Below are 144,179 nucleotides of genomic sequence, written 5' to 3'. Positions count from 1 at the left end.
CTTTGAAGAACCTAGAATATAAGACATATTTTCAGTTGTTTCACACTTTTTTGTTAAGTATATAATTCCACATGTGTTAATTCATAGTTTTGATGCCTTCAGTGTGAATGTACAATTTTCATAGTCATGAAAATACAGAAAAATCTTTAAATGAGAAGGTGTGTCCAAACTTTTGGTCTGTACTGTATGTTTGGGGTCATCGTCCTGCTGGAAGAACCATTAACTAAGACACAAATCCAGCTTTCTGACACTGGGCACTACATTGCAATCCAAAATCCTGTATTAATCTTCAGATTTCATGATGCCTTGCACACAGTCAAGGCACCCAGTGCCAGAAGCAGCAAGACAACCCCAAAACATCTTTGAATCTCCACCATATTTGACTGTAGGTATTGTGTTCTTTTCTTTGTAGGCCTCATTCCGTTTTCGGTAAACAGTAGAATCATGTGCTTTACCAAAAAGCTCTATCTTCGTCTCATCTGTCCAAAAGACGCTTTCCCAGAAGGATTTTGGCTTGCTCACATACATCTTGGCAAACTGCAGTATAGCTTTTTTATGTCTGTGTCAGCAGTGGGGTCCTCTTGGGTCTCCTGCCATAGCGTTTCATTTTATTCAAATGTTGACTGATAGTTTGCTCTGACATTGATGCACCCTGAGCCTGCAGGGCAGCTTGAATTTCTTTCGAAATTGATTGGGGCTGCTTATCCACCACCCAGACTATCCCACGTTGCAACCTTTTATCAATTTTTCTCTGCCGTCCAAGTCCAGGCAGATTAGCTACAGTTCCATGGGTTGTAAACTTCTTGATTATGTTGCACACCATGGACAAAGGAACATCAAGATCTCTGGAGATGGACTTGTAACCTCGAGATTGTTGATATTTTCCAATAATTTCGGTTCTCAGACAGTTCTCCTCTTTCTCTTCTATATGCATAGTGTGGCACGCACAGACACACAATGCAAAGATTGAGTCAATTTCTCCCATTATTATCTGGTTTTAGGTGTAGTTTTCATATTGCCCACACCTGTTACCTGCCACAGGTGAGATTGAACAAGCATCACATGCTTGAAACAAAGCTGCTTACCCACAATTTTGGAAAGGTGCCAACAACTTTGTCCTGCCAATTTTGGGGGTTTTGTGTGATATGATGACCTATTTGCTTTTTTCTCTCTTTTTTTGTGTTGTTCCAATACACACAAAGGAAATAAACGTGTATAACAAAACATGTGTAATTGCAATCATTTTCTGGGAGAAATACTTCATTTTTTTGAACAATTTCAAGGGTGGCAACACTTTTGGCCATGACTGTGTATTAGAAAGTTGAGTGAATTCACATAAAGCCTACAACTATTGCTGGTGTATGGCCACTTTACCTCTTGCTAAAGGAGCCTTCATATACTGTACATCTTGCAGGAACTGTTGGATAAAGGAATCTCATGTTCTAAAATTGTGTCTCAAAATTTTAATGGTCATGAGGATCAGACATATTACCTTATAGACTAATCCTTTCCTGGATACATTGGTGGTTGTTTAAAATATTAGTAATGCTAAAAGGCTATTTCTTCTTATGGAAAGTGTATCATTGTAGCAACAATTTGATGCTTAGGTTTTAAAAAAGAATAGAACATCTTGACTAAGCCATGGAGTTACAAATGATATGAGAGGTACTTTCCAACATGTGTCTTCTTCATACCTGCAAGCGGAGAGCGTTTCATTGACCTACGCTATGTGAAATGGACAGGGTCCCAGTGTCATGTGTATGGGGACTCGGCAGCTGACAGGGGGATGGGATTTGTGCTGTCCTTCCTGGGGGGGGTGAAGGGCAGGATAACAGCTGTTGTCGAGTAGTTTGCGAGCAGTTGGGGTCTGCTTGTGTGTTTTGCGCCTGTTGCTTCTTGTCTCTGCTTTAGTGAGCTGTTATGATATCTTTTTTTACCCGTCTGTCTCAGAAATCGTTGTTACATTTTTCCGTTTTCACACATTTTATTTTTTTCTATGCAGTCTATACAAAGTTTTCTTGCGCTCTTTCCACGGCTGCGTCTTTTCTTTCCATTGTAATCTATTTATTTCACCTTGTCCTCCTGATTGGCTTTTCTACTAACTCGCATTGTGTACTTTCACATGGATGCTCTCAGCAAATGTATGTGCGCCCTGGTAGGTCTCTGCTCAGAGATATGTGCCCGTATATTGGGCAGCGTTTGTATGAGACGAGGGTACCACTTGTGGCTGGCAGCTGTGGTCAGTGTGACTCCCTTTCTTCAAGAACTAAGTAATCCCAGGAGCATTTTCTCCAACTCCAACAACTTCTTCAATGTGTGAGTATATATTTTCACTTAGACCACTCAGCCAGCTACATATATTTAAGAAATTAAAAACTGTAAGGATTCGATCATTTTAATCTGCATCTGTTTCTTGTTGATATGCTGTAATAAGCTATGCCATCTGTTTATTACTTGGATGATGTGCTTAATGGCAACCTTCTGAAATAAATACTGAATAGACCTTTACTGTTCTAATAGTTATGGCACCCATTTATAAAAGCATAACGTAGTGGCGAGTCAATGAGTATGTTAATTGCTAGTTTAACAGATCTTTTCATCTCCTGATCCTTCGACACTATTATCTGCTTCAGCATGTCATAGTTATTTATACTACCGATCAGCTTATTCCATGTTCTTGCCAAGCAGTTTCCTACCTCCCATCATGTCCCATAGAAACTCACACTGTGACATTTAAATCACTGTATATGAAAGCAGTCATGTGTTGCCACTTTCTGACAAGATGTAAGCTATAGCTTGTCTTAACTATTATCGAGATCTACACTATTGTATCTACTTTTATCTACCAAACATGGTAAAGGCACTTATATTATGCCATGGAATATTCTTAAAAAAAAAGTATTGATGACATCTACTTCCAAAGCACTTCCATTAATTTTTACGGGCTAAACTTGTGTGTGTAGTGTAGTGTAGTGTAGTGTATGTGTATTAATATACTCACCGATCGCCGTTTTCTTCAGTTTCCAGTGCCACTCCGATCCTCTTCTGAGTCATGTCACCGAAGTTTCGACTTTTCAGCTCACACTTGGGTCTATGTGTGAGCCGGAAGTTGCTTTTTCATTGTTAGCTTATGGAGCATCAGAGCAAAGCTCCATAGGTTTACTTTGTAAAAGCGACTTTTGGCTCACACACAAACCTCAGTGTAATCCTATGAGTTAGAATAGTCGTCCCGTAACTCGGAAGAGAACCAGAGCAGTGCTAGAACCAGGGAAGACGGCAATCGATGAGTGTATTAATACATCTACACTACAAACAAAGACAAGGTAGGGGCTCATCAAACTTTCTTGTCATATGAATGGCTGAGAAGCTTGAGACTTGTGGGTGCTAAATCCGGCTGGTAAAGCATAGCAATATACAAAAAAGGGAGGAGAAAGTTCAACACATCCATCCGGTAATATAAATGTCCTTTATTCAAATTCCATTAAAACAAGTGGATCCATACAAGAAAATTAAAAAACAGATGCATTTCTGGCACGACAAATGCCCTTAATCATAGTAATAATAATAATTTTTATATCGTATATACTCAAGCATAAGCCGATCCGAATATAAGCGAGGCACCTAATTTTACCACAAAAAAATTGGGAAAACTTATTGACTCGATTATAAACCTAGGATGGTAAATGCAGCAGCTACTGGTAAATTTCCCCATCCTGGTAAGCATTGCCCACTCATCACCAATCCTGGTATGCATGGCCCCCTCATCCCCAATCCTGGTATGCATGGCTTCCTCATCCCCAATCCTGGTATGCATGGCCCCCCATCACTGCACACATGAAAAAAATAAACACTTCTACTCACCTTCCTTCCCTCTGCTCCAGCGCTGTGTCCTGTTCTGCCAGCAGCTCATCTCAGCATCTGAGCAGCGCATGACGTCACTGCCATGCACCCTCAGACGCTGAGGTGAGCTGTGGGGATACTCACTCCCCTCCATGCCTGGACTATGGGCGTGGAGAGGAGTGAATATTCATTTTATTTAATAGCTGGCACACAGGATCGCTGACCCGCAGCAGGAGGCCGGCAGCTGTGGCTCAGTGATCCTGTGTGCCCGATACTAAAGAGAATGAATATTCAATTTCCTTAGCAGCAGGCACACATGGTAGCTCCGGCAGCCGACTACTGCCTGTGCATTGCTCCTCCTTGCCGTAACACCCCCCACCACCCTCCACAGCCGGAATATACTATAAGTATATTCTCAAATATAAGCCGAGGAGGGCTTTTTCAGCATAAAAAATGGGCTGAAAAAGTCGGCTTATACATGAGTATATACGATAATAAATACGGCATTCAATTAACGCTGCATGAACCAGTCTCTGACCAGTGTCTGTATCTGTACAAGTACAGCTACAATGTGCTACTGAGTGCATGGAGGCTGTGTAAACAGATGCTACAAGGGACCAGATTTGGAAGAAAATTTTGGAAGGGCAAAACAGGGATAGTTACATAAGTGAGGTAAGGCGATAAGCCAGTCTAAAGAAGTGCATTTTTAGGGCATGCTTAAAACTGTGGGTATAGGAAATTAATCAAATTGTCCTGGTTAGTGCATTCCAGAGAACTGGCGTAGCTCACGAGAAGGTTTGGAAACTGGAGTGGGAAGTTCGGATTATTGAGGATGTTAGTCTTAAGTCATTAGCTGAATGGAGGGCATGGGTAGGGTGATAGAGATGAGGGAGGATATGTAGGGTGGTGCACAACTGTGGAGAGTTTTGTGGGTGAGAGTGATACGTTTATATTGGACTCTGTAGTGGATGGGCAACACTACAAAGACTGGCACAGGGTGGAGGCATCGGTGTAGTGATTGGAGGGGAATATGATCCTGGCTGTTGCATTTAGAACGAATTGGAGAGGGGAGAGTTTACAAAGAGGGAGACCGATTAGTAGAGAGTTGCAATACTCCAGATGAGAATAAATAAGAGCAACAGTAAGAGTTTATTCAGAGTCAAAGGTAAGAAAAGGTCAAATTCTAGAGATGTTTTTAAGGTGTAGGTGACAAGAGCAAGTGATCGGATGTGGGGAGTGAAGGAAAGATCTAAGTCAAATATAACCCCAAGACCGCGAGCTTGCTGCTGGGGAGTAATGGTTGAACCACACATGGAAATGGCAAAATTGGGTTTGGGAAGGTTAGTAAATGGAGGAAACGCAAGGAGTTCTGTTTTTGACAGACTCCGTTTTAGATAGAGGGAGGATATGATGTTTGAGACAGCGGAAAGACAATCACTGGTATTTTGTAGTAATGCAGGGGTGAAGTCCGGAGAAGAGGTGTATAATTGGGTGTCATCGGCATAGAGACGGTACTGAAAACCGAATCTAATGATGGGTTGTCCATTAGGTGCAGTATATAGGGAGAAGGGCAGAGAACCTGGAACTGAATCCTGAGGAATCGCAACAGTACAGGAAGAGGAGAGGAAGAGGAGCCAGCGAAAGATACAGTGAAAAAGCGGTCAGAGAGATAGGAGGAGAACCGAGAGAGCGCAGTATCCTTGAGCCTGATAGAGCGCTGCTTGTGATCCACAGTGTTGAATGCTGCAGAAAGATCAGCAGGGAGTAGTGTCTATTAGATTTAGCTGTTAGTAGATCATTACAGACTTTAGTGACGGCAATTTCAGTAGAGTGTAAAGAGCAGAAACCAGATTGTAAAGGGTCAAGAAGAGTGTTATCTGAGAGACAACGGATTAGATGGGAGTGGACCAAACGTTCCAGGAGTTTAAAGATGAAGGGAAGATTAGAGACAGGTCTGTAGTTAGCAGCGGAGTCATTGTCGGGGGATGGTTTTTAAACATATAATAGATGAAATTTTTAGCCAGATTGGATTTTCTCCACAGATGTTTGGGCACCTGGAGCATCACTGAAGAAAACATGTTTGCAGCGTGCCGCTGTCTGTGTTGAGTTGTTCTAAATGTAGGAGGTGCAGCTCATCCAGGGCACTTTGCTGTGTTTCATTATAATGTTTCAGAGCAGAGTCAGGACATGAGAGGGAGGAGAATGGGGCCAATGAGGTATGCAAATTCTTCATAAGTGTCTGGGTATTAATGGCACGTATATTGCTATAAGTGAGGGTGTCGAGTGGGGTGACAGTTCTTTGATAGTATGACGAAAAGGGTCATGGGAGTCTCGTTTAAACTAAAAGGAACCAATCACATGAATGTAGAATATTCAACCAATAAGGAACTACTAGAATGGCAGTAGCAAGCAAATAGCCAACTTCATCAATGGAGGAAACTAATAAATGAAAAATAGATCATTCTTAAAGTTCATACCATGGGGATATTTTGTATTAAGGGTCAGAATCAAAAAGGTTTCATGCAGGGCAAGTTGTTTCTGCCAAATACCCCCCTTTTGGAACATATTACTTTTTCAAAACCATAAAAATTTAGATGTGTGATGTCAACATTATGCAAGGTTACAAAATGTTTTACCGCACCACAGTAAGATATTTTTTTATCATTAATGTTAGAAAGGTGTTTTCAGATACGTTTCTTAAATTTTCTGGTGGTGCAGCCTATATAACGCATATGACAAGTATTGAATTCCATGTTATATACCACATGCTGCGAATCACAATTAATGAAATCGCTGACCATGCGGTTCGCACCATGTGGTAAGGAGAAAGTGTTTTTTCTGTACATCAAAGGTGTAGGTGCAAAATGGTGACACTACACATCTAGTAGTTCTGTCACGGGTGTGTCAGAAGTGACAGACAGTCACCCTGCAGTTGGTTGCAGGAGATCTCTTCGTTTGGCATTACAAACACCTTCTTAGATCTATTAATAGCAAAAGAGAGGAAGGATTAAAGTCCCGAACCATATCTATATGTCATAAATAACGCCTCCAAAGGCATAATCCTAGCAAAAAAACTAGCATTTAAACTAAAAAGACGCTCAGAATTTTACCATAACTTCATTAGTAAACAATTTGAAACTTTATTGATCAATCAGGACACCAAACACCATTTTAAAAATATACACAATACAAACAAAACTAATTAAAAAACAAGATGGTGCATGCAGAAAAGTAGGACATGTTAATAAATATTGAATTACATAGTAAATTTCAAAGGTAAATCTATAAAGTGAACTGCGAATTAGTATAGTCAGATCTTAAAGTGACATAGTGCAATCAGATCTTAAAGTGGCATAGTGCAAAAATTGATTGCCAATTCGCAATAGAATATAGAGGGGACACTATCTTTCATAGGGACATCAGGTACACTACACAGTAATTAGCAGTTTAACAGCATAGGGCATATCACAATTTATTATATAAATAGTTTGTATTCTTAGATCTGTCTCACTCTAGGACCCAGCGGCTACCTTCCTCTTGCTAATTAACACCCTGGCCTGGGTGTATATAATATACATAATACCTTCACTTTGCAATAGGGAGGCGCCGGTGATATTCACATGATCCCTTGTGAAGGTTTGGAGCAAGTGCAGTTCTTACTTCCTCTCTTGTGCTAGGCGGGCATATGTACAATCTCTCTAAAGTTGACTCAAGCTAACCTTTCCCCGTGTCTGTCTCCTCTTGCTGTCTTTAGTGTTAGTGGGGACTGACTAGCGCTCATTTCCCCCCGTTCCTTAGCCAGACCCTAGCTCTAGGGAGAGACAGGGTTTTAGGTTCCTTCTTGGTGATTGGTGAGAAACCAATATAGGTATTGTAGGGAAGGACAGGGTGATATCAGATCAGCCTAGGAGGTTTCCACCACCTCTGTCTGGGCTCCCTTCCCCTCATCCCTTCATGTTGCACTTTGTCTTTCCTACACTGTGCATGACATTATCACCGGCCGTGCACATTTAGAGAGGAAAAAAAAACCTGATACTTGGGTTTAATTGTGTGGGGGTTTTTTTGGGCGTGTTTTTTTTCTCTTTCCCTTTCTCCCTTGGTATGGGTTGCAGAGCTAGCAGAGAGGCTGCGCACTCTGTCTCTGGAGGTGAATGACCTCTGCTGTGAGGTTCAGCAGCAGCATCAACGGCTACAGAACGCCAATGGTCTCTGCAGGTAGGCCTGTCCAGCCTGAACCCAAGGTTGCTCTCCCGGACAGTTTTCAGGAGGTAGGGATACGTTTTTTGTATTCAAAGAGGCCTGCAAACTGTATTTTAAACTTCATCCTTACTCCTCTGGAAATGAGAAGCAACGGGTTGGAATTGTGGTCTTCTACTGCAGGGAGATCCTCAATTGTGGGCATTTCTTTACCGCAGGATTCGGTGTGTCTCCAGTCTGTAGAGGGGCCTTAGAAGTAAATTTTGTTGTCACTTTTCATCTAGGCTGATGCTTTGTCCCGGAGCTTCCCTGGTAGTGGTGACCATGAGAACCCTGTTTGTTTCCAAGTTCTGGAAGGCATTCTGTTCTCGACTGGGGGTGCAACTGTCCTTTTCCTCTGCCTTCCATCCTCAGTCGAATGGACAGATCGACCGTGTCAATCAGAATTTGGAGACCTACCTTAGGTGTTTCATCTCCGAAAATCAGGAGGATTGGGCATCCTACTTACCGCTGGCAGAATTTGCCATTAATAATCATCGTCAAGAATCCACTGGCAGGTCACCGTTCTTTGGTGCATATGGTTACCACGCACAATTTGGTACCTTTAGTTGGGGAGGAGCGCCGGGAGTTCCTGAGGACGAAAGCTTTGCTTCGTCGCTCTCCTCTGTGTGGCGGGGGGTCCTGAGTAATTTAAAGGTCATGGGAGACAGGTATAAATGTATGGCTGACAGAAAACTCTTGCTAGGTCCGGACCTGAATGTGAATGACATTGTGTGGTTGTCTACCAGGAATATCAAGTTAAAGGTTCCTTCTTGGAAGCTGGGACCTAGGTTTATTGGTCCCTATAAAATAACCTCCGTCATTAACCCAACAGCGTTTCGTCTTGAGCTTCCTAAGGCCCTTAAGGTCCACAATGTTTTCCACAGGTCCTTACTCAAGAAATATGTGGAGCCTCTTGAGCCCTCACCCACTACCGCCGCCCCCAGTAATGGCTGATGGTAATCTTGAGTTTCAGATTTCGAGGATTGTAGATTCTCGTCTCCAACGTCGTTCTCTACAATACTTGGTGCACTGGAAGGGTTATGGTGCAGAAGAGAGGATGTGGGTTTCAGCATCAGAGGTGAACATTACCAGGTTGGTTCGTTCATTTCACACCTCTTATCCTGAGAAACCTGATCCTTAGTGTCCGGAGGCCACTCGTCGCGACAGAAACGCGTCAATTCTACTCGTTTTAATGAAATTTGGATACACAACTTTTATCTTACTAAATGGATGTGCTGAACTTTCTCCTCCCTTCTTTGTATGTTGCTGTTCTACACCTATACTACAATATATATGCATTCACACACAGTTTAGCCCAATAAATTTTAATGGCAGTGCTTCTTTAAGTTTATTTATTTTCACACAGGGGATTTCATCCTGGTAGTATCTCTGCATGGTCAAGATATATTCATAGATCTCTATGTATGTCTCTTTCCAGGCAGAGGAGCTGCCAGACGACTGTCACAGCAAAGTGTATAAATAAATATGCTGCAAGAAGCGGTCCCTAATATATGCTAAAACTACATTTTCAAACATCATATAGGCTATGAGTTAAACAGCTTTATTAATCTTTTCTTCTATTGCTAGAACACAATTGTTTAACAAGCATGACTATAATTTTGGGTGCAAACTATCTAATGTGTTGTCAGCAAAAAGCTATCAGAGAGATTGTCACAGCAGTTCTTATAGTCCCAAATGTTTCTTCTATAGAATTAATGGCGGAGAATATCTCCTTAACGGGATATTCACACCTCCAAGATCCTATCCCAATATGAAGTAGGTATAATAATTACATTAGGAAATACCTACAATTAGAAATGTGGTATAGTTCTTCTGATTCGCTATGTCGCTTACCCCATGTGCAGGGCATTGTAGTGGCTTTGTTATCCATGATTACGACCACTCATATAGTGACAGTTAGTTAGTTGGTTGTTAGTGGTCGTAACCATGGATACCTAAGCTAAAGCAATGCCCTGCACGTGGGGTAAGGGACATAGTGACTCAGAAGAACTATACTACATTTCTAATGAGAGGTATTTACAATAATTATTACACCTACTACATATTGAGATAGAATCTTGGAGATGAGAATACCCCCCTAACACCGCATTCTGGTGGAGAATATATCCTTAAAGGAAATCTGTCACCAGGTTTTTGCCACCTAATTTGAGAGCAGATTAATGTTGAAACAATGACCAGCAATGTGTAATTTACTGTGCCGCTTACTTTAGTTTTAATTAAATCATTGTTTTATCAGCAGGAGATTATCACTAGTAAACCTTGATTTATGCTGCTCTGTAGCCCTCCATATCCATGAGCTTTGTATAATCTCGCACCCACCACAGAATGACTGCTTTCTGCCTATTCACAGTGTACCTAAAAAACTGCCAATCAGTGATGTTGGCGGAGTTATACAGATAATAGGAAAGACGATGATCCAGCTCCACAGACTCCAATAGTAAAAACAAATGTCTTTTATTTAGAATTTTTTAAAAAATATCCAGAAGACCACTCTTAAACTTGGTATGAATCTTATTCATACCAAGTTTAAGAGTGGTCTTCGCTCGAAACGCGTCTGGTAGCGCACCCCTCCTTGGTGCCCCTGTGTTTCCCTTCTAGTATTGTTCTTCCACCAGCTGGAGTTACATTATCGCCATCTGGATATTTTTAAAAAAATTCTAAATAAAAGACATTTGTTTTTTCTATTGGAGTCTGTGGAGCTGGATCATCGTCTTTCCTATTACCTGTCTACTGAGCGCAAGCAGCAGCGCTGATCACGGATCCCGGAGACACCCAGCTGGTTTATGGAGGTGAGCTGCTTTTTTTCTTTTCCCTTTCCATTTCGGAGTTATACAGAGCTCGGCATTCAGAGAACTGCTAGATCAGCAGCAGAGAACACAGTGATTTTATCCAAACAGCTGCAAGCAGCAAAGTAAGTGGTACATCGCTAGAATCAGGGTCTATGCCCTGACATGCTGCTTTCAGATGAGGTAGCAAAAACCTGGTTAAAGATTCCCTTTAATACAGCATGCTTGTGGAGAATATCTTGTTAAGGCCACGTTCACATATTCAGTATTTTGTGATTTTTTTACCTCAGTATTTGTAAGCCAAAACCAGGAGTGGGTGATAAATACAGAAGTGGTGACGTGTTTCTATTATACTTTTCCTCTGATTGTTCCACTTCTGGTTTACAAATACTGATTTAAATATTGACCAAATACTCAACGTGTGCATGTGGCCTAAGAGAGTATTCTGGTGGATAATATCTCCTTAACGCAGTATTTTTTGTATGTGAATAAATCCAGTAAGAACAACCTTTTATATGCCTGTGTATTGGGTGGATGGTTTCCTCAGCACAAATGGCATTGTGGGTTATAGATAATTTAATGACAAAAAAAATTATAATTGGTGGAGAAAGGTTGAAAAGAAAAACTTGATGGACCGAGATCTTTTTGTAAACCTATGCAACTACGTATATATAACTATATACAACTATATAAAGCCAAGACATATGGCGGTACAGTATGGGTCCTCTAGAAACCCAGAAAATAGATTTCCTTCCTCTGTAACCCTCTCTCTAATGAATGCAGGTGAGAGAATTTTCTATACATACCTGTCTCTGTTTTCATTTTGGGAGGTAAAACATTTCACTGCCTGTTTTTAATATTTTATCTCAGAAAATGAATCCCCTGCTGTAATATCTGTAGTCTTTCTTTTGCTTCCTCCTCTGCCCAGGAGCTGTGGTATAATCAGACCTTGTTCCTGTACGGTCAGACACAGCCAATTATTAAAATGAAATTTTGTTCGTGGGAAAACCCCTTTAATTGGATTAGATTAATGGTGTGAAAGTTTTATAGTTCCAATATCCATGTATATAATTGTATCTGTTCCAGTCCAACGGACTGGGACGAACACTTAACCCATCTTAAAAATACATTTTTAAACCAAGGCTACCACCCCACCTCCATTGTTGATCAGATCATTAGCGCCTCAAGGATCCCTAGAAGTCAATCACTTTAATACGGAAAAAGAGAGGAAAATAATCGTGTACCTCTGGTGGTGACCTGCAACCCACAGCTTGAGATACTGAGAAAAACTGGTAAAAAATTTCACCACATCCTACACAAGGATGACCGGCTAAAAACAGTATTCAAAGACCCTCCTCCCTTGCTGTGCTACAGGCAACCTCTAAATTTAAGAAACATCATGATCCGAAGTTCTATGCCCTAAGATACACCAAGAGGAACTTTTCCTTGCAATGTAAAGAGCTGCAAAACCTGCACTCATGTAGAGACCAAAGACAGGATACAGATTCCCAACACACAGCAGGATTATAAGATTCCCGGTACGTTCACATGTTCCACTTCCAATGTGGTGTACGTAATTCTGTGCACTATATGTTCTATTGGGGGTCTCTATGTGGGAGAAACAGGACAGAAACTGAGAGCAAGGATGAGATATCATCACCACACGATTACAGGCTAAAAAAAAACAAGTTCCAGTGGCCAAACATTTCTGTGGTCCAGGACACAACATCAACAATATTGAAGTTGTCATATTAAAGAGTAACTTTAAATTACAAAAACTTCGAAGGGTTTGGGAATACAAACTTATTAGAGTCTTTGATACCCTCCACACAGGACTAAACCTGTCAGGAGGATTTATGACTCACTACAATATCTGAAGAATCTTCACCTGAGGCAGTGAGGGCACCAGGTCTCTGATCTTACGTGGATATTGGGACTATAACATTTTCACACCACTAATCTAATCCAATTAAGGATTCACTCTCTAAGCTCAGTTTATTTAAATGTCCATTTATTATGCCATGCTTTTTTGTGTACATATATTTGTGTTTCTTCATATATTTTGTTATACCATGCCTGAAGAAGGAACCTAAGAAGTCCCGAAAGCTTGCTTTGTGACATCATTTATACTATTTTATTTTTGTTACCCATTAAAAGGTATCAAAACTACAAGATTGTCTTGTTTTTCCCACTGAGAGCAATCTTTTTTTCTAATGGCTAACACGGTACCAAACTCTTTTTTTCCTTGCTCTCCATTGAGCACAGGCACCTTATATCTTCTATTTCCTGAAGCAAACTGCTCATAATAAGAACAATTCTGGTAATTTAGCTAAATTTGAAAACTATTATTTTTCCATCACCCTATGAACCTTGGTTTTAATTCATATTATTGGTAATTTGTGTTTTTCTTTATTTCACTCACAATTCTCTGTAATTATTTTCTCTGCAACATGGGAGTAAAGATATACAGTGGGTGAAATAAGTATTGAACATGTCACCAATTTTCTAAGTAAATATATTTCTAAAGGTGCTATTGACATGAAATTCTCACCAGATGTCAGTAACAACCCTTCCAATCCATACAGGCAAAGAAATCAAATCATAGATTCCATAAATTAAATTATGCGTAATAACACAGGGAAAGAGTATTAAACACATGGAGAAAGAGAGGTGCAAAAAGCCATGGAAAGTCATGACACCAGCTGAAAACTATCAGATATTAGAAAGCAATCTGTCTGAAAACTTTCCCAACCTTATTGTTGCAAAACATTATGACGGTATTGGTGGCAGAAGAATTTCTAAACTACTCAAGGTTCCAGTCAGCACTGTTGGGGCCATAATCTGAAAGGGGAAAGAACATTATTTCACCATAAACCAGCCACGATTAGATGCTTCCCCACAAGGTTTCAGACAGAGGAGTAAAAAGAATTATCAGATGAGTTCTTCAAGAGCCGAGGATCACCTGTGGAGAGCTACAGAAAGGCCTGGAATCAGCAGGTACAATTGTTTGAAAGAAAACTATAAGCAATGAATTCAACCGCTATGATCTATATGCACGCTCACGACGCAAAACTCCATTGCTGAACAAAAAGCATGTTCAAGCGCGTTTACATTTTGCTCAACATTTAGACAAGCCTGTGAAATACTGAGAAATACTGGGAGGTGGGAACGTCATGGTGTGGGGGCTGTTTTTCAGCATACAGCACTGGCAAACTTCATATAATTGAAGGAAGGATAAATGGACAAATGTACTAAGACATTCTTGATAAAAACCTGCTGCGATCTACCAGGATGATGAAAATGAAACGAGGGTGGACATTTTAGCAAGACAATGATCCCAAACACACAGCCAAAGAAACTCTAAATTGGTTTCAGAGAAAGAAAATAAAGCTGCTAGAATGGCCCAGCTAATCACCTGACCTGAATCCAATAGGAAATTTATGGAAGGAACTAAAGCTCAGAATTCATACAAGGAGCCTACAGAACCTTCAGGATTTGAAGAATGTTTGTGTGGAAGAACAGGCCAAATCACACCTGAGCAATGCATGCGACTAGTTTCTCTTTACAGGAGGCGTCTTGAATCTGTCATCACCAACAAACGCTTTTGTACGAAGTATTAAATAAATTTCAGTAAGAGTGTTCAATACTTTTTCCCTATGTCATTTCTCATTATTACACATAACTTAATTTATGGATATCTATGGTTTGACTTCTTTGCCTGTCTGGATTGGATGGGCTGTTAACAACATCTGGTGAGAATTTCATGTCAATATCACTTTTAGAAATATATTTACTTAGAAAACTGGTGACATGTTCAATACTTATTTCAGCTGCTGTATATTAAACATGATTCTACTTATTTAGGTATATACGTTGTAATAAAATTTATTAGTACTCCTTGAAAGCTGTGTACTACAATTTCTATTTCTTAGTATTCTAGTAAACCATCGTATTGCATCTTCTTGAGGATAGGACATTTTTAATATTGTCTTTTACCATCAGTGCAAAATCTATAAATGTGTCAAAGTAATTTCTGCTTTATTGAAATGTCAGTGAGCATTGCACTGTTGCTTCAACCATACATCTTATTATAAATATCCTTCCAGATATGACATCCAGGACCTTTCATTCTATACCTTGGGCTACATACCCTCCTCTCAGCTTTCCACACCCTAAATTAGAAACCTCCTTACATTTACATGTTACAATGATTCCTCTATGTTTGCTGCTCTCATATAAGATTTACTGATGCTACAGACAAGCTCCAATATAGTTAGTGGGGTAATATAATGATTAATTTTGCTCAAAATCAAAGCTCCTAAAGTCACATGATGCTTTAAAATTTTGTATGTTAGTCTTCAACTGCGCTAAAAAAATTTGACAGATTTTGTACTCCAGCAGGATATTGGAATGGAATACAATTGCACAAATATTTTCCAACATTTTGAAAAGTCACAAATGATAAATTAGGCTAAAACATTTCGATAACCAAATCCATGCCTATAATACCAAACAAAAAAACATGGAAAAAAAACAAGTAACGTTAACTTGAAAAAAGGTGCAAATTAAATAAATGAATAAGGTGCAAACATAAAATTCACTATTAGAACCATTTTTATTCCAGAAAAAAAGCTGCCAAGACAATAATGAATTGGGCCTGTAGTCTTCCCTTTTGTTTGTTAGACAAATTTACTTAAAACTTGGTTTGTAGTTTTCAATACAGCTGATGGACTCACATTTGTCACTGTCCTCTGGTGTCAGAGACATACTGGTCACAAGGAGTATGACAAACAGGGATACACAGTTATTACGAGCCATATTATTCATAGAGTTTGCAATGCTCAATATCATGTTTATTGCAAAAAAAAAATTTCGACAACAGGGAACCCTTTAAAATGATTACATCGAATGCCATAATAATACTTAATATTTGGTACAAATGAAGAAGTATTCCTGTATTAGTGATCACCTTATATAATTCCTATGGGTGACATAAATTGAACGACACTTTATTAGTTGTCACAATGTAATGGATGCAGGGAGAAATAGGATACACTGTATGTAGTATTTGGGGGGAGAGTAGGCTTAGGATTTTGTACTCACGATTTTATGATAGTGAAATAATTTATGACTAATAACGTTAGCATGAAGAGTGCATATACATACAAACATAGAAAAGAGCTTGTAAAGACCAGCAACTTTGCTATTTCTGTCTTATTAAAAATTCTATCCATTCCCAAGATAGGAGAGATTTTTAATTTTATAGTGTACAGTTCGTTGCCTAGCTTGACAGCCACTCTGCGGTCTCACAGTGGCCAGTTACCTAGGTAAGGAGCACGCTGCGCTACAGGCACTGTGCTTTATAGCATGTTTGCGCCTCGCTGAAGCTGGCCAGCCATCGGACCAATAGTACAATATTTCAGTATATCTTGTAACTGACTCTCTTCTATGAAGCCCAGCCTGGCTAAGATGTAAGATGGCAGCCTTGGGGGGCCTTCAGCTGTCCCCTGGCTGCTATGGTAATCCATCAGCGTACCATGATCACGTCCAATGGTAGCCTGTACTTGAGCGGTAGATATTGCTGTTACAAGCAGATTGTCTCATCTGTGTCTGACCATATTGCTGCAACCCCTGCACTGCTCACTAGGTGGCACCACACTGATACCGCGGTCACTGCCGGACAATCGCAGCGTGTGGCAGTTTAGCTTTAAGATTGCTGAGACTAGTTGTCCCTTTCCTGTTCACCTGTGTTTTATTGCAGTGAGCTGGTAATGTAATTAGCTCTCTGCTGGGCCCCATTGGTGGAGCTCCTTCCTGTATAAACCCCAACAGGCAGTCTCTGGCTGCCAGTTATATAGTTCAGCTAGACCTGGTCACTATGATCCTTTGCTCCTGTTGCTCTACTTTGTATACCCTGTTTTTTTACCTCGGCTTATATTTTTACCCTCTGCTTGCTTTCTGATTTTGTCCCTTACATGACCTCTTGGTATTGAACCCTCATGACTACACTTCTTGCTGCCAGTTTGCACCAACAGTCAGCATCTGACTCTGTGGCCTCTGCCAGGGGTCCCTGTGTAAGTCCTGATCTCTGTATAGGAGTTAAAGGGTGAAGGCCAGGGCAACCCCAGAGATCTGGTAAACAGAGTGGCTTTGCGCTAAGTCTGTCGGTAGAAGCCCTATTATCAACTGCCAGGCTTCCACGAATAGTGCCCCCGTGACACAAATGGAAGCTGTGTAGCACAGCCAGCATCAGCTTAGTAGGGAGCAGGCGCTGCTCTTGAGTCAGCTCGATACCACACCCCGATGAATGTACGACACAGGTCATTAGGCTTTTTTTTTGCTTGAAGGCATGTAAATCTGTCAATTGTCAAAAAAAAATTGATCAAAGTAAAGTGCATATTTTCCTTGTGATTTAGCATTTTATAAACTCTAACTCTCTATCCTTTTTCAGGAAGTTTGTTCGTTGCTCCTGTGGATGGACATTTTTGCTCCTCTCTGGATTTGTTCTGCTGGTTTCTTTGGTACCAACTGGACGCCCATTGCTCTCACTGAAGCACCTTTTAAGGTTGGGAGTAAGTACAGCTGTTTGCCAAGGTATTCCCTATTTATTCCAACTCTTGGAGGATCTAACTGGCTCCTGTCACCAACCATTGCCGCCTGGTACACTACTAATCCATCGGCTGGAAACTAGACAAAGTTGTCAAGCAGAAGGGCACCAATGGCAGGGTTATCATGTCTCTCCACAGACCTTCACACTGACATTGTGCTGTCTTTCTTTGGCAGAAGAACTGTCTGTGTTTGTGCGCTATTTGCGAAGAGGCTATCCTGCTGGCACTTCTCTGCGTTTAGTCTTTTTGTTGAATGCCAGTCTTCTGGGGCTGTACAATCTGCTTTTAGTTTCCACTGCACTTTACGCTCCTAGCTATACCCAAAGTGTGGTTGGGGTAGCCATTGGGACCCTGTGCTGGCACCTCACTTATCGCGGCTGGTTCCGTACACCATACTCACCTGGACCACCTGGACTTGGAATGTTTCCTAGACTGGCCGGAGCAAGAAATAAACTAGGATGAATAAAGTAACATATTAACCTAAAAACGTTTCTACTGTTGGTCAGTTTCTATCCAGGTTTTTTCTTTGACAGCAAATTAATTACTATTTGCTTCATACCTGGAGTCTACCATTACAAACTTTAATAATTCAAAATTATCAACCAACCTGGAAGCCCAAGGTTAATACCTTTCTTGATAAGCACATTACAGAGCATCAGGACAGCAATGAAGATAAATGGAGATAAAGAGGAATCGTATCAATGACAAGAAATAATGAATAATAAAGATGATCTACAAAAAAACCTACCTCCATATCTGTAATATTTGGATATTGTAAAATAAAAGACAGTTTTAAGCTTGTTTAGACAAGTGAGTTATACGGACATGTGCTGTCTGTGTGCACAACGGACTGCAAATGGAGAGCACACATACCCATTATAGCTAGTGTGCCAGTGCACATGGCCGATTTTCCACATGGACCAATGGTCTGCATGAAAAGAAATGGCAACATAAACTATTCTGGTCTGATTTACAGGCCCAACTAGTGCATGTAAATAGCAGGCAACTCCTGTACCCATCCACATAGCTGATGAGTACACATACTGTAACTGCACATGGTGTCAGTCATGTCCCCAATTTGCAGACCTGACTAGACCGAGTTATACTACGTCAAGCTGAACTCGACCTTAGGGTGAGTTCAGATGTGGCAAAATTGTTGCGGATTCCATACTGAAAATTCACAACAATTTACAGCACAATACATGTTGATTTTTGTTTCAAAACCCTAATCAAAGGTAAATCTGCATGAAATGTAGGGCATGTTGGAATTTAGGGCATCTGCAGTAAGGTTTTTAGTGTTCTGAATATGCTGCAGATTTAACTTGCAAATCTCACAGAAATCTGTGGTAAAGTGTTTGACCTCAGTCTTGTCTATTTATTGGTGAAGTTATCAGTTAAGTAATATAAGAAGTATATGATTACATAAATATAATAAAATAATATTATATTAATAAGTCTCGTTCATGCCTCTACTAACGGTCTGTGGAAAACATGTATTGGACAGGTTGGATTTTAGGAGTCCAATGCTAGTGATTTTTTTTTCTAATTAGATGAGTGGAAATGGTGGTGTATGGCATCTGCTTATCTTCTCTGCAGCATCTAATATTATCTGTGGCCTACTGCAAGTGGAGATAACCATTTAGATAAGACCAGTGATGCATGCTGGCTCAGTGACTTTTTGCCCATTGCACAGTGCTTTCTGCATCATGTGTCAAGTCCCCCTTGCTATAGGATGATAATGCCCAACAATACCTGGTGACCAACCATATTATAATCATTCAGTAATATGCCCCTGATTTACTCTCCATTACTGGCGAGCCAAACGTTTTTTAGTCTACAACAATAACTTGATGCCCGAGGAGCTCTCTCTGGAAAATCACTCTCCTTGTTCTGGAAATATAGTGGTAAACTGATCATACCAGATGTTATCATGTTTTGGTTTCCATGTCCTAGCTATCTCACAGCAGTTCTTGGTGTTATGACTGCTCAAGCACTTTCACATGGGTAGGATACAAACCAGGGAGATGAATACCTGAACCTGACAGATCCCTGTTCAGACTAGGAAAAGCCCTCCTCTGACCCCTGTCTGTCCTTGCCCGACCGTGGAGGTTGGCACCCCAAGATAACGCAATGGTGCCCGCACTCAAAGGCGGCCCACCCTGAATGTCCTTAGTAGCTCTTAGTATCGCTAGAGTAGCAATTCACTAAGGCATAAAGGAATCACACACAAAACTATTAACAGCAGGAAGCACCAGCAGTGGAATGTATATAAAACTGCACCAGAAAGGTGATAGGACAGACAAACAAACAGAGTAAATAAAAAAACACCTGTTACCCAAAACCGACAGAAACAAAGATAACACAACTAAAACACCCAAAGAAAAGGTGTACCTGCTGTGGCTCAGCATTAAGAGACGCCGACCACAGGATCAAGGGTTCGAATCCAGACACATGACACTTGGCCTGTTACCCACAGCATGTATGTAACTGAAGTCATCACAGTTAGGCCCCCTTCACACGTCCGTGTTTTCGGTACGCATGGCATCCGTTTTCACACGTACCGGAAACACGTACACACGCACACCCATTATAATCTATGGGGCTGCGCACATGTCCGTGTAACCCACTTGTAGACATGTCCATTTTTTTCCGGCAGCACAGATGACAATACGTACCGCACATGCGCACACGGATGACATACGTGTGTCATCCATGTGCCGTCCATATGCAGAATAGAAATTAAAGACTTTTAGATGGTAAAGATGTGCTTCACCTTTGCACTCCCCGATTGCCCTGGTGCAGGGTAATGATGCTCGGGGTTGATGTCAGCTGTGAATTGTCCTAAAACGCAGCTGACATCAAGCTCTGGTGCTAGTAATGGAGAGATGTCTATCAGACACCCCCATTACTAGCCCAGTAAGGAAGACACACACAAGCACAAAACAAATACTTTATTCAAATAAACACACCCTGACACTTTTACCACTTTATTAAAAAAAATAAATAAAAAATAACGCAGGTCAGCCGTAGTCCACCAAATCCGACGTAGTCCAGCGAGTGGAAATCTGAAAAGAACATACACACAAAACACACACAAATAAAACAGACACTTTCCCTCATTCACCACTTTATTAAAAAAAAAGTTTCCACGCAGGTCTGACGTAGTCCAAGCGAATCCAGCGAAGTCCATCAAATCCTCCGTGCAAAGACTATTGAGCTTCATTCTGACTCTCAGTTCGATGACATTCAGTTCGACGACGTACTTCAGACTGTTGAAAAGGTGGCATGGAATAGTTTTAACCACTTCACCACCTTACGATTTTCCGTTTTTGCGCCTTCGTTTTTTCCTCTCCTTTCCAGAGCCATAACTTTTTTCTTTTTCCGTTAATATAGCCGTATAAGGGCTTGTTTTTTTGTGGAACGAGTTGTACTTTTGAATGACACCATCCAGTTTACCATATCATGTACGGGAAAATGGGAAAAAAATTCCAAGTGCGGTGAAATTGCAAAAAAAAGTGCAATTCCACAATTTTTTGGGGGGTTTTTTATTTACCATGTTCACTAAATGCTAAAACTGAACTGCCATTATGATTCCCCAGGTCAGTGTGAGTATGCCAAGCCTGTATAGGTTCTTTTTATTTAAGAGGTGAAAAAAAAAATCTGAAATTTGTAAGAAAAAATTTGCTTATGTCATTCTCCGAGACCCGTAGCGTCTCCATTTTTCGGGACCTGTGGCTGGGTGATGGCTTATTTTTTGCTCCCTGAGCTGATGTTTTTATTGATACCATTTTGGTGTAGATACAATGTTTTGATCGCCTGTTATTGCAATGTTGAAGTGGGTAAAAAAAGTAATTCTGGAGTTCCGTTTTTTTTTTCTCGTTATGCCGTTTACCGATCGGATTAATTTACTTTATATTTTGATAGATTGGGCATTTCTGAACGCAGCGATACCAATTATGTGTATTCTTTTCATTTTTTTTAATTGTTTTATTTTCAATGGGACAAAAAGGGGGTGACTTGAACTTTTGTGTTCTTTTATATTTTTAAAACTTTTTTTTTTAATTTTTACTGGCTTCAATAGTCCTCTTAGGAGACTTGAAGCTGCGATCATCCGATCGCCTGTGCTACACATAGCAGTGCTGATGCACTGCTATGGGTAGCAGAAATCACTATTTCCTATGAACGCCGGCCCGGCTGTCATGACAACCCATTGGCGCCCCACGATCATGTGACAGGAGCGCCGATGGGTGGGACTTCCAGCCGGCGAGTACTAAATTCCGCTGTCAGTGGCACGTCCAAGGTCGTGAAGAGTGTTTGTTCAGGATTTTTGGGAAGCAAGCGTGCATCCAATTACAAAGAGGTGGTGGATGAGATGCTCATGTGCTACCACAAGCTCAGGGTACATATGTCTCTGAAGATTCACTTTCTCCACTTCAACTTCTTCCCAGAGAACTGTGGAGCCGTCAGTGATGAACACGGAGAGAGATTCCATCAGTTCATTGCTGCCATTGAGAAAAGGTATGAAGAGAAATGGAGCCTGGAAATGTAAGGAGACTACTGCTGGACAATCAAGAGCAGGGCCGGCTCCAGGTTTTTGTGGGCCCCGGGCGAAAGAGTCTCAGTGGTCCCCTTTAACACATACCACGATTTATGATGAACAAGATACGGCAGAGAAATATAGATATACAGTAGTACAGTGCCAAAGATTTCACTTACTTCTTACATTACATGAGTGATATCTATTGTAAATTCTACAATAGCTCAGAAACTGGTGAATCCTCACAGCTAATAGGAAAGACGATGATCCAGCTCCACAGACTCCAGTAGTAAAAACAAATGTCTTTTATTTAGAATTTTTTTTAAATATCCAGATAGCGATAATGTAACTCCAGCTGGTGGAAGAACAATAATAGAAGGGAAAACACAGGGGCACCAAGGAGGGGTGCACTACATTATCGCCATCTGGATATTTTTTAAAAAAATTCTAAATAAAAGACATTTGTTTTTACTACTGGAGTCTGTGGAGCTGGATCATCGTCTTTCCTATTACCTGTCTACTGAGCGCAAGCAGCAGCGCTGATCACGGATCCCGGAGACACCCAGCTGGTTCATGGAGGTGAGCTGTTTTTTTTTCTTTTCCATTTCCAATCCTCGCAGCGCACAGTGTGTGACCTGGGGGGGGGGGGATTCAAAAGTTTTCATTTTAGACCGGACAGTATAGTCCTCCATACAGTATTATGGCACTACATAGTCTTTCATACAGTATTATGGGCACCACATAGTATTCCATGCAGTATTATGGGCACCACATAGTGCTCCATACAGTATTATGGGCACCACATAGTGCTCCATACAGTATTATGGGCACAACATAGTGCTCCATGCAGAATAATAAACCCCATATAATGCTCCATACAGAATAATGGACCCCATATAATGCTCCATACAGAATGGCCTCCATACATAAAAAATAAATAATCAAATACCTCTCCTCGTTCCCTGCTAGCCGGCGGCCGCACCTTCGGTCTCTTCAGCATCTTCTGACTCTCTGCAGAGGGCGCGTGGTAGCGACATCATCGCACCCTCTGCCCTGAGACGTCAGAGTCAGAATATGCGGAAGAGACTAGAGTGGTGGGGAATGCAGAGAAATAAGTATTTTAAACAGTTGAAAGCACAGAGGGGGGCCTGATGCCAGCGCCTGCACTGGCACTGGGCCCCCCCGACTCCCGGGCCCCATAGCATCCTGATGTCCCTGACGACGAGTGGGCCCTCCCGCTTGCTCATTTAATTTGCTTAATTTACACATAAGATTTGCTGTTTGCTTCTTTTTTTTTGCACTGACAGGTGTGAAACTTTCAAAATAAATCATTAATGAGGTATTCCCATCTCCAAGATCCTATCTTGATATGTAGTAGATGTAATAATAATAACATTCGCAAATACCTCCAATTAGAAATGTAGTGTAGTTCTTCTGATTGCAGGGCATTGCAGTAGCTTAGGTATCCATGGTTATAACCACTCATATAGTGACAGTTATTTAGTTGCTACTGGTCATAATCATGGATACCTAAGCTACTGCAATCCCCTGCACATGGGGTAAGAGACATAGCTTATCAGAAGAACTATACTGTGATGAACCTGTAGCCGCCATCTTGGTAATGATAAATCATATCCAGGGATGGCCACACTTCAGCAGCCCCCACCCTTGGGACCTTCTGTTAAAACGTCAACTAGATAGTTTCCCCCCATCCAGGCTCCTGTAAGATAAGAAGCCTACTTAACACTTGAATGCTAGGAGCTTCAAAGACTTCGAGAGGAAACACAGCCAGCAGGGGGGGGTGCTTCGTCTATCTGTACCTACCATTTGTCCCATAGGACTAGTTTCTTTGTCTGTCACAAGCATGGAGGCATAAGATATAGAAACATGAATAGTACACGCATGTTGCGTGGGATGGGCCAATAAAAAAATATCACGGCGTCCCGGAGCCATTGCGCACACAAGCCTCCGCGGTAGACGTTTGTACGTGCTCTGGAAGCCAAGATATAGCGCGGAGCCATTCCTGAGGACCGTATGGTATCATAATTGATATCAAAAGGTCGGTTACGGCGGCCCGAATCCATGGGAACCCCTGGGGGTATCATGAGACCATCCCAGAAGAAGTTATTGGGTTCCATAGAATTTGGGCTTCTGATCGAAGTTAGACCTGAGGGTGGAGACTGAGCCAGCTGACCTCACCAGCAGTGGGCGGGACGGGGCAGGTAAGATAGCAGGACAGACAAGAGATAAGTCAGTCTTGACCCAAGAGTGGTGTGCTGAACATCTGAGCACCAGCTGAGGCCACCAAGGGGAGGAGCAGTTTGACCATGCGGTGGTAGGCCTCAGCCTGTAACAAAGAACCGTGCCTGCGACCGCAGAATCCTCTCCCTGCGTCACAAGAAAATCAAGAAACCGGTAACTGATATGCTGTGGTGATTCTGTGTGTTGTATTCCATTGTTGTATAGTTTAGCCTGACCTTATACCTGTGTATATTTAGTTGTATATCGTGTATCTAGTGTATTATTATAATCAATTACCTCAAGTAATTGTGGGCCTGCCTTTTATTCTGCATAACGAACGCACGTCCGTGTGAGCTCGGCTCAAGCCAAAAACGCTACCCAGGGTTGGTTCCTGACCCGATATAGGCCCATTCACGGACTGGGCGTATATCTAAAATAGGGACTGGTGGCAGCATACCAACTGGGGATTGGGGAAGGCTGGTAGTGACGGTCGGAGGTTCAGATATATATATTCCTGGCGCGGCCAAGGAAGATATATATACCGCCCTCACTACAGAGGGCCCCGATACCCAGTAGGTTACAGGACAGTCTCCCTGGCGACCGCTTATCCTAGGTGCAGTTCCTTGACTGACCTGAGGCTAAGAGGGCGCTAGCGAGTTGTGCTGTGTAGTGACGTTACGGTTTAGTGACGTTGAAGGGATAACACACTACCGTGTTCCCTGCGCTGGTTGCAGCTACCTGGCACTACTTTCTCTAGGTGCAGTACCTTGACTGACCTGAGAGGTAAGGGGGCGCCAGAGAGCTGCACCCACCGGCCGGCTTTCATCACATATACTACATTTCTAATTGGAGGTATTTGCTAAAATTATTATTGTTATACTTACTACATAATGGGATAGGATCTTGGAGATGGAAATACCCCCCTTTAACCTTTGGAAAAAAGCATTTAATAACCATAAACATAATAAAGCAAAAAGTACGCAAATTTCACAACTACCTCCAAATAGCCTCAAGTTTTCAGGACATAACTATTACTAAACATTAAAATTAAGAAAAAAACGTGATTGTTAAAGAAAACACCAGTCCCGGGAGAACATTTAGCAGCTCGGCTGCGTCTTGAATTCACTTTGGTCTGTATGATATGCAGAACTGTTGAGTGATCTTTCTTTACTAATAACTGTGTTCGCACAACCTTCCTATATACACACACACGCGCTCAGGTATATACTTTAACCCCTGCATCTCTATTATAATTAACACATCCTCATTCTCTAGCTCCTCCTTCAGAAAAGTCCCTTTTTCTTTACTTTCACTTTCTCTTCAAGACTCAAACGTCCTAAGCAGAAGGAGTCCTACAGATACTGGAACTATTCTGTAAAAAAAGAATCAGGAATGGCAAATGTAACTGTGTCTACAGCCGCCATCGAAAAGGTGAGATACCCTAGTGTACGTCTGTATGGTTTAACCATGTATCAAGGCGGACCTAAATCTGCCCCGTCATGTCTGTCTGTCTGTCTGTCTATATTTCCTGCCTTGAATAACACTTTGTTGACACATCCTTGAAGATAATGGATAAATGTGTATTATTTTGTGCAGAGGAAACATTAGGAGATCCGATACATTGGCAGAGCTAGTAACATATATAACATGGCTCTATCATTTACAGAGCAATAGTGTTACAAGGACAGGGCAGCTTCATAACACAGACTAAAAAGTGAAGAAATCGGATCTGAAATGAAGTTACAGGAAGAGTCTAATGCGAGAAACTTGTAGATTAAGTGACCTGCAGATTGAAGATTGAATATCACAGCGGATTTTTGGTACGAGGCCAGTGGTTTGCTTTCATGTGCACGGTCTACCGTCTCGTCTACAGAGGTAGATAAATGAAATTATGCACTGTGCTAACATGCAGGAACTGGGCCAAGATGAAGCATTACGGGTTTCCTAATTTACTGAGTTGCGGCCAGGAGTGCTCTAATGGCAGCTTTCCTAGGGACGGCTGTGGACTTGTCTATAATTTGATAATTGAAATGAAAGAAATCTATACAAGACATGATGGGAATTGTTCAGGGCAGGACTGGGACAAAAAATATTTAAACGTGTTTTCCAATATTTATTTTCCTATAGGAATATTGAAAATAATAAACCAATATTAACCCTCCCAAAGTCTAATGTCGCCTCTCCGACAACAGGTCAAGAGAAGTGGCACTGTGCAGTGTATATATACAGGACAGAAGTGGCACTGTGCAGTGTATATATACAGGACAGAAGTGGCACTGTGCAGTGTATATATACAGGACAGAAGTGGCACTGTGCAGTGTATATATACAGGACAGAAGTGGTGCTGTGCAATGTATATATACAGGACAGGAGGAGTGGTACTGTGCAGTGTATATATACAGGACAGGAGAAGTGGTACTGTACAGTGTATATATACAGGACAGAAGTGTTACTGTGCAGTGTATATATACAGGACAGAAGTGGTGCTGTGCAGTGTATATATACAGGACAGAAGTGGTACTGTGCAGTGTATATATACAGGACAGAAGTGTTACTGTGCAGTGTATATATACAGGACAGAAGTGGCACTGTGCAGTGTATATATACAGGACAGAAGTGTTACTGTGCAGTGTATATATACAGGACAGAAGTGGCACTGTGCAGTGTATATATACAGGACAGAAGTGGTACTGTGCAGTGTATATATACAGGACAGAAGTGGTGCTGTGCAGTGTATATATACAGGACAGAAGTGGTGCTGTGCAGTGTATATATACAGGACAGAAGTGGTGCTGTGCAGTGTATATATACAGGACAGAAGTGGCACTGTGCAGTGTATATATACAGGACAGAAGTGGCACTGTGCAGTGTATATATACAGGACAGAAGTGGTACTGTGCAGTGTATATATACAGGACAGAAGTGGCACTGTGCAGTGTATATATACAGGACAGAAGTGGTGCTGTGCAGTGTATATATACAGGACAGAAGTGGCACTGTGCAGTGTATATATACAGGACAGAAGTGGCACTGTGCAGTGTATATATACAGGACAGAAGTGGCACTGTGCAGTGTATATATACAGGACAGAAGTGGCACTGTGCAGTGTATATATACAGGACAGAAGTGGCACTGTGCAGTGTATATATACAGGACAGAAGTGGCACTGTGCAGTGTATATATACAGGACAGAAGTGGTACTGTGCAGTGTATATATACAGGACAGAAGTGGTGCTGTGCAGTGTATATATACAGGACAGAAGTGTTACTGTGCAGTGTATATATACAGGACAGAAGTGGCACTGTGCAGTGTATATATACAGGACAGAAGTGGCACTGCAGTGTATATATACAGGACAGAAGTGGCACTGTGCAGTGTATATATACAGGACAGAAGTGGCACTGTGCAGTGTATATATACAGGACAGAAGTGGTGCTGTGCAGTGTATATATACAGGACAGAAGTGGTACTGTGCAGTGTATATATACAGGACAGAAGTGTTACTGTGCAGTGTATATATACAGGACAGAAGTGGTGCTGTGCAGTGTATATATACAGGACAGAAGTGGTGCTGTGCAGTGTATATATACAGGACAGAAGTGGCACTGTGCAGTGTATATATACAGAACAGGAGTGGTACTGTGCAGTGTATATATACAGGACAGAAGTGGTACTGTGCAGTGTATATATACAGGACAGAAGTGTTACTGTGCAGTGTATATATACAGGACAGAAGTGGCACTGTGCAGTGTATATATACAGGACAGAAGTGGCACTGCAGTGTATATATACAGGACAGAAGTGGCACTGTGCAGTGTATATATACAGGACAGAAGTGGCACTGTGCAGTGTATATATACAGGACAGAAGTGGTGCTGTGCAGTGTATATATACAGGACAGAAGTGGTACTGTGCAGTGTATATATACAGGACAGAAGTGTTACTGTGCAGTGTATATATACAGGACAGAAGTGGTGCTGTACAGTGTATATATACAGGACAGAAGTGGTGCTGTGCAGTGTATATATACAGGACAGAAGTGGCACTGTGCAGTGTATATATACAGAACAGGAGTGGTACTGTGCAGTGTATATATACAGGACAGAAGTGGTACTGTGCAGTGTATATATACAGGACAGAAGTGTTACTGTACAGTGTATATATACAGGAGGAGTGGTACTGTGCAGTGCATATATACAGGACAGGAGGAGTACTGTACAGTGTATATATACAGAACAGGAGAAGTGGTACTGTGCAGTGTATATATACAGGACAGAAGTGGCACTGTGCAGTGCATATATACAGGACAGAAGTGGCACTGTGCAGTGTATATATACAGGACAGAAGTGGCACTGTGCAGTGTATATATACAGGACAGAAGTGGCACTGTGCAGTGCATATATACAGGACAGGAGGAGTACTGTACAGTGTATATATACAGAACAGGAGAAGTGGTACTGTGCAGTGTATATATACAGGACAGAAGTGGTACTGTGCAGTGTATATATACAGGACAGAAGTGGTACTGTACAGTGTATATATACACATGACAGAAGTGGTACTGGTACTGTACAGTGCATATATACAGGACAGAAGTGGCACTGTGCAGTGCATATATACAGGACAGAAGTGGTACTGTACAGTACATATATACAGGACAGAAGTGGTAATGGAGAGTGTATATATACATGACAGAAGTGGCACTGTGCAATGTATATATACAGGACAGGAGGAGTGGTACTGTGCAGTGTATATATACAGGACAGGAGAAGTGGTACTGTACAGTGCGTATATACAGGACAGAAGTGGTACTGTACAGTGTACATATACAGTAAAGAAGTGGTACTGTGCAGTGTATATATACAGGACAGAAGTGGTACTGTACAGTACATATATACAGGACAGAAGTGGTAATGGAGAGTGTATATATACATGACAGAAGTGGCACTGTGCAATGTATATATACAGGACAGGAGGAGTGGTACTGTGCAGTGTATATATACAGGACAGGAGAAGTGGTACTGTACAGTGCGTATATACAGGACAGAAGTGGTACTGTACAGTGTACATATACAGTAAAGAAGTGGTACTGTACAGTGCGTATATACAGGACAGAAGTGGTACTGTACAGTGTACATATACAGGACAGAAGTGGTACTGTACAGTGTACATATACAGTAAAGAAGTGGTACTGTGCAGTGTATATATACAGGACAGAAGTGGTACTATGCAGTGTATACAGTTCTGGCAAAAATTAAGAGACCACTGCAAAATTTTCATTTTCTCTGATTTTTCTCTTTATAGGTATATTTTTGAGTAAAATGTACATTGTTGTTTTATTCTATAAACTACTGACAACATGTCTCCGAAATTCAATGCTAAAAATTTTGTATTTATTTGCAGTAAATGAGAAATTGTCAAAATGATAAAAAAGAAACAGTGCTTTCAGACCTCAAATAATGCAAAGAAAACAAGTTCTTATTCATTTAGAAACAACAATACTCATGTTTTTAACTCAGGAAGAGTTCAGAAATCAATATTTGGTGGACTAACCATGATTTTTAATCACAGCTTTCATGCCTCTTGGCATGCTTTCCACCAGTCTTTCACACTGCTTTTGGGTGACCTTATGCCACTCCTGGCACAAAAATTTAAGCAGTTCTTCTTTGTTTGATGGCTTGTGATTATCCATCTTACTCGTGATTACATTCCAGAGGTTTTCAATGGGGTTCAGGTCTGGAGATTGGGCTGGCCATGACAGGGTCTTGATGTGGTGGTCTTGATGTATACACACATATATACACATACACACACACACTGCCTGTCGGGTACAAAATGTATATATACACTGCACAGTGCCACTTCTGTCCTGTATATATACACTGCACAGTGCCACTTCTGTCCTGTATATATACACTGCACAGTGCCACTTCTGTCCTGTATATATACACTGCACAGTGCCACTTCTCCTGTCCTTTGATTTATTATTTGTTTTATTTTGATCACTGTGATAGGGTTTATCACAGTGATCAAAATGAACCAATAGAGAAAATTCCCTGTTGTTGCCGGGCACCGGCCGGCAGATCTCGGAGGGCGCACTGCAAGATGCCGGGGAGCCGGGGAAGATCCGAAGAGGTTATCAGAGGACGGCGGAGGTTCCAGGGGGCTTCATTTCTCTCTCCTCTGACATGTATATCATGTCAGAGGAGAGAGAAATGATTGTAAACCGTGGGCACACTTTTTTTTCTTGTGATCGCCGTTATTCTGTGAATAACGGCGATCACATGACAGGGGACCGTAAAAACCGTCCCTGATCATATTCAGACTCTGGTGGGCGCAACAGCCTTATTTCTCAGCGACGCATTTTCACGGCACTGAGAAATAAGTACCCTTAATTGCCGCTGTGAAAATGCGTCACGGCGGTCGTTAAGGGGTTAAAAAAACCTCCAGTTCTCAAATTCATACGGAGATCGCTCATGTTACTGCCATCCATGAAGTTTAAGTACATAATGTGGAATATCTCTTGAAAAAAATGAATCAAGTGAAACAGTGTTTTGCATAGAGCATTTGTGTTAAATACAAAAGAGCAAATGATAAACAATAATTTTAAACCAAAAACAATGGGGGGAGGGGGTGAATAGAAAAACCTAAAGCTTGCTATGTCACTGGTATTGGCACCCTTTACATTAATTTAGTATGGAAACACATTTTGACTCACGTGGTAAATCACAAATGAGATTCATCTGTGATTAATTGTCAGTGCCCATGTGACATGAATGATGACTTTAGTGTTTTAAAAAGCCACATGGTAGGCTCTGTTCCTTTGTCACAATGGTGAACACAAATGAGCTGTCTGAGGACATCAGAACTGCCATTACCAAACAAGACTTCCAAAGGTTATAATGCCATCTCCAAAGACCATGGTTTCCCAGTTTCAACAGTGCGCAATGTTATTAAGAAGTTTGACAAGCATGGAACCGTCAAGAACCTCCCTGGATGTGGGGGAAAGAGGAAAATTAACAAGAGATGTCTTCGAAGGTTGGTGCGAATGGTGGAGAAAATACCACGTCAAACATCCAAAGACCTGAAGGCCAACCTGGAACAGTCTGGGGTCATGGATTCAACAAATACCATACGCCGCACACTAAACCAAGCAGAGCTTTATGGGTGAAAGCCAAGGAAGAAACCATTGCTGAAGAAAAGACATAAAAAGGAACGACTGATATTCACTGTGGATATAACCTTGGTACATTTCCATTTATTTCTGAAGATATTGTACAGTCTATGAAACAAAAAATGAAGGGGTGCCAATAATGGTGAGCAGCTCTGTATAGGGCACTATATGGTATTTATAACATGTTTGCTCACACATTCAATGACATTACACCAAATAAGCAGCCAACAGAAAGTATCACATAAGGTATGCATATCAGAATTTTTGAGAGTATGCTAAGCCAACTATTAATGCTTCTTGTTACAGGTAAATGGATTCCAAAGCCAACTCTCCAAGGAGGTAAGTTATCAATGTTATTGCTATGGGTGGTGTAAATTTCTGATGTATTTTCAATAGTTTTCCCACTAACCTTTGTTCTTCTTACTCTCCGTTCTTTATCAATATTTTAGGCTGATGGGTTAATCTCAGTGGGATTTCCTAAGAAAATTGATGAGTTGGACAAACTTCTCAGTGTAAGTTACAATGTTATTAATCCATATAATTAGTTTTATATAAACATCCTCCAATATCTTCTGTTCCTGTTTTTACACACAAAATAAAGTGTGATATTCTTGTTTATGTACAGTAGTAAAGTATGAGTAATTACTTAATAAATCACCTGTACAAACAATGATGAAAAACTTTGTAATAGATCCTTTTAGAGAAAAATTACATAAAGAGAAACTGCTGCAGCTTTTAGTGAGTAGAGCCTGCAGAAGGAAAAAAACCTAAATAGTCATGTAATGAAAGATACATAATGGCCAGAAATTGTTTTAATCCCCACCAAGCACACTCAGCCGGCAGATGTCTCCCCAACTCCTCCATGCACAGGAGTGCTCCTCTATGAGTGAGGCACAGCCGGACTCCTTTGGCAAGCAGTGGCTTATTTCCCAGAGAACAAAATATTTGGTTGGTAATGTGCCAGAACCTTCTCTCCCAATTTCAGCTGTCAGAAAAAGGCGGGAGGCCTCAATATACATTATGATAGTGGACGATTCTGCCATTATTGGTGGATATGGCTGACTTTTGTATAATGTGGAGCCTTATGCCCCATGTACACACGACAACTTATTCTGCAAAGCACAGTTACACTTTAAAGCTTTGGTATTTAGGGATGCACACAAGCATATTGTGACCAAGTATGGGATCAAACTCTGTCCTTAGAGATTAGGAAAGCTTTTCTGATTCTGAGAAAATGACTACTTGCACCCCAATATGGTGGTAGTTTTGCTCTTCCTAATACTGTGATTGTTTGTTATGTTTTGTAACTTTTGCACCGTTAATAAAACAATATATATATATATATATATATATACAGTATTTTTTTTTTATGTCTATGCATTATGAAAACCATAATGTTTGCTTCACATTTTTGGATTTGGGAGGGGGGATTAACGACAATCTACGGCTTTTTTCCCATTCTAAAATATTTCATAAGGTGAATTTTTTTCATTTAGATTTTTTTAATCCTACTATGTGAATTGGACATAATTGCCTGCCATGATAAACCATCTCCATGCCCCATTTGCACCAAGTGATGTTTAAAAAAAGCAACACAATTTAACCTTTTAACGACCCAATGTAACCCCTCATTGTTTTCCTTCCCTTCATCCAAGAGCTATAACTTTTTTATTTTTCCAGTGACATAGCCGTATGCCGCTTGTTTTGGGGGTTTTGTTTTTACCCTGTTCAATATGCAGTAAAAATGATCTACAACATGATTTTTCAGGTCAGTTTAATTATAGCAATACCAAACTTGTCTAATTTTTTCGTTATTTTAGTGGTTAAAAAGTTATGAAATTTGTAAGAAAAAAATAATCATTTTTGTCGTTGTTTTAAGAGACCCGTAACTTTTTCATTTTCCCTTCCATAATACTGTAAGAAGGTTTGTTTAATTGTGTAACGAGCAGACAATTTTACTGATACCATTTGGGGTACATCCAATGTTTTGATTGCGTAGATTGTATTTTTTAGAAGAGCAGCGACGGACAAATACAATTGTGGCATTTTGATATTTTTTTCTTTTCAGCGTCTAACATATGGTTTCAATAATTTTATATTTTGATAGACCAGACTTTCCCGAATATGTTAATTTTTTTGTTTAATTTTTTTATGTTTCTTTATTTTTAGTGGGGGAAAAGAGAGTTGTCTTGAAATTTTATATATTTTTATTCTTTTAAAACATTATTTAGTTTAGTCTTCTTGGAGGACTTGAACCTGTGATTGTTTGATTGCTTATTATTATTATTTATTATTATAGCGCCATTTATTCCATGGCGCTTTACATGTGAAAAAGGGGTATAATACAAGAACAATTACAATAACAATAATCTTGAACACAATGTGACAGCGACTGGTACAGGAGGAGCGAGGACCCTACCCGCGAGGGCTCACAATCTACGAGGGATGGGTGAGGATACAGTAGGTGAGGGTAGAGCTGGTCGTGCAGTGGTATGGTGGAGCGGTGGTTACTGCAGGTTGTAGGCTTGTCGGAAGAGGTGGGTCTTCAGGTTCCTTTTGAAGGTTTCCATGGTAGGTGAGAGTCTGATACGTTGGGGTAGAGAGTTCCAGAGTAGGGAGGAAGCACGGGAGAAATCTTGTATACGGTTGTGGGAGGAGGAGATAAGTGGGGAGTAGAGCAGGAGATCTTGTGAGGATCGGAGGTTGCGTGCAGGTATGTAACGGGAGACTAGGTCGGAGATATATGGAGGAGACAGGTTGTGAATGGCTTTGTATGTCATGGTTAGGGTTTTGAACTGGAGTCTCTGAGCAATGGGGAGCCAGTGAAGAGATTGACAGAGAGGAGAGGCCGGGGAACAGCGGGGGGACAGGTTGATTAGTCGAGCAGCAGAGTTTAGGATAGATTGGAGGGGTGCAAAAGTGTTAGAGGGGAGGCCACAGAGCAGGAGGTTGCAGTAGTCGAGGCGGGAGATGATGAGGGTGTGCACTAGTGTTTTTGCAGATTCATGGTTTAGGAATGTGCGGATCCGGGAGATATTTTTGAGTTGGAGTCGGCAGGAAGTGGAAAGGGCTTGGATATGTGGTTTGAAGGAGAGTTCCGAGTCCAGGGTTACCCCAAGGCAGCGAGCTTGAGGGACTGGGGAGAGTGGGCAGCCATTGACGTTGATAGATAGGTCAGTTGGGAGGGTTGAATGAGATGGCGGAAAGATGATGAATTCTGTTTTGTCCATGTTAAGTTTTAGAAATCTAGCAGAGAGGAAGGATGAAATAGCGGACAGACATTGTGGGATTTTGGTTAGTAAGGAGGTGATATCGGGTCCAGAGAGGTAGATCTGTGTGTCATCAGCATAGAGGTGATACTGAAAGCCATGAGACTCTATGAGCTGTCCCAGGCCTAAGGTGTAGATGGAGAAGAGCAGGGGTCCTAGAACTGAACCTTGGGGGACACCGACAGATAGGGGGCGAGATGAGGAGGTGGTCTGTGAGTGGGAGACACTGAATGTCCGGTCTGTTAGGTATGAGGAGATCCAGGATAGGGCCAAGTCTGTGATACCGAGAGATGAGAGAGTCTGGAGTAAGAGGGAATGGTCCACTGTGTCAAAGGCAGATGACAGGTCTAGGAGGAGGAGGACAGAGTAGTGTCGCTTAGATTTGGCGGTTAGTAGGTCGTTTGTGACTTTAGTCAGTGCAGTTTCAGTAGAATGGTGCGGTCGGAAACCAGATTGTAGGCGGTCAAAGAGGGAGCAGGAGGAGAGGTGGGAGGACAGTTCAGAGTGGACGTGTTGTTCCAGTAGTTTTGAGGCATAGGGGAGAAGTGATATGGGGCGATAGCTAGACACGGAGGATGGGTCAAGGGAGGGCTTTTTGAGGATGGGTGTGATTGAGGCATGTTTGAAGCATGAGGGGAAGACACCAGTTGTTACTGACAGGTTGAAGAGGTGGGCTAGGGCTGGGATGAAGATAGTAGTAAGGTTTGAGATGAGGTGGGACGGGATTGGGTCAAGTTTACTGGTGGTGAGGTGTGATTTGGAGAGTAAGGAGGAAAGTTGATCTTCAGAAATGGTGGAGAATGTGGTTTTGGAGGAGGAGGGTTGAGTAGGTGTGGGGGGGCTGTGGGGGCTTTAGGCAAAAACTTTGTCTGATGGTGTCAATCTTCTGCTTGAAGAATGAGGCAAAGTCTTCGGCTGAAATAAGAGGAGAGGGAGGAGGTACTGGGGGACGGAGGAGAGAATTGAAGGTGTTGAATAGTTGTGAGACAGGGAGGATATGAGAGATGCAAAGTATGTTTGTTTTGCTGCAGTGAGTGTGGACTTGAAGGTAGTGAGGGACTGTTTGAATGCGGTGAAGTGCTCATTGGAGTGGGACCTTTTCCATCTACGTTCAGCAACCCTGGAGGCCCGTCGCAGTTCTTTAGTTAGGCTGGTGTGCCAGGGTTGTCTGTTGATTGTGCGAGCCTTGCTATGCGTGAGGGGGGCGACCGTATCGAGAGCTGCAGCTGTTGTGATGTTGTATAAAGTGGCAGCAGCATCTGCATCATGTAAGGAACTAATGTCTGTAAGTGGGTGGAGGGATTCAGAGAGAGAGTGTAGGTCAAGGTGTTTGAGATTTCTACGAGGGTATGCAAGTTTGTGGAGTGGGGATTGTTGCCCCGGGGAGGAGAGAGAAGAGAATGTGAGTAGGTTGTGGTCAGAGAGAGGGAGGGGTGAGTTAGAGAGGTTAGATAGGGAACAGAGGCGGGTGAAGATGAGGTCCAGTGTGTGGCCATCTTTGTGGGTGGGTGTGGAAGACCACTGAGTAAGACCAAAGGAGGAAGTGAGGGATAGAAGCTTAGAGGCAGCTGAGAGGGAAGTGTCAATGGGGATGTTAAAGTCGCCCATGAGGATAGTGGGGATGTCAACGGAGAGGAAATGAAGTAGCCAAGTGGTGAAGTGGTCAAAGAAAGTGGTGGTTGATCCTGGGGGCGGTAGATGACAGCCAGTTGGAGGTTGGAGGGGGAGTAGATGCGCACGCAGTGCACTTCAAAAGAGGGGAGAGTAATTGCGGGCGGCAGTGGGATATGGGTGAAGGAGCACTTTTCTGAGAGGAGGAAACCTATTCCTCCACCGTGCTTGCCGGTGGGGCGGGGGTATGGGAGAGGTGGAATCCGCCATACGAAAGTGCAGCAGGAGAGACTGTGTCAGAGGGGGTGAGCCAGGTTTCAGTGATGCCGAGGAAGGAAAGCTTGTTAGTGATGAAGAGATCGTGAATGTAGGAAAGTTTATTGCAGACCGAGCGAGCGTTCCATAGAGCTCCTGTTAGTGGAACTGGGCAAGCGGGGGCTGGGCGTATAGGTCTAAGGTTAGAAGGGTTACGAGAGTTTGGGATAGATCGTGGGTAGGAGGTGGAAGTGATTGTAGGGATGTGGTGAGGAGGGCCGGGATTTGGAGAGATGTCGCCGGCAGTAAGGAGGAGCAGAGAAAGCGTTAGTACGTGGGAGCAGGAGAGGGCATGAGGTGGCTGTGTGTGTTTGGAGACAAAGGATTGTATATTGAGGAATAGCTCTGAGGAGAAGGTGAGATGGGTGGGGAGAATGGAGGGAGAGTTGAAGAATTCCTTACTAGATTTAGGGATTAGGGGTGGTTGTAAGAAGTGAAGGATTAAGGGGGTGAGAGTGAAAACAAAGACAAACATTGTTTACTGTGACTTAGTATCCAGTTACCTTCAGTTCACTTCAGGTTCAATTCAGGATTAATTCAAATTTCAGACACTTGAGCTCATGGACACTTAAGCTGAGGGACACAGACTGGAGTCTGACACAGACTCCTAGTTCTCAATATATGGGCTACAGAATGCATTCAGCTGTGAAGCAGATGGGAGTGGTCTGTGCTCATCTTGATCAGCTGATTAGATTGAACCAGATGCTGGATGCTCAACACAGAGTAAACAAGGCCATAAATGAAAGTGGGGGTGGCTGGATCACATACCAGTGGGACATAGGGGTAGAGAAATATAGAGAAATCTGCATGGGAGTCAAGACGGGAAAGTTGGGTGACGTACCATTAGAGAATTGGAACAGAACGGCATAGGGAAGACAGCATGGAATTCAGCATAGGAAAAGTTGGGTGACGTACCTGTAAGAGGAATGGATAAACAGATGCTGATTATGCAATTATTGCTTATGCAATATACTGCAGTGCCATTGTATTGTATTATATAGGGATATCGCGGTTCTCTTATGGAGCTCTGCCTACAGCTGGGCTTTATAGGAAGATTAACATGCCAGTTATGAGGGCCTTCACCAGAGATTGACAGAGGCATTTAAAGGGGTTGTCTGGCCTTAGATTACAAGTCTGCAGATACATAGAGTGAATCCTCACAGCGCGCCGATGCCTGTGTTGGGAGCCGCGGGTGCATGAATGCAAGTATGTGATTTGCATACATGCGATCATGAGACGAATAGATGTGCTCGGCCTTGCTCAATGCAAGTGTATTGAGCAAGGCCAAATACGTCTAGTTGGAATGTGGCCGGAAGCATGAAAATTGCATACTAGCGGTCGCATGACTGCTCGCTTCTGGTGCCGGTACCGAAGAATCCTCGCAGTGCGCGTGCTGTGAGGATTCACAAGTCTGCAGTCATACAGAGTGACTGCAGACTAGTAGCAAATGGCCGAACAACCCCTTTAAGTGGTTTCAGCAATCAGAGAAAGCTTTGGTTGCAGTGGTTACATCTAGTGTCACTCTTGTAACGCAGTCTTAGCTCCTGAGACTGCTCCATATTTTCATTATTGAACAATGATGAAATGTACGTCATAGCTTGTTAAGGGGTTAATACAGTTTTAGTTTTATTCTTAAATATGCACATTATACATACTGTATATCCATGTTGTTTGTCTAAAGCATGCAGAGTAGGAACAAGTAAGAGTAACTGCTGCAGATACTGTAACAGTATATTGAAGCATGTTTATACAAAGTGTCTAAGCTTACACTATCTAAAACGTAGACTAGTAGTATGAGTTTTAGAGATATTTATCTTTATTTAGCATTCAAGTTCATATTTGTGGTAGTTTGGCACCACATTTTTTTGTTAAAGGGAACCTGTCATGTAAAAAAAATGCTATTACCCTGCAGATATGGGATTAATCTGCAGATTAATAGTGTTCTGAACCTACCCGGCGCCAGAACTTAGAGCCCCACTGCCAGGAGGAAATTAACTTTATTCCTCCTGGCAGGCTCCAGCTTTCAGTCATAGGGGTGCGACAAGCACAGTTTCAGTCACTGCTTAGTATACAGTGTGTGGCGGCTGTAACCGCACCCCCGACACTGACTGACAGCTGGCTCTAATGCTGGGCCATCTGTCTGTCAGTGCCGGGGGTGGTTACAGCCGCCACACACTATACACTGAGCAGTGACTAAAGCCACGCCGGCCCACTCCTTTGACTAAAAGCCAAGCACCGCTGGGAGGAATAAAGTTAATTTCCTCCCAGCAGTGGGGCTCCCATTGCGAACACTGGGCAGGTTCACAATGCTATAAACCTGCAGATTAACACCATATCTGCAGGTTAATCGTGTTTTTTTACATGACAGGTTCCCTTTAAGATTTGCAACAAAATTTGTATTGTGCATATTTTCTTGGACTATGCTGCCTCTATACTTGCAGCTATAGTTAATTAAGTGAATAGAAATAGTAGAGGTACAGGGTATATATATTATATATCCAGTAAGGGCAAAAGTTTTAGGTAAAGTAAAAAATGCTATGAAAATTTGAAGTGCTAATAGTTTACACCGCGTGCAGAATTATTAGGCAAATGCGTATTTTGATCACTTCGATACTTTTTATACATGTTGTCCTACTCCAAGCTGCATAGGCTTGAGAGCCAACTACCAATTAAGTAAATCTGGTGATGTGCATCTCTGTAATGAGGAGGGGTGTTGTCTAATGACATCAACACCCTATATAAGGTGTGCTTAATTATTAGGCAACTTCTTTTCCTTTGGCAAAATGGGTCAGAAGAGAGATTTGACGTGCTCTGAAAAGTCCAAAATTGTGAGATGTCTTGCAGAGGGATGCAGCAGTCTTGAAATTTCCAAACTTTTGAAGCGTGATCACCAAACAATCAAGCATTTCATGGCAAATAGCCAACAGGGTCGCAAGAAGCGTGTTGGCCAAAAAAGGCGCAAAATAACTGCCCATGAATTGAGGAAAATCAAGCGTGAAGCTGCCAAGATGCCATTCATCACTAGTTTTGCCATATTTCAGAGCTGCAACGTTACTGGAGTATCAAAAAGCACAAAGTGTGCGATACTCAGGGACATGGCCAAGGTAAGGAAGGCTGAAAAACGACCACCTTTGAACAAGAAACATAAGATAAAACATCAAGAATGGGCCAAGAAATATCTTAAGACCGATTTTTCAAAGGTTTTATGGACTAATGAAATGAGAGTGACTCTTGATGGGCCAGATGGATGGGCCAGAGGCTGGATCAGTAAAGGGCAGAGAGCTCCACTCCGACTCAGACGCCAGCAAGGTGGAGGTGGGGTACTGGTATGGGCTGGTATCATCAAAGATGAACTTGTGGGACCTTTTCGGGTTGAGGATGGAGTGAAGCTCAACTCCCAGACCTACTGCCAGTTTCTGGAAGACAACTTCTTCAAGCAGTGGTACAGGAAGAAGTCGGTATCGTTCAAGAAAAACATGATTTTCATGCAGGACAATGCTCCATCACATGCATTCAACTACTCCACAACGTGGCTGGCCAGTAAAGGTCTAAAATAAGAAAAAATAATGACATGGCCCCCTTGTTCACCTGATCTGAACCCCATAGAGAACCTGTGGTCCATCATAAAATGTGAGATCTACAGGGAGGGAAAACAGTACACCTCTCGGAACAGTGTCTGGGAGGCTGTGGTGGCTGCTGCACGCAATGTTGATCGAAAACAGATCAAGCAACTGGCAGAATCTATGGATGGAAGGCAGTTGAGTGTCATCATAAAGAAAGGTGGCTATACTGATCACTATTTTTTTTTGTTTTGTTTTTGCATGTCAGAAATGTTTATTTCTAAATTTTGTGCACTGATATTGGTTTACCTGGTGAAAATAAACAAGTGAGATGGGATTATATTTGGTTTTTATTAAGTTGCCTAATAATTCTGCACAGTCATAGTTACCTGCACAAATAGATATCCTCCTAAAATAGCCAAATCTAAAAAAAATCCCACTCCAACTTCCAAAAATATTAAGCTTGGATATTTATGAGTCTTTTGGGTTGATTGAGAACATAGTTGTTGATCAATAATAAAAATAATCCTCTAAAATACAACTTGCCTAATAATTCTGCACACAGTGTAGTTGTGTCAATTGAAAAAATGCAAAGTGAAAGAACTAAGTGAAATCTAAATCAAATCAATATTTGGTGTTACCACCCTATGCCCTTAAAACAGCATCAGTTCTTCTAGGTACACTTGCACAAAGTCAGGGATTTTAAAGGATAAGGCTGGGGCTACACGGTGACTTTGATCACAGCACAGATAAAGCAGCCAAAGATCGTTATGTGTAGCTGCTACATCGCAGCACAATACAAGTGAATAGGAATGCATTGCAACCACTAGAGTACCATGACCGTGACCAGCAAGTCACAAAAATTCCAAAGGATCGTATTTTTGCCTATTTACTTGTTGCAGTACGTTAAGAGTCACAAAATGACCCCATTCACTTGTATTGTGCTGTGATGTAGGAGTTACACATTGCCATCTTTTGCAACGAGTTGTGTCCAAAGGCACTGTGTAGCTCCAGATTTACTGAAAAATCTTTAAATGAGAAGGTGTGTCCAAACTTTTGGTCTGTACTGTACACATACATATATATACACATACATATATATACAGTACAGACCAAAAGTTTGGACACACCTTCTCATTTATTTTTCTGTATTTTCATGACTTTGAAAATTGTACATTCACACTGAAGGCATCAAAACTATGAATTAACACATGTGGAATTATATACTTAACAAAAAAGTGTGAAACTACTGAAAATATGTCTTATATTCTAGGTTCTTCAAAGTAGCCACCTTTTGCTTTGATGACTGCTTTGCACACTCTTGGCATTCTCTTGATGAGCTTCAAGAGGTAGTCACCGGAAATGATTTTCACTTCACAGGTGTGCCCGGTCAGGTTTAATAAGTGGGATTTCTTGCCTTATAAATGGGGTTGGGACCATCAGTTGTGTTGTGCAGAAGTCAGGTGGATACACAGCTGATAGTTCTACTGAATAGACTGTTAGAATTTGTATTATGGCAGAAAAAAGCAGCTTAGTAAAGAAAAACGAGTGGCTATCATTACTTTAAGAAATGAAGGTCAGTCAGTCTGAAAAATTGGGCAAACTTTGAAAGTGTCCCCAAGTGCAGTTGCAAAAACCATCAAGTGCTACAAAGAAACTTGCTCACATGAGGACCGCCCCAGGAAAGGATGACCAAGAGTCACCTCTGCTTCTGAAGATAAGTTTATCCGAGTCACCAGCCTCAGAAATCGCAGGTTAACAGCAGCTCAGATTAGAGACCAGGTCAATACCACACAGAGTTCTAGCAGCAGACACATCTCTACAACAACTGTTAAGAGGAGACTTTGTGCAGCAGGCCTTCATGGTAAAATATCTGCTAGGAAACCACTGCTAAGGACAGGCAACAGAGGCTTTTTTGGGCTAAAGAACACAAGAAATAGACATTAGACCAGTGGAAATCTGTGCTTTGGTCTGATGAGTCCAAATTTGAGATCTTTGGTTCCAACCACCGTGTCTTTGTGCGACGCAGAAAAGGTGAACGGATGGACTCTACATGCCTGGTTCCCACCGTGAAGCATGGAGGAGGAGGTGTGATGGTGTGGGGGTGCTTTGCTGGTGACACTGTTGGGGATTTATTCAAAATTGAAGGCATACTGAACCAGCATGGCTACCACAGCATCTTGCAGCGGCATGCTATTCCATCCGGTTTGCGTTTAGTTGGACCATCATTTATTTTTCAACAGCACAATTACCCCAAACACACCTCCAGGCTGTGTAAGGGCTATATGACCAAGGATGAGAGTGATTGGGTGCTACGCCAGATGACCTGGCCTCCACAGTCACCAGACCTGAACCCAATCGAGATGGTTTGGAGTGAGCTGGACCGCAGAGTGAAGGCAAAAGGGCCAACAAGTGCTAAGCATCTCTGGGAACTCCTTCAAGATTGTTGGAAGACCATTTCCGGTGACTACCTCTTGAAGCCCATCGAGAGAATGCCAAGAGTGTGCAAAGCAGTCATCAAAGCAAAAGGTGTCTACTTTGAAGAACCTAGAATATAAGACATATTTTCAGTTGTTTCACAGTTTTTTGTTAAGTATATAATTCCACATGTGTTAATTCATAGTTTTGATGCCTTCAGGGTGAATGTACAATTTTCATAGTCATGAAAATACAGAAAAATCTTTAAATGAGAAGGTGTGTCCAAACTTTTGGTCTGTACTGTATATTGTATATATTTCATTTAGATCTATTTTTATTTTTTTGCAAAACTAGAAATTAAGGTCAGTGCCAAGATTTAAACCAATGATCAGTGATATGGAAGGCAAAAGCTTTACAATGGAGCCACACGCTGCTATATTACCGTACATACTGTATCTCTGTTATTTTAAAGTTATAAATATGTCACCAAAGTAAAAAAAAAAAAAATCAAACATGATTGGGATTTTGGTTCAGTATAAATTAAATAACTTTTCTTTCCATGCTTGTCTGGTATAAATGGTAAAATTCTGCTAACCATAAAAAAAACCTCTCCAGTTTGGAAGTGGTTGAATTTGTGCTCATCAGGAGTAAAGGATTGAGCATATTAAAAAATCCTATTCTTTGGGGTGCAGATATGTACTGTGTAAACATGTCTAGTCTAGAATGTGCACTTTCCTTCATAAATATGCCCCATTATTCTGGTCTTTTGGCTCTAATGCATATTTTTTATATTGTCAGTCTCCGGAACTGAATGTTTGTGATTTGCAAACATTAAAAGCTGAGCTAGACATACCAATCCCAGACCCTGAAAAAGAAAAACAAAAGGAGAAAGAGGTAAGCGTATTATTTACTTATTATGGGTCAAAGATAAAATAAAAGGGAACATGTCATGTGAAAAAAACGCTATCAACCTGCAGATGTGTGGTTAATCTACAGGTTAATAGTGTTTAGGGGTCTTGTAGCTGCTGCACTGAAAGCCCCGCTGCTGGGAGGAAATTAACTTTATTCCTCCTGGCAGCCACAAACTTTCAGTCATATGGGTGGGCCGGAGTGGCTTCAGTCACCGCTTAGTACATAGTGAGCGGCGGCTGTAACCGTGCCCTTGCAATGACTGACAGGTGTACAGGGGCGGTTGTCAGTCAGTGCCAGGCATGGTTTCAGCCACTGCTCACTATTTACTGAACGGTGACTGAAGCCACTCCGGCCCACCCCTATGACTGAAAGCCTGAGGCTGTTGGGAGGAATAAAGTTAATTTATTTGGTTTTCTGAGCTTTCATTGTGGCAACCGCACAGCTTCAGAACACTATTAACCTGCAGATTAACTCATATTTGCAGACTAATAGCATTTTTTTCACATGACAGATGTCTTACTCCGATCTGTTCACAACTGGAACTTTCCCATCCAAGTGAATTAGGCAGCAAAAAAAAATGGACAACATATGGATGGCATCCGTGTGCTGTCTGTTTTTACTGCCTAGTTACTTCTAGAAGCTTGGGAAACCTCCTTTCGATGTGTACAAGAAAAACAAATGACAAACGAATGGTAAAAATGCAAACAGATGAAATATAGACCAAATCATCCATTTTTGTAGACAGAAAGAAGACAATGATGTATGAATAAAGCCTTAGGGTGCATTTACCAAATTTGCAGCATTAAACGCCCGCCGATTGGTATATATTTGCCGATCGGTGGCCTTTTAAAAGCCTGTTTACACAAGCAGACTGAGCTTCAGATTCACACTGAACGATCAGTAACAGATTGTCCAGTGCACATAGGCTGCCATTTTTCTGCATTTTACACAGGATGATATTAGGTTGAGAATGATGATCTTTAGGGCAGATCAAAAGATAATTTCACCTGGCAAATGTAGACTGCACAATTATTGTGAACGAGCATGCCTAGGAACCCTCATTTGCAATAATCATGCAGTGTAAATGCACAGCATTTTGCATATTTTTTGTGCCATTTTTTAATCAAAAAAGTCAATTAAACTTTATAATAAAATATTGTAAAGTCTAAATAAAAATGTATTTTTATGTAACCTTCTCTATACGATTTGACATAAAAAATATGTATGTATGAAACATTTAATAAAAAACAACACACAAACATGCAATACATGGTGATTTCACAATCATTTTGAAAATGCTGGAAAAATGTGTGTGTGCGCGCGAAGGAGGCTTTAGGGTTATTTTAAAATTCCTGAATACCGTTTTCTATGGCGCTGATGTAAAAAACTAAGAAAACAAAGTTAAATCATCTACCAGTTCAGAAAAAAAATATATTAGGGGCCATACTCTTGACTCATAATTAGATATAGCACAATTTTTAAGATAACATAATGCAAAAAACATGGAAAGGCAAATTCTTTAAATGGACAAGACATGATAAAAACACAAAAAAATGCAATTGATGCAGGTACACATGAAAACGAACCAACCCTAATCTAAAAAAGAGTTCCTGTGCCCTACTCACAAAAGAAATAACATATGGAGACAGGTATATGGGATGAATCAAAAATGCGTATAAGAAAGTTCGAAACAGAAAAGTGTCCTATGAACAAGATCAGATAAGCGACCTATTGAATCCCAAAATATCATCATATTAGTATAAGAGTCTATAATCCCAAGTGGGAAAAATCATTTCAATTTCCTTAGAAAAAAGTACACTGAAGAACTGTACAGACACCATAAGGCATAGGAAAAAAATAAGCAATATCAACAAGATAAAAACTAAAAAGATATGTAAAGTCTGAGATAAAAAGAAAACATCTCGGTAATAATAGAAGTGCTGTCTCCCTTGAGGCTCTGTCCCACTTGTATCGCCGTTCCTGTAAGGAGCTTTGTCAGGGTGATGTGTAACTACCTAAGCAGTTAACATTCTTGCTATATGGGCAGCATGGTGGCTTAGTGGGGTTTGTATGTTCTCCCCATGTTTGGGTGGGTTTTCCTTCAAGACTCCAAAGACATACTGATGAGCAATTTAGATTGTGAGCCCAAATAGGGATAGTGATGATGATGTCTGTAAAGCGCTGAGGAAATTAATGGCGTGATACAAGTGAATAACATACTATTATACTAAAAAAAAAAAAACTAAATATTTGTAAAATAAGATAGTGAGTTTTTATAATCACATGCAATTACTCGAAATTTGTATTTTACAGAAGAAAGAAAAGGATGAAAAGGATGAGAAAAAAAAAAAAGATGATGACGAGGAAAAAGGTAAACAAATTTAAATGTTATATTCATACTTACAGTTCCGGAATGAAAACAACCATAATTATATGGCACCTTGTTTAACACATTTCATTTTACTATGTCCATGAAATTCACTTAAAGGGATATTCTGGCTTTAGTAAATAAAGGTTATTGGCAAAATGAATTATTTTCTATTTTTACCAATCCACTTTTGATACTGATTCCCCACAGTCAAGACCTTAGCTTGCTGTCTTGCAATAGATAAATTTTTTGATCATGTGATGGAGGGAGAAGTATTGTCAGATTAACAGTGCCTTGAAAAGAGCCGATATTTAAAAAATTATACAATTTCAATTGCAAAAATGTTGGGACACTGTGTAAAATGTAAAGAAAAAAAAGAATGTAATGTTTTGGAAATCTTATAGCCCGATTTTATTCACAATAGAACACAGATCAGAAGTTCAACGTTAGACATTTTTACATTTCATTTGAAAAAATTAACTCATTTAGAAACTGATTTCAGCAACACATTTCAAAAAAGTTGGGACAAGATTATCAGTAGGCTGAAAAAGTAAGTGGTACTAATGAAAAACAGCAGAAGGGTCAATTTTCAACTAAGTCACATGACTGTGTATAAAAAGAGCATGTTAGAGAGGCAGTCTCTCTCAAGAGCAAAGATAGTCAGAGGGTCAACTATCTGTGAAAAACTGCATGTAAAAATTTACAAAAAAACAATTACCAAAAAAATTGCCCAATATAAAATTGTAGAGACGTTGCATATCCCACCATATTCAATACATAGTATCATTAAAATATTCAAAGATTCTGGACAAATCTATGTGGCAAGGGACAAGGCTGACAAGCAATATGAGATTCGCATGATCTTCGGGCCCTTAGGTGGCACTGCATTAAAAACAGGCATGATTTGGTTGTGCAGAATTGCAGATCACTGCATGGGCTCAGGAATACAGTGGGAAAAAAAATATTTAGTCAGCCACCAATTGTGCAAGTTCTCCCACTTAAAAAGATGAGAAAGGCCTGTAATTGACATCATAGGTAGACCTCAACTTTGAGACAAAGTGAGAAAATAAATCCTGAAAATCACATTGTCTGATTTGGAAAGAAATTTTTTTCAAATTTTGGTGGAAAATAAGTATTTGGTCAATAACAAACAAGCAAGATTTCTGGCTCTCACAGACCTGTAACGTCTTCTTTAAGAGGCTCCTCTGTCCTACACTCATTACCTGTAGTACTGGCACCTGTTTGAACTTGTTATCAGTATAAAAGACACCTGTCCGCAACCTCAAACAGTCACACTCCAAACTCCACTATGATGAAGACCAAAGAGCTGTCGAAGGACACCAGAAACAAAATTGTTGACCTGCTCCAGGCTGGGGAGACTGAATCTGCAATAGGCAAACAGCTTGGTGTGATGAAATCAACTGTGGGAGCAATAAATAGAAAATGGAAGACATACAAGACCACTGATAATCTCCTTCGATCTGGGGCTCCACACAAGATCTTACCCCTTGGCGTCAAAATGATCTCAAGAACGGTGAGAAAAAATCCAAGAACCACACGGGGGGACCTAGTGAATAACCTGCAGAGAGCTGGGACCAACATTACACAGGCTACCATCAGTAATACACTACGCCGCCAGGGACTCAGATCCTGCAGTGCCAGATGTGTCCCCCTGCTTAAGCCATTACATGTCCGGGCCCGTCTAAAGTTTGCTAGAGAGCATTTGGATGATCCAGAAGAGTATTGGGAGAATGTCATATGGTCAGATGAAACCAAAGTAGAACTGTTTGGTAGAAACACAAGTCGTTGTGTTTGGAGGAGAAAGAATGCTGAGTTGCATCCAAAGAACACCATACCTACTGTGAAGCATGGGGGTGGCAACTTCATGCTCTGGGGCTGCTTCTCTGCCAAGGGACCAGGACGACTGATCCATGTACATGAAAGAATGAATGGGGCCATGTATCGTGAGATTTTGAGTGCAAACCTCCTTCCATCAGCAAGGGCATTGAAGATGAAACGTGGCTGGGTCTTTCAGCATGACAATGATCCCAAGCACACCGCCAGGGCAACAAAGAAGTGGCTTCGTAAGAAGCATTTCAAGGTCCTGGAGTGGCCTAGCCACTGTACTTCCTAAATTCAATGTCTGTGAGCAGAATGCTGTGCAATCCAAAAATGTAAGTTAAAGCTCTACCAAGCAAAGAAGAAGCTAAGTATTAACATCCAGAAACGTTGCCGTCTTCTCGGAGCCAATGCTCATTTAAAATGGACTTTGGGAAAATGAAAAACTGTTTTGTAGTCAGATAAATCAAACTTTGAAATCATTAATGGAAATCACAGATACCATCTTCTGTGACTCAAGAGATGGACCATCCAGCTTGTTATCAGGTCACTGGTTAAAAGCTGGCACTTCTGATGGTATGGGGTGGCACTAACAACTATGACATGGGCAGCTTACACATGTAGAAAAGCACTTTCAGTACTGAGCATTATTTGGAGGTTCTAGAACAACATATGCTCCCATGCAGACATCTTCTATTTCAGGGAAGGTCTTGCATATTTCAGCAAGGCAATGCTAAATCACATACTGCATCCATCACAGCAGCATGGCTTCACAGAAGAAGAGTGCAGGTGATGAACTGGCCGTCTGCTGTCCAGACCCTTCACCAGTAGAAAATATTCGATACATTATGGAACAAAAATTCCAGCAAAAAAGACCCAGGACTGTGGATTAGCGAGAATCCTACATCAGACAAGAATGGGACAACACTCTTTCCCAAACCTCCAGCAATTGGTCTCCTCCCTTCCCAGACATTTACAGACTGTTGTTAAAAAAAGAGGGGGTGCTACACAATGGTAGACATGGTCCAGTCCCAAATTTTTTTTAAATGTGTTGCTGCCATCAATTTCTAAATTAAGTTTTTTTTATTTCAAATGAAATGGAAAATGTCTAACTTTCACCTTCTGATCTTTGTTCTGTTGTGGATACAGTATGGCTATAAGAAATTTTCACATCATTACATTCTTATTTTCTTTAGATTTTGCTCAGCGTCCCAACTTTTTTGAAATTGGGGTTGTATTATACAGCGATTAAAGTGGATCTGTCACAATATTTCATAACACAGACTGCATATGTTATTACATGTTTGAATTGAATAAAATTGAAAGTTTAAACTCAATCTCCACGCACCAAGCCTGAATGACAGCTCCTCAGTGTCCCACCTTCCTGCTACTGATGACATCTCACAGTGCTCAGTACAAGCTGCAGCTGTCAGTCAGGCAGGATGGAGATTGAATACACTTGGAATCAAGCTCTTTCACACTTTAGCTGAATTAAAAAAATGCTTATTTTAATGTCATGATTATACAGATATTCTCATATGGATCTTCAAAGTAAGTATTCCAGTCTCATCAGGTCTTACATCTCTATTTAATAATCTGCAATTTTACATTTATATGTGGGACTCTGTGGACAAATCCGCTTAAAGTATTTTTATGCTGAAAACCCCTTGTACCACCTGTCACCTGCAATAAATTACTGACAATAAATACCAAAAATGTATGACCTATTTTTATATAGTAGTATATTGACCCAGAAGGAGCCATCCTGAAAGTTACCATTCAATATATTATACTTCTCTCTTCAGGTCCTCCCTGTGGTCCAATTTCCTGCAATGACAAAATCACAAATTTGCAAAGAAAGATCAAGATTGAAATTCAGCAATTAAAGGAAAATTTGGTTACGGTAAGAGATAGTGGTACGCTGGAGCCCCATAGCATTGAGGTTATGGACTGGAAGATGAGAAAATGTAGTAGCTAAAAATTAAAAATGGAAAGCAGTCGGATAAGCACTTCTATATTCTGTATATTATGTCCTTCTCAGATTACTCTTTGGCTGCAGCTTCAGATTCCACAGATTGAGGACGGGAATAACTTTGGAGTTGCAGTTCAGGTGAGTCATGTCACCCTCGTACATGATGTAACACACTCATTTATATTGAATGGTACCAAATTAGTCTTTTTTTGTTGTTAGGAAAAAGTATTTGAACTAATGACAAGTGTGAGGACCAAGATAGATGCATCTCATACTCAGATATCAAAGTAAGTGTCATTTCTAAATGGCAAGCACTAAAGTAACGTGTATGTAGTATATAGGTTATCTTATGCAGATAACTAGTAGATCATGCGGATAATATAGATAGGGTTCCTGCTCAGGATCCCTTTCAATTTGCTGCTAGACTTAAAGTATAACTGCACTTATTAGTTAACTTTTCAGGATAAGCTGTTATGTGTGGGGATATGAAGAAGAACACTCTTTTGAGCCATTAAATTACTTTTATCTTCCATTTTCATTAATTTTTACCACTGTGCTAGAATCCTGATCAGTTTCGCCCTGTGTCTTTCTGCTTTGGCTGTATTTTCTCAGCCAGATATGTTTGACTCTAAAACACTGCGGCTTTTCAGAGAAAAACGTATATTACAAGCTGCACTGGAGACTAGTCAGACAGGTTTCTCCCAGCCCGCTGGCCTGGATTGACAGGACTCAGGACTAGTCTCCAATCGAGCACATCTGTGACATCATTGGTTGGCAATTGCAAAAGAAGCTGCCAACAGAGGATCTTGATGATTTGTGCACACAAGTGATCCAGCATAGCAGCAGACTATTAATAACCTTAATGATAGCATGTCAAGGTGTGTAAGTGTGTGCATTTCTGCATGTAGTGAGGAGTGTATTTTTTATCTTAACTGCTCCAGTTAAGTAGAATGAGTTTGACAGACTTCAAATCATGTTATTATTGCCTTCTTTAGGTATCTCTCTGATCGAGGAGATGCAGTGGCCAAAGCCTCAAAAAGTCCTCATGTGGTAAGCTTAAGCATTGGTTGTCCTGAAAGGGAAGCCGTCATTAGAAAATGCCCTTTTTTTAATCTGGTTTTGCGTTTCATGCATTTTTAAAATAACTGGCTCTAATGTTTTCATATCACAATATTTATTTAAAAAAAGTAATTAGTAATCTTTCAACTGTCACTGGGAATTTTTTTCTTGCACTGGTCAATACGTAAATTTTAGACTTCCTGTTCTTTCAGGCTACATATTATTAGAGGCAAGATTACAATAATAGGTAATATAACACAGCTGATAACAAGGCATGCACCATTCACAATTGGCAATGTCACTCCTGTCCCCCACTCTCAAAAATAACCTTTGCACAGGCTCATTAGAAGCTTGAATGAAAAATATAAAGTCAGGGTCTGTGACCATTGTAGCTATGCACATGTGTTGTTTCCTGAAACAACAAAAAAAATCAAAGTATAAACAGCCCATGTGGGCAGTGTGAACATTGAAAGATTTCAATTTTTTTTATTTGTAATACTGATTGGGAAAAAAACATTGCCAAAAAATATACATTTAACACAAAAACTTGTTTTCTAATGATAGCTTTCCCTTGAAGGGATTAGAAAAAAATAACTAAAGGAAATATCATTATAAATAAATTCCTAAATACTTTTAATTAACAATTTAATTGTTTGCCATTTTTATTACCACTGACAGGAATCTGTCCTAGAATGTTTATAGCAGGGATCACCAATATGTGGCTCGCAGGCCAGTGATGTGTGGTTCACGACACTCTGTCACTGTCAGCATGGTACATTAGCACAAAGTCTAGCAATCAGTTTTGAAGAGCAGGTCTCCAGATGGTGACTTTTGTGAGTATCCCCTGTAGCAAACCCAGGTAGGCTAGGGTTAAATCCTAGCTTTACAGGTTCTGATTAGGTGCACATGGCTAGCTCTGCATATAACCAGGCTAGGTGTTCACCTTAGTCAGTCAGCTGGGGAAGGCTGACCAGAGTGGATTGTATTGGAGCTTGAAAGAGAAACAAGCCAGAATCTCTCTCTGAGAAGAGACTGCACAGGCTGTGTGCACCAAACCACAAGTATCAGTGGTTGTTATAGACAGTAGATGTTTTGTTTGACCACACTGGGACTAGCTCAGCCACATATGAGTAGCCAGGGTCTATTTTGTTTAGTTAGCGCCTGGACAAGGCTAGGGATTTTGTGTTTATGGTTTTGTTTTTGGGTGCTGTACAACCTGTGGAAATAAACATCACATTGTTTTGACCCAAGAATCCAGTGCCTGTGTGAATACAGCCTACTGCTGAGCGAAAATCCCCTACACCCAGCACAGATCTGGATGAGCATATACTGGTCTTGGGGGTTTAGAGATAGATAAATTAATTATGTTAGGATAATACTACCAGTCAGAGGAGGTAATACTGATAAAGGAGGCTCTGGATGTCGCTACTGTCGTAGAAGCAGGAGCTATATGTCAGTAATCAGGGGCCTCTGGAAGTGTCTTGCGAGCCTCCATCGGAGTCTCTCAGCATTCAGAAAGACAGGGTGGACAGCAGTGTGAGCCATAGCTGTGGCCTGGAGACCATATATATATATATATACCATGTAGTCTCAAGCTATCTCCAGGTCACAGCATTGGCAATTTTCCTACTGCACATGCTCACAAGCACCTCTCCTATTTACATATCTCGGACAGGTCTCTGTTAGTGTAAAAAGATGGTAGCCATTTTAATTCTACAGTGATTACATCCCTAAACAAAATAAATGTGATTTGCTAATTAAAGATATTTAGGAATTTATTTATAACGATATTGGTATTGTTATTTATTTTGTTTCTATTCCTGGAGAACCCCTCTAAGGTATTTTATATTCTAAATTAGACTATAATACAATGATAGATGGTTTTTATATCACCAGAACAGTTGTCTTGGTCCAAATAACCACTGCAGATCTTTATGCCTTTTTTTTAGGGTGATTACCGTGCGCTAGTTCAGCAGCTGGATGAATCCCAATATTCTGAGCTCCGAATCACAGCTTTGGAAATAAGGAACTTTTATGTGAGTATTGCAGGGGTGGGTTTTTGTCTGTCAGTAAGAGAGACCTTGTTGGCAATTTGGCAAGGGACCAAGCAACTAATTCTCTAAGCATGGAAAAGTAACAGCTGATGAACAACTAATACCCTTCCCTGTCCCTAATATCCCTACAATAGAACTATGGATTACAAAGGGATGGAAATGGCAAGTAATCAAACTGATATTGCTGTTTGTATCTAGAAAAAAAAGATAATTCTCTAGTTTGTTTTTTTTTCAAATAAATGTGTACATGTGGTTAAATCTTAAACGCTTGGATTTGTTATAGTGTAGTTGACTGTTCTGGTGATAATTTATCAGGGATACTTACTCAATCATTTATTTTTTTTTTTTGTATAGAAAAAGTTTTACATAGTAAAGCTTAAAGTGAACCTCTCATGTAAAAAAAACACTATTAACCTGCATTCTGAACCTGCCTGGCGGTGCACTGGGCTCTGCACTACCGGGAGGAAATTACCTTAATTCCTCCCAGCAGACTCGGACTTTCAGTTACAGGGGTCGCCGATGCGGCTTCAGTCATTGCTCAATGCATAGTGAGCAGTGGCTGTAACCAAGCATTATAACAGTCAGTCAGTGCTGGGGGTGCGGTTACCCCCAGTCACTATGCACTGAGCAGCGACTGAAGCCGCACCAGCCCACCCCTATGACTGAAAGCACGAGCCTGCCGGGAGGAATAAAGGTAATTTCTTCCCAGCAGCAGGGCTCTGTTTGCGGGTGCAGGTCAGTTTCAAAACACAACCTGCAAATTAACCCCATATCTAGCGTTTTTTTTAAAAGGTAACTGAACTTTGGTAATATTGTTTTGGGAAAATCCATGGGGGTTCAGGTCCTGAGACCCTCCAATGATCACTCAGAGGGCAGCTCAAATGTGTGCAGCACAGTAGGCCTAAGTACACAGCACAAGTCAGCGCAAGCACACATACTTTCTATTGTATCTGTGCAAATGCTCAGGAAGGAACTATGTATTCCTTCCTCCTAAGCTGCACTCTTCTGAACAGTCTTTTGAGAAACTGGACCACCACCATTCTTCAGGAACTTTAATCCCTTTACCACCTTGGGGTTTTCCGTTTTCGTTTTGCTACCCTTCTTCCCACAGCCATAACTTTTTTATTTTTCCATCAATATGGCCATGTAAGGGCTTGTTTTTTGCGGGACGAGTTGTACTTTTAAACGATATCATTGGTTTTACCATATCCTGTACTTGAAAATGGGAAAAAAATTCAAAGTGCGGTGAAATTGCAAAAAAAGTGCAATTTCACAGTTGTCTTTTGAGGTTGTTTTTTTTTACCATGTTCACTAAATGTTAAAACTGACCTGCCATTGTGAATCTCCAGGTCATTAACAGTTCTTTGATGGCAAACATGTATAGGTTCTTTTTTATTTAAGTGGTGAAAAAAATGCAAAGTTTGCCAAAAAAAAGTCACCATTTTCCGAGACCCGTAGCGTCTCCATTTTTCGGGATCTGGAGCTGGGTGATGGCTTATTTTTTGTGCGCTGCGCTGACGTTTTTATTGATACCACTTTAGGGTAGGTACGATCTTTTGATTGCCTGTTGCATTTTATTGCAATGTTGTGGCGAACAAAAAACGTGATTCTGGCTTTTTGATTTTTCTTCTCGTTACGCCATTTACCGATCGGATTAATTTTATATATAGGGCGATTCTGAACGCAGCAATACCAAATATGCGTAATTTGATTTTTTTTATTGTTTTGAAAGGGGGGTGATTTAAACTTATATTTTTTTAAAAAAACTTTTTTTTACTTTTCACTTTCTTCAGTAGTCTTCATGGGAGACTAGAAGCTGTGATCGTCCAATCGATGGTGCTACACACAGCAGGGCTGCAACCCTGCTGTATGTAGCAAAAATGCTCACTTGCTATGAGCATTGACCTCTGGGCGGCGCTAATAGCATCCTGGTAATGACAACCACAGGGGTCTCCTGCAGGCCCCGGGTTGTCATGGCAGCCCATCAGCGACCCGTGGTCATGTGACACAGGCGCCGATGGGCGAGATTAGTGACACGCTTCCGGTAAGCGCGAGTTAAATGCCGCTGTCAGAGATTGACAGCGGCATTTAACTAGTTAACAGCTACGGGTGAATCGCGATTCCACCTACGGCTGTTAAAAGCACATGACAGCTGATCAGATCAGCTGTCATGTGCTCGAAAACATGCGGGCTCAGCACAGGAGCCCGCATGGAGTGCAGGGATACGACCTTGGACGTACTCACACATCCAAGGTCGTAAAGGTGTTAAAAATTAAAACAATGATTACTCTATTTCATAAATCAATAGTGAATCTGAAAATATTGAACTTTGTAATATATCTTATCACAGAAATTTGTGTCTTCTCCTGGATTGATTTATCACTCACAATTCATGGGTAAAATTTGTATTCATAGATTTTCAAATTACCGACTTAGAAGATAGCAATTGTTTGTTTAAATTCTATGGTGATGGGAGGGAGGAGGAATAAGGAGCAGTCAGAGGCAGACTAAGGCTTTCTGCTGCAACTTCTCCTGAAACGACATTTACAGTTCTCCATAGAACTCTATGAGCACTAACTGTCATCTCTCTCAGTAGTTGGAAACTCTGTATTCAACAAAGGCAGATTTTACCCATGAATTGAAAATTTTGAGAGCAAAAGATCAGTACTGGAGGAGAAAGAAGCAGATTTCTCTAAGATATATTTAAAAAGTTTGCTATTTTCATGTGTTCTATTATTTTATGAAAAAAAAAATTAAAAACAACTTTATTCTACTATAAAATAAAAAAAACAAACATTTTACCAACCTCCAATTACTCTTAAAAGGAACCGGCCATGTAAAATAACTGCAGGTTAATAGTGTTTTGACACTGTTCACCGCTGTCACCTAGAGCCCCCCTGCCAGGAGGAAATTAACTTTATTCCCTCAGGCAGTATTCGGTTTCCATCTATAGGGGTCCCGCCGGCACCGTTTCACTCACCGCTCTGTGTATAGAAAGTGGCGGCTGTAACCGTGCCCCCAGCACTGACTGACAGCAGGATCAGCATTAGTGCTGACAGTTTTTGCTGCTGAAAAACCTACTGCAAATACTCTTCATGTGTACATATCCTAAGACAACTGGCTGCAGCAAAGTCCCCTGCTGTGCCCTGTCTGCATTATGACAAAATAATTGCTAAGGAAGCGGTGCTTCAGTCCTCCACCGGTGCTTCAGTCCTCCACCAGTGAAGTCAAGAGATTAAGGACCTGATTCATCAAAGCTTTCAGGCCAGAATTCTGAAGTAAAAGCTCTGTAGTCGCAAAATTTAAGCGCAACTCAGAGTTGCGCTTAAATTTCGTAACTTTTGGGGTCTTCACACCAGTTTCTCCGCTGAAATGGGCGGAGCTGAGGACACGGTGGGGGTGGGTGCTACAGCTCATCATGAATTACCTGACTGGAGTCAGATTTGTGACGTACACCACTCTTCAGACACTCCAGATTCATGAAGAGTCGTGCACCTCTTCGTGAATCGGAAGCATCTGACTCCAGCACATCTCCTCATCAGGACCAGCATGAACAATGCCGGTCTTCATGTGTCAGGCCCTAAATATTTTCTGCAGGATTTCTACCAGACTGACTGCTTCAGGATCATGCAGAAAATGCTACAAACATTAATTTCTAGGTTATGATTATGATTGATGATTTATGGTTATGAGGGAAGGAAAGATGAGGGGGTGAAGCACCTGTCTCCCCATGCACTTCTCACTAGTGCTTGATGGCCGCCATGTAGACAAGCAGCTCATCAGTCACTGGTTAGAGGGAGGGGGCTTGCTCCCCTCATTAATTTATTCATTTTTTTTTTTTTTAGTACAGAACACTTGTATATATAAACTATGCTGCCATTAACCAGTGTGACTATAGTTCAGCTTCAACTAAAACTGACCACTTTACCTAGGCAGATTACGTGGTGTGGTACAGTTTTTACTGACATGATGATTTCTTTCCTCAGGCTATGCTATGTGATATCGTTTTCAAAAATTACAGCAAGATTAAAAAACCCCGTGGAGACAGCAAGAGACTCGTCTACTAACCACATTTCCTGGGCCGTTCATTCTCGTGTGCGTAGACATGACATTTGTCACATAATATATTTGCATAAGATGTAGATTTGCATTTTTTTTTGATTTCACAATTCAGGTGCAATGAAATACTTGGAAGCAAAATCAATAAACATATCAATGGTTTAAGAACTGAGGTCTCAATATGGTCCATTCCAATAAATAAAATTTCACATTGTAAATATGTGCAATATACCAATGTCATTTGATAAACAGGCCAATGCAAGGTATATAGATACAGCTTATATACACTAGTTTATGTATATGTACACATACAGTACTGTGCAAACATTTTAGGTAGCTGTGTAAAAAAAATGTTTTTGCAAAGTAAGAATGCTTTCAAAGATGGAAGTGTTAATTTATTTGTATTAATAAAAATGCAAAGTGCAATAAACAAAAGAGAAATCTAAATCAATATTTGGTTTGACTGACCAACCTTTCCCTTCAAAACAGTATCAAAAGTATCAATTTTCCTAGGTACACTTGCACACAGTTTTCAAAGGCAGGTTAATTCAATATCTTAGGAAAACCAAACACAGATCTTCTGTAGATGGAGGTTTGCACAAATTCTTTGGTCTCTACATGTAATCCCAGGCAGACTAGATGATGTTGAGATCAGGACTCTGTGGGGACAATTTCATCACTTCCAGGACATGTTGATGCTCTTTATGCTATCTATCATGGTTCTTAATAACATTGGCTGTATGTTTGGGGTCATTGTCTTGCTACAGAATAAATTTTGAGCTAATCAGATGCCTCCCTGATGGTATTGCATGAAGGATAGGTATCTCGTTATTGACTCCATTAATCTTGACCAAATCCTCAACTCCATTTGCTGAAATGCAGCTCCAAACTTGCAAGCAACCTTCAACATGCTTCCCCGTTGGCTGTAGACACTTATTATTGTACCGCTCTACAGCCCTTTGGTGAACAAACTGCCTTGTGTTACAGCTAAATATTTCACATTTTGACTCATCAGTCCAGAGAACTGGCTGACATTTTTCTGCACCCCAGTTCCTATATTTTCATGCATAGTTGAGTCACTTGGCCTTGTTTCCATGTCAAAGAACTGGTGTTTGGCTGAAAATCTAAACACTTCTGCTCAGACTTTTCTTAACAGCAGATGGATGTAGTTAGGTCCCATTGGTTGCTGCCACTTGTGAGCTTGACATTTTCCAATTTTAAAGGGAAGTAAGCATGATGTGTCTTTTATCTGCTGCATTAAGTTTCCTTGGCCGACCACTGCTTCTATATTCCTCAACAATGGTCACTTCTTGGGAGTCCTCAATGCTGAGAAATACAGGCAGGTATTTCTCCATGCAATACCATCTGAGAGGCATCTGATTAGCTCAAAATTTATTCTGCAATAGAACAATAGCCCCCAAACATACAGCCAATATCAAAAGGGTTTATCCAGAAATTTGTTTTTTTTTTCCCTATTGTGCTAAGAAATTACAGACAGGAAGTTACTAACTATCTGCCTGTTCTGACCTGCAACAATGTATTCAAGTTAAATGCGGTCATGGACTCCTCCTGCCTGAGATTCTCATTCTTCTGGTGACGTCACGTTGACAGAGCAGCTTCTTGTATTCCACTCTGCCCTGTCGATGGGGTGTCTCTGCTGATGTTATGCTGATGGACAGTCGGCAGTGATGCCCCCTCGACAGAGCCAAGAGCTGCTCTGTTGATGTGAGGTCAAAAGAAGAGAATCCCTGCCTGAGCTGGGAGAGATGCAGAACAAGCAGGTAGTTAGCAACTATTCGCCTTTAAGTTCTTAACCCATTAGGGAAAAAAAAACCTTAAGCCCCGATAACCCCTTTAAGAACTTTCTTCATCGTAAAGAAGAACAAGGAGTCCTGGAAGTGATTATATGGCCCCTACTGAGCTCTCTTCTCATCATCATCCAGTCTGTCTGGAATTACATGAAGAGACAGAAGGATTGGCACCAGCTTACATCCACAGAAGGACTGTGGTTAGTTCTCCAAGATGTTTGGAACAACATCCCTGCAGTTTCTTCATAAACTGCGTGCATGCGTACCTAGAAGAATTTATTCTGTTTTGAAGGTAAAGGATAGTCACAACAAATATTGATTTGATTTAGATTTCTCATTTCTTCATTCACTTTGCATTTTATTTTTATCAATTAACTATTAACATTTCTAATTTTTAAAGCCTTTTTTACTTTGCAGATTTTTTTTTTTTCACAGCTGCCTGAAACTTTTGCACCGTATTGTATATAATCTATGAACAATAGTGTTGAGATACACCACTTAACAACTGAATTAAGGTTTTTAATTCAGTCCAATTGCCATAGGAGAATAAAATCCAGCCCCTAGCCATGCCATCTGACTTCACCAACATTCGTGAAAGAATGGGTTGCTCTGTAGAGCTCACTGAATTTGAATGTGGTCCTGTAATAGGATGTCATTTCACAAAGTCAGTTTGAGAAATTTCTTCCACAATCAATTGTGAGTGGTATTACTGAAAAGTGAAAGCATTTAGGAACCACAGCAACAAAATGACAGACCAAGTAAAGTTACAGAGTAAAGTCAACTAGTGCTGAGGCGAATAGGACATAAAAGTCGCCAAAACTCTGCTGAGTCATTAACCTGCAAAGTCTCAGGCCTCCTCTGGTATTAACATCAGCACAAAAAACTGTGCCAGGAGCTTCCTGATGTGCTTCCATGGTTGGCCAGTTGCATACAAGCCTTAACTTACTAAGCATAATGCCATGTCTCAGATGGAGTGCTGTAAAGCATGCTGCAACTGGACGCTGGAGCAGTGGTTACACGTTCTGTGGAGAGACTAATCACGCATGTCTGGTTTTGGTAAATATAAGAATGTTACCTAATTGCATTGTGCCAACTGTAAAGTTTGGTGGGGAATAATGCTCTGGGGGTTAATATTCAGGGATTGGCTTTGGCCCCTTCTAGTGAAGGGAAATCTTAATGTTTCAGCATACTGGACGATTGTATGCTTCCAATTTTGCAGGAACAGTTTGGAGAAGGCTCTTTAATGTTCCAGCATGACTAAGCCCAAGTTTACAAACCAAGGTCCATAAAGGCATGGATGGGAGAGTTTGGGGTGGAAGAACTTGACTAGCCACACAGAGCCCGGACCTCAACCTCATGAACACATTTGGGATGAGTTAGAACGGATATTGTAAGCCACGTCCTCTCGTCCAACATCAGTGTCTGACCTCGCAAATGTTCTTCTGGATGAATGAGCAAAAATTCCCACAGACACACTCCAAAATCTTGTACAAAGTCTTCAAATAAGAGTAGGAGCTGTTATGGCTGCAATGGGGAACCAACTCCCTATGAATGCCTATGGATTTAGAATGGGATGTCATAAATGCTCCTGTAGGCATCCCAATACTTTTGTTCATACAATGTATATAGACAGATACATACAACTATAATATAGTGTACAATATAGTCTAGCCAAGTCCTTATCCTTCAACAATTACTCTCAGGGTTCATGTGCTTCCATTTGCTACAGTAGCTAGATGGGTTATTTCAACATTCAGCTCTTCATTGGTCCAGTCAGATCTGATATCTTCAAGGTGAGTGTCAAAGTCAATGAGTCGCTGGTAAGCTTTAGCATGAAGAAGGTTCCTTGTAATACGCCGAGTCTCTTCCCAATGACCCCACATGACCCTATAAAGACAAAGGAATAAAGTATAAGTACAATAAATACTACAGGGTGGGCATGCTGCAATGCATTTAGGGGGGGGATTCATCTAAATATTTATGCCATATAACATACAGAACTCACGCAACTTTACAAAACTCAAGATTTTGACTGGTGTATGAAATGCCAGTCTTGATGAATATCTCCCACAGGTGTGATACATTTTTAATATCTTCCTAAAAGGGGGTCGACCTTTTTGGACTTTTTTTTTTGTTAGAAGGGTCCCAAAGTGCAATGCTCACCCCTCCACCCAAAGGCTCCCATTTATCAGCTGAAATTTATGGAAAAATCTGAAAGTAGGTGTTCAATGTCCTAATGGTGACATTAGAGAAGCAAGAAGCATTATGTAGAGCGTATTCAATTACTTGGTTGCCTGTGTAAGGCAGGACAGGACAGGACAGGTCCTCCAGAGCTGTCAGGGGCGCCTCATCTGTGAATTCCAGATTCCCTACTAAAGGTATTGTGTTTGAAAGCGGATTTTCAAAATTGGACAACTGTTTTAAGAATCACAGTAATACAGTATGTTACTAACTCCAGCATACATTAGAATAAGGATGTCCAGCTCCATTGAAAACTTCTTAAAATCCATCAGACAGTTGCTGTTCCTCCCATTGGCTCCCGGTTATTTGAATTTTTTTTTATTATTGTGCAGATTAATATTGGTTTGGGTTAGATTATGCATACAATTTCAAAGTGCTTACAGAGTTTTTTCTTTGGGAATCCACTGCTTGTTGCTGTTTTGATGTAGAACTGTTAGAGGAGGGACCCCAGGACAGGACGACAGATGCTCATTATCCATCTACATAGAAAAAAGTACAGTAAGAGAAATCTAAAGGATTTCTTTACTAAGCAGTTATCTAAGCATATTATCTTACTAATATTAGCACTGCATCATCTTGGTATTCAGCTATCAGTGAGGCTGATCGAAGGGTGGCAGAGTTGATGCTGAAAGACAACACACATAGGAACAAATGTGTGAAGGTTTTATTTATATACAGAGTTTTATTCACAGAGAATTGGACTGTAATTTTATAGAAGCATGGTATACGGAATTGTATAATGGAGGGTCTAACAATATAATCTGTACACTTCACGAAATAGATCATCTAGCCCTGATGACTAAAGAGGCATTTACATGATTATTGTGAATGAGTGGTCCTAGAAAGGCTTATATCAAGACAATGTGTTTTGCTCGTTCACTGGGTGATCAGCAGACTGTTTAGATTGCACAATTATTGTGAAGCAAGTGTTCTTAAAACCCCTCATTCCCAATAATCTTTCAGTGTAAAATGGACCTTTAACAGGACATGCGCTGCCAAGGACTATGGGAACGGAGCAACCTTTTATAGAGCGTTCAGTGCGCATTGGGAGTGCGGTCTGCTTATGTCAACAAGCAATTCGACGACTGCCGCTGGTCGTTAGATGTAAATACTTCTACTGTAGCTTTAGATAAATGTGTTTTTTCAGAAAAACAAGTTTACTAAATATGTAAATGAAAGGGCCTTGTTGCACTCTTGGCGTGACCAAGGGCTTGCTGCACCTTTCCGTCCCCTAAATCACAGTATTCTGTACCTCCCCTTATGATGAATGGCAACGCACGCTTTGGAGCGCTGCCTGATCTAATCCCCCATGCCCTGCACATACAAAGGAGCGTCTGAGCACCTGTATACACAGTGTCAGCGGGAGCAGGGGAGAATACTCATCCCTCTCCTGTGTATAGCCACCATTTTCAGCACACAGGAGAACAAATCAGCGGCGACCAGTGCAGGCACAGAAGGGAAACACGCTCTCATCTCCATCTCTTGTGTATAGTGGCTATCGCTGCTGTGTGCGGTGACCTGCTATACACATGACAGATGGATGAAAACTTGGCCCCTGTGGGCACTGACACTGTGTATGCAAGCACTCGGTCGATCCAATGTCAGTTGTGCCAGGCTGGGGAGTTAGATCAGACAGTGCTCCAATTTGGGCACCATGAGGGGAGGTACAAAGTATTGTAAATGAAGGGCGAAAAAGTGCACTGAGCTCTCGACCATGCCATGGGTGCACTAGATTTTAGTAAATGTGTTTTATAGAAAAACACAGTACCAGTATGATTTTTATAAAGTGCCCTATTTTTATATAAAGTTCCCTATATAAAACGTCTAAATAGCTCAGTTTCAGTTTTGAGGGTGACCAACCATTTTCACATTTTTTTCAATGAAATTTAAAACATGGTTTCTTTTTTTTTTTTAGGGACCACCTTAGTTTTGAAGTGACTTTGAGGGGTCTGCATGTCAGAAAACCCCCAAATAAGGCCACATTAAAAAAAAGAACCCCTCAACGTATGCAAAAACACATTTAAAAAATGTAGGTACTTCAAAGGAATTAACCAAAGTGGATAGAAAAAATGAAAAACTATATTTTTTTTTTACTAAAATGTTGATTTAGCCCCAATTTTTTTTACATTTTACAAGGGTAACAGGAGAAAATTCTGAGTATGCCAATAAAATGCTTGGAAACTACTGTTTGGGCACATGCCATGGCTTGGAAGGGAAAGCGCACTATTTAACTTTTGGAGCGCAAATTTGCTTAAGTTCTCCTGAGTAAAGATTTTCTTAGAATAGTTGGCAGGCGACATTTACAGATCCCCTAACAGAGGAAAAATGCCTTATGTTAGCAACCTTATTGGAAATTACTCCACACTGGGAATTCATCTATGGGTATAGAGACGATTTTGACTTAAAGGGTTTTTTCACGAACGAAAGTTCATTTTAATCAATAGATCTTGGAATAATAATAACTTCCATAATTGGATATGTTTAAATAAAATGTTCCTGTGCTGAGATAATCTCATAAATGTGCCCCTGCTATGTGCTGTGTAATGGCTGTGTCTGACCGTACAGGAATATGGTCTGATCATACCACAGCTCCTGGGCAGTGGGGGAAACAAGCAAAAGAGAATACAGACATTACAGCTGTTTCTTTCTGTGAGGTAAAAAACATCACAGCCCATTTTGAAACAATGTTTTACTTCAAAGAAAGCATCAGCTGTGATCCCCTGCTGTCCTGTCTGTATACTCTTTTGCTTCCTCCCCTGCCCAGGAGCTGTGGTATGATCAGACCATGTTCCTGTACGGTCAAACACAGCCATTACACAGTACACAGCAGGGGCACATTTATAAGATTATCTCAGCACAGGAACATTATATTTAAACACATCCAATTGTGGAAATTATTATTATTACAAGATCTATTGATTAAAATAAACTTTCGTTCGTGGGAAAACCCCTTTAACGTGTTTTTTCCAGAAACAAGCACGCAGTTGCTGTTGCAAAGTAAAAATTGCAAATATGTCAGCTTAGTGCCCAATACATTGAGCCCAGTGTGAACTTCTGGAGTCACACACCCCATAAATTGTAAAGTGGGCTCTCCTCGCTACAGTAATGCCAAATATGTGAACGATAACTGTGGTATAGGCACTCTGTGGGGCATTTCAATTTAGGAGCGTAGGAGGTGGGGGTCATGATTTTTTTTTTTTTGGGGGGGGGGGGTAGGTGAGCCATGTTGCTTTTTGAGTCTTTGTTCTACCAGTAACATTGATACCATCTATATTTCATGGTTCTTTATTGACAGATACAGGATCAGATCTTCAGACAGGAGGTACAGTATTTAAGAAGTATAATTTATCACAGAAACACCCTTTGCCTCCTTTGCCTAAAGTCACACAGCTTAGAGGCCATCAATTAAGCAGGAGGCGGTGGTACTGGGCAGACAATAGAGCTGGAGTGACAGAGGCTTCAGATCTACAGCCTCATTTGCATATCAATTCAAATGCTGATTTCTCAGTGAAGGAGGAACAGACTGGCCATGTAAAGGTATTGCTGGACTTGTCTTTGGAAGAGCTACGTGTGACTATAAATAATTTGAGGAGGTGAAATCCTGTCCACACATTCCCTTTAAGCTTAAGCTCACAGGGCATACGTAAAAGGTTTGTTCAGATGGAACTCTGGATATCAGTCTTTTTTCCATTTTCTTATAAATATAGGACCAGACAATGGTGAGCAAGTGGTGTAAAAGTGTTGTCATGAAATAGAGCTGTTCACCTAGTATCTCTGAGGGTGGCATTTGCTTGGTAGAACCCTGCTATAACCAGTCCTTGAAGAGCGCTCCAGGAGTCTATCTGCGGGCAGTCAGGATATGATAGAGGGGGGAAAAAGAAAAAGGGTGAAATCCAGAGACAAGAGTAGAAACAATAGCACACACAGTGACATGAATAGTCAGAACCGGTGAAATAAAAGCAATAATTGTGCATAATAACAATTACATAAAATACAGGGAAGTGAAGCTGAACTTGGTTCGCAAAGGGTGTTTTATGTTTTTCTTCTTTTATGTATTTTTATGGCTATGGAGGTAATTTATCACAGCATTTAAAGAACTCTCATATATATATTACATTATTTTCTGCTGAGCTTTGGCAACAGTTTCAAAGCTTTCTGTGTTTTTTCTAATACCAGCATGCTCCAAGTGTAATTTTTCTCTTCGTTCTTGTTTTGGGGCATATGCTGAATGTGTCATTAGGTCTCCATTCAGCCAGTGTCTGTTTGGCGTATAAAGGGCCGGTGTGCGACCAGTGGGAGTGGAGCAGGGGGCAGCATATGAAGACTATGGTTGTCTCCTTTGCATGGTTCCTTACGCAATTAAATGTATGATAATTTAGTGCTTCAATGCATTAAACGTTTTAAATAGTGAGAGAAACCTCCTGCCTTTATGATATTAGCGGTATTGCATATTCTATAACAAGGATCCATAACATGCTGGACGTACAAGGCCTGTGCATGATTCTATATTTCGTGATATACAGCAATGACAGGAAGCTACATCAATCAGAAAGCCCAGGTACCTGTGTTAGCGCCACCTCTAGACTGAGAGCAAGTGGCAGCTGGTGACTGATAGGCACACAGTCACATAATGTAAGGCAGCCAGGTGTTCTGCGCCCCAGAAGAGCTCCGCTCACTGCGCTGTGTGGGTAGTGGGCTGCATGTAGAATCATTTTCACGTACACACGTGTGCTCAGTTCTACCTCACACATTGTCCTGCAAGATATCAAAAAGTTAACTATTGTTGCTGCAGAAACACGATGGGCCCCAGAAGCAGAAGTTTTATATAGCCCCCTACAGCCTATTGTCCGTCGATTTTAAATTAGAAGAATAAGTTATATGTCTCTCTGGCGTAAGGGAGTGGCTGGCCGGAGAAGCAAAATACACATACGGTATGAACGTTAAAGAAGAGCTCCTCCCATCAAAATTCTTATTCCCTTAATATATTGCCATGATCATATTATCTAGCACTGTGTACTTACAATTGCTCATTTTGCCTTTCTACCCAGCTAATTCTTCTCTTCTCCATTAGGTCTAGGACGTCATGTGATTAAAAACTGACTAGCAGAATCCTTCTAAGCTCTATGTAGAAACAGTAAATCAATTTTACCTGTATGAGTCATGAATAATTGAAAAAGTCCATGGCGGGGGGGGGGGGGGGCAGCTGGGTCAGGAGTTGAAGAGGGGAAAGATTAATGTAGGAACAAGAGACTTCCTGTTTCTACACAGAGCAGAGAAAGAAAATAGTTAGCGTGGTAGAAAGGCAAAATGAGCAATTGTGAGATCACAGTGCTATATAATATAAAGATTGCAACATCATAAGATGATAAAAACTTAGATGGAAGAGCTTTTAAAGCGAACCTGTCACCGGGATTGTGCTAAGTAAACTACAAGCAGTGTCAGGTTGGTGCCGTTACACTGATTAATATGATAACCTTGGTTGATGAAATTCATCTTGTGGTTCTTGTTTAATCTTTATTTGCAGTTTGAAGATAATTATATTCTCATGCTTTGGGGCGGCCTGTTGGGGGGAGCTTTCTTTGGTGTTCTGGCAATATCTTCATCATTATGGCTTAAATGACAGCTCACTGATCCTTCAGTGACCTGCCTCCTGTTTCAAATACTGCTCTTGTGCAGTTCATATTGTTGTCTTTGAAAAAATTTTTTTTACCTCTAGCAAAGTGGCGCCGGGGCCCGCGCAGTAGCAGCTATCGTTTGCCAATAGATGCTACTGTACACACGCCGCAGCCATTTTGCTGCAGCCAATGTTTTTTTTTGCTCCAACAAAATGGCAGCGGCGCGTCTGCAGTAGCATCTATTGGCAAACGATAGCTGCTACTGCGCATGCGCCATTTTGCTAGAGTTTAAAAAAAAAAATTCAAAGACAACAACATGAACTGTGCAAGAGCAGTATTTAAAATAGGAGGCAGGTGACTGGTCATGAAAGGAAAGCCACAATGATGAAGATATTGCCAGACCATCAAAGAAAGCTCCCCCCACAGGCCGCCCCGAAGCACGAGAATCTAATTATCTCCAAACAAAGATTAAACAAGAACCGCAAGACGGACTGTATCAACCCAGGTACCATTTTAATCAGTGTAATAGCGCCAACCTGACACTGCATTTAGTTTACTTAGCACAATCCTGATGACAGGTTCCCTTTAAAGTCTCTCTCTGAGGGCCAAACCTGTGGCACTGCGAAGAGCAGATTTTAGAAAGTAACCAATAAGATTTTAACAAGACATAGAATATAAGCCAATCAATCATAATACATACTATAAGAGCCAATAAAAATATATGAATGATGAACTGATCATATTATATAATATTAGAGCCAACCAGAATCCCTTTTTCATTATAAATTGGATCATTTATATTGAAAAACGTGATTTATGGGTAAAGCCAAGAAGCTTCTTTATAATATAATTTTAGATATAGTGTGGGTTTGGTTCCCCAACGGCACGTCTACTTGCGTAATGCTGTGGTTAATTGTTCCAGAAAGCTTAATTAGAGCAAAGGTTATGATATCTAATAGCAAACATAAGGATATAGATTATTATTATAGAGATAAATAAATCAAATGAGCAGCAAAAGTTGAGATACATGTAAGAAGTCAGATAATGTAACAAAACCGAGGCTGTGTTGCCTGAAATATTATGTTCACATATAGATATTAGATTTCTCTCACACTATACACACACATTTAGATGTATAATAATAGTTTTATTTATACAACGCCAACATATTCTGCAGCACTTTACAATTAAGAGGGGACGTGTACAGACAATAATGACATTACAGAATAACACATAGTTCAATAGTTACAGAAATAGTGAGGGTCCTGCTCACAAGCTTACAATCTACATGGAAATAGGTGGGAAACAATAGGTAAAAAGGGCTTGCCATGTATAGTCCAGCCATCATTATATCATATCACCATCCGATATCTGTCTAGGGCTCTCGGGCCTCACACAGTGCAATGGTAAACACTTATTTTAAAGTATAACTCCGTCAGTGGAAAATTCAGAATTGGGGCTCATTCATACATCAGTTTTTCGTGTACAAGTGATATCTGTTTTTTTCACGGACGGCACTCACAACTATGACAGTCTATGGGGCTGTTCACATGTCAGATTTTTTCCTCGGACTGAGTGGTCCGTTTAAAAACACGGAGACATGTCCAATATCAATCAGAGTGTTGGATCAAAATTGGCAATGTAAGTCTATGAAAGAAGCAGCTAATAACGTTTCGGTCCTACACGGACCTTCATCAGATAATTGAAAATGTTGGTTGAGATTCCCCGGACTATGTCAGCTGGATGGATACAGGATAACAGCGCTGTAGTATTGTGGCCAAGTCACTTCCTGATGGTGACAATACTACAGCGGTGTTATCCTGCATGAATGCACTTACTGTACCTTGTCAATAAAGCTTCACCATTTATGCTGCACTAATCCAGTGTGCAGTGGACATTTCTTTCTGGATATGCTGGGATTCCGCTCTCGCCTCACTTGCACCTCCAGGAAAGAATCGTGTGTGTGCACTCCGAATATATTATATTCATATTGGCCAAATAATGTCATTGCTTCCCGACCCTGTAGACACCAACAAACCATCCTGTGTTGGAGCGGTTAGAATATACCTTATAATCAGTGGCGTACTGCTAACAGCAGGAGACCACACGGCCGCGGGCCAGCGCCGCCCCCTCCCTCTTGACTTTCAACTGTATCTGCATCCTGGATGTAGATAGTTGAAAGCAAAGATGGAGGAGGGAGCCATCAGCTCACACTATGTAGAGGGCTATTTGTGGGGGGCCATCATACTATGTAGAGGGCTATTTGTGGGGGGCCATCAGCTCATGCTATGTGGAGGGCCATCAGAAAATACTATGTAGAGGGCTATTTGTGGGAGCAGTCAACTCATACTATGTGGAAGGCTATTTGTGGGGGGCCATCATACCATGTGGAGGGCTATTTGTGGGGGCCGTCAGCTCATACTATGTGGAGGGGCCATCATACCATGTGGAGGGGCCATCATACCATGTGGAGGGGCCATCATACCATGTGGAGGGCTATTTGTGGGAGCTGTCAGCTCATACTATGCGGAGGGTTATTTGTGGGGGCCGTCAGCTCATACTATGTATAGGGCTATTTGTGGGAGGCCGTCAGCTCATACTATGTATAGGGCTATTTGTGGGAGTGCCATCACACTATGTGGAAGGCTATTGGTGAGGGTATAATACTTTGTGGGGGTACTGTAGGGTCATATTGTGTGAGGAGGGTACTAAGGAGGAATTCAGTGTGGGGGTATCTTACTGTGTTTCGGTGCCACATTTGTTGGTATCCTACTTTATAGGGGCCATGAAAGGGGTATATTGGTATGTGGGAACACTAAGGGGCCTCAATAGGGGCAAAATTACTTTGTAGAGGCTGCAAAGTTGTGAGATATGTTCTTCTGTGACCCCAACAAGTATTTTTTGGGGGGGAAAGGCCCAATCAGGACTTTTGCTATGGGGCTTATGATTTCTATGTACGCCCCTGCTCATAGCAAGGATTGCTTTAAAATATTCTATTATTTTAAACATATCTTTGGAAATCGGACGCCTCCCCCTCCCCCAGCAAGGAAGAGGAAATGGCTGGCACCCTGCAATGGATGTAACTATATCTAGGGCAGTGGCTGTTGGTTGCAGTATATGGATAGTCATCTTTATTTGCCACCAACAATAGGACTTCTTCCCCCACATCTATAACACGCACACTGCTGCCCTGAGAACATCCGCTCTGGCTCCTGCACTCACTGCAGCTGCTTCCCGGACACACACTGCGAAAGCGCAGCCGACATTCTATGACACGACAGTCAGTGAACTCACTGATCCTAACCAGAGCATTCAAGGCAACTAACCTGTCACCTCCTGGAGCACAGATCACCGGCCGCCGCTCCCCGCCCTGGAAACACTCTGATTGGTGAAGGTGTAGAACCACGCCCAGCAGCTGAGCTGTGATTGGTGGCGCGCTGGTCACTTCCGCTTTTTCCAGTACGGTGATGTGACGGAGCCTGTGTATCAGGATGAGGCCGGCCTAATACACAAGCACTGGGCAACCAGGCACATGAACACACCCTGATGTATACACCACTGTCCGTAAATGCTAAAGGACCTTGGATGATGTAATGACCATGTGATCAGTCACATGTGTGGGAGGAGTCAGACTGCTGACAGAGGCGGTCACATGGTTCTTTCAGGAGCAGAATCAGCAGCTGAGAAAGTCCAGCAGCGCTGCTCTACCCCACTGAGGGCTCAGTCTGGTCCGGCAGAGGGGCCATTGTGCCAGTTATTGAATTGAGTGCTGGTATATTTATGTAGTAAAGATTAATTAACTTTCCTTGACCCTTTTGCCCGTCTCAGTCTTCTGTTGAAGCCTGCATTGTGCAAATCTAATGTGACATGTAATTAGGTGACTCCATGATAAATTCTCACATCCAGAGCTGTCTCTGGAGGCTTCCATCGTCTCTGGTATTCTGCAGCACATCTTGAAACGGTGCCCTTTAAAATAATAGTGTTATTAAAATGTTCCTGAATAAAAATAACCACCCATGCTGTACTCCCTGCACAAAAAATAACGCCACACTGTCTCACTTATGGTACATGGTCTCCACACTATTCTCTCCTATAAAATGTTCTCCAGAGTCCCCCCTCATGTTCTCCAGAGGTTACCCCCCACCTCATGTTCTCCAGAGGTTCCCCCCATGTTCTCCAGAGTTCCCACCCCCATGTTCTCCAGAGGCCCCCCCGCAATGTTCTCCAGAGTTCCCACCCCCATGTTCTCCAAAGGTTCCCCCTCATGTTCTCCAAAGGTTCCCCCCCATGTTCTCCAGAGGCCCCCCCCATGTTCTCCAGAGGTTCCTCCCCATGTTCTCCAAATTCCCCCCCCCCATGTTCTCCAGAGGTTTACACCCTATGTTCTCCAGAGTTCCCCCCACGTTCACCAGTTTCCCACCCAACGTTCCATTCACCAGAGTTTCCCCCCCACGCTCATCAGAGTCCCCTCCCCCGCGTTCACCAAAGCTTCCCCCCGCATTCATCAGAGCCCCCTTCTCCGTATCTTTTGCTCTGTGAGCGCTTACCTGCTCCAGCTTGTCATCCTCTGAGGCACTCTGCCTAGATGTCGGCAGCATGACGAGGTCTCCTCATTGTGCTGCCGTGATGTTAGCAGCGTGCGCACGCCGCCACATGTGGTGCCAGGGAGCTCATTGGAGCTCCACTGACCCCGGAAGTGCCGGCACGCACAGAGGTTCATTTGTATTCGTGTGTTAAAGTCGCGAATACAAATGAATGCGCCACTCCCCCTCCCTCCTCCAGAAAGACACCGGTTTTCTTAGAGAGCCTAGAGGAGAGAGGGTGATTTAAAAAAAATATTTTTTTAATTTTGACCTAGTGCAACCTGCCACACTAGGCACCGAAAAAGAGCTGGGGCGGGCGGGATGTAGCATCCGCTGCTCATCAAATTCATGATTAGTGGTGGTGTTCATGTAAGGGGGAATACCGGGGTGTAAGTACTTTCAGAACAAGGGATCCGGACCTGCCGGGGCCGTGCCTCTGGTTGCAGGGGGAAGACAGACTGAGAGCACAGGAGTCAGGTGACCGGGAAGCTGGGGAAGTGTCCAGAGCTCAGGGGTCAGGTGACCAGCGAGCTGAAGGCGTGTCTAGGAAGAGGGAGAAAAAGGAGTTTTGCGTTGGAAAGCAGGCAGTTGACAGTGGGAGTCAAGCCCGACTAGAGGGAGAAGAGACACAGGATCCGTGGAGCCGAGCAAGTGAGGTGCAGTGTTATGGACTAGGGGCTCAGCGGGTCAAACCGGAGACCGCCCGCTGCCACCAGAAGACGTGGAGCCGAGCAAGTGATGTGCAGTGTTATGGACTAGGGGCTCAGCGGGTCAAAGCGGAGACCGCCCGCTGCCGCCAGAAGACGGAGCATTGTTTAGGTGGGGAAGCCAGAAGAAAACACCGGCATCAGCAGGCATCTGCCTTGTTGGGAACAAGAGTCAGCTAAGTGTAAAACTGCCGATTACAACTGTGTCGACTCAAACTGGGAATTGTCGTTTATAGTCTGTTACCTGCTACTCCCCTTGTTGTCCCCATATTTCCTCTGTTACTCACTGCGTGGAGATTGACCCTGTTACAGTAAATCCCCCTTGTTTATTAATCCTGTATTGGCTGCTGTGTTTCTGTGTCTCCGCATCTAAAGTACCTGTGTTATATTTGGCGTAGTCGGCAGGATGCAGTCTTTAGACACAGACAATGCAGATCAGTCCCTCCTGGGAGCCCCTGGATCTAGCTTGCCGCTGGGGGCCGTGCTCAGCAATCTCCCAAAGTTCACCGGGGACAACATGATGCTGTGGGACTGGGTTGAGAGAGTTAGGAGTATGTTACGTATGCATCCGGTGACCCCAGCTATGCAAGCCGAAATAGCCCTACTGGCCCTAGATGGCGAGGCCCGGCACTCCGTGATGTACCGTCCTCCCCATGACTGGGATGCTGTAGAAAAAGTTGTGCGGATATTGGAGGAGATGCATGGGGATCCCACCAATGTAGGAGAGCTGAGGATACGGCTGTTTAACCAAGTGCAGCAGGAGGGGGAGACTGTGACGCAGTATGGTAATGCATTACAGAGGGTGCATGCCTATATCACTAGAAAAGACGACATGGGGAATTTGGGAATGGGCACCCCTGACGTGATCTTAAGGGACCAATTTGTGGCAGGCCCCAGGGATGTGCAGCTGAAGCAGGCCTTGCGGGAGCGCCTGCGCGCTAACCTACGTATGACTTTTCTAGAAGTGGGGGCTGAGGCACGTGTGAGTGAGCAGGAGATGGGGGTGACGGCCCTGGCAGGGATGGTCCGGAGTAATGAGGTACCCACCCTGCCTGCAGCTGAACTGAATGGGCTCGAGAGATGCGAAAGGAGATACAGGATGTTAGAACCCTCCTGTTAGTTTTTCTATTTTGTGGTTTGCGGTCATGTGACCATCTGCCTTTATATTCCAGCTCCACCCTTCTGGCTGTGCTGGACTTAAGTGTTCTACTGTCTCTAGCCTGGTACTTCTGTGCCTTTCTCTGTCAAGTTCGCTTGGTCCTCTTGGACCTCTAGTACTGTTTGTCAGTTTGTCTTTTTGTGTTCTGCAACAACTTCTGTTTAGGAGGTGTCCCTTTTTTGTCCCAGTCCTTAGTTCTTTTAGGGACCCCTCCCTTACTTCTATAGGTCTTCGCTCAGACTAGCCGAGGACTAAGGCGGGTCTGTTCACAAGGAACAGGCAGCCCGCTACATAGTAGGGATTCAGCTTAGTCTTACTGTAGGGACAGCTTTCTCCTATCTTTCCTTAGTATATGTTGCAGATCATAACACAGGAAATGCGGGGTGAATGGTCCAGTCTCAAGAAGACCCCTCATCGACACCAGAGATACCCGGATCGATTGCCCCAGTTAGGGAAAGAATTGAATTCAGGCCCTGCCCTGCAGAAGAGTTCCCTAGAGAAGTGAGGCAGCCCTACACAGACAGAGACATGACCTGCTGGAAGTGCGGAGGCGCAGGACATTACGCCAGGGGCTGTGCAAGCCGAGGGCGGCCCCTGTCGCGGCAGCCATTAAACTAACGGGCTCCGTGTTTGGGGGACACAGCCCGGAGTCTAAGGAAGGGGAAAGGAAAAGAGGAAGTCCCAAAGACCTAGTTTCCACCAGCCCGACTGTCTGGGCCGACATAAGCGGTCGGGCTGTTCACTGCCTGATTGACACGGGATCCCAGATGACTACGATGACAGAAGCCTACTTTCAACAGCAATTTCCAGAGATAGTGCGGCCTGAATGGGGACCAGTAATTAGACTCACGGCAGCTAATCAATTACCCATCCCGGTCGCAGGGGTGGTATGGATGAAGATTCGAGTGTATGGAAAAGATGTGGGAAAAAAAGGGGTCGTCTTGGTCGCAGGGGAAACCGGAAGTGGACCCATGGTGACCCTCGGAATGAATGTGCTGAAAGAGATCGGGCAAATCCTGATTAGTGAGCCGAAGGAGATTCCTCTAGACCGGTGGGACCCACGAACCCCCCAAAGGAGGGTTTTTCAACAATTAATTCGAGCCGCCCAGGCTCAGGAGACGTCGAGTGAAGGGAAGGTCCTGGGGAAAATAATAGTACCAGCAGCTACGGCGCTCACCTTACCGCCAGGACAAACTGTACTCACGTTACCGGCACGGGCCTGCACACCTCTTGAGGGGGTCGAAGTTCAGATAGAACCAACATCGATGGACAAAGTACCCACCGGACTCCTGGTGGCTCGGACACTGGCCACCGTCCATGGTGGCAATGTTATAGTGCGGTGCGTTAATCAGGGCGAAGGTGATCTCACACTCCCTCCCAGTCCAGATTCTGGGAATGCCAGAGAAGTTGGTGAGACCTGATGTGGTACAGCTGTCCGCTGTACGAGGAGACTCCTGGCGGTCACCGGTACGCCGGAATCCCACCGTGCTAGTGCAAAGGGGGGACGAAGAATCCTAGAACAAATGCGGGCTGAATGGACGGGACTTTCACCTCGACAGGTGCAGCAGGTTGAGGAGGTACTAGATCGGTACCAGGAAGTCTTTTCTCGCCATGAGGATGATTTTGGTTGCACCGAAGCCATTACCCACGAGATTCCCACGGGGAGCGCTGCCCCAGTGCGGGAGAGATACCGGCAGATACCTCCCCAGATGTATAAAGAGGTCAAGGAAATGCTAACCCATATGTTACAGAATGGTGTGATACGGGAGAGTCAGAGTCTGTGGGCAGCCCCGATTGTCCTGGTCAGGAAGGAAGATGGGACCCTGCGGTTCTGTGTGGACTATAGACGACTGAATGCCTGTACAGTACGAGACTCTTACCCACTACCCCGAATCGAAGAGTCCCTGTCGGCCTTAGGGAAGGCAAGATACTTCTCCTCCTTGGATCTGGCCAGCGGATATTGGCAAGTGCCCGTGGCAGAACATGACCGTGCGAAGACGGCGTTCATATTACCCATGGGACTGTTCGAGTTCAATCGGATGCACTTCGGCCTGACTAATGCCCCCGGGACTTTCCAGCGTCTGATGGAGAGGTGCCTGGGCGATCTGAACTTCGAGGCAACACTGATTTATCTTGACGACATAATTGTCTATGCCGCCACCTTCGAGGAGCAGCTCCAGTGACTGGAGCAAGTACTGAGTCGCCTACAGAGTCATGGCCTAAAGGTGAAGCCCCAGAAGTGCCACCTGTTCCGCAAACAGATTGAATATCTCGGTCATACTATGTCCGGTGAAGGAGTCAGGCCTACCCGGGAAAAGGTGGCCGCCGTAAGGAGTGGCCTACCCCGAAGACAGTGAAGGACTTTCGGACCTTCCTGGGACTTGCTGGGTACTACCGAAGATTCGTGAAGAACTTCACCCGCATAGCCAACCCATTGCTGGAGCTACTTAAGGGAGTGCCTGCGGGCTCCAAGAATCAGGCGATTCGGTGGGGAAGCAACCAGGAAGAGGCCTTCCGTGCCCTAAAAATGTCTCTGACCGAGGCCCCAATACTTGCCTATTCGGATTTCTCCCAACCATTCTTATTCCACACTGATGGGAGCCTACATGGTCTGGGAGTCGTGTTATCCCAAGTACAGGAGGAGAAAGAGCACGTGATTGCGTACGCTAGTCGCTCCCTTAACGACTCTGAGAGGAACCCAGATAATTATAGCTCTTTCAAATTAGAGTTGCTGGCTCTGGTTTGGGCAATGACCGAAAAGTTTGCAGAGTATTTGTCCGGGTCCGAAGTACTGGTGATAACAGATAACAACCCGCTGGCTCACCTGGAGAATGCGAAATTGGGGGCCCAGGAGCAGCGATGGGTGGCCCGCATGGCCAGGTACCAGTATAAGATCGCCTACCGGTCTGAGGCAGAGAATACTCACGCCGACGCCCTCTCCAGAGTGACATATGAACGGCCTGATCATGACCGTGATGAAGATTTGGAGGCGGATGAGGTCCCTAGCTTCCAAAGTTTCGTGGGACCGCTGGTCGCGGCGCAGGGACAAATCGGAGAGACGTCAGAAGAACAAGTGCTAGGGCAGCCAAGAGACGACTGGGTCCGACTTCAACAGACTGACAAAGAAGTCGTCCAATTACGTCAATGGGTGGCTTTGAGACAGGTCCCCAGTCGAAAGGAGAGGAGTACCCTGTCCCCGGGGGCCCTGAGAATGCTGGGACAATGGGAGAGACTTTGTTTGCGAGATGGGCTGCTGTATCGACGGGTACAGCTACTGCGAGAGTTTGGGATCACTTGGCAAGTGGTGATCCCAGAGAAGTTGGTCGGCGTAGTGGCTAAGGAGGCTCATGAACGAGGGGCTCACTTCGGACCAGACATTTCAGTGGTTGCAGAGGCTGGTGTACCACCCCCAACTGTGAGCAACAATAGAAGACACTTGTCGAAGATGTCGGAGCTGTGAGCTGGTTAAGCCCCCGGAGTAGTGGGTCCCCATACAAACCATTGTGACTTCTGCCCCCTTGGAGTTGCTGATGATCGACTATTTGACTGTTGGACCAGCGCATTTCGGGTATGAACATTGCCTAGTGATGACAGACCACTTCACAAAGTTTGCGGTGTTGACCCCGACCAGAGACCAGACCGCCGAATCTGATGTGCAGGCCATCTGCCAAGACTTCATTCGGGTGTACGGCTGCCCAAAGAGGATCCATTCCGATCAAGGCGCCTGCTTCCAGGGCTGGGTGATGGAAGAGCTGCACCGGTTGTACAGGATTGAGAAGTCACGGACTACTCCTTACCACCCTCAAGGAAATGGGGCCTGTGAACACTTTAATCAGACACTGATCCAAATGCTCCGCATGTTGGAGGAAGATCGGAAGGTACGGTGGCCTGAGTTTGTGGCCGAGCTGGTGTGGGTCTACAACAACCGAGTGAATAGTACGACGGGGTTCACTCCTTATACCTTACTGTTCGGGCGAAAGGGGCGAGAGATTACCGAGTTACAGCTGGACCCCGAGGAGAACTACCTATGGACGGGGATGTCTTCCTGGGTCCGGGAACACCGGCATCGACTGCAGACCCTCCAACGGTTGGTACAACAAAAGTTTCCTGAGCTCAAACATCATGAGACATTGCCTCTTCGAGGGACAGCTCTGAGGCCCAGGGAGCGGGTGTTGGTTCGAGACAGGTGGCCCCGAGGCAAATTGAGTAGGCGGTGGGAACGGCCCCCCCACCGACTGAAGCGCAGGGTTGGCGCTGAAGGACCTGTGTATGAAGTTCAACCCGAGGGGGCTGAAGGAGCCCCTACTAGAGTGGTTCACCATAGTATGCTGCGGCCCTGTCTGTCTAAAGATGACGAAGATGAAGAAGGATCACCTGCTTCTAGAGAGGGTCCTGTCACAGTTGCCCCAAGCCACGATGTGGATGAAGAAGAATTGTTGATTCTACCTCCGAGCCCCAGCACTCGATTACCTGCAGTCCCCAGTGCAGGCGACAAGGGAACACCATCGGTTGAAGCCACCGGGCAGGCGGAGATTGGGAATCCAAGTGTCCCTGCACCCCACATCGGTCAAACTGAGTTACGCCGGTCAGAACGGACAACAGCAGGAGTGCCTCCTCACCGTTACGAACATTTATATGGCAACGTATCGTTCAGGAAGTCCAAGAATGTGAACGTTTGGTGAAGGAACTCTTGCACGTGGAATGGCGAGTTAAAGGAGAGCGGGAGTGTAATGGGGAAGATCGGGGTATAAGTACTTTCAGAACAAGGGATCCGGAACTGCCGGGGCCGTGTCTCTGGTTGCAGGGGGAAGACAGACTGCGAGCACAGGAGTCAGGTGACCGGGAAGCTGGGGGCGTGTCCAGAGCCAGAGCTCAGGGGTCAGGTGACCAGGGAGCTGGAGGCGTGTCTAGGAAGAGGGAGAATAAGGAGTTTTGCGTGGGAAAGCAGGCAGTTGACAGTGGGGGTCAAGCCCGACTAGAGGGAGAAGAGACGCAGGGTCCGTGGAGCCGAGCAAGTGAGGTGCAGTGTTATGGACTAGGGGCTCAGCGGGTCAAACCGGAGACCGCCTGCTGCCATCAGAAGACGTGGAGCCGAGCAAGTGATGTGCAGTGTTATGGACTAGGGGCTCAGCGGGTCAAACCGGAGACCGCCCGCTGCCGTCAGAAGACGGAGCATTGTTTAGGCGGGGAAGCCAGAAGAAAACACCGGCATCAGCCTTGTTGGGAACAAGAGTCAGCTAAGTGTAAAACTGACGATTATAACCGTGTCGACTCTGCTACATCTAGCCAAACTGTGAATTGTCGTTTATAGTCTGTTACCTGCTACTCCCCTTGTTGTCCCCATATTTCCCCATATTTTCCCTGTTACTCCCTGCGTGGAGATTGACCCTGTTACAGTAAATCCCCCTTGTTTATTAACCCTGTAATGGCTGCTCTGTGTTTCTGTGTCTCTGCATCTAAAGTACCTGTGTTACATTCACTAAGCCAGAAATCTTACTCCAATAGGGGCTGGAGTGGGATTTGTGGAAAGGAGCACACAGAGGTGTACATCACTCGTCTGGTATTCCTGATTCATGAAGAGGTATTTTCATGAATCAGGAGAGTCTAACTCCAACACATTTCCTCATCAACACCAATGTGAACAACGCCAGTCTTGATAAATCGGGCCCTTGGGCTCATGAGCTCTCTCACTCTTTAGCTGGACTCAAACAGTCCATAATGTACATAATGTGGAATATCTCTTGAAAAAAATGAATCAAGTGAAACAGTGTTTTGTATAGAGCCCTTGTGTTAAATACAAAAGAGCAAATAATAAACAATAATTTAAAGCCAAAAGCAATGGAAGGGAAAATAGAAAAGCCTAAAGCTTGTTGTGTCACTGGTATTGGCATCCTTTACAGTTAGTATGGAAACACATTTTGACTCACCTGTGGTAAATCACAAAAGAGATTCTCCTGTGATTAATTGTCAGTGCTCATGTAGAGTGTAAACATAAATCCTCTAAAACTAAATTTTATTAAGCAATATTAAAAACACGAAAAAACCCTTGTGTGATAGAGAAGATCTATTTCCGTCACTTGAACGTGACCGGACAAAAACCAATAGTAAAAAACCAACGTCCCTACAGGATTCGATTAATTAGAATAATTTCTAGAATACACATGTAATGTATGTCCATATACTTAGTGATTCATATTACCGCCGTAAGGTGCATTGTATGACATACATATGTGCCGGACTATGAAATGACCATTCGGAAAACTAATCATAACCCCAAGCAAAACAAACCGAACATCCAGGTCATGATACACAAAAAATAATAATAAAATTTCAGCTGAACATTGAGTCAGACTAAAACACCTTTATTGAAAAAAATAAGTTCTTGGTGGCACTAGAGAAAAGAAGTGCATACACGGATTTATACAAAATATATATATACTGTCTTAATATAAAATATAGACATAGAGACATTTGAACATAATTATATCATGGTACACTGATGCTACATAGGAAATATGGGATATAATATATTACATCCACTCCTAAGCAGAAAACTGCATATGGGAGTAAGTACAGAGTGGCCCTATCAAAATGATATAGTATATACGGTAAATAATCAAGGGGCAACAATGCACATAATGTTGGAAATGGATGAACAATACATGCGAATGACTAATCCCTGTGTAAAAACTGTGAATGACCTAACCTACCATTAGCATCAGCCATGTACTCTACATCAAATGTTAGTACCTGGTGGTCCTTCACTCCATGTACCGCACGCCGGCGGTGGATGTAATATATTATATCCCATATTTATATCCCATATTTCCTATGTAGCATCAGTGTACCATGTACTTAACTGGCCCTGGTAAAAGCCTGATAAATTCCTGCCTAGCATGGGATTTGGCACCCTATAACAACGATTTTGGCGCCCCCGTTTCTCGGCGGCTGTCCCTACCTTGCCCTGTTCCGCCCTTTGATGGTGCGCTAAACACAGAAATAGGTGACTGCCTATTCTAGTACATTGTAGTTACTGCACTAATGTAACACATAAATAGATTAGTCCATGTGTAATAATAGAACTTATCTCATAAATCTGGGGACTGCCGCGACGCGTTTCCCCGACCCATCGGTTCATCAGGAGGCCAGATAGTGGAGCATCCAAAAAGAGAATAGTAATGCTTGATTCAGTAGCGCATAGTAGATTGTGGCAGTCGGTGCCAATGAATGATGACTTAAGTGTTTTAAAAAGCCACTTGGTATGCCCTGGTCTTTTGTCACAATGGTGAAGACAAAGAAGCTGTCTAAGGACATCAGAACTGCCATTATTAGCAAACACAAGACTTCCAAAGGGTATTAGGCCATCTCCAAAGACCTTGGTATCCCAGTTTCAACAGTGCGCAGTGTTATTAAGAAGTCTGCCAAGCATGGAACCGTCAAGAACCTCCCTGGACGTGGGGAAAAGAGGATAATTGACAAGAGAGGTCTTCGAAGGTTGGTGCAAATGGTGGATAAAACAGCACGTCAAACATTCAAAGACCTGAAGGCCAACCTGGAACAGTCTGGGTTCATGGTTTCAACAAGTACCATACGCCACACACTAAACCAAGCAGAGCTTTATGGGCAAAGGCCAAGAAAGAAACCATTGCTGAAGAAAAGACATAAAAAGGAATGACTGATGTTTGCCAAAGAGTACCTTGACAAACCACAATCCTTCTGGGAAAAGGTTCTGTGGACAGATGAAACAAAAATAGAGCTTTTTGGCAATACAAAGCAACAGTTTGTTTACAGACAGCGCAATGAACTTAATAAGGAAAAGATCACCTTACCAACAGTTAAGCATGGTGGAGAATCCATAATGCTGTTGAGTTGCTTTGCTGCGTCTGGTACTGGAGGCCTTGACCGTATCACAGGAATCATGAAATCAGAGAATGATCAAGAGATTTTGGAGAAAATTGTCCCACCCAGTGTAATAAAACTTGGTTTGAGTCGAAGGTCATGGGTCCTCCAGCAAGACAATGACCCAAAGCACACATCCAAAAGTACACAGGAATGGTTGAAAAAGAAAAAATGGACTGTTTTAAAATGGCCAGCAATGAGTCCTGACCTCAATCCGATTGAAAATCTTTGGGGTGAGCTGAAATCTCCAATTGGCAAAAAGAACAACGCAAACATTCAAGAGCTTGAGTAAACTGTAAAGGAAGAGTGGGAGAAAATTCCAGCTGAGAAGTGCAAGAAGCTTATAGATGACTACAAGAAACGATTGGAGGCTCTCAGCAATGCCAAAGGCTGTTCAACCAAGTATTAATTAGGGGTGCCTTTATTGCAGCACATGCTGTTTATTCTGTTTCTTCTTTGAAATTTCAACATGGAAGTTGATAAACAATGTCTTATTGTTGTATTACTTGGGACCACTAATTTAAAAATCCTGAGGATATAACTTTGTTACATTTCCATTTATTTCTGAAGATATTTTACAGCCTATGAAAAACATGAAGGAGTGCCAATAATGGTGAGCAGCTCATTGCTCATTTTAGGGCTCACGCAGATGAGTATATAAATTGGAAGTGTGCTGTCTCAATTTTGATCGGACAGCACACTGACTCATGTTATTCAATAGGGCTGTTCAGATGAACGATTTTTTTCTTGGTCCGACTGCCTGGGAGATAAGAATCACAGCCAGCACTACTTTCTTCCTAGTCTCGGATCAGAATGAACCATTCAAGTCTATGGGTGACTGTCAGGGAAATATTGAGAAATATTGAAAATATTCTTTCTCCCTCTGAAGCCCCTCTCATCCCTCCCTTATTCACCCTTTGTCACAATAGGAGAGCTGAGAGCTATGTCCATATGCAATTAACACACGCCTGAGAAGTGCCCTGTAAACAAATGCCAGCCAAGAAGTGCTACAGCCTAATTAAAATGCGAGGGTCTTTCTCCCTGGCAGAAGCAGGGGATGATTAGACACATGCTTGCGATCAAATTACAAGTAGCTGTTGAAGCTTGCTTCCCAGGACGAAAAAGGGAATTTAATAGAGGGTCCCAGGACGCCCGGAACAGACACGAAATATGGAATAGCTCAAGTTTCAAAATTCTGATAATAAGGGGTACCATATTTTTAGTGGCAGGGTTAGCCAAGGAACAAGATGCTTATTTTTTTTGTAGCCGTAAGCCCCTTCGGGCAGCTGTATCGCAAGAGCACCAGAATAACGGATCGCAGCTACGCCATGTGTGGTCTCTAAATGAACGTAAAATCATAATAGAAAATATGGTATCACTTTTGGGCTTCTGGGATCAACCAGTGATAAGTTATCCCAAAAAACAGATATCTTAAATAAAATGTGCAGGCTAGAGTCCAGCCCCGTGATGTCAGCACAGGGGGCGTGTGGGCAGATCTTTCCTTAGGCATAAAAGAGTCCACGGAGGATAAATGAGCATTCTTTGCCAGGGGGGTATAGACACTACAAGCAACGGATCGCGTTCAATAATGCTCAAATCAAATCAGGGAGCCCCTCCTCCAGCTATACTGATTCGTCCCTGCAAACTTTATAGTAAGTTTCTTCTTTAATCCTGTTTATTTTATGTAACTGTCTATTCTGTATTGTAAATGTCCATTTGTAAAATCTTGTATATTTTTCATAACACTGCCTGCCTTTTGGATTAAATATAAAATTGAATAGTCCTGTTTCTTTTGTCCTGTAATCGTTCCCTCCCCTGAATCCATATACGCTACCAGAACACAGGCGTCTGCCCAGGCCTATATTATATTTCAAATCTGGACGGTGGTGGCAGAGAATAATAATAATTGAGCTATCGTGAAGCTGACAGTGACCACACGGGGGGCTTATACACATATTCCATGAGTTGGAATCCGGAGGTGTGATGCCAGACGCTCACTGGTCGCTTGCCGATACCTACGTACTGAGTAGTGGGGACCGTGTGCTCGCGAATCCCTGCTCAATCCTGTGGAATACCTGACAGTGTGTAAAAAAAAAAAAAAAATCGGATCCCACATGGAACATCTGAGTGACATCCGATTTTTACGAATACATTTCTATTAAAAATCCAGGAACCTATTTGATCATGAACATTTTTTAGTGTAGATGTATGAAAACAGATCGCACACGGATGTCACACTTACTACACACGGATGTCACATGGAACGGTCATACATATGGTACAGAAATGAAAATCAGGTGAAAATGAGAATATACGCTTGTCTGCAGGGGCCCTAAAGACTGGAGTCAGACGAGCGTAAGAAAAATCATCCATTTTTTATTCAGAAACCTTTGTTTCCATAAAAATCCATGTGCCATTCATGGCTCTATATTTTAAGTCAACGTGATATCGATATTTATACATCAACATTATTAAATGTACGTGATCAAATACATTTTAATAGGTTAATAATGAAAATGTATTTGAAAAAACCCATATGCCAATATGAATGTTCCATCTGGGATGTGATTTTGTTTGCGCACCCATAGACTTGAATGGGCAAGTCTCATCTGAAATACAGAAGAGAATACTTCGCTCATCTGAGTGAGCGATAATATCAGGATTATATAGCCATTCAGAGATGGATTTTTAATGTAAATTCTCCAGGCACATTAGGTCTAAGAAATCTATTTAGTAATGTATGCAGTTTGCATTGTGAAATCCAGTGACAGCTTTAATTTCCATAAATCCTTTCTAAAAAAAAAATAAAAAAAAAGAGGGAAATTAATCTGAGGACAAGAAACAGGGCAGGCTTTTAGTTTGTTATTTGTTCCTAATGTTAATGCAGAATAGTTTGAATTATGTTTGTGCCATTCTTTGAGCTTCTCCTTTTCCCTTGTGATTACTCCTACAGGATTCTGGAGGTGTATTTACATGTGCTAAAATTTAAAGCACCACTCTAGCATTTTTTTTATTGCCCAGCTGGAGTGGTGCTTTATATGTAAGTCCCCTGCTCCTGCCTGTTACTCACCTTCCAGTGTTTTCATCCGTTTTCATCGCCGTTCCCATCGGCTCCAGTGAAAAGTGACCAGCCGGCAGCTTCAGTGTTACATGGAGCTGCGCGGAGGCCACTTCTCAATACAAGTCTACAACAGCCTCTTTCTGGCCCCATTATTGGCCCTGTTCTGGCCCCATTCTGGCTCTCATAGACTTGTATTGAGAGCTTGTGACGTAGCTTCTGACTTCCGGCCAGTCAGAGGCTGCGCTCACAAGATGGCGCAGGAGGACTGGAGCAGCACCGAAAAAACTGTGAAGACGCTAGAGGGTGAGTATATGACCGGGGGGGCAGGGGGCTTAGATTTAAAGCGCCACTCCAGCGCTGAAAAAAAACACTGGAATGGTGCTTTAAGTTTACAGTGGGGAACAATTTTTTTTATTACAGGGTTTGATCAATTATAAAGGCCACTATGGAGGCAAACTCATTACTACAGGATTCTGATTTTATTCTTTTGATTGCACTGTATTTAGTGAAGAGGGAAACATAATTTCAAGGATCCGAAGAAAAATGGATGAGAGTCGATTCAGTACCAGATACCACTTAAGCGGCCCAGGTTAGTACATAGTATTCTTATCTTCTCCTTTAGGATTGGTAAGTTTCTCAAAATTTTTCAGAATAATATCAAATATTTCAATCTGAAATAAAATGCAAATAATATATCAATTAAATAAATAGTATTACAAAACATTCATTACATTGGCTAATGCCATATTTGTAGGCTATGTTTATGGGAATACACACGTGATCAAAATTGTTGGTACCCCTCGTTTAGTGAAAGAAAATCCCACAATGGTCACTGAAAAACCTTGAATCTGACAAAAGTAATAATAGATTAAAAATCTATGAAAATGAACAAATGAAAGTCAGACATTGCTTTTCAACCCAACTTCCACAGAATTTTTTTTATAAAATTAAAGTCATGAAATAGACCTGGACAGAAATTATGGTACTCTTGACTTAATATTTTGTTGAACAACCTTTTGAGGCAATCACTGCAATCAAACGATTCCTGAGAATAGTCCAATGTCTTCCTCTTCGCCATTCTTCGGTGTTTTTAGCTGTGTGTTTTGGGTCATTATCCTGTTGCAAGACCCATGACCTGCGACCGAGACCAAGCTTTCTGACACTGGGCAGCACATTTCTCTCTAGAATCCCTTGATAGTCTCGAGATTTCAATGTACCCTGCACAGATTCAAGACACCCTGTGCCAAATTCAGCAAAGCAGCCCCAGAACATAACAGAGCCTCCTCCATGTTTCACAGTAGGGACAGTGTTCTTTTCTTGATATGCTTCATTTTTCAGTCTGTGAACATAGAGCTGATGTGCCTTACCAAAAACTTCCATTTTTGTCTCATCTGTCCATAGGACATTTTCCCAGAAGATTTGTGGCTTGTCAACATGTAGTTTGGCAAATTCCAGTCTGGCTTTTTTATGATTTTTTTTCAACAATGGTGTTCTCCTTGGTCGTCTCCCATGAAGTCCACTTTGGATCAAACAACGACAGATGGTGCGATCTGACAATGATGCTCCTTGAGCTTGAAGTTCACCTTTAATCTCTTTAGAAGTTTTCCTGGGCTCTTTTGTTACCATTCATATTATCCATCTCTTTGATTTGTCATCAATTTTCCTCCTGTGGCCACGTCCAGGGAGGTTGGCTACAGTCCCATGGATCTTAAATTTCTGAATAATATGCGCAACTGTAGTCACAGGAACATCAAGCTGCTTGGAGATGGTCTTATAACCTTTACCTTTAACATGCTTGACTAATTTTCTTTCTAATCTCCTGAGACAACTCTTTCTTTTGCTTCCTCTGGTCCATGTTGAGTGTGGTACACACCATGTCACCAAACAGCACAGTGAGTATCTGTAGCTCTATATACAGGCCCACTGACTGATTACAAGATTATAGACACCTGTAATGCTAATTAGTGGACACAACTTGATCCTTTTTGTCACATTATTTTCAGGGGTACCATCATTTCTGTCCAGGCCTATTTCATGAGTTTAATTTTTTTTTAATTCTGTGGAAGCAGGGTTGAAAAGCAATGTCTGACTTTCATTTGTTCATTTTCATAGATTTTTAATTCATTATTACTTTTGTCAGATTCAAGTTATTTCTGTGACCATTGTAGGTTTTTCTTTCATTAAACGAGGGGTACCAACAATTTTGACCACGTGTGTATATCACAGAACATGGGTATGTCTGATAACCCTTTTGCAGTACTATAGCATCAAAAGATAATAGGTCAGTTTAGCAAGAGGGTAAAGTTCCCTCACTAATCAGTTACAGCTCTTTTGTTTTCCAAAGTCTCTAAAAAAAAATCGGAGCTGGAATTTGACTTGCTTCTTTGGGCAACTTCACCACTTTTTACTTGCACCATTTTGATAAAACTCTCCAGTGTACTTAAAGGGTTGTTCCCATTTTCATATTTAGATATTAACTGAAAGCATGCGTGGGGCGTGGCCTAGCCAGAGATGGAGGAAGACATGTTCCGGTGCTCTCCCGCCGACCGTCGCTGTGTGCGCCGACCCGGTGTACCGCTGAGCCCTTCAGACACCGCCGGATCCTGTGAGAAGCTTTCCTGCCGCCCTGGGGAGCGATTCTGACGAGCATGAAGGAAGAAATTACCCGCACCAGGCAGCGAGATCCCGGCCCTGGAAGAGGGAGCAGGGGCCAAGATGGCGCTGAGACTCAGGAGGAGGCGGCCAGAGAAAATGCGGCGTGCTCCAGGAGGATGTTGGCTGCTGCACGCCTTGAGAGGACTTTTAGAAAAGGAGACTGGGGCAGAAGATGGTATGGAAGATCAGGAGAATACTGTGGGTGAAGAAGACTGTGAGGCTGATGGTTCTGGAGATGTGGTGCAGGACAAAAATATGGAGTCTGCTGCGGACCCTGTTGTGGAGGAACCCATTCTGAAAGATGTGTTCACTGTGGTGTCATATTGCAAACAGGCGCTTACAAAGTTGTCAAAGCAGGTTACAGGTGTACAAGCAGAAATTACTAACATTAAAGCTGCCACGCAGAAAGCTGACATCCGCACAGGAGAGGTAGAGGAAAGAGTGAGCACAGCTGAGGACACTATAATATCTTTACAAACTGCTCAGAAAAAGCTGGACAAGCAGTTAACAGATGTTATTGCTAAAAATGATGACTTGGAAAACAGGTCACGACGCAACAATGTCAGGATAGTGGGGTCCCGGAAAAAGCAGAGGGATCAAACCCTACAGAGTTTATTGAGAACTGGCTGCTGGAAAAATTTGGAACTGATAAACTGTCAAAGGTCTTTGTTGTAGAACGAGCTCACAGAGTCCCACTGAGACCCCAGCCTCCAGGAGCAGCTCCCCGGGCCATGTTGGCTAGGCTTTTAAATTACAGGAACAGAGACACTATCTTACGTACGGCAAGGAAGATCAAGGATTTAACAATTGATGGACAAGACATTTTGTTCTACTCAGACTATTCACCCACAGTGCAAAGAATGCTCATGAATTATAGAGATGTAAAGAAAAAATTGAGAGACATGGGACTTGCGTATTCTGTGATGTATCCGGCTAAGCTGAGACTGGTTGCACTGGGTAGAGTACACTTTCTGCAATCTCCAGAAGAAGCATTGGACTGGATTGAAAAGAATTCTAGACGAGTGCGAGAGCACAAGGACAGTTGAAGAGAGGCAGATTGTGTCTTTGTGAATGTGGTTTATAATTATCCTTTGCTATCCTTTTTCGGTTGCAGGATACAAGTCTGCTCATGGACTGGAGCGGCGTACTGGTGGTGCATACAGTTTATATACGTTTTTTATAATATGTTTTTCTAAAGGCGGGAGAGACCTTTGGGAAGATAGTTGGTGGAATAGGCCGATTTCATTCACCCACTCTCGGATAGAGAGAACAGAACGACAAATTTGGAGGTGGATTGGAGGAGATAGGGGCGGTTAGAGGAGTTTTGGTTTGGGGTATGGGGGGGGGTGTTTGGATGTGGGGGGGGGGGCGGACGGCATGGGGAACATCTTATGATGTGGTCATATACACAGAAGTTGAATCTGATAAACAATGGCGGGTATGGTTAAGGTGTTAAGCTGGAACATACGTGGTTTGGCAGACCGTAAGAGACGGGCAATTGTTCTCCAAAATATTATGACCCACGGGCCTTCCATTATAGAGACTTCTATAGTGACCTATATAACTCTAAATTAAGGAACACGTGAGATGATATAGACCAATTTTTGAGGGGTACTCAGATATATAGGCTTAGTGAGGAGGCTAGGGATAGCTTGGAAGGCCCCCTGACGGTAGAGAAAATGGAGGAAGCTTTGGCTTCAATGGCAAATAATAAAGCCCCAGGTGCAGATGGTTTACCAACAGAATTTTATAAATATCTTAGAGATGTACTATTGCCAAAATTAAAAGATGTGTTTTTGGCGGCTCTGGAGGTGGGAGAATTACCGGAGTCAATGCGGGAGGCTACGGTCGTGGTTCTGCCCAAGGCAGATAAGGACTGGACACAGCCAGATTCGTATAGACCCATATCCTTACTACCGGCTGATGTTAAAATTCTAGTTAAAGTAATGTCTAACCGATTGAGCCAGGTGGTTTCTGGTGTTGTACACCCGGATCAGTCAGGATTTATGCCGGATAGATCGACGGCCATTAATTTGAGGCAGTTATTCCTTAATATGCAATTGGCTGCTGATAATGCTGGGCATAGAGTGGTGGTCTCATTAGACACACGGAAAGCCTTTGATAGTGTGGAGTGGAGTTATCTCTGGCGTGTTCTCCAGTTGATGGGAATTGGTCCGGTTTTCTTGGCATGGATAAAATTATTATATACACGCCCGGTGGCCAGATTGAGAGTAAATGGGGAGCTGTCAGATAAATTTGATTTGACTAGAGGAACTAGACAGGGCTGTCCCCTCTCCCCATTGTTATTTGTCCTGGCCATAGAGCCGTTGGCTGCTGTACTGAGACAGTCAGACATGGTAAGGGGATTCCGGTATGGTGTGGCGGAGGAGAAGATAGCGTTGTACGCAGATGATATTTTATTATTTTTACAGGACTCTCAGACGTCATTGCATGGAGCAATAGCTATTATCAATAGATTTGGTTTATTATCTGGGTTACAAATTAACTGGGATAAATCTCATATTATGGAAATAGACTCCCTGAATAGTTTAGATGTTGAACAGGTGGAGCGTACACAACTCAAGTTGGTACGAGAATTTAAGTATCTTGGAATTACAATAACATTACCAGTAAAGGAGTACCTTCAGTTGAATGTATACCCGATACTGGGGAAATTAAAGGATAAAGCATCTACATGGAGCCTCTCGGTGGTGGGACGCACCAATCTTCTTAAAATGGTGCTGATGCCCAAATTGTTGTACGTTTTACATAACTCCCCTGTGTGGATTCCTCAGCCAGTGTTCCAGCGCATTAATGCAATATTTAGAGATCTGGTCTGGGGTGGAGGGCAGCCTAGGATTAAGCTGGAGACTCTCCGGAAGCCGAAGGAGGAGGGGGGTCTCGCTCTACCAAACCCATGGGTATATTTTTTGGCAGCACAGTCCCAGCATATTAGAGGGTGGGCGCAGAGGGCAGTGAAGGGGACTATTCAGGCGGTTCTGGAACTTCACCTTAAAAAGAGTCCATTGGTAATGGGTCTAGAAACGGGACTTTTATGGGAGGATGGGCAAGTCATACCCGACCTGTGGCCTAGTACATAAATTGTGGGCAAGGGTGAAGAAGATTAGAGGCATAGTGGGGCTGACAACGTATACTCCTATTTGGGATAATGAAAACCTATGTGAATTTTACAAAATAAGAGAGCTGAGAGGCTGGTTTGCAAAGGGTATACAATATATATACACCAACTGATGGACAATCAAAACATCAAAACCCTAGTGTCACGGGTGTGTCGCCACGAAGATCGTCACGAGTACACAGCCTGACTTCTCGCAGCTGACTTGTTGGTGCTTTGTGTTTTTCGGCAGTGAGGGAGTTAATTCTCTCTCTCTCTGTGCTAGACGAGGTCCAGCCTCGCCCAGCTGCAATCAATACTTCTGTAGTGAGACTCCTTCAAATGCCTGCTGGTCTGTTTGGGAAGTGTCGGTGAAAGCATTTCATTCAGACTTACAGAGCGGATCGTGGTGTTTGGAGTTTCTGAGATAAGTGTACTTGGAGTGTATTTTCCCTTCCTCGCTTTATCATTTATCTCCTTTCCCGTTGGTGTTCCCTCTGTTGTAGTTGTGTAGTTGTTGTATGCAAGGTGGTTTTGGTTTTTCCCTTGTACTGTCTCGTTCGTCTAAGTACTGTGTGTGGGCATATTATTTCTTGTCCCCTTTTGTTGTGATCGGGGTCCTTCTCAGGACTAGATTACTTAGGTGCAGGGATCCTCAGGAGGTAGGGGTTACGCTGGCGGCCTGGACCTCTGTACCTTTAACAGTACCTCCAGGTTGAGGGATTAGTCAGGGCCCCAGCTTAGGGTCAGCTTAGGCCCCCTACCTCCAGTATTCTGAGACAGCGTGACACCTAGAGACACTGAAAGAGGAATTTCACTTATCAGACAGAAACAGCTATCAATATATACAGGTTAAACATGCGTTTATTAAGCAAGGGAAAATTAGGAACCTATCTGTTCAAAGGGATATCGTTATTGATTATATTTGTATGGGGGGATGTACAACAGGTGTCATATCTACGGTGTATGCAGATCTGCTTCACACCTTTCTACTGAATTATCCTGTTTTGGCTAAGGGAAAGTGGGAAGCAGATGTTGGTACCATTGAGGATGACAAATGGGAATCCATATTAGAATATATCCCCAAGCTGTCTCTGAGTGAACCTGCCAGAATGTCCCAACTACTTCTTATTCACAGAGCGTATAGGTCGCCTGATTTTTTGTTCAGAATAGGAGTACGGGAGACCTCGGATTGCCCGAGATGTGGGTTAGAAGCTGCCGATATACTAGACGTTATGTGGAGTTGCCCAAAACTTGCAAGCTATTGGTCTGAAGTAGTTGCCCTAATTGAAGGGCGTTATCACTGTATAATTCCTAGAAATCCAATAGTTTACCTGTTGGGATATATGGAGGAACTTGTGGGGAATGATAATGTACAATTGGCAATTGCCAGACTATTATATGCAGCTAGAAAGGTAATAGCAAGGTATTGGGTGCGAATGGAACCTCCCTCTAGACAAGAATATATAAGGCAGGTGGATTATGTGGTATGGATGGAGGAGAAAATTTATTTTAAAAGGAAAAATGCCAAACTCAGCGACAACCTATGGGCACCATGGAAAGTGTGATTAATGCTATTGAAGGGAAGATTCTGGTGAATACACTTCGAAATGCATTGAAATGGTTATAGGATGGTTTGTGTGATATTGGATCATATCTTATATAATGATGAGGGATTATTGCTGTCTGTTAAAGGGGGTTGAGGGTGGGGTTCTTTTTTGCTAATAAGAAAATGGAAAATTGTTATACTGAAGTTGTATTTCATTAATTTTTTCTAAATGAATAAACATGTATCTGATTTAAAAAACTGATAGCATGCGTAAAAAACAAGAACAAGAACTTTTGCAATTTACTGATTAGTAAAATTTGAAGCTGTTTTTGAGATATTAAAAATTTTCTTTTCTTTGCAACTCATTGTCTAGCTTCTAAGCACTGCGCTGAAGCTGGCCAGGATTAGCGGAAATGGCTAGCTTCAAAACAGGGCTAACAAGCTTAATAGTAAAGGAATTGTAAGCACGGTGCATATTCTGCTGTCTAGCAGCGGTGGTTGATCTACAAGGTAACAAGCTATAAGCAAAAGAAGTGTCAATATCAGTACACCTGAAAATTTTAAGCAGTAATTTGCAAAATTGCTTGCATTTACAAGTACTATTTGACAATACCAATTTATAAAGATAAGACTAACCCTTTGAATTAGAAGTGGTTATAGCACTGCTTTAACATTGCATCCCAATAGAAAAGAAAGGGACCATGCAGCAGATCTTTGCACAGCAGTACTCTCAGCACTGTAGCCTCTTCTGGATTTAGATTTAGAAAGTGATTGCATGTCCTACCAATATGCCATTACTTTCTATAATCAGAAAAACTCTCTAATAAGATATTTTTATGTTCATGGATGACCTTTATCTTCAGAAGGTACCCTGCAATGTTTTGCTTCCCCCATCATACTATAATATAAAACATAGATTGAGAGAGTAATAGTTGACTAAACTTACGTAGATGTTCCTCACATCAGTCAGAATTAGCTTTAGATCTACAAATGCACCTTCATCTTTGTCATGAACTAGAGCTCTGTAATCCATCTGGGTTGAGAAAAAAAAGAAAGTATAGATATTATAGTAGTAAAATAAATATATAACTTAAGTAGGACCAGTATGCAGTCCTGACATATCTATTTTAGTAAATACTTGTATTCTATCAGTGGGAGGACAGAATGCTCTACATGTACATCATCATTATAATGAGGGGGCAGGAGTCTGGTTGTTATTGACAGCTCCCGCTATAATGTCTGGATCAGGGATAACTCAGTCTGCAACCATAGCTCCTTGGAAGACATGGTACTGTACATGATGACCACAGCACTGTGCAATCATGGGGGGTCCAATGGGATTCTTTGAAGACCAGAGACCTAACAATAGCCTCCATAGTGACAGACAAGCAATTGAATAAAAAGTGATCAAAATATTATATGTACCCCAAAATGGTACCAATGAAAACTACTACTATTCGTGCTGCAAAAAATGTCTTCACAAAGCTCCTTCAATGGAAAAAGTAAAAACATATGGCTCTCAGAATAAGGCAACACAAAAGCAAATGATGTTTATAAAAAGTGGTTTTATAGTGCAAAAGCAGTAAAAAGTAAAAGTGGAATTGCAATTTTTTTCCACTCTCAAAAAAACATTTTTTTAACTAATTATTTACACCCTAAACTTATTACTTTGTATAAAAAAAAGTCACCCCTATCAAGAACAAACCCTCATATGGCTATGTTGATGGGGAAAAAAAGGTATGGCTCTTAAAGGGCCAACCTGTCAGACCTGCATCAGAAAGGCCAAAACTGATTAAAGTGGAAAGAAGTTAAAGGTGTTGTCCAGGTTCTAGAGAAAAGTTTACAGTCACTCTAAGCAACTGCAGACTTCTGAATCGTGACAGCATGCTGGCAGCTGTTCTCCTGTATTGCCGGTGTGAGCAGTTATATGACCACATTCATGGGATTTGCATATTTGCAGTCATGTTCCATCTTGTCTCACAATAATGGGAAATGATGACAGTGTGCGCACTGCACACTGTCACATTTCAGAAGTCTGAGAAACCACGATAATTGAGTAATAATGGCATAAAACAACAAAGTTTATTAGGTCAGTTAAAAAGGTATACAATAGTAATACAAAAATTGTATAATTACATATTAATATTAAGACAGTGAGTGACTATTGGATCAATGAGAGAGGAAAAGAAACTCCCATAACATCTTAAAGACCCCTAAAATATGTGTGTGCCATGGTACAATATATCCCAATGGGATCCACAAGGGGAAGAGTCAAGGGGAGGAGCAGGGAAAGGAGAGAAGAGTAAATGAAGGTAAATCATAAAGGTAGAACTAAAGGAGAGGATCAGATCATAACCAAGAGGGCGAGATAGTATCAACCTTTATGATTTACCTTCATTTACTCTTCTCTCCTTTCCCTGCTCCTCCCCTTGACTCTTCCCCTTGTGGATCCCATTGGGATATATTGTACCATGGCACACACATATTTTAGGGGTCTTTAAGATGTTATGGGAGTTTCTTTTCCTCTCTCATTGATCCAATAGTCACTCACTGTCTTAATATTAATATGTAATTATACAATTTTTGTATTACTATTGTATACCTTTTTAACTGACCTAATAAACTTTGTTGTTTTATGCCATTATTACTCAATTATCGTGGTTTCTCATTTCTCCCTGAGTAGGCAATCCTCTACTCACGGTCATGAGTGGTGAACCGGTCCTTGTTGTCACCACTGACCTGTGAGTTTTCTAATATGTTGGCCCAAGTGTTCTACATTTCAGAAGTCTGCAGTCACAGAATGACTGCAGACTTTGCTCTAGAACCTGGACAACCCCTTTAAGGAGGAAATAAAATAAAAAAGCTTCTCACCACATGTGTCTCTTTAGACGCTTTAGCAACAGCATCTCCTCTCTCAGTAAGATACCTGAAAAAAAATCAGTTCATTTTCAGATTGAAAGAAACTGTAACAAAGCTTATTATAAACATTTATGGGAGAAGTTGAGATTATTGGGCAATATTAAACCACTGTAGAACATCTTTATTATTATCTATGTGATTATTCATGTAGACATGAGTTTTGTCTAGAATTGCCACTCTATTCAAGTGAGCATTGTAGCATCGGCGTCTCTGCCCCCTGGCAGGCAGAGACGCCATCCCCCTTATCGCCGCGGTCCTGCTCCAACGTCTTCCGGCCTCCCTGCTGCTGCTGGTGCACGCAGCTTCTCTGGCTCTGTGCTAAGGGCGCGTGCTCCCTCCCTCTTAAAGGGGCCGTGCCTATGGCCGGAGGACTTTCTCTATAAAAGGCACCTCCTCCAACATGGAGGTGCCCATGCAAGGTTGTTGCTCTGTGAAACTTACTTTGCTTCAGCCCTCAGGTCCTCTGCAAGTCAGTCCTGTCCGCCAGTCTGATCTTCAGTCCAGTCCGCCAGTCTGACTACTTTCCAGCCCGACAGTCTGTCTACAGCCCAGTCCGCCAGTCTGTCTATGGGCTCTGCCCGCCTGCTTCGACAGTCTGTCTACAGTCCAGTCTGCCGGTCTGTCTATGGGCTCTGCCCGCCTGCTTACCTGGAAGCACCTGCCTGTTACCTGCTGTGTCTGCCCGCCTGCTTACCTGGAAGCACCCGCCTGTTACCTGCCCTGCCCGCCAGCCTGCTTACCTGGAAGCACCCGCCTGTTACCTGCCCTGCCCGCCAGCCTGCTTACCTGGAAGCACCTGCCAGTTACCTGTTGTGCCCGTCTGCCTGCTTACCCGAAGCACCCGTCTGGCTATCAGCCGAATCATCCTGCTTAACTACCCGGACCACCCGTCAGCCTGCCTGCCGTGCTCATCCGCTGTACCGGTCAGTTCCTGTCATCTGACCCGTGGGAGTCACCTGCTCTCACACAAGGTCAGTGCCAGAGTGGCACCTGGTCCCTCTGCTCGGTTCCTCCCTGGTTCACGGAGTCGACTGAGCCGCCGTGCGACCTTGGTCGGGCCGAGTAGATACTTAGTCACGCCCCTCTGGTCCCTCCTTGCACCAAGCTCTTACAGTACTCATTGTACAGAATCAATTGTCAAAAATGTGAAGGAATCCTACACAATTAAAGAAGGGTAAAACAATGATTCATACTTGCAGATGTTGGTCTGTGAGGTTTCCAACTTCGTTTTTAAAGCAGTGACACGTTCTAATACCTTCTCCTGTTGTACAGAGAGAAAAAAATATGAATTTAATAATTATTAGTTTCTTTTCGTTACTTACATTGTATAGGTGGAAAAAATGTGACGTAAGCACACAAATATAGACTTATGTACCTGTACTGACACTCCAAAATCATTTCCATCCTCAATTGTTGGAATTAGATAATTGATCCAAGTGATAATCTACAGCAACAAAAACATACAGGTTTCACCTAGCTACCCTTGACTAAAATTTGCCTGCAAACCACATGTTTAAGACACTTAATACAATTCTTACTAATGCGCAGCCCTCTCTCAGAGTTCTTATCTCAGGTAGGACGGTGTTTAGTACTTTCTGAAGCTTCTCATTCTCTTTCAAGAATCCACATTTAGGAGCTAAAAAAACAACAAATAGACATATAAATAACATATCATGACTATTACTTTTTCTTAGATGTATATTACGTAGGTTACCTTTCTTTTCTTCTTTGTCAGTTTCCATTTTGGCATCCTAACATAAAAATATGAATTTAAGAAGTCTCAGCTATTTTGTTCTTACTTATAGTTCTTCATTGGGTATTCCCATCTCTTATATTCATGGTAGATCCACAGGATATGTTACAAATTTATAGTACATGCAGGTCTCACCAATGGGACCTGTGTCTATGTGGAGAACGGGTTTTTGACGCATGCTGCAGTCAGTGGAGAAGAGGTCGGAATTGTTCATTGTTCTGGAGATGCTGAAATCAGTGCACAACTCGGCCCTGTTCTATGTAGATGCAGGTCCTGTTGGAGGGTTCTGTATCTACTACATATTTCTGACATATCCTGTGGTTATCCCATAAATATACAAGATGGGAATACCACTTTGAGCTTGTTTTTTATTTCTCTGCCCAGCCTCTCACCTCAGCCTCAGGATTTGGAGGATCAGGAATCGGAATGTTCAGTTCAGAATGAAGTGACGTCAGATCTTTCACGTTAAAAACATCGCTCTGTCAAGAAAGGAAATTAGGATATGCTAAGTTCACATAAGTGTTAGCAACTTTTTCACAGAATCTGCTACTTTTACAGGAAAAAATAATGCTGCACTGTTTGTTCCATTAAAATGATGAACACTATGATGGAAAACTGGCCCACATCAATATAAGTAAATAGGGTTTGTACGGCAATACAGTTTAGCTAATGCTGATGGGAGCAAAGCCTTGGCATGTTGGTGTAATCAACAGAATAGGGACCGTTTACATGGACCTACCGGTAGCACTAAACCACCACCAATCGGTATATACTTACCCAATCAGAAGTCGTTTAAACACCTGGCAGACAGTGCTAAATGATGCGCATTGAACATTCATTAATAGATCGTTTAGTTCGCATAGGCTGCCATTGTTCTCACCAGCGCAAGTCAGTGCACCGTCAAGAATGATGATTTTTAAGCATGCTTAAAAATCATTTCACCCAATGAACGACCGTGATTGACAGTCTCTTTAAACTGAAAGATTATCATGAAATTAGCTTTTCTAGGAACATTTGTTTCACGATAATCTTTCAGTGTAAATGCACCTGACAAAGGCTGCTAATGCTTCTTGTGCAAAACATACGTTTGGTGTGATGGGCTTCTTGTTGAGTGACATTACTTGTTCTAACATGTAAGAGATTATCTATGCCTATAGGTTTTTTTTATTGTTTGTTCGTATCCATTATCACTTTTTGATTGTGGTTATCAAGACAAAATATTAAAAAAATGCTTTTATTTTTAAAAGATCGCTAATAATTAAAATATATTATTTTAACATAACTTTGTGATCTTTAGCTACATAATAAACATTATGACCAGTGATGAGCAACCATGTTTGCTTTTCCACCATACTTAGCATACAGTTTTGTGCATCCCCACTATTCTTGAAATATGTGCACCTGAATGAGGCTTTGGGGACAACCTTTTTTCAATATTCATTGTTTGTATTATTACCGTATCTCTTATTTAGGCGCTATTCACATTTGGGCTGAACTTTCTGTTATCAATAAAAAGCACAACACAGTGCAGGATCCATTGGACAATGCACATCAGCAGTTCCTGATGGACCCAATTAATGTTTAATTGGATTCTGCTGAGGTGTCCCTCATTTTGATGGGAAAAAAAGTAAAAAAGTGTTGCATGCTAACGGATCTGACACAGATTTGAACATAGTGAGACAGTTTTGGTGGTAAATAAACTCACAGGATCACTGCCTCTTGGTCAAATGGATTAAGAAGCTCACTCCAATGCAGAGGATTTTTATTCAAAGAACAAATCAAGCTAGCCAATAACTACACTATGTACACAATTATTAGGTCATTTGTATTTTTGATGATTAATTTTATTATTGAACAAGTACAGTGCTGTCAGTCAATCCAAAGGTTAATAAGCCTGACTGAATTATATAAGTACTGTAAATAAAAGTGAGGCTTTGTCTTTCTTAGTAAAATATCTGTGTGCAGAATTATTGAGCAGCTACCAGTGTGCAGAATTACTATGCAACTAAATGAAAATGGAAATTGTTTATTTTTATCTGTTATTTCATGTTCACACATCAGTATTTGGTAAGTATTTTACATCAGTATTCATTCGTAAGCGAAAATCCAGAGTGGAACAATCAGAGGAAAAGTATAATAGAAACACGTCACCACTTCTGTATTTATCACCCACTCCTGGTTTTGGCTTACAAATACTGATGTAAAATACTGACCAAATACTGAATGTGGCCTAAAAGTGAGAATAATAACTAAATGACTCAAAATGTACACAATTACATTTCTGATCTAAAAAAAAATATCAGTGACCAATAAAGCCATCCTTCTTTTCAATAACAGTCATAAACCGTCCATCCATGGAGTCTGTCCATTTCTTAATTCATTGACATTCAGCTTTTTGGCCAGCACCAACCACAGCCTCCCAGACACTGTTCAGAGTGGTGTCCTGTTTTCCTTTACCATAAATCTCCCATCTGAGAAGGGCCCATAAGATCTCATTAGGTTTTAGGTCAAGTGAGGAAGGGGGTCATGTCATTATTGTTTCATCTTTAATTCCTTCACAACCTTTGATATACAGTACAGACCAAAAGTTTAGACACACCTTCGCATTTAAAGATTTTTCTGTAATTTCATGACTTTGAAAATTGTACATTCACACTGAAGGCATCAAAACTATGAATTAACACATGTGGAATTATATACTTAACAAAAAAGTGTGAAACAACTGAAAATATGTCTTATATTCTAGGTTCTTCAAAGTAGCCACCTTTTGCTTTGATGACTGCTTTGCACACTCTTGGCATTCTCTTGATGAGCTTCAAGAGGTAGTCACCGGAAATGGTCTTTCAGCAATCTTGAAGGAGTTCCCAGAGATGCTTAGCACTTGTTGGCCCTTTTGCCTTCACTTTGCGGTCCAGCTCACCCCAAACCATCTGTGGAGGCCAGGTCATCTGGCGTAGCACCCTATCACTCTCCCTCTTGGTGAAATAGCCCTTACACAGCCTGGAGGTGTGTTTGGCGTCATTGTCCTGTTGAAAAATAAATGATGGTCCAGCTAAACGCAAACCGGATGGAATAGCATGCCTCTGCAAGATGCTGTGGTAAGCCATGCTGGTTCAGTATGCCTTCAATTTTGAATAAATCCCCAACAGTGTCACCAGAAAAGCAGCCCCACACCATCACACCTCCTCCATGCTTCACGGTGGGAACCAGGAATGTAGAGTCCATCCGTTCACCTTTTCTGCGTCGCACAAAGACATGGTGGTTGGAACCAAAGATCTCAAATTTGGACTCATCAGACCAAAGCACAGATTTCCACTGGTCTAATGTCCATTCCTTGTGTTGTTTAGCCCAAACAAGTCTCTTCTGCTTGTTGCCTGTCCTTAGCAGTGGTTTCCTAGCAGCTATTTTACCATGAAGGCCTGCTGCACAAAGTCTCCTCTTAACAGTTGTTGTAGAGATGTGTCTGCTGCTAGAACTCTGTGTGGCATTGACCTGGTCTCTTATCTGAGCTACTGTTAACCTGCAATTTCTGAGGCTGGTGATTCAGATAAACTTATCCTCAGAAGCAGCGGTGACTCTTGGTCTTCCTTTCCTGGGGCGGTCCTCATGTGAGCCAGTTTCTTTGTAGCGCTTGATGGTTTTTGCAACTGCACTTGGGGACACTTTCAAAGTTTGCCCAATTTTTTCGGACTGACTGAACTTCATTTCTTAAAGTAATGATGGCCACTCGTTTTTCTTTACTTAGCTGCTTTTTTCTTGCCATAATACAAATTCTAACAGTCTATTCAGTAGGACTATCAGCTGTGTATCCACCAGACTTCTGCACAACACAACTGATGGTCCCAACCCCATTTATAAGGCAAGAAATCCAACTTATTAAACCTGACAGGGCACACCTGTGAAGTGAAAACCATTTCTGGTGACTACCTCTTGAAGCTCATCAAGAGAATGCCAAGAGTGTGCAAAGCAGTCATCAAAGCAAAAGGTGGCTACTTTGAAGAACCTAGAATATAAGACATATTTTCAGTTGTTTGACACTTTTTTGTTAAGTATATAATTCCACGTGTTAATTCATAGTTTTGATGCCTTCAGTGTGAAAGTACAATTTTCAAAGTCATGAAAATACAGAAAAATCTTTAAAAGAGAAGGTGTGTCCAAACTTTTGGTCTGTACTGTACTTGTACGTCAAAAGTCGTGTCCCTGCCTTTGATGCAGGCTCTCACGCCGAGTCTGCATCTTTCCACCTACATGATGACTGATTTAATCCGCTATCATGTGCTCTTAACAGCTGCGAGTAGAGTGGAGCTCTTTCTGCAGCTTTTAACCTGTTAAATCCCACTTTTCATCTCTGACAGCGGCATTTAACACGTGACGGTAGGGGGGGCGCATTATTCCATGCTCCCATTGGCGCGCCCATCACTGATGAGTTGTCACAACAGTCGGAGGTCTGCTGATGACCCTCGAGCCTGTCTGTGAATGCCGGCCTGTGGAGATCGTGATTTCTGCTATACATAGCAGTGCAGATGCATAAGCGATTGGACGATCACAGCTTCAAGTCCCCTAAGGTGACTATTAAATACAGTAAAAAGTAAAAAAAAAGGTTTGAAAAATATGAAAAAAAAAAAAAAAACACAAGTTTAAATCACCCCCTTTTCCCCATTGAAAATAAAACAATTAAAAAAATAAAATATACACATATTTGGTATTGTTGCATAAATTAATCCGATCAGTAAATAGTGTAACGAAAAGAAAGATCAAAACACCAGAATTACATTTTTTTTTACCACCGCAACATTGCAATAAGAGGCAATCAAAACATTACATCTACACCAAAATGGTATCAGTAAAAACATCAGCTCAGGGCACAAAAAATAAGCCATCACACAGCCCCATATCCAGAAAAATGAAAAAGTTACGGGTCTTGGAAAATGGCGACATAAATAAAAAAAAAATTATTACAAATTTCCAATTTTTTTTCAACACCTAAATAAAATAAAAAAACATACATGTTTGGTATCTGTGTACTCGTAATGACCTGGAGAATCATATTGCCAGGTCAGTTTTACCATACAGTGAACATGAAAAAACCTGAAGAAATGAACTGGAATGTAAATTGGTGTGCATGCAGCATGTAAGAGCATGTTCACACATGGCAATTAAACAGAAAAAAAATGATAAAATGAATGGTGTAATTCAAAAGTACAACTTTTACCGCAAAAAATAGGCCCTCTTGGCTATATTAACAGAAAATAAAAAAGTGATGGCTTTTGGAAAAGGGGAGGAGAAAATGGAAAATCGCAAGGTCTTCAAGGAATTAAAGAGGTTGTCCACTACTTATACATAGAGTAGACTAAGCGGCCGTGTAGCCAAGGTCGGTCCGGGTGAGGTTCTCTTCCATTCCATTCCATAATCTCGGAGACTGGTCTTAAGATTGACCCCGAAAAGGTGTCTGCCATCCTACAGTGGCCCCGACCTGAGGGACTGAAAGCTATTCAGCAGTTTCTGGGATTTGCTAATTATTACAGCTTAACCTAACCTTAATTACCTGTTCATTCCTCATTTTTCTTCCCGGACTGCTCCCATCTCTGCACTGACCCGCAAAGGGGTTAATCCCAAGGAATGCACTCCCGAGGCGGAAAGTGCCTTCGTGTCCTTGAAACAAGCCTTCTCTACTGCTCTCGTGCTACATCGTCCTGACTGTAACAAGCAGTTCTTCCTGGACGTTGATGCCTCTTCCTCAGGGGCCGGAGCAGTCCTCACCCAGAAATCCTCGTCCGGACAAATGGTGAGCTTCTTTTCCAAGCTTTTCTCTCCCTCGGAGCATAATTATTCCATTGGAGATCAGGAACTGCTAGCCATCAAACTGGCGCTGGAGGAATGGCGGTTCTTATTAGAGGGGGCCCTGCATCCGGTGGTCATCTACACAGACCATAAGAATCTCGCCTACTTGCAGTCCGCTCATGACTTAATCCTCGTCAGGCTAGATGGTCTCTGTTCTTTGCCAGCTTCAATTTCACTCTCCACTTCCGGCCGGCAGATAAAAATATCAAGGCAGACGCGCTCTCCCGATCATTTCTGTCGACCGACCAAGAGGAGGAGCCTCAACACATCATTGAGCCCTCCAGAATAATTACTGTTGCCCCGTTTGATCTGTCTCGTCTTCCTCCTGGTAAGACTTTTGTGGTGGCTCCAGATAGGAGGAGGGTCCTACTCTAGGGTCATTCATCTAAACTGGCAGGCCCCGCTGGACAGATAAAAATGGCTCTGCTTATTTCCTGACATTATTGGTGGCCGACCCTACGCAAGGATGTTGCGGATTTCGTCTCTGCCTGCTCTTCCTGTGCCCGAAACAAGACAACTTCCAAGGGGTCGATTGCTACCTTTACCTCTACCTTCCACTCCGTGGCAATATATTGCGGTGGATTTCATCACGGATCTCCCCGTATCGGCCGGTTGTACTGTCATTTGGGTGGTACCTGACCGCTTTGGCAAGATGGCTCCCTTCATTCCTCTGCCTGGTCTACCCTCTGCGCCAGTGCTGGCCAAAGAGTTCATTCTTCACATCTTCCGTCTCCACGGCCTACCTCTTCATATTGTCTCAGATAGAGGTGTTCAGTTTACCTCATGCTTCTGGAGAGCCACGTGCAAGCTTCTGAATGTTGCATTGGATTTCTCATCTGCTTATCATCCACAGTCCAATGGCCAGGTTGAGCGTATCAATCAGATCCTCACTAGCTTCCTTTGGCACTTCGTCAACGCTCACCATTGCAATTGGGTGGAACTCCTGCCTTGGGCCAAATTTTCCTACAATAATCATGTGAGTGAATCCTCAGCCTATCCATTTTTGTGGTATACGGTCAGCAACCCAATATCCCATTTCCTGTTTCCACTTCTGTTGACAATCCTGCCGCAATGTCTCTTTTTAAGGACTTCTCTGTGATCTGGGAGGACACGAAGTCTTCATTACTACAATTCTCTGAGCGGATGAAGAAACATGCAGACAAGAGACGTCTGGATTCGCCGGTATTGCGTCCAGGGGGTAAAGCCTGGTTATCATCCAAGTATTTTCGTCTCAAAATAACTTCATACAAGTTGGGTCCGCGGTACATCGGTCCTTTTGAGATTTTGAGACAAATCAATGCAATGGATTACAAACTGAAACTCCCTGCCTCATTACGGATACTCAACTCCTTTCTGTAACGGGTCTGGGAGGCGGAACCTCTGAGCTACTATACAAGGGGGCAGTCCTTGTAAGGGAGCGGGTGGCGACCAGGGAAGACGGGCAGGAGGTCACAGCAGGTGACCGGGACAGTCTCTGAGTGAACGGGCTGGAGGTCACGGCAAGTGACCGGGGCAGTCTCTGGATGAACGGGCAGATGGTCACGGCAAGTGACCGGGGCAGTCTCTGAATGAACGGGCAGATGGTCACGGCAAGTGACCGGGGCAGTCTCTAGGTAAAGGGTTGGTACGACCTGTGGCGGCTGATGATAGACGTGAGCTCCCAGATGAGCAGGCGAGAGTCTCTGGATGAACGGGTGGTCACAGCATGTGACGGCGGAGCCTCCAGGAAGACCAACAGACAGGCGGCAGATGAGCGCTCCCAGGTGAGCGGGCAGAAGTCTCTGGACAGGCGGGTGGTCACAGCACGTGACGGCAGAGCCTCCAGGTAGGCTAGCAGACAGGCAGCAGATGAGCGCTCCCAGGTGAGCGAGCAGGAGTCACTGGACAGGCAGGTGGTCACAGCACGTGACGGCGGAGCCTCCAGGTAGACTAGCAGGCAGGTAGCAGGTGTGTGCTCCCAGGTGAGCGGGCAAGCTGGTCCATAGACAGACTGACAGGAGTTGGAAGGCAGACCGTCGGACCTCAGGCAAGCAGGCAGGTGGCTGATGTGCGCTCCCAGGTGAGCGGGCAGGCTGGTCCTTAGACAGACTGACAGGAGTAGTAAGGCAGACCGTCGGACCTCAGGCAAGCAGGCAGGTGGCTGATGTGCGCTCCCAGGTGAGCGGGCAGGCTGGTCCTTAGACAGACTGACAGGAGTAGTAAGGCAGACCGTCGGACCTCAGACTAGCAGGCAGGTAGCAGATAATCAGGCAGGAATCTGGCAGGTAACTGGCAGGTAACTGGCAACGGGACCTGAGGGCTGAAGCAGAGTAGTGAACAGTGCAACAACATTGCTCGGGCACCTCCATTTTGGAGGAGGTGCCTTATATATGGTAAAGTCCTCCGGCCATTGGCCGGGGACTCCTTAGGACGGCGCGCGCGGCCCCTTTAAGAGGGAGGGAGGGCGCGCGCGCGCGCCCTAAGCACAGTGGCCGGGAAGGAGCGCGCGCTGCCAGCAGAGCGGGAGAGGGACGCCGGGCACGGAGCAGAGCGGTGAGGGGAACAGCGTCCCTGCCTAGCAGAGGGCAGGGACGCCGGCACTACAGTACCCCCCCCTTTAGGCCCCCCCTTTTTTAGGCCAGATAGAAATTTAGCTAGGATGAGAGGGGCATGGATGTTCTCCCGGGGCTCCCACGTTCTCTCCTCAGGACCAAACCCCTTCCAATCTACCAGAAAAAAGGTCTTTCCTCTTACCCTTTTGGTGGCAAGAATGTTCTCTACCTCAAACTCGTCCTCAGCAGAAACCGGAGCAGGAGGCGTACCTGTAGACTTGGAAAAAGAGTTAAGCACCACGGGTTTGAGGAGAGATACATGGAAGGAGTTAGGGATCCGTAAGTTGGCCGGGAGTTTCAATTTATAGGCCACCGGGTTGATCTGACTGATGACCTCCAGAGGACCGATGAACCGAGGCCCTAACTTGTAAGAAGGTATCTTGAGTCGAACATATTTAGATGAGAGCCAGACTTTATCTCCTGGACGAAATTGTGGAGGATCCAGGCGTTTTTTGTCAGCGTGTCTTTTCATACGCTCGGATGACAGAAGGAGTGCGGACCGGGTACTCTCCCATATGGAGGAAAATTTGCTAACGAGAGATTCCGCAGCCGGGTTGTCCACAGAGGTGGAGACAGGAAAAGGAATCCGAGGATGCTGACCAAAGACTACAAAAAACGGGGATTTGGAGGAGGATTCGCTCTCGTGATTATTATAAGAGAACTCGGCCCATGGTAGGAGATCCACCCAGTCAGAATGGTGGGCATTAACGAAGTGCCGGAGGTAACTGGTCAGGTTCTGATTGATCCGCTCCACTTGACCATTGGACTGTGGGTGGTAAGCGGAAGAGAAGTCCAGGGTGACGTCTAGTAGTTTACAAGTGGCTCTCCAGAAACGTGAGGTGAACTGTACCCCACGATCCGACACGATGTGGAGGGGCAGGCCATGAAGACGGAAGATGTGGCGGATAAAGTCTTTAGCCAGCTCGGGTGCAGACGGAAGGCCTGGCAGGGGAATAAAGTGAGCCATCTTGGAAAAGCGGTCAGCGACCACCCAAATGACCGTACAACCGGCAGAGACGGGGAGATCAGTTATAAAGTCCATTGCTATATGCTGCCAGGGGGCAGCAGGTACAGGAAGCGGAAGGAGGCGTCCGGCTGGCAGATGTCTCGGGACTTTGTTGCGGGCGCAGGACACACAGGCAGAAACAAAGTCTATTATGTCCTTGTGCAGGGTAGGCCACCAATAGTGCCGGGCAATAAGCTGGAGGGTCTTTTTCTGACCGGCGTGGCCAGCTAGTTTAGACGAATGGCCCCAGTGTAGGATCCTCTCCCGATCAGGTACTGAAACAAACGTCTTACCGGGAGGGAGACGATTTAGACTCACGGGAGCCACCTGCATTACTCTGGCGGGATTGATGATATGTTTAGGTTCTTCCTCGAGATCGGACACCAGAAAGGATCGGGACAAGGCGTCTGCTTTGACGTTTTTGTCAGCCGGGCGAAAATGAAGAACAAAATCAAAGCGAGCAAAAAACAAGGACCACCGGGCTTGGCGCGGGTTAAGTCTCTGGGCATGCTGGAGGTAAGCCAAGTTCTTGTGGTCAGTGTAAATTATTACCGGATGAAGAGCCCCCTCGAGTAGGTAACGCCACTCCTCCAACGCCAGCTTGATGGCCAATAACTCTCGGTCTCCTATGGAATAGTTGCGCTCAGAAGAGGAGAAGAGTTTGGAGAAGAAGCCACAAGTTACCATTCTCCCGGAAGATGATTTTTGAGTAAGTACCGCTCCGGCTCCAGAGGAGGAGGCGTCAACTTCCAGGAAGAACTGCTTGTTGCCGTCCGGGCGATGCAGCACCGGGGCGGAAGAGAAGGCCTGTTTTAGGGAAAGAAAGGCCTCCTCTGCTTCGGGCGGCCACTCTTTGGGATTAGTACCCTTACGGGTGAGCGCGGAAATTGGGGCAGTCCGGGAAGAGAAGTGCGGGATGAAGAGGCGGTAATAGTTGGCGAAGCCCAGGAACCGTTGAATAGCCTTCAACCCCTCTGGTCGGGGCCATTTCTCGATGGCAGACAGTTTCTCAGGATCCATTTGTAGGCCGGTCTGAGAGATAATGTAGCCCAGAAACGGAAGCGAGGTCTGCTCAAAGAGGCACTTCTCATATTTAGCGTAGAGATGGTTCTGCCTGAGCCTGAGCAGGACCTGACGAACATCCCTCCGGTGAGTCTGGAGATCCGGAGAGAAGACCAAGATGTCGTCCAGGTACACCACTACGCAGGAGTAGAGAAGGTCCCGGAAGATGTCATTGACCAACTCTTGAAAGACGGCAGGAGCGTTACAGAGGCCAAAGGGCATTACCAGATATTCATAGTGGCCGTCCCGGGTGTTGAATGCCGTCTTCCATTCATCCCCCTGACGGATACGAACCAGGTTGTACGCCCCACGGAGGTCCAGTTTGGTGAAGATTCTAGCCCCCCTCAGACGATCAAATAACTCCGGAATGAGCGGAAGGGGGTACTTATTCTTCACCGTGATCTGGTTAAGGCCTCTATAGTCTATACAGGGACGGAGAGAGCCGTCCTTCTTTTTGACGAAAAAGAAGCCTGCTCCCGCCGGGGAGGTAGATTTCCGGATGAATCCCCTGGCCAGATTCTCCTCAATATATTCGGACATCGACCGGGTCTCAGCAGAGGATAATGGATAAATACGCCCACGGGGAGGAGAAGTACCAGGTAACAGGTCGATAGGGCAGTCGTATGGTCTATGAGGGGGTAGTGTCTCTGCCTCCTTTTTATTAAAGACATCAGCATAAGACCAATAAGGAATCGGAAGTCCAGGTAGATTAGCTGGGGTAGGAGAAGGACGGACGGGATGAACGGGAACCAGACAGGTCTTATGGTAGCCCTGTCCCCAGCGAAGGACTTCTCCGGTCTGCCAGTCAAGAACGGGTGCATGTTTCTGGAGCCAAGGTAGGCCTAGCAAGAGGGCGTGAGAGAGTCCAGGCAGAACATGGAAGGAGATACTTTCAGAATGCAGCATTCCCACCTGCAGAGTAATGGATTCAGTGATGAGTTGGATGGGGCGTGGTAAGAGCCCCCCATCCACGGCAGCAACAGACAAGGGTACAGCCAGAGGTTTGGTGGGGATGCGGTATTTCTCTACCAGGGACTGTGAAATAAGATTCCCGGCTGCTCCAGAGTCCAGTTGGGCTAGTTCGAAATAACGGTTCTCCCCGTAGACGATTGAAACTGACAACAGCAGGGATGGAGAGGATTTATTCTTGTCTAGGTGGACCTCTCTGAGCGAACCTAGACACAGGCGTTTCCCGACCTCTCCGGGCAGGCACGGATCCGGTGCTCCTTACTGCCACAGTAGAAGCAGGTCCCCTCGGCACGGCGTAAATCCTGACGGGTCTTGACCATCTTGGTCTGGTCGACCTGCATAGGCTCAGGAGGGTGTACCTGGTTAGAGACAGAAGGAGTGACGGGTTTCTGAAAAGTAGGAGCTAGACGTGGTAACCTCCTCTCACGGGTGACCTCTCTGGCACGCTCCTGGAACCGTAGGTCAATCCGGGTGGCAAGAGTTATTAAGTCATCGAGAGTGGTAGGAATGTCCCGACCGGCAAGTTCATCTTTAATACGGCCGGACAGACCCTCCCAGAAGACGGAAACCAGAGCGTCGTTATCCCAGGCCAGCTCCGAGGCAAGGGTACGGAACCGTATGGCATATTGGCCCACGGTGAGACTTTCCTGACGGAGGCGTAGCAACGATGATGCGGATGAGGTCTTCCGTCCGGGTTCGTCGAAGACTTTCCGGAAAGCCGTGAGAAAAGCAGGCAAGTTGGACACCAGGGGGTCTCCTCTCTCCCATAGAGGATTTAGCCAGGCCAGGGCCTCCCCGGTGAGATGGGACATGATGAATGCAATTTTGGCTCGGTCGGAGTTAAACTGGTGGGACAATAGTTCAAAGTGCAGGGTGCACTGATTTATGAAGCCCCGAGCCTGGGCTGAGTCGCCTCCGAAGCGAGGAGGTGCAGAAAGCCGAGGTCCGGGGTAGGATATCATGGTGAAAGTGGACAGCGGAGCTGCCGGATTGCGAGACATGGCACTGGCGGAGGTTGTTGGTGGAGCAGTCAGAGTGTCCAGGCGAGTATTGACATTCCGCAGGTGACCCAGGATGGACTCCTGTTGGGACCTTTGACGGGACAGTTCATGACACAGGTCCGAGAGCGAGGGAGCTTGGGTGCCACCGGGTTCCATGGCCCGAGCAAACTGTAACGGGTCTGGGAGGCGGAACCTCTGAGCTACTATACAAGGGGGCAGTCCTTGTAAGGGAGCGGGTGGCGACCAGGGAAGACGGGCAGGAGGTCACAGCAGGTGACCGGGACAGTCTCTGAGTGAACGGGCTGGAGGTCACGGCAAGTGACCGGGGCAGTCTCTGGATGAACGGGCTGATGGTCACGGCAAGTGACCGGGGCAGTCTCTGAATGAACGGGCAGATGGTCACGGCAAGTGACCGGGGCAGTCTATGAATGAACGGGCAGATGGTCACGGCAAGTGACCGGGGCAGTCTCTAGGTAAAGGGTTGGTACGACCTGTGGCGGCTGATGATAGACGTGAGCTCCCAGATGAGCAGGCGAGAGTCTCTGGATGAACGGGTGGTCACAGCATGTGACGGCGGAGCCTCCAGGAAGACCAACAGACAGGCGGCAGATAAGCGCTCCCAGGTGAGCGGGCAGAAGTCTCTGGACAGGCGGGTGGTCACAGCACGTGACGGCAGAGCCTCCAGGTAGGCTAGCAGACAGGCAGCAGATGAGCGCTCCCAGGTGAGCGAGCAGGAGTCACTGGACAGGCAGGTGGTCACAGCACGTGACGGCGGAGCCTCCAGGTAGACTAGCAGGCAGGTAGCAGGTGTGTGCTCCCAGGTGAGCGGGCAAGCTGGTCCATAGACAGACTGACAGGAGTTGGAAGGCAGACCGTCGGACCTCAGGCAAGCAGGCAGGTGGCTGATGTGCGCTCCCAGGTGAGCGGGCAGGCTGGTCCTTAGACAGACTGACAGGAGTAGTAAGGCAGACCGTCGGACCTCAGGCAAGCAGGCAGGTGGCTGATGTGCGCTCCCAGGTGAGCGGGCAGGCTGGTCCTTAGACAGACTGACAGGAGTAGTAAGGCAGACCGTCGGACCTCAGACTAGCAGGCAGGTAGCAGATAATCAGGCAGGAATCTGGCAGGTAACTGGCAGGTAACTGGCAACGGGACCTGAGGGCTGAAGCAGAGTAGTGAACAGTGCAACAACATTGCTCGGGCACCTCCATTTTGGAGGAGGTGCCTTATATATGGTAAAGTCCTCCGGCCATTGGCCGGGGACTCCTTAGGACGGCGCGCGCGGCCCCTTTAAGAGGGAGGGAGGGCGCGCGCGCGCGCCCTAAGCACAGTGGCCGGGAAGGAGCGCGCGCTGCCAGCAGAGCGGGAGAGGGACGAAGGGCACGGAGCAGAGCGGTGAGGGGAACAGCGTCCCTGCCTAGCAGAGGGCAGGGACGCCGGCACTACACTTTCATCTGTCTCTCCTCAAGTCTGTCGTCCTCAATCCCTTCTCTGATGATCCGGGTACCACTCCAGCTCCAGTCTGCGCTGAGGACGTTTTTGAAGTAGAGAACATTCTGGTTACCAAAAGGGTAAGAGGAAAAACATTTTTTCTTGTGCATTGGAAGGGGTTTGGTCCTGAGGAGAGGTCCTGGGAACCCAGTGAGAACATCCACGCTCCTCTTCTCCTAGAGAAATTCCTTGGGGGCTTGAAGAAGAGGGGGCGTAAAGGGGGGAGTACTGTAGCGTCGGCATCTCTGAAGTCTTCCTCCCTCCCCTGGCAGAGGCGCAGATCCCCGGGCACTGTGCTTAGGGCGCACGCGCTCTCCCTATGTCTTTAAGGGGCCGCGCGCGCCGCCCTAAGATGTCCCCGGCCAATTGCTGGAGGACATCCTCTACTTAAGGCACCTCCCCCAAGATGGAGGTGCCTGAGCTACGTTGTCTATTAGTGTCTAATACTCCTGTCAGCCCTCAGGTTCCTATGCTGCCCGCCAGCCTTGCCTACCTGTCTGTCTATCAGCCGTGCCCGTCAGCCTGTCTATCAGCCGTGCCCGCCAGCCTGTCTACCAGCCGTGCCCGCCTGCCTACTTACCAACCGAGCTTGCCTACTAGCCATGCCCACATGCTTGCTTACCAACCGTGCCTATCTGCCATGCCAGTAAGCGCCTGTCATCAGTCCCGTAGGAGTCGCCTGCTCTCACACGAGGTCGATCCCGGAGTAGCACCTGGTCCACCTTCCCGGTCGTTCCTTGGTTCACGGAGTCGACTAAGCCGCCATGTAGCTAAGGTCAGTCCGGGTGAGGTCCCTAGTTACGCCCCAACGGTCCCTCCTTGTATCATGGCACAGTGGTTCCACCACCCGGCACCATAACACTTGTCTGCTAAGCTGGACCCCAAACCCAACTGATCTGAAGGCATTTAAGGTGCTTGCCAACTAAAAAAGCATAGGTTCAAAGTTTAGTTACTTTTTAAATGGGCACTTAAGAAACATTATTACTTTTTAGGGGAACTTGGGATATTGTAATAGTCAAAGCAGACATTAAAGGGGTACTCCAGGGAGATAAAAAAAATTATACTGTCCCTGCCCTCATAAACTATAAAGATGAGACGCCCAGTGCAGTGATGTATTGTCCTAGACAGGAGGGGGGGAGCAGTAAGGAGCAGCTCCTGTCACAATGAATTACAAGTGTTCTAAAGATAATAGAAGTGCAATGGGCATCTCATCTTTATAGTTTATTAGGGCAGGGACAGTACAATTTTTTTTTATCTCCCCGAAGTACCCCTTTACTACTTTTTACGATGTTCACGATACTCACAGAGGGCATTAATATTATGTGGGGGACTAAGAGGAACCCTTTTTTTGCCAGAGAGCAAAACCAGTAATAGGGACAAATACGACAGCAGTGGCTCAGCATTGGGGTATCAGCAGGATGAGGAGTTTGTGTAGGTTGGAAATAGATGGGGGTGCTGCTGTAAATGTGAAAAGTCAAATGTGTCTTTGTTGTAAACTCTGCAGACGAGTACTGGCTGGAAGAATTCATCATTATGTTCTGGGCCAGATAGAAAAGATGGGAAATGTGAATGACCCCAGCAGAAAGACCATCATCTGTAAGTCACTCTCTATAACTGTACTGTAATCTCTTATATGTTCTGTAATATGTTCTACAGGACTGGTATCTACCACTATATGGTCACTGTATGGCGGTAATATTGCTTTTTCTATAGTGATTTTGCCCTCAACCCCACATGTGCTGAATTGCTAGCTGTGCCTCTGGTGAGCGAGCCTTAAGTAGTAGTAGCCTATAAATGTAAATGCCAAGGGAAGACATGCATACTTTAGCCAAAGGATAAAAGATGTAAAAATTGTTCACCTTCAAAATCATGTCTTCCTTCTCTATAAACCTATGTGGGTGGTTAAGGGGGTTATCTGGGACTGCCCTTCGCCAATCTCTTCCGGCTCAAAGCGGTTACAGACCAATCCTGCTGGCGATTCTGTGTTTTCCGCTGACGTCACGTCCATAGAGAACCTGCTTCTCTTCCGCTCTGCTCTGTTGACGGGCCGTGACTGCCGATGTCATGCTGATTGACAGCCGGTTCCCCACTGCCTCATGGCAGGAAGCCGGCTGTCAATGAGCATGACGCCAGCAGTAGCACCCTATTGACAGAGCAGCCCGGAAGAGGAAGAGCTGCTCTGTTAACGTGAGTAGTAGATTCAGTACGTGACCACTCTGAGGCGGCGGCGGGTACAACAAGCAGGTAGTTAGCAACTACCTGCCGGTTAGTTCTTAGGCCCTTAGTAAAAATCTAAAATAGTCCTGGAAAACCCTTTAAATACTAGTGATGGAACACTACTTTCTCAATACATTCTTATATGCTCTTTGGAAATATCTACTGACCTTTAGAAGGTTTTCCAAATACTGAACCTTCTCAGGGATAAAATCCGACAGAAAGCTTTGCACCTGTAGACAGATTCTCAAGATCAAACACAATGTACAATAATCAATGATTATTACAAAAATTTTGATTCCTAGATGATCCATTTTAATAGGGTTGTGCGGGGTGGAAGTGAATTTTTGTTAAGGGCTCAAAATAAGCGATACATACCTCACTTATCCCCCACTGCATCTGTTTTTTACACTTGAAGGGCTCCCTCTGGTCTCGGTTCCCTGGCAAAATCTAAACACACAGGCAATGTGCTGTGGGGACCTACTTCAGCAAGTGATTGGTTGACCACCATTTCATGTATGTTAAAGGAGTTGTTCTCATATTAGGAGCAGGAAATATAGATTGACAGGGAACTCAGCCAGCATCGGAATGTGACCAGTGGGAGATCGTTGAGGTGAGTATTGCTTGTTTTTTTTCATTTTAAACTCTTTTGTGATTTTTTTGTCAAAAAATTGTTCCTGCTTGGCAGCATCTTTAAAATGCCATTTAATAAGCAATTCCCACCAATCTAACATCACCAATAGTACAAAATAAAACCTGACAAGAAATACTTGAAAGTAAAGCTGATCCATCATGGTGATTTCTATACAGTATATGTATGCATTCAATCTGTCCCATTTTCCATGAAGTCTTTTTCATCCATACAACAATGGTTGTAAAATCTGCTTTAATTGAGGATGTAATAAAAATGTTTGATATGTCATTACCAACATGTTTCTTTTTTTCAAGAAAATTAGATTACAGTTTTTGTTTCTTACCTGGTTATTAATATTTATGCAGAATTCATCGACCTGGAAGAAAGCAAATAGTAAACATAATTATGCTTTATACAATTAGTATTTATGTACACAATCTTATTGATCGGTTCTAGTTGTACATCATATATTTCAAAGGGGTTGGCCAGAGACATAAAATGCTGTTTGGGTGGTTTGCAAATATACATTAATCAAATCTACTAATTTACATTAATCATGAAATCTGCAGCAATATCCAATTACAGACCCTTTCTTCTGATGCTGAAAACTATGTTTCCATGCTTGTTATGACATGGGCAGAGCGCCTCTCTACTCTTTCCATGTGGGTTAACACATGACGTATGATGTAATAGAGGGGCTGGCTGTCTTACCTACTTCGTTAGCTAAGCCACCCACCTTTTCTGTTCCTGCATTAGCAGTAATAAAGAATGGTCTTCGCTTAGCTCATGAACTGAACCCCTGTATAGGTATCTGGACTTACAACGTGGCCCCTGGGTTGCGTCCACAGAGAGGCTTCTGGCTGAAGGAGTGAGCCTGAGGCAAGGATTGTCATACTGGCTGGGTTAGTAACAGGAAGAACAAACTAGGAACAGAATTATGAGACAAAACTGTAGTTGGGGAAATAGCTGGGTCAGATACCAGGTGTTCAGTTAAAGACAAGTGACAAGGTACAGATTAACTAGAGAAGCACCAGAGCACAAGGAGTGAGACAAGAAATAACTGTCAACCCCCAGCAGTACGCTGGGAGTTTAAGGGGAACCTGGCAGCAGAATTTACCGCTATTAACTCATCCACAGAATCAGGAACTAAATTATTTTTTCCTGGCCATGTGTAAGCATGTGCAAATTGCATGTAAAAATTGACATTGGTTCCAGTATGACATATTGACATATGCTGCTGTATTCTGGAAAATGTACATGAGAATGAATGGACGTATGTCACTACTGCTCTGAGATCTTCTATTATTAGGTACACGATAATATAATATATTTTATTAACAATCAAGGTATTAGCTAAAGGTTATTGATTCTTTTGTATTAACCCTATCCAGGTCTCCTGTACATGAAGATGGGGAAACAGTCTACATACTGTATGTCGTATAGGTTCATGACAAAGAATGGAAATTACCTAGCATTACGGAGAATGAAGAAACATGCAGATTATTTCCAGAGCTAATACAAAGTTGGTGCTAACTATGTAAATATAAGGAGAGCCAATTTAGACCATTTTTTGCCAAACATCACTATCTTTTTGTGATGCAAATTGTTTTGACAGACGTTGATATTTGCTGAACAGATCTGCCATGTTAGTTTTTTCTGCAGTTGTCAGAAGCTGTATTGGAAAAGATAGTCAAGTTGAATGACATATCTGCATCCCATAAGCAGACTAGGCCAGAGATCAAGGCAGAGACAAATTAGTCATTTTGTCTGAATAGTTTTCTTAACTTATGTCATTGTCATGTCATCCAAGGTGCCAACTTTTACAGACCATCCATGAAGGGCAAGTCACTCAGAAAATTGTCATTTTGAAATACCAATTTTATGGCAAGTTAGAGCATGTTCCCAGATAATAAAAATGTTGCTTTTTTTCCCCCACTCCAAAATGCGCAATAGCAATCTGCTCTGATTATTGCGATTTTGCTGCATATTTTATGTATTTTCTTCTTTTTTATGTGTTTTTAGTTCACATTTAAAACAGATTTTTTTTTCATGCGTTTTTTTAGTGCAAAAATACTGGGATTCTGCACTTAAAATGCAACAGCATTTTTATATACCTTTTTTGAGGCCCTACATCAGGAGTGGGAAACATCGGGCCCACAGGCCATTTACAGCCCTCTATGACATTTTATCCAGCCCCCAGGCAGATTCCCGGGGATCACAGTTCTTGGGCTGGCAGCTGTATTTTGCTGGCCGCTGGCCCGTTAATTTTTTATTGCTCCATGAGCACACGCACGCAATGCTCACTAATGAATACTGAGGCACGTGCAATGAAAGATTATGTCCCGACAACAGTGCCAAAGGATGGCACTGACAGAGTTTAACCCGAGTGTCATTTGCATAATCTGCCCAATTCTCTAGCGTGAGAGAATCGACGGCTGTGTGACCCCGGCCTAATTGTCATTTTAGAGTGACAGACTCTCTTTCAGCAAGCTTTCACCCAAAGAATGAACGTTTTGCTCTTGCATTGGGTGATTGACAGCCTGTTTAGATAGATCGATAATCAGTTTTCCATTATCGGCTGCAGTGTTAAAGGGTTGTCTAGTCTAAAACTACAAATCTGCAATCACTCTATGTGACTGCAGACTTTTCAGTCCTCACATCATGCACTGCTTGCTGTGAGGATGCTCCATTGTCAGCTTCGGAAACAGCAGTCATGTGACTGCAAGTATGAGATTTGCATACTGCCAGCCACAATCCGACTAGATAGGCGAGGCCTCGCTCAATGCAAGTAAATTGAGCGAGGCCTCGCCCATCTAGTCTGATTGAGGCAGGGAGTATGCATATCACATACTTACGGTCACATGACCACTGTTCCTGGTGCTGACACCGGAAATTCCTCACAGCGTGCAGTTCATGTGCGCTGGGAGGATTCACAACTCTGCAGTCACAAAGAGTGGCTGCAGATTTGTAGATTTAGACCAGACAAGCCTTTTAATGCTCCTTAAAAGGGTTGTTTCAAATTGCAAAGTTATCCCCTATCCGCAGGTGGTCGGACCTCCAGCGTTTCCAAGAATTGGAGCAGAGGTTGATCATATGCACTATCACTCCACTCATTCTTAATGGGAGTGCTAGAGATTACCAAACGCAGCGCTCTACTGATCTTTGGCATTCCCATTGGAATGAATGAGCAGTAGTGCAGATGTCTCTGCTCCATTCTCAGGATATGGTTCTCAGGATCAGTGTGAACCACGGTGGTTGGACCCCCAGTGATTGAAAGTTATTCCCTATCCCTTAGATAGAAAATAACTCTCAAACTTAAGATATCCCTTTAACCACTTCGCACCAGAGCCTGTTTTTGCCTTCGTGACCGGGCCAATTTTTTCAATTCTGACCACTTTATGAAGTAATTACTCTGGAACGCTTCAACGGATCCCCCTGATTCTGAGAATGTTTTTTCGTGACATATTGTACTTCATGATAGTGGTAAAATTTATTCGATATCACTGGTGTTTATTTGTGAAAAAATCGGAAATTTGGCAAAAATTTTGAAAATTTTGCAATTTTCAAACTTTGAATTTCCATGCCCTTAAATCAGAGAGATATGTCACACAAAATAGTTAATAAACAACATTTCCCACGTGTCTACTTTACATCAGCACAATTTTGGAACCAAATTTTTTTTTTGTTAGGGAGCTATAAGGGTTAAAATTTGACCAGCGATTTCTCATTTTTCAAACAAAATTTACAAAAACATTTTTTTTAGGGACCACATCATATTTGAAGTCACTTTGAGGGGTCTTTATGACAGAAAATACCCAAAAGTGACACCATTCTAAAAACTGCACTCCTCAAGGTGCACAAAACCACATTCAAGAACTTTATTAACCCTTCACGTGCTTCACAGGAATTTTTGGAATGTGGAAGAAAAAAAATTAACATTTAACTTTTTTCACAAAAATGTTACTTTAGACCCAATTTTTTTTATTTTCACAGGGGTAACAGGAAAAAATGGACCCCAAAATTTTTTGTGCAATTTCTCTTGAGCGCGCTGATACCCCATATGTGAGGGAAAACCACTGTTTGGGCGCACGGCAGGGTTTGGAAGGGAAGGAGCGCCATTTGACTTTTTGAATGTAAAATTTGTTTGAATAATTAGCGGACGCCATGTCGCATTTGGGGAGCCCCTGATGTGCCTAAACAGTGGAAACCCCCCACAAGTGACACCATTTTGGAAACTAGACTCCTTAGGGAACTTATCTAGATGTGTGGTGAGCACCTTGCACCCCCAGCCGCTTCACAGAAGTTTATAATATTGAGCCGTAAAAATAAAATTTTCACATTTTTCCCACAAAAAATGTTTTTCATCCCCTAATTTAGCATTATAATAAGGGTAACAGGATAAATTGCACCATGAAATTTGTTGTGCAATTTCTCATGAGTACGGCGATACCCCATATGTGGGGGAAAACCACTGCTTTGGTGTACGGCAGGGTTCGGAAGAGAAAGGAGCGCTATGTTGGCTGGGATAGGTTGCAGACACCATGTCACATTTGAAGAGTCGCTGACATGCCGAAACAGCAGAAACCCCCACAAGTGACCCCATTTTGTAAACTACACCTCTCAAGGAATTCATCTAGGGAAGTAGTGAGTATTTTTTAATTTTTAAATTTATACCATTGGGCAGTGAAAAAAGCATAATTATATTTTTACCACAAAAAAATGTTTTACCCTCAGATTTTACATTTTCACACAGGGCAATGGGTAAAAATGGTGCCGAAATGTGTCGCACAATTTCTTCTAAAAGTGTCAATACCCCATATGTGGCTATATCGTACCGCTCAGCCATACGGCGAGATCTGGGGGGGACGGAGTGCTATTTGACAAATGGAGAACAAATTATTGTAGAATAGGCATTTGAATTTTGGAGCACAAAATTTTCTGAATTTCTTCTGGGGGGCAAGGGCCATTTCGCTTTTCCAGAGCCTTTCTGCTACCAGTAACTTGGAAGTCCCTTATATTTTTAACAGATGACGGACCTGAGTGGGGACTAGCTTTTTTTGAGGACTGAGTTGAAGCTTTTATTGGGAACATTTTACGCAACATTTATCCGGCGCTCTAGGCTGAGCACTTACATCGGGGTTTCCATCTAAATTTCCAAGTGATGTAATTCAGATGAAACTCCTGCGGGATCCATTCACTGTAATGAGGCAGCAGAGTTACTCTGGACTCCGTCTGGCCTCTGTTTAGCGGTGTCCTTTTTTTCAGAAGTGCACAAAACTGTGGCCAACCGCACTTTTATGCACGCCTAAAACAAATGACACCGTGGGATCCCAGGCCAGACGGCATCCACAGTGCCTATATCTGCCTCATTACAGGTAATCTTCCGTCATGGGTTCCGGCTGAATCACATATTTCAGAGATTTACACGGAAACTCTGGGGTAAGTGCTCAGCGCAGAGAGCAGGATAAATGTAAGGCTCTGCGCCTTACTGCGATCTTTGGGAGACCTAATAAACTAATCAGTAGCAGGTGAAGAATTGGTTTTATTTATTTTTTACGCCGTTCCTAGTGTGATATAACTGATTAGATTACTTTATTCTTCGGGTCGGTGCGATTACAGAGATACCAGATTTCTATTGGGTTTTTATGACTGACAGCTTTCACACACTAAAAGACGCTTTTTTTTGCAAAATCTAGTTTTTGCATCGCCATATTTTGAGAGCTATAATTTTTCCAGATATTGGCCGACAGAGTCATGTGAAGGCTTGTTTTTTGCGGGACGAGTTGACATTTTTATTAGTACCATTTTTGGGTACGTGACATTTTTTGATCGCTTTCTATTCCGTTTTTTGGGAGGTAAAATTAACAAAAACCAACAATTCAGGAATTGTTTTTTGAGGTTTTTTTTTATGCCGTTCTGCGTGTGGTAAAAGTGATCAGGCAGCGTTATTCTTCGGGTCAGTACGTTTACAGCGATACTACACTTACTGTATATTTTTTTATGTTTTGGCGCTTTTACACAATAAAACTATTTTATAGAAAAAATATTTTTTTTACATTGCTTTATTCTGAGAGGTATAACTTTTTTATTTTTCGGCTGATGGAGCTGTATGGCGGCTTGTTTTTTGCGGAACAAGATGACGTTTTCAGCGGTACCATTTTTATTTCCATTTTGCTTTTTGATCGCATTTTTTTCCACTTTTTGTTTGGCGATATGAGGAAAAAGCATAGTTTTTTGCTCCGTTTTTTATTTATTTTTATTACGGTGTGCGCAGGAGTTAATTAGTGTGACAGTTTTATAGCTCGGGTTGTTTCGGATGTGGTGATACCAAATATGTGTACTTTTTTTATTTTTGCATAAATATACGGATTTATCGGTTTAATATTTTATTTATTTATTTTGTAATTTTTTTTAACAGTTTAAAAACATTTTTTTTTACTTTTTTTTTACATTTTTACTTAGTCCCTGTATGGGACATTAATTTTTATTTTTCTGATCACTGATCTCATGTAATGTAATAGACATGTATTACATTACATGAGATCTTCCCTGACTGTTTCACAGTCAGTCTCCTGCCTGACTTCAGCTGCAGGCTGAGCCAGGCAGGACACCATATATGGCAGATCTGGAGGCGGTCATGTGACCTCCAGCTTCCATAGCAATGTCAGGTCATGGAAGGTATAAGGGGGCCGTCGAAGAGGTAAGTGGACGACCCCCTCTCCTCCTGCTGTCTTCTATATGCCGCGATCACTATAGATCGCGGCATATAGAAGACAGCAAAGGGTTAACATCACTGGGACCTGATCCAATCAGGTCCGGATGATGTTCCCTGTCAGAGCTATTGCTCTGCACTGCTCCCGCAGCGCTTGCAAGACCCTGGGGGTCCTGAGCGCTGCGGGACCACCCACCGTTTTTAAACGTCCGCGCTGCACAGAGCCCAGGCAGCGCGGACGTTTATCTACAGTGGGCGGTCGGGAAGCGGTTAAAGAGTATCTAAACTTTTGGGATATTTTTTATGTTTTGTGCCCATTCTGGGCAGATCAATGGGTCACCCAGTTCTGAGGCCCCCACCAGTCGCTAAACAAAGACCTCCTAGAAGAGCTCAGGAGACAATAGAGTACATACACAGTGCAGAATGGATCCAGTGAGTAGAAAGTCATAGTCCTGTCTCCTGAGCTGTGCACTTCTAAGCAGGGCTGTGGAGTCGGTAAGCCAAACCTCCGACTCCGACTCCTCAATTTCCATGACACCAACTCCGACTCCACGACTCCGACTCCCTTATACATTGCGGAAAAAAAGTATTTAGTCAGCCACCAATTGTGCAAGTTCTCCCACTTAAAAAAGATGAGAGAAGCCTGTAATTGACATCATAGGTAGACCTCAACTATGAGAGACAAAATGAGAAAACAAATCCTGAAAATCACATTGTCTGATTTGGAAAGAATTTTTTTTCAAATTTTGGTGGAAAATAAGTATTTGGTCAATTTCAAACAAGCAAGATTTCTGTCTCTCACAGACCGGTAACTTCTTCTTTAAGAGGCTTTTCAGTCCTCTACTCATTACCTCTAGTACTGGCACCTGTTTGAACTTGTTATCAGTATAAAAGACACCTGTCCGCAACCTCAAACAGTCACACTCCAAACTCCACTATGGTGAAGACCAAAGAGCTGTCGAAGGACACCAGAAACAAAATTGTAGCCCTGCACCAGGCTGGGAAGACTGAATCTGCAATAGGCAAGCTGCTTGGTGTGAAGAAATCAACTGTGGGAGCAATAATTAGAAAATGGAAGACATACAAGACCACTGATATTCTCCCTCGATCTGGGGCTCCACAAAAGATCTCTCCCCGTGGGGTCAAAATGATCTCAAGAACGGTGAGCAAAAATCCCAGAACCACACGGGGGGAGCTAGTGAATGACCTGCAGAGAGCTGGGACCAACGTTACACAGGCTACCATCAGTAACACATTACGCCGCCAGGGACTCAGATCCTGCATTGCCAGATGTGTCCCCCTGTTTAAGCCATAATGTGGCACTCCTGCGGGTCCAGCCGCCGCAGAGGTATTGCATCTCAGCCAGAGGTGTGGTACCCCACTCTCAGGTAAGGAGGGAGCATTACCTGGGACCAACAACTCACATCCAACACTACACCACTTCATAAGGGAAGGTCCAGATAGCTCCTCAGGGAGAGCACAGGTCTGGTCCCTGTTAGGAGGGTGGAACTAAGTAGAGGAGGTGGGTGGAGGAAGTAGTTTAGGGGAGCACTGAAAGAACAGTATAAAAGCAAGGGTAGAAACATCTAGAAGGGTTGTTGATTCCTGCTTCCAGTCCATGGAGTTTTGTCAGTTCTGACAGCAAAGGGGACCAGACAAAGGGGCCCAGAAGGAGAGTGAGGAGAGAAGACAGGAGCAGTGGGTAAGGCTCCAGAGACAGAAGGGATCCTAGGGCCACGGTGAGTGCGGGATGCCACCCGTGCACCCGAGTTCACGCTGATCGTGAAGGGATCAAGGCCGCAGGAGGGGACCGGCCCCAGACTAGTGGAGTACTTTAAGGCTCAGCTAGCAAACTGGAAGTTGCGGTATCTTCATGTGCCGTAGCCAAAATGCACATATAATCGCTGAAAAGGTGGCCATATAGGACCAAGGGGACAGACCGGCCGTCGCCCGACAAGGCCCGTGGCCACTGGCTTGGGACACTGTGTGTGAGGCGCAGGGCAGGAGGGCGAGAGCCAGGGCAGAGAGAGACTACCTGGAGAGGTACACAGAAAGGGGTCCCGTTCAAGTGCACCCAAGTTATCGGAGAGTTGGCTGGATCACTTCCCCAGAGGAAACAGGACGACGTGGGCGGTTATAATCTGGCAGTTGTAACCTGGAGCATCTTAATAACTGTGAGTAAATACTTGAAGACTGCACCCCACTGTGTCCTTGAATAATTGCTGCGCCACCGTCCCTGCACTACACAGTCTACACCAACAACGTCTACCTCATCAATCGCCATATACTGCCCTGGAGCTTAGCTCTGCCTGTGGAGAGCTGCACTATCTCTGCTGCATCACTATCAGCCCCAGTGGATCTGCACTGCAGCGGCGGCCCCATATAGCCGCGTACCACGGGTGGCGTCATGAACATTATCCCCAAACACTTTATTTCCGCAATTGACTTCTCTTTATTGACCGCCCTGGGCCACGGACCGGGTCACTGCCGCCGTGACTACCCCGAAAAGGACCGGCCCGGCTACCGAGAACCCCACGGCCCCAGGGGGCGCGTCAACTACATGTCCGTGCCCGTCTGAAGTTTCCTACTGAGCATTTGGATGATCCAGAAGAGTATTGGGAGAATGTCATATGGTCAGATGTAAGCAAAGTAGAACTGTTTGGTAGAAACACAACTTGTCGTGTTTGGAGGAGAAAGAATGCTGAGTTGCATCCAAAGAACACCATACCTACTGTGAAGCATGGGGGTGGCAACATCATGCTTTGGGGCTGTTTCTCTGCCAAGGGACCAGGACGACTGATCCGTGCACATGAAAGAATGAATGGGGCCATGTATCGTGACATTTTGAGTGCAAACCTCCTTCCATCAGCAAGGGCATTGAAGATGAAACGCGGCAGGGTCTTTCAGCATGACAATGATCCCAAGCACACTTCCAGGGCAATGAAGGAGTAGCTTCGTAAGAAGCATTTCAAGATCCTGGAGTGGCCTAGCCAGTCTCCAGATCTCAACCCTACAGAAAACCTTTGGAGGGAGTTGAAAGTCCGGGTTGCCCAGCGACAGGCCCAAAACATCACTGATCTAGAGGAGATCTGCATGGAGGAATGGGCCAACATACCAGCAACAGTGTGTGCCAACCTTTTGAAGACTTACAGAAAACGTTTGACCTCTGTCATTGCCAACAAAGGATATATAACAAAGTATTGAGATGAACTTTTGTAATTGACCAAATACTAATTTTCCACCAAAATTTGAAAAAAAATCCTTTCCAAATCAGACAATGTGATTTTCAGGATTTGTTTTCACATTTTGTCTCTCATAGTTGAGGTCTACCTATGATGTCAATTACAGGCCTCTCTCATCTTTTTAAGTGGGAGAACTTGCACAATTGGTGGCTGACTAAATACTTTTTTTTCCCCATGGTACATGGCTCATGTTTAAGTGATAAATTTACTGCAGCACAGATTCATCTCAGCTAAAAGTCTAGACCCTTAGATCAGGAATAGGACAGACATTTATAGGACATTTCATAACTTTCCCAAATTCTTATGAAAAAATATTCCCCACAAACTGCATTGAACTACTGTACCCAATTTATTATATATTTTAGGAGTCTAAGTTGGTCCATTTTATACGACTCCACCAAAATGGGCTCCGATTCCACGACTCCGACTACACAGCCCTGCTTCTAAGAGGTCTTTTGAGCAACCGGTGGGGGTCTCAGGTCCCACCCCATGAGCCAACTTCAGACTCACACCAATCTGCTGAGAATTAATGGACCTAAAACATATAAGATATCTTCCAACAGCTAAATTACTGTTTAAATGTTTAATAAAGGTCCTGCCTAGGACTAAGCAGTACTGTGGTTCCTGTATAGTCCGCAGTCTGATGATGGCTGGTAACAACTAGTTCAAGCATCTCCTTACCATAAGAACATCCTTACCCTTGTTAAGAACATACTGGGATTTGTAGGTTAATGCGATACAATTGTATATGGGGCTGACTGACACTACAATTGATTGCTGTACTAAGCTTAGAAATATACTCATGTACCGATGGAGGTTCTGGTGATATAGTACTATACTGATGGTGGTTCTGGTGATGTTTTACTGCACTGACAGAGGTGCTGGTGATGTTTTACTGCACTGCGCTGGTTCTGGTGATGTTTAACTGTACTAATGGTGGTTCTCGTGATGTATTACTATTACGATTCATGTCTTAGGAAACCTGAAGCGTTCAAAAACAAAAAAGACTGAACATATCAACAGCAAGTCATCTTTACATTGCAGTGTATGAGTTAATTGTTTTTAGCATATATTTCGAACTTTTTCAGGCGGGTTACAGAACAGATCTGCCTGAAAAAATGCTGTGTGAGCATACCCTTAATCTGACTGATCAGTAGGGGGCGTGACCACTTCAAGAGCCTACAGCATCATGAATGCCAAACACAGCCCTGCATGTACGGAAAGGCGATAGGATCTAAAAGCCCTCCAGTTTTTCCCTGTATGTACTGTCGTAGATTTATTGATATTCTTCACATAACAAAAATGATATCATATTTTACAATACTGGATAATAAACCCTTGTCGTTTGTTAGTCATATGTGGTTTAAGAAGACAGCATATTAATATTTCAGTGAGGTTTGTTTGTAAGATTCATGATGTGACATAGCCTTATATACATGTAGTGTTAGATTTTAGTGTGCATGACTTAGCATGCTCCATTGTCTCTACTCTAGCTTCCGGGATTGACTGCCTATGTCATAAATACTTGTATGCCAGTAATTATTGTTCAAAAGACATAAACAGTAAATGTGACCCCTGTCCAAACCTTCGACTACATATTTCCAAATTAATAAAATATTGCAGCATATGTTCCTGAGATATGCAGGTGTGTAGATTATATCACTAATAAAGAGAATGAAATATGTGTACTTGAAATGACATGTCATCTCACTGTATGTTAAGCTTGTTTTACGAGCCATATTTATTTCCGGAATTGTACAGTTTCTTATTAGTTTTAATAAAGTTTTTACATTTGAGACTATTAAAACCCAGTTCTCATAGAGTTTCATATGAAACAGATCTTCTACCATCACATGTCAGCATGAAGGGCGGCCATCTGCAATGTAAACATTTACCTTTTCCTTGTTTTCAGGGCTAATCTTCAGAGTACATGCTTTGGCCATCTCTAAATTTTCAGGTTGTCTTCACCACCGTACTTATCAATCTCAGATTTTTTCTTTCTTTAAGACTTCTCAGCCTTCTTGCCTTCTCCCTCCGTCTCCGAGCTACTTTGCTTTGTCACTTTCACTTTCTCTTTAGATTAATATTGCAGTTTACAGGAAGGAGGGAGAGGGACTATTTTCTAAAAGGGACTTTCCAGCAGTAAATGGGAGGGCCATTGTACCATGCATTTTGTGGAAACTTTAATTATTTTTAATCATGTATGTACATAATCACACAGACATACATTATTTATGGGGAAATGATTTACTGGACAAGTTATTATGACTTTGCAAGATTGCAACTTCAGTTTCCTGATCCCAGTCTGAGGGAAAGTTGTCATAAAAAGCATTCCTGACCATCAGAAAGGTGATAAGTATGGACAAATTTCACAATTCACTACAGATTTATTTTTTTTAAACTGTCTATTTAACATTTTTTATCTTTAACATGGCCAAACAATAATGCATCTATTTAGTCATGTTATAAACTTGGGATATCATATTGGACAAGGAGTCATCAGTGAAGAGTTTTATCAAAAACCAGTACAAAACTCTCCGATATACAGTACAGACCAAAAGTTTGGACACACCTTCTCATTTAAAGATTTTTCTGTATTTTCATGACTTTGAAAATTGTATATTCACACTGAAGGCATCAAAACTATGAATTAACACATGTGCAATTATATACTTAACAAAAAAGTGTGAAACAACTGAAAATATGTCTTATATTCTAGGTTCTTCAAAGTAGCCAACTTTTGCTTTGATGACTGCTTTGCACACTCTTGGCATTCTCTTGATGAGCTTCAAGAGGTAGTCACCGGAAATGGTCTTCCAACAATCTTGAAGGAGTTCCCAGAGATGCTTAGCACTTGTTGGCCCTTTTGCCTTCACTCTGCGGTCCAGCTCACCCCAAACCATCTCGATTGGGTTCAGGTCTGGTGACTGTGGAGGCCAAGTCATCTGGCGTAGCACCCCATCACTCTTCTTCTTGGTCAAATAGCCCTTACACAGCCCGGAGGTGTGTTTGGGGTCATTGTCCTGTTGAAAAATAAATGATGGTCCAACTAAACGCAAACCGGATGGAATAGCATGCCGCTGCAAGATGCTGTGGTAGCCATGCTGGTTCAGTATGCCTTCAATTTTGAATAAATCCCCAACAGTGTCAACAGCAAAGCACCCCCACACCATCACACCTCCTCCTTCATGCTTCACGGTGGGAACCAGGCATGTAGAGTCCATCCGTTCACCTTTTCTGCGTCGCACAAAGACACGGTGGTTGGAACCAAAGATCTCAAATTTGGACTCATCAGACCAAAGCACAGACTTCCACTGGTCTAATGTCCATTCCTTGTGTTCTTTAGCCCAAACAAGTCTCTTCTGCTTGTTGCCTGTCCTTAGCAGTGGTTTCCTAGCAACTATTTTACCATGAAGGCCTGCAAAACAAAGTCTCCTCTTAACAGTTGTTGAAGAGATGTGTCTGCTGCTAGAACTCTGTGTGGCATTGACCTGGTCTCTAATCTGAGCTGCTGTTAACCTGCGATTTCTGAGGCTGGTGACTCGGATAAACTTATCCTCAGAAGCAGAGGTGACTCTTGGTCTTCCTTTCCTGGGGCGGTCCTCATGTGAGCCAGTTTCTTTGTAGCGCTTGATGGTTTTTGCAACTGCACTTGGGGACACATTCAAAGTTTGCCCAATTTTTCGGACTGACTGACCTTCATTTCTTAAAGTAATGATGGCCACTCGTTTTTCTTTACTTAGCTGCTTTTTTCTTGCCATAATACAAATTCTAACAGTCTATTCAGTAGGACTATCAGCTGTGTATCCACCTAACTTCTGCGCAACACAACTGATGGTCCCAACCCCATTATTAAGGCAAGAAATCCCACTTATTAAACCTTACAGGGCACACCAGTGAAGTGAAAACCATTTCCGGTGACTACCTCTTGAAGCTCATCAAGAGAATGCCAAGAGTGTGCAAAGCAGTCATCAAAGCAAAAGGTGGCTACTTTGAAGAACCTAGAATATAAGACATATTTTCAGTTGTTTCACACTTTTTTGTTAAGTATATAATTCCACATGTGTTAATTCATAGTTTTGATGCCTTCAGCGTGAATGTACAATTTTCAAAGTCATGAAAATACAGAAAAATCGTTAAATGAGAAGGTGTGTCCAAACTTTTGGTCTGTACTGTATATATATATATATATATATATATATATATATATTATATTTTGTCATTCTATAAAGATTGGAAGTTTTGTTTTTTTCCCTTCCTCTATATTGTAAAAAACACTTAATAAATATTATTAAAAGGAAAAATTATATGCATTTCTCTTCATGTTTGAATTAGAGAACAGTGTGCCCTGAGGGTTCGACCGCCACAGGGATGCTGCACTTCTTTAATGGAGTGTAGTGTTCCTCCTCTGAGGTAAGAACAGTGTGATGCTCAGGACCCAACCTCCACATCCAACACCACACTTCTCCCTCCAGAGGGGGCTAGTAAGCACTAGTGTGCTGCCCCTACTGGGAATTGGGAGACTGGGGAACCAAGAAATAGGGGAACCATTTAGTGGGTGAGGGTGGAGGACTCACATTTTAGTGACACTTAATAATTCATATTTAATACACAGCCATCTTGGGCTCGTCGTTCTTTGACTGTCTTTTGATCGTGATCTCCATCCCTGATCGTGGATCCTGTGTGGACCTGCAGAGGACGGAGACACGGCCCTCGTATCCCGGCCTTGGGTCGAGGGGCAGGCTGCAGACAATGTATGTCTCAGCCCAGTCAAGGACCATGACCAAGAAGGCCCGGAGCTCAGGAGTGTAGCTCCACCGCAAATGGATCCCAGGGGGATGCAGACGGAGCGGTTTACGCCACCTGTCCTCGCTACGCTGATCTATTCAGAGGGATTCCGGCTGTAAGAGGGGTACCGGCCCCCGACACCTGACCTTGCTAATCTACGTCCTGGTCAGGAAAGCCCAGTAGGCCCTGAGGATCCCACCGGGTATCGGAAGGAGCGGAGCTGCCAACCGTACCCTTTTTCTGAGTGAAGTTCAGAGGGAGACCCGGCCTATTTACACACACACAGACAGGAAAGGACCCGGTCTGAAGTTTAGGAACACTCTGGTGCGGGGTCCTGATTGAACACTGGACTTACTCGGAGTTTGTCGGACCCCCCCGTCTCTGGAGACCGCAGAACTCCGCGAGGAGCAGGGAGACGCCTTCCTACTGCCATCTCCATCGTGAGTAAAAACCCTGGAAGTTAACCCCTATGGCCTCCGGACTCTTTATTCTGCATTACATCGCATTACGCAGCACCAGACCTCCTAGACTACCACCTCCGTCATCCTGTCCCTCAGCCCTGAGGCCCTGCTCTGCCTGTGGGGAGTAGTACCAACGATGGCTGCCATACCACCATGCCTCAGCGGACTGCAGCAGCGCTGGTGGCCTTCACCAGGTGCCACAGGTGGCGTAGTCGAGATCAGCCACTCAACCCGGATAAGCCCGTACCTACCATCTCTTTTTAGTGTGACGGCCCTGGGCACGGAGCGGGTCCGGGCCATGGCTGCACCCCATCTACATCTCAGGACCCGGCTCCGTGTCCCCCATCTCCCAGGGTAAGGGCTTACATCTGCAGTGAGCGTCACAACTGCTTTGCACACTCTTGGCATTCTCTTGATGGGCTTCAAGAGGTAGTCACCGGAAATGGTTTTCACTTCACAGGTGTGCCCTGTCAGGTTTAATAAGTAGGATTTCTTGCCTTATAAATGGGGTTGGGACCATCAGTTGTGTTGTGCAGAAGTCTGGTGGATACACAGCTGATAGTCCTACTGAATAGACTGTTAGAATTTGTATTATGGCAAGAAAAAAGCAGCTAAGTAAAGAAAAACGAGTGGCCATCATTACTTTAAGAAATGAAGGTCAGTCAGTCCAAAAAATTGGGAAAACTTTGAAAGTGTCCCCAAGTGCAGTTGCAAAAACCATCAAGCGCCACAAAGAAACTGGCTCACATGAGGACCGCCCCAGGAAAGGAAGACCAAGAGTCACCTCTGCTTCTGAGGATAAGTTTATCTGAGTCACCAGCCTCAGAAATCGCAGGTTAACAGCAGCTCAGATTAGAGACCAGGTCAATGCCACACAGAGTTCTAGCAACAGACACATCTCTTCAACAACTGTTAAGAGGAGACTTTGTTTTTTAGGCCTTCATGGTAAAATAGCTGCTAGGAAACCACTGCTAAGGACAGGCAACAAGCAGAAGAGACTTGTTTGGGCTAAAGAACACAAGGAATGGACATTAGACCAGTGGAAATCTGTGCTTTGGTGTAGCGTCGGCGTCCCTGCCTCCTGCTAGGCAGGGACGCTGTTCTCCTCACCTCTCTGCTCCGTGCCCGGCGGCTTCCTCCCGCTCTGCTTGCAGCGCCCGCTCTCCCCCGGTCACTGTGCTTAGGGCGCGCGCGCGCTCCCCCTCTCTTAAAGGGGCCGCGCGCGTTGCCCTAAGGAGTCCCCGGCCAATGGCCGGAGGATCCCTCCATATATAAGGCACCTCCTCCAAAATGGAGGTGCCCGAGCAATGTTGTTGCACTGTTCACTACTCTGCTTCAGCCCTCAGGTCCCGTTGCCTGTTACCTGCCAGTTACCTGCCAGTTACCTGCCAGTCTCCTGCCAGTTTGCTGCCTGATTCCTGCCTGTCATCCGCTTTCCTGCTTGCTAGCCTGAGGTCCGACGGTCTGCCTTCCGACACCTGTCAGTCTGTCTATGGACCAGCTTGCCCGCTCACCTGGGAGCGCTCACCTGCTACCTGTCTGTTAGCCTACCTGGAGGCTCTGCCGTCACGTGCTGTGACCACCTGCCAGTCCAGAGACTCTTGCCCGCTCACCTGGGAGCGCTCATCTGCTACCTGCCTGTTAGCCTACCTGGAGGCTCCGCCGTCACATGCTGTGACCACCTGCCAGTCCAGAGACTCTTGCCCGCTCGCCTGGGAGCGCTCATCTGCTACCTGCCCGTAAGCCTACCTGGAGGCTCCGCCGTCATGTGCTGTGACCACCTGCCAGTCCAGAGACTCTTGCCCGCTCACCTGGGAGCGCTCATCTGCTACCTGTCTGTTAGCCTACCTGGAGGCTCCGCCGTCACGTGCCGTGACCACCTGCCTGTCCAGAGACTCTTGTCCGCTCACCTGGGAGCGCTCATCTGCTACCTGCCTGTTAGCCTACCTGGAGGCTCCGCCGTCACATGCTGTGACCACCTGCCTATCCAGAGACTCTCGCCTGCTCACCTGGGAGCACTCATCTGCCTGCTAGCCTACCTGGAGGCTCAGCCGTCACAGGTCGTACCTGCCCGTTTACCTAGAGACTGTGCCGGTCACTTGCTGTGACCTCCTGCCCGTTTACCCAGAGACTGTCCCGGTCACTTGCTGTGACCTCCTGCCCGTTTACATAGAGACTTTCCCGGTCACTTGCCGTGACCTCCTGCCCGTTTACCCAGAGACTGTCCCGGTCACCTGCTGTGACTGCCTGCCTGTCTTCCCTGGTCGCCACCCGCTTCCTTACAAGGACCGCCCCCTTGTATAAGTTGCTCAGAGGTTCCGCCTCCCAGACCCGTTACAGTTTGCTCGGGCCATGGAACCCGGTGGCACCCAAGCTCCCTCGCTCTCGGACCTTGGTCATGAACTGTCCCGACAGAGGTCCCAACAGGAGTCCATCCTGGGTCATCTGCGGAATGTCAATACTCGCCTGGACACTTTGACTGCCCCACCAGCAACCACCGCTAGTGTCATGACTCGCAGCCCGGCTGCTCCGCTGCCCACCAATACCATAGTATCCTGCTCTGGAATCCGGCTTTCTGCACCTCCTCACTTCGGAGGCGACTCCGCTCAAGCTCGGGGCTTCATTAACCAGTGCACCCTGCACTTTGAACACCAGTCCCACCAGTTTAATTCCGACCGGGCCAAAGTAGCCTTCATCATGTCCCATCTCACGGGAGAGGCACTGGCTTGGCTAAATCCTCTATGGGAGAGAGGATACCCTCTGGTGTCCGACCTGCCAGCCTTTCTCACGGCTTTCCGGAAGGTCTTCGACGAACCCGGACGGAAGACCTCATCCGCCTCATCTCTGCTACGCCTCCGTCAAGGGAGTCTCACCGTGGGCCAATATGCCATACGGTTCCGTACCCTTGCTTCGGAGCTGGCCTGGGATAACGACGCCCTGGTGTCCGTCTTCTGGAAGGGTCTGTCCGGCCGTATTAAAGATGAACTCGCCGGTCGGGACATTCCTACCACTCTCGACGACTTGATTACACTTGCCACCCGGATTGACATCCGGTTCCAGGAGCGCGCTAGGGAGGTCACCCGTGAGAGGAGGATTCCACGTCTAGTCCCTACCTTCCAGAGACCCGTCACTCCCTCTGTTACTCCCCAGGCACACTCACCTGAGCCTATGCAGGTCGACCAGACCAAGATGGTCAAGACCCGTCAAGACTTACGTCGTGCCGAGGGGAGCTGTTTCTACTGTGGCAGTAAGGAGCACCGGATCCGTTCCTGCCCTGAGAGGTCGGGAAACGCCTGTGTCTAGGATCGCTCAGAGAGGTCGCCCTAGACAAAAGTAAACCCTCTCCATCCCTGATGCTGTCTGTTTCTATCTTCTGCGGAGAGAACCGCTATTTTGAACTGGCTCAACTTGACTCTGGAGATGCTGGAAATCTCATCTCTCAATCCCTGGTAGAAAAATACCACATTCCCACCAAACCTCTGGCCGTACCTTTATCTGTCGCCGCCGTGGATGGGGGTCTCTTACCACATCCCATCCAACTCATCACCGAATCTCTGACTCTACAGGTGGGAATGCTGCATTCTGAGAGCATCTCCTTTCATGTTCTGCCTGGACTCTCTCACGCACTATTGCTTGGCCTGCCTTGGCTCCAGAAACATGCACCCGTGCTTGACTGGCAGACCGGAGAGGTCCTTCGCTGGGGACAGGACTGCCATAAGACTTGTCTAGTTCCCGTTCGTCCTGCCCGTCCTTCTCCTACCCCAGCCAATCTGCCCGGTCTTCCGGTTCCCTATTGGTCTTATGCGGATGTCTTCAATAAAAAAGAGGCAGAGACTTTACCTCCTCATAGACCATACGACTGCCCAATCGACCTGATGCCCGGCTCTACTCCTCCCCGTGGGCGAATCTACCCTTTGTCCGCTGCTGAAACCCGGTCCATGTCTGAATATATTGAGGAGAACCTGGCCCGGGGATTTATCCGGAAATCTACCTCCCCGGCGGGAGCAGGCTTCTTCTTTGTCAAAAAGAAGGACGACTCACTCCGTCCATGTATAGACTATAGAGGCCTAAACCAGATTACTGTGAAGAATAAATACCCCCTTCCGCTTATTCCTGAATTATTTGACCGTCTGAGGGGGGCTAGAATCTTCACCAAACTGGATCTCCGTGGGGCGTATAACCTGGTCCGTATCCGTCAGGGGGACGAGTGGAAGACGGCATTCAATACCCGGGACGGCCACTATGAGTACCTTGTGATGCCCTTCGGTCTCTGTAACGCTCCTGCCGTCTTTCAAGAGTTGGTCAATGACATCTTCCGTGATCTTCTCTACTCCTGCGTGGTGGTGTACCTGGACGATATCTTGGTCTTCTCTCCGGATCTTCCTACTCACCGGAGGGACGTTCGTCAGGTCCTGCTCAGGCTCAGGCAGAACCACCTCTACGCTAAATATTAGAAGTGCATCTTTGAGCAGACCTCTCTTCCATTTCTGGGCTACATAATCTCTCAGACAGGTCTACAAATGGATCCTGAGAAACTGTCTGCCATCCAGAAGTGGCCCCGACCAGAGGGGTTGAAGGCTATTCAGCGGTTCCTGGGCTTCGCCAACTATTACCGCCTGTTCATACCGCACTTCTCTTCCCGGACCGCCCCTATCTCTGCTCTCACCCGTAAAGGTACGAACCCCAGAGAATGGCCGCCCGAAGCAGAGGAGGCATTTCTTTCCTTAAAACAGGCCTTCCTCTCCGCCTCGGTGCTGCATCGTCCGGACGGCAACAAACAATTCTTCCTAGAAGTTGACGCCTCCTCCTCCGGAGCTGGGGCGGTACTTGCCCAAAAATCTTCTTCCGGAAGAAAGGTAACCTGCGGCTTTTTCTCCAAACTTTTCTCCTCTTCTGAGCGCAATTATTCTATAGGAGACCGAGAATTGTTGGCCATTAAGATGGCACTGGAGGAGTGGCGTTACCTGCTCGAGGGGGCTCTCCACCCGGTAATAATTTACACTGACCACAAGAACTTGGCATATCTCCAGAGCGCCCAGAGACTTAACCCGCGCCAAGCCCGGTGGTCCTTGTTTTTTGCCCGCTTTGATTTCATTCTTCATTTTCGTCCGGCTGACAAAAACATCAAAGCTGACGCCCTGTCCCGATCCTTTCTGGTGTCTGATCTTGAGGAGGAGCCTAAACATATCATCGATCCCACCAGAGTAATGCAGGTAGCCCCCGTGGGCCTAAATCGTCTCCCTCCCGGTAAGACGTTCGTAACGGAGTCCGATCGGGAGAAGATTCTACACTGGGGTCACTCGTCTAAGCTAGCTGGGCACGCCGGTCAGAAAAAGACCCTCCAGCTTATTACCCGGCACTACTGGTGGCCTACCCTGCACAAGGATGTAATTGACTTTGTTTCTGCCTGTGTGTCCTGCGCCCGCAACAAAGTTCCGAGACACCTGCCTGCCGGCCGCCTTCTTCCTCTGCCTGTGCCTGCTGCCCCGTGGCAACATATAGCTATGGACTTCATAACAGATCTCCCCGTCTCTGCTGGTTGTACGGTCATTTGGGTGGTCGCTGACCGCTTTTCCAAAATGGCTCATTTTATTCCCCTGCCAGGTCTCCCGTCTGCTCCCGAGCTAGCTAAAGACTTTATCCGCCACATCTTCCGTCTCCATGGTCTGCCTCTCCACATCGTGTCGGATCGTGGGGTTCAGTTCACCTCACGCTTCTGGAGAGCCACATGTAAACTGCTCGACGTCACCCTGGACTTCTCCTCCGCTTACCACCCACAGTCCAATGGTCAAGTGGAGCGGATCAATCAGAATTTGACCAGTTACCTCCGGCACTTCGTTAATGCCCACCATTCAGACTGGGTGGATCTCCTACCATGGGCCGAGTTCTCTTACAACAATCACGAGAGCGAATCTTCTTCTAAATCCCCGTTTTTTTGTAGTCTTCGATCAGCATCCTCGGATCCCTTTTCCTGTCTCCACCTCTGTGGACAACCCGGCCGCGGAATCTCTCGTTAGCAAATTCTCCTCCATTTGGGAGAGTACCCGATCCGCACTCCTTCAGTCGTCCGAGCGGATGAAGAAACACGCCGACAAAAAATGCCTGGATTCCCCACAATATCGTCGCGGAGATAAAGTCTGGCTCTCATCCAAATATGTCCGGCTCAAGATTCCTTCCTATAAGTTAGGGCCTCGGTTCATCGGTCCTCTGGAGGTTATCAAAAAGATCAACCCGGTGGCCTATAAATTGAAACTCCCGGCCAACTTACGGATCCCTAACTCCTTCCATGTATCTCTTCTCAAACCCGTGGTACTTAACTCCTTTTCCAAGTCTACAGGTACGCCTCCTGCTCCGGTTTCTGCTGAAGACGAGTTTGAGGTAGAGAACATTCTGGCCACCAAAAGGGTAAGAGGAAAGACCTTTTTTTCTAGTGGATTGGAAGGGGTTTGGTCCTGAGGAGAGAACATGGGAGCCCCGGGAGAACATCCATGCCCCTCTCATCCTTGCTAAATTTCTGTCTGGCCTAAAAAAGGGGGGGCCTAAAGGGGGGGGTACTGTAGCGTCGGCGTCCCTGCCTCCTGCTAGGCAGGGACGCTGTTCCCCTCACCTCTCTGCTCCGTGCCCGGCGGCTTCCTCCCGCTCTGCTTGCAGCGCCCGCTCTCCCCCAGTCACTGTGCTTAGGGTGCGCGCGCGCTCCCCCTCTCTTAAAGGGGCCGCGCGCGTCGCCCTAAGGAGTCCCCGGCCAATGGCCGGAGGATCCCTCCATATATAAGGCACCTCCTCCAAAATGGAGGTGCCCGAGCAATGTTGTTGCACTGTTCACTACTCTGCTTCAGCCCTCAGGTCCCGTTGCCTGTTACCTGCCAGTTACCTGCCAGTTACCTGCCAGTCTCCTGCCAGTTTGCTGCCTGATTCCTGCCTGTCATCCGCTTTCCTGCTTGCTAGCCTGAGGTCCGACGGTCTGCCTTCCGACACCTGTCAGTCTGTCTATGGACCAGCTTGCCCGCTCACCTGGGAGCGCTCACCTGCTACCTGTCTGTTAGCCTACCTGGAGGCTCCGCCGTCACGTGCTGTGACCACCTGCCAGTCCAGAGACTCTTGCCCGCTCACCTGGGAGCGCTCATCTGCTACCTGCCTGTTAGCCTACCTGGAGGCTCCGCCGTCACGTGCTGTGACCACCTGCCAGTCCAGAGACTCTTGCCCGCTCACCTGGGAGCGCTCATCTGCTACCTGCCCGTAAGCCTACCTGGAGGCTCCGCCGTCACGTGCTGTGACCACCTGCCAGTCCAGAGACTCTTGCCCGCTCACCTGGGAGCGCTCATCTGCTACCTGTCCGTTAGCCTACCTGGAGGCTCCGCCGTCACGTGCCGTGACCACCTGCCAGTCCAGAGACTCTTGTCCGCTCACCTGGGAGCGCTCATCTGCTACCTGCCTGTTAGCCTACCTGGAGGCTCCGCCGTCACATGCTGTGACCACCTGCCTATCCAGAGACTCTCGCCTGCTCACCTGGGAGCACTCATCTGCCTGCTAACCTACCTGGAGGCTCAGCCGTCACAGGTCGTACCTGCCCGTTTACCTAGAGACTGTCCCGGTCACTTGCTGTGACCTCCTGCCCGTTTACCCAGAGACTGTCCCGGTCACTTGCTGTGACCTCCTGCCCGTTTACCCAGAGACTGTCCCGGTCACTTGCCGTGACCTCCTGCCCGTTTACCCAGAGACTGTCCCGGTCACCTGCTGTGACTGTCTGCCTGTCTTCCCTGGTCGCCACCCGCTTCCTTACAAGGACCGCCCCCTTGTATAAGTTGCTCAGAGGTTCCGCCTCCCAGACCCGTTACACTTGGTCTGATGAGTCCAAATTTGAGATCTTTGGTTCCAGCCACCGTGTCTTTGTGCAATGCAGAAAAGGTGAACGGATGGACTCTACATGCCTGGTTCCCACCGTGAAGCATGGAGGAGGAGGTGTGATGGTGTGGGGGTGCTTTGCTGGTGACACTGTTGGGGATTTATTCAAAATTGAAGGCATACTGAACCAGCATGGCTACCACAGCATCTTGCAGCGGCATGCTATTCCATCCGGTTTGCTTTTAGTTGGACCATCATTTATTTTTCAACAGGACAATGACCCCAAACACACCTCCAGGCTGTGTAAGGGCTATTTGACCAAGAAGGAGAGTGATGGGGTGCTACGCCAGATGACCTGGCCTCCACAGTCACCAGACCTGAACCCAATCGAGATGGTTTGGGGTGAGCTGGACCGCAGAGTGAAGGCAAAAGGGCCAACAAGTGCTAAGCATCTCTGGGAACTCCTTCAAGATTGTTGGAAGACCATTTCCGGTGACTACCTCTTGAAGCTCATCAAGAGAATGCCAAGAGTGTGCAAAGCAGTCATCAAAGCAAAAGGTGGCTACTTTGAAGAACCTAGAATATAAGACATATTTTCAGTTGTTTCACACTTTTTTGTTAAGTATATAATTCCACATGTGTTAATTCATAGTTTTGAAGCCTTCAGTGTGAATGTACAATTTTCATAGTCATGAAAATACAGAAAAATCTTTAAATGAGAAGGTGTATCCAAACTTTTGGTCTGTACTGTATATGGATACATAAGGATTGAGAATACACTTTAAAGAACTGAACAAAATATTACAAATATAAGATAAATTGACAAAGTGGCTAAATAAATCCTAAATCACACGAAATATAAAAATTTGGAAGAGGAAGCGGAAATAGAAGGAAAAAAAAGGAGAGGAAGAGGAGGGACCTTAAAAACAAAGGAGGAGGGAAAGATATTAAAGGAAAGAAGGGGAAGGAGAATACTAGGAAAACAGGGAAGGAAAACTAAAGGGGGTAAAAAAAAAAAGAGTCTTCTGAGAATATTTTTCCATAGATGTTATACATTATGAATAACTAGGTAATTATATCAACATGTGTAGACATTTAAGCATGCTGGTGATATCATGGTTTATCTTGAGTGACTGACTCCACTTTGGAGGGGAAGTACAAGTTCCATAATGACCATTTAGAATGGTATTTTGAAATAGAATTATTTTTTAGGGCAAATGTTAGTTCAAATGTGTTATGTTGTGAGACCTTTTCCAAAATGTCATTTCTAGAGGGTATATCCTCTGCATTCCACTTAGCAGTAATAAGTAGTCTGACAACTGCAAAATATGTAGAGTAATATACTTAATTTCTCTGGGGAGAGCATCTGACTCTAGTGAAAAAAAGAGAGTTGAGGAGTCATTTGTATTCTATGTTTCCCCAGGTCATAGATAAAATCATATATCTTTTTCCATAATAAACACATTTTTGGACAGGTCCAGAAGATGTGAAAAACATTACATTTGAACCCACATTTCCTCCAACACAAATCAGAATAAGTTGGGAAGGCTTCCTTGAGTCTCATAGGGGTCAAGTGCCATCGAGAAAAAATCTTGAAAAAAATTTCTTTTAAATTTGCGTTTACAAAGAGTTTATAAGTGGATTTCAAAACTTGCTGCCATTCTTTATCAGAGAATTTTTTATTTAGGTCAGGTTCCCATCTCAAAATGGGTTTTGATTTGGCAAATTCCAGATCTTCATTGAATAAGGTGTAGATATTTTTCATGTTCCAAATGTTTTCAGAGAAAGGGTGGTTTAGTAAAGTACTAATAAAACGTGGTAAGGCCATTGGTAAGGATATCTTATTTCTTATAAATTTTCTTAACTCTAATAAAATAAAGAGTTCCTTTTCTGGAAGGCCATATAAGACTTTTAGAGAATGGCAATTTAAAAGACCTTCTTTATTTGGGCCTGTAAGGATAGAGGAACAGTTTTTCATTCATAATTTAAACCATTTTCCAAACCGAACTTTTGGATGAACTGTATTGAAAATGAATAGAGGAATTTTATCGTGAGGGTAGGGACAGGTCTTATCCGAAGTGAGCTTGAAAAGTCTTTTCCATTGGATTACTGTAACATCCCTGGCGGTGTGCTTGCATGGTGCACCACCTCCCACCATGGAAGACCGCAATTTTACCTGTCAGTCCATGCTGCACTCTTTGCTCCAGTACCTGCTCTGTCCATGTCTCTTATCTGATTGCTTAGGGCGTCGGCGCGGCTTTCTGCTTGTTTCTTATAGCTACTGTGTGCACAGTCCTAATGCGTCCCCAGCCTATTGCTGTGAGTCACTGGATACTTAAACCCCCTCCACCCAGTAGGAGGGGCCTGAGCAACACTTTCTCTCAGTTTGTCCTTTGCAACTGAATTGCCAGGTCCTGTCCTGTTACCTGTCTGTTTCCACCACCCTGGGGGCTGTATACCCAGGCCTGTTACTTGTCTGTTCAGCCACCCTGGGGGCTGTATACCCAGGTCTGTTACCTGTCTGTTTCCGCCACCCTGGGGGCTGAGTTCCCAGGCTTGTCTGAACAGTGTCCTAGCCCTTTTTCTTGTTTTATTCCATGTTTGTACCTTCCCTCTTCCTGCAGTGTCTGAACCTGCACCTAACTCCAACTCGTTGTCTCTGTACTTCTGTTTGTGAGTTTTGTGTCCACTCGCTACTTCATTGTAAGTACATTGTGTGTATCTGGTTCTGCTCGTTCTGTTTCCCTGCCTCCGTACTTACCTCTTGTGTTCTAGCTATCTTCCTGTATCTTCCAGTCTGTTCCATGTGAACAGAGCCCTGTCCTGTCTGCCTTCACCTTCTGCTCTGTTCTGCTCTGCTTGCTCACCGCTCCGGCGGTTTCGCTCTGCTCCGCTTGTTTACTGCACCTGCGGTTCCGCTCTGCTCTGCTTGTTCGCCGCTCCGGGGGTTCCGCTCTGCTCCGCTTGTTTACCGCACCTGCGGTTCCGCTCTGCTCTGCTTGTTTACCGCACCTGCGGTTCCGCTCTGCTCTGCTTGTTTACCGCTTTGGCGGTTCCGCTCTGCTCTGCTTGTTTACCGCACCTGTGGTTCCGCTCTGCTCCACTTGTTTACCGCACCTGCGGCTCCACTCTGCTCTGCTTGTTTACCGCACCTGCGGTTCCGCTCTGCTCCGCTTGTTTACCGCACCTGCGGTTCCGCTCTGCTCCGCTTGTTTACCGCACCTGCGGTTCCGCTCTGCTCTGCTTGTTTACCGCTCCGGCGGTTCTGCTCTGCTCTGCCTGTTTACCGCACCTGCGGTTCCTCTCTGCTCTGCTTGTTCACCGCACCTGCGGCTCCGCTCTGCTCTGCTTGTTTACTGCTCCGGCGATTCCGCTCTGCTACGCTTGTTTACCGCACCTGCGGTTCCGCTCTGCTCTGCTTGTTTACCGCACCTGCGGTTCCGCTCTGCTCTGCTTGTTTACCGCCCCTGCGGTTCCGTTCTGCTCTGCTTGTTCACTGCTTCGGCGGTTCCGCTCTGCTCCGCTAGTTTACCGCACCTGCGGTTTTGCTCCGCTCTGCTTGTTCACCGCACCTGCGGTTTTGCTCCGCTCTGATTGTTCACCGCTCCTGCGGCTTTGCTCTGCTAGTCCACCGCACCTGCGGCTCTGTTCCTGTATCCCAGTCTGTATTTGTCCCTATCCAGCCTGCGTTCATACCTGCCAGTATCTGCCTGTCTGCATTCCAGCCGCGCCTGTCAGCACCCGCCTGCCTTCATACCAGCCGTGCCTGCTAGTACCCACCTGCCTTCATACCAGCCGTGCCTGCCAGTGCCCACCTGTCTGCATACCAGCTAACCTGCCTGTTCCTGCATTCCTCGGTGTGGGTCAACAGCTATGACTGGGGTCTGACCTGGAGTAGCACCTGGTCCCTCTGCTCGGTTCCTCCCTGGTTCACGGAGTCGACTGAGCCGCCGTGTGACCTTGGTCGGATCGGGTTGATACTTAGTTACGCCCCTCCAGGCACTCCTCGGTTCATGGTACAGTGGGATCACTAATCACGCTCACGCCCGTCAGTCCGGGCGCGAGCGTAACAATTACTGTGGCCTTTAATAAGGGGTGTGAAGGTAGAGGGAGATTTGTAGTAGATAAGTAACTTAGAATTAGAGATGGTAAAGGGTAGCCTCCGTTTGAGTCTTCTAATCTAATATAACCAAGTTATTTGCGTTGTTCTTTAGAAACCATTTTTTGCTTTGTAGGACAATATTGGCTTCGTAATAAGCCTATACATTGGGTAGGGCCATTCCTCCTTTGTCCCTGCTTTTGAATAGGAGATTTCTATTAATCCTTGGGGATTTCTTTTTCCAAATATACTCTGATATCTGTTTTTGAAATTTTAGGATCCATGTGCGTGCTATAATGAGAGGGACTAATCTGAAAATATATAAAAGTCTAGGGAGAACCATCATCTTATATGTCATTATCCTGCCTAACCAGAAAGTTTCGATTTTTCCATAATTATCCAATGATTTCTGTATTTCCATAAATATCTTCGAAAGATTTGTTTCTATCATATGATTCAATGGATTCGTAACTTTAATACCTAAGAATTCTATTTTGAACTCCTCCCATGAAAAGGGAAATTCCTTTTAATAATATTTTCCAGATTTAGGTCCACATTAAAACTAAGAATTTTTTTTTTTTTTTTTGCAGTTTATTTTACAATATGAAATGAATGAGAAAATTTAAATTAATTTTAATATTTCTGTAAGGGAATTTAGCGGGTCTGTGATAGTTAGTAGGATGTCATCCGCATATAGGCTTAACTTATGTTGTCTCATTTCTGAAGGAATGCCTCTAATGTTATTATTTAACCGGATTAGTTCAGCAAATGGTTCTATTGATAAAATAAATAATAAAGGGGACAGCCTTGACGAGTACCATTCGTAAGGGGGAAAATTTTGGAGTTGTGGTTATTAACAATGGTTTTGGCAGACGGAGTGGAGTAAAGAGCTAAAATTGAGTTTAAAATATTTCCTTCAAATCCAAATTTCTTAAAAGTTGTTATCGTATAGTCCCAATTTAATCGATCAAATGCTTTTTCAGCGTCTATTGATAAAAGGATTGAAGGGATTTTTTTATTTTCAATTAAAAATATTAACTTAATGTTTTTCCTTGTACCGTCAAGGGCTTGCCTATTTTTAACAAATCCCACCTGATCGGAATGTATTAAATCTGGTATAATATTTTTTAGCTATGATTTTAGCATATAATTTCATGTCTACATTAAGTAGAGAGATGGGCCGGTAGTTTTGTAGTAATTCTGGATCACTGTTAGGCTTGTGGATAACTGTTATGTTTGCATGAAGAGATTTTTTGGGAAGGAGCCAGAGACAGATGTGGATTTGAAAAAGGAATGGAGGGGTTGGCTTAGATTTGGGGTCTCAAACACGCTCTCTGCACAGCAATACCAGTGCCAGCCGCCGGCCTATCAGAGGCCAGCAGCTGACATCTGCGTCCCAGCGCAGTGGCGTATGACGTCACTACCATGTGCAGATGTCAGCTGCTGGCCTCTGATAGGCCGGCGGCTGGCACTGGTATTGCTGTGCAGAGAGCTGGTCTCTACGCAGCAATACACTGCACTACAGCGCTGATGTCGACGGCTGCTGGAGAGAGCCGTGATCGTTACGGGGTCTATGTGCCTGCGGGCCACAGGTGCAGAAAGGACGCCGAGGGAACGGATGACAGGTGAGAATAATCTTTTTTTTTTTTCTCTGTCATGTGAAATACAGCACAGGGGACCTGTGCTCAGCATGGGGGGGGGGGGCACTGTGCGCAGTATGGGGGGGACGGGGACCCTGAGCGCAGTATGGGGGGGACCCTGTGCGCAGTATGGGGGGACGGACGGACCCTGTGCACAGTGTGGAGGGGACCTTGTGTGCAGCATGGGGGGGGACGGGGACCCTGTGCGCAGTATGGGGGGGACGGGGACCCTGTGCGCAGTATGGGGGGACGGACGTCCCTGTGCACAGTGTGGGGGGACCCTGTGTGCAGTATGGGGGGGACGGGGACCCTGTGCGCAGTATGGGGGGACGGGGACCCTGTGCGCAGTATGGGGGGGGGGACTCTGTGCACAGTATGGGGGGGGACAGGGACCCTGTGCACAGTATGGGGGGACACGGACCCTGTGCGCAGTATGGGGGGGAAGGGGACCCTGTGCACAGTATGGGGGGGCGGGGACCCTGTGCGCAGTAAGGGGGGGACGGGGACCCTGTGCGCAGTATGGAGGGGACGGGGACCCTGTGTGCAGTATGGGGGGGCGGACCCTGTGCGCAGTATGGGGGGGACGGGGACCCTGTGCGCAGTATGGGGGGGCAGACCCTGTGCGCAGTATGGGGGGGACAGGGACCCTGTGCGCAGTATGTGGGGGACTGGGACAATGTGCGCAGTATAAGGGGTAAGACCCTGTGCGCAGTATGGGGGGGACCTGGATGGGGGACATGTCTGCAACATGGGGACCTGGATGGGGGACATGTCTGCAAGATAAGGACCAGGATGGGGGACCATGTCTGCAATATGGGTGACCTGGATGGGAGACCATGTCTGCAATATGGGGGACCATGTCTGGGAGACCATGTCTGCAATATGGGGGACCATGTCTGCAATATGGGGGACCTGGATGGGGGACCATGTCTGCAATATGGGGGACCTGGATTGGAGACCATGTCTGCAATATGGGGGACCTGGATGGGAGACCATGTCTGCAATATGGGGGACCTGGATGGGAGACCATGTCTGCAATATGGGGGACCTGGATGGGAGACCATGTCTGCAATATGGGGGACCTGGATGGGAGACCATGTCTGCAATATGGGGGGCCTGGATGGGAGACCATGTCTGCAATATGGGGGACCTGGATGGGAGATCATGTCTGCAATATGGGGGACATGGATGGGAGTCCATGTCTGCAATATGGGGAACCTGGATGGGAGACCATGTCCGCAATATGGGCGACCATGTCTGGGAGACCATGTCTGCAATATGGGGGACCATGTCTGCAATATGGGGGACCTGGATGGGGGACATGTCTGTAAGATGAGGACCAGTTCAAAAGGTGTATAGAAAATAAAATGGTATCACTAAAAATGTCACTTTGTCATGCAAATAATGCGGCCCCCCAAATTAAATGTTTTTCCGTGTGCGGCCCATATACCCAGCTGAGTTTGAGACCCTTGGCTTAGATGGTGTTGGAAAATCTTATAGTATTCGTTGGGAAATCCATCCGGGCCTGGGGCTTTATTGTTTGAATTTAATTTGGGAAGGGGGACTTCGGATAAAAATTTTTGGATGTCTTCTAATTTGGGTTGTTGATTGTTAGGATCATCTTTAAGGTTGTATCGTTTAGAGTAGTATTTCCCAAATTGTTCCATGATAATTTGTGGAGTATGAAAACAAAAGTCCCCTATCTTTATCGATTTTACTCTAGTTTTAAAGCACTGATTTTTGCAGTAAGTTTGGACATCTTATTATAAGAAAAATAGAAGTTTTGTCTGGAGAATTTGATCATCTTATCATAATCCTTTAAAAGTAACCCTTTGAATTCTGCTTTAAGTTTTAGCAAATTTGGGTTTAAAATAGATGGGTTTTTCTGTTGAATTTTCTCTTCATCAGTAATTTTTTTTGTGATTTCTTTGATTTGTTTTTTATTTTTTTTCTGGTTGATAGCATTTAATTGTATGAGTATTCCTCGAATGACAGCCTTATGGGCACTCCATAGGCTCGTCGGAGAAATGTCAGATGAATTGTTTTCTTTGAAATAGAGAGACAGGGCATAATCTATTCTTTTTTTGTAAATTGGGTAATTAAAGAAAAAAGAGTTTCCCTTCCGTTCCCTAGTTGGGTGTTTTGGTGATATAATTTTTAGTTTACCTGATATAGGGGCATGAGCAGACCAAGTGATTTGTCCAATAGAGGCCTCTGTGAACTTCTGGATAGAAGAGATGTCTGTAAGGATTAAATTGATCCTTGAGTAATATTTATGGTGATTTGAATAAAAAGTAAATTCCCTTGAGGAGGAGTTCAAACATCGAAAAACATTGAAAAGTTGTTCCTTTGTTAGCCCGTTTTCTAGTGAAAGCATATCAATCCTGGTTGCAGTCGTAGAGTCTTATTATTATGTATATAATTTTTAACTACTTTACAGAAAATAACAAAAAATTAACATTGGGTTGTTCTAAAAAATAGCAGTGTCAGCATTTGTCTTTACAAACTCACAATATGTACTCTTTTTTGAGTATTTAGCATTCCTGTGAATCACTAACCTAATATTTAGTTGTATAACCACAGATTTTTATAACTGCTTTGCATCTATGTTGCATAGAGTCAACCAACTTCTGGCACCTGTC

At 43.9% G+C, this 144,179-nt stretch overlaps 4 protein-coding genes across 4 annotated transcripts; 2 read left to right on the top strand and 2 right to left on the bottom strand.

Annotated features, from left to right (window-relative positions):
* Positions 1–1,853: 1,853 nt before the first annotated feature.
* Positions 1,854–18,898, top strand: FITM1 (fat storage inducing transmembrane protein 1). Its single transcript, XM_073671043.1, has 2 exons — positions 1,854–2,316; positions 17,338–18,898. The coding sequence occupies exons 1-2, from the start codon at positions 2,123–2,125 to the stop codon at positions 17,954–17,956; spliced, it is 813 nt and encodes a 270-aa protein (XP_073527144.1). The 5' UTR covers positions 1,854–2,122; the 3' UTR covers positions 17,957–18,898.
* A 6,644-nt stretch (positions 18,899–25,542) lies between these two features.
* On the top strand, positions 25,543–57,051 carry PSME1 (proteasome activator subunit 1). Its single transcript, XM_073671041.1, has 11 exons — positions 25,543–25,703; positions 31,754–31,786; positions 31,897–31,959; positions 43,419–43,514; positions 45,846–45,903; positions 49,545–49,642; positions 49,781–49,849; positions 49,931–49,998; positions 50,707–50,761; positions 52,720–52,806; positions 56,811–57,051. Exons 1-11 carry the CDS (start codon positions 25,665–25,667, stop codon positions 56,889–56,891), a joined length of 747 nt encoding a protein of 248 aa, XP_073527142.1. The 5' UTR covers positions 25,543–25,664; the 3' UTR covers positions 56,892–57,051.
* A 1,772-nt stretch (positions 57,052–58,823) lies between these two features.
* Positions 58,824–70,104, bottom strand: EMC9 (ER membrane protein complex subunit 9). The gene is made up of 6 exons (XM_073671042.1): positions 69,874–70,104; positions 65,495–65,687; positions 64,698–64,774; positions 61,488–61,557; positions 61,314–61,411; positions 58,824–60,578 (listed from the first exon to the last, which is right to left on the bottom strand). Exons 2-6 carry the CDS (start codon positions 65,681–65,683, stop codon positions 60,398–60,400), a joined length of 615 nt encoding a protein of 204 aa, XP_073527143.1. The 5' UTR covers positions 65,684–65,687; positions 69,874–70,104; the 3' UTR covers positions 58,824–60,397.
* A 14,309-nt stretch (positions 70,105–84,413) lies between these two features.
* Positions 84,414–124,819, bottom strand: PSME2 (proteasome activator subunit 2). The gene is made up of 11 exons (XM_073671040.1): positions 124,603–124,819; positions 113,097–113,129; positions 112,290–112,352; positions 96,340–96,426; positions 95,909–95,945; positions 95,733–95,830; positions 95,570–95,638; positions 95,388–95,455; positions 94,147–94,201; positions 92,222–92,308; positions 84,414–84,627 (listed from the first exon to the last, which is right to left on the bottom strand). The coding sequence occupies exons 1-11, from the start codon at positions 124,648–124,650 to the stop codon at positions 84,547–84,549; spliced, it is 726 nt and encodes a 241-aa protein (XP_073527141.1). The 5' UTR covers positions 124,651–124,819; the 3' UTR covers positions 84,414–84,546.
* Positions 124,820–144,179: the final 19,360 nt, after the last annotated feature.

This window comes from Phyllobates terribilis, unplaced genomic scaffold (genome assembly GCF_046119375.1).
Source record: "Phyllobates terribilis strain yellow unplaced genomic scaffold, ASM4611937v1 Scaffold_1__5_contigs__length_1240528914, whole genome shotgun sequence".
In the NCBI taxonomy this organism is placed as follows: Eukaryota; Metazoa; Chordata; class Amphibia; order Anura; family Dendrobatidae; genus Phyllobates; species Phyllobates terribilis.
The sequence above is the reverse complement of the archived record's forward strand: the minus strand, read 5'-3'. Positions and strand labels throughout refer to the sequence as shown.

What these genes read in the sequence shown, in the direction of transcription:
- FITM1 (XM_073671043.1), top strand. Translation starts at nt 2,123, where the DNA reads ATGGATGCTCTCAGCAAATGTATGTGCGCCCTGGTAGGTCTCTGCTCA. An exon ending in TCCAACAACTTCTTCAATGT is followed by an intron (nt 2,317 to 17,337) that starts GTGAGTATATAT and finishes ATCCTTTTTCAG; the next exon opens with GAAGTTTGTTCGTTGCTCCT.
- PSME1 (XM_073671041.1), top strand. Translation starts at nt 25,665, where the DNA reads ATGGCAAATGTAACTGTGTCTACAGCCGCCATCGAAAAG. An exon ending in CTACAGCCGCCATCGAAAAG is followed by an intron (nt 25,704 to 31,753) that starts GTGAGATACCCT and finishes TTCTTGTTACAG; the next exon opens with GTAAATGGATTCCAAAGCCA. An exon ending in AGTTGGACAAACTTCTCAGT is followed by an intron (nt 31,960 to 43,418) that starts GTAAGTTACAAT and finishes TTATATTGTCAG; the next exon opens with TCTCCGGAACTGAATGTTTG.
- PSME2 (XM_073671040.1), bottom strand. Translation starts at nt 124,650, where the DNA reads ATGGCCAAAGCATGTACTCTGAAGATTAGCCCTGAAAACAAGGAAAAG. An exon ending in GCATAAATATTAATAACCAG is followed by an intron (nt 112,353 to 113,096) that starts GTAAGAAACAAA and finishes ATCTGTCTACAG; the next exon opens with GTGCAAAGCTTTCTGTCGGA. An exon ending in TGAGAGAGGGCTGCGCATTA is followed by an intron (nt 95,639 to 95,732) that starts GTAAGAATTGTA and finishes TTGTTGCTGTAG; the next exon opens with ATTATCACTTGGATCAATTA.
- EMC9 (XM_073671042.1), bottom strand. Translation starts at nt 65,683, where the DNA reads ATGTGTGAGGTAGAACTGAGCACACGTGTGTACGTGAAAATGATTCTA. An exon ending in TAGAGGTGGCGCTAACACAG is followed by an intron (nt 64,775 to 65,494) that starts GTACCTGGGCTT and finishes GACTGCCCGCAG; the next exon opens with ATAGACTCCTGGAGCGCTCT. An exon ending in ATTCCCAAAGAAAAAACTCT is followed by an intron (nt 60,579 to 61,313) that starts GTAAGCACTTTG and finishes TTGTCTTTATAG; the next exon opens with GGTCATGTGGGGTCATTGGG.